Source organism: Schistocerca piceifrons, chromosome 1, assembly GCF_021461385.2.
Source record: "Schistocerca piceifrons isolate TAMUIC-IGC-003096 chromosome 1, iqSchPice1.1, whole genome shotgun sequence".
Taxonomy (NCBI): Eukaryota; Metazoa; Arthropoda; class Insecta; order Orthoptera; family Acrididae; genus Schistocerca; species Schistocerca piceifrons.
This window is the reverse complement of record NC_060138.1, coordinates 608,450,110-608,594,288: the sequence shown is the minus strand read 5'-3', so window position 1 is coordinate 608,594,288 and position 144,179 is coordinate 608,450,110. Positions and strand designations below refer to the sequence as shown.

The 144,179-nt window shown below is 41.4% G+C and overlaps 1 protein-coding gene across 2 annotated transcripts; it reads left to right on the top strand.

Annotated features, from left to right (window-relative positions):
• Positions 1–47,958: 47,958 nt before the first annotated feature.
• LOC124791187 (DNA repair protein RAD51 homolog 1) lies at positions 47,959–132,915 on the top strand. 2 transcript variants are annotated; one of them, XM_047257841.1, is made up of 8 exons: positions 47,963–48,073; positions 48,151–48,284; positions 85,944–86,081; positions 89,418–89,627; positions 89,861–90,069; positions 107,233–107,362; positions 111,531–111,652; positions 132,681–132,915. In XM_047257841.1, exons 2-8 carry the CDS (start codon positions 48,195–48,197, stop codon positions 132,802–132,804), a joined length of 1,023 nt encoding a protein of 340 aa, XP_047113797.1. In that variant the 5' UTR covers positions 47,963–48,073; positions 48,151–48,194; the 3' UTR covers positions 132,805–132,915. The 2 variants fall into 2 exon arrangements, with proteins under 2 accessions (XP_047113796.1, XP_047113797.1); XM_047257840.1 differs by having other exon boundaries at positions 47,959–48,284.
• Positions 132,916–144,179: the final 11,264 nt, after the last annotated feature.

Genomic DNA, 144,179 nt, shown 5'->3' with positions numbered 1-144,179 from the left:
GATCCTGAAAAGATTCAAACCGACTGTCAACGATATAAATTTTAGCTTTGTTCCTCATATAGGTCTAACATGTCAGGAGGTTGTTTATGAAGTGCACATGTTGATTAATATAGTTCCTCACTTCTAAATCTTTGCAATAGCATTCAACTGTAGACGTTTTCTGACACTGGCGTTAGCAATTCCTTTCCGTTCTCTGAAACCTCCAAAACAATAAATTTTTCTGATTTAAATCTGATGACCTTAACTATCACTTCCGATCAACGTTAAATACTTCATGAATCCATACATGGAACTCCAAACGTGCAGTGTTCCTGCACTGCCACAGAGCATGCATTGCAAGGTATTCACACAGTTTATGCCATAGACTTACCATAAGGAATGAAACAAGAACTGTAATACTCTGTACACCACAGACGCTCACTCTGGCTTGACGAAAACATCCGAACATTGGCCAAAAGTTGCACAAATAATTGACTTTGAAAGGAAAAGAAACGAGGTATGAAGCATTTATAAATTCGTCGATTGTAGTTCGAGCCATACTCAACTCTTGCCGATTAATGTAACATGATACCCGCCTACTAATCACGGTGTCTGTCTCCGTTGCTTTTGAGCGTGAATGGAAATCGTAGAAATTTTCTGTGCAGTAACATTTAATAATAATGCGTTTTAAATCATCAAAAGCGATGAGCGGTAGCAGGCGCTTTCGATAAAGAACGGGTGAGTGCAGCCCCACTGCTGTCGCTATGGCCGCTGCCGGTAGCCAGCAAGTGGATCCCGGAGCTTTGCCGCATACGGCGTCCAGAGGAGGACCGTCTGCAGGAAATCTGCTGCAAAATGGTTACTGAATAAAATTTTGATATCGGTGTGTCAGAAAGCGAAATAGATTGAATCTGCGCTACCATTACATTCACGTCTTCGGCATTCAGACGGAAGAGGCTATAAAAATATTTCATGCCAGCTGCTCTCGATCCGCTAACATTACAAACAGCAAAAACGCACGCTACCGCTAGACCACAGGCGTAATCAACCTACGGTTTCTCTATCATGGGACAAGTTTTCCTCCAGGTAGTGCCGCAGTCTACAGTGTTGCCAGATTGTGCAGATAGCCGGACTTAAAGAATTAGCGAGTTGGCCAGTTTATTTGTCCCATGTCGCGATCGGCGCGGACTTAGCCTCTGTAGCGACCGGCCACCGGTCGAGTTTTATGTGAAAGAGTGTACATGCGTAAGGCTATTACTAGATTTGGAAAACACGGTCCTAACGAAGTTTCCATCAAAAATTTGTAGTTCCAAACCTTCGTTCTTTTTTCTGTCAATGGCAGCCGTTTTCAGCAGCTCAGCAAACTGTACCAGTCCGTCGCCTAGCGACTCTTCTAAATCATGTGGGTAAGCATTCGCCATATTTGGAGTTCTTTTCAAGATCTCTTTGGCTGTAAGAAATTTAATGTCCTGTAATATTCCAAAACCGCTAGTCAGGTGATAGTATTTTTTCATGTGTTTAGTTAATGCAGCCAGTACATTATCAATTATCACATTAAAAACCTGAAATTCAAAATGTTCCCCAGGTGTTTGATTTTCTACATCTTCATCGAGTGTAGTTGACCCACTAAAATGGTCGTACTTTGTATTTCGCTTGTGCCGTCTTGAAGTTTGTTGCGGATATTCTTCACAGCTAGCCAAGAATTTGGCTTTTGGCTCAATTTCTGAAAATGTGAATCTCATTACTTGGATGTATCAATGTAAGAATTTATAAAGTGCATATCCGATCCTTAGATCTTGATCAGACGACTGCAGCGAAACGTTAGTCGCTTGCAAGCGTTCTAGGATTCTGTTCCATGTGACACACATCATTCATGTTTCCAACTTACTCATTTTCAAAACCAGTCCGTAAGCCTGATTGCGGCATATTAGTAGATATCTCATTCAAAACTTGTTTGACGTATGAAAACCAAATAAAAGCTCCTTTGTTAGCACCAGCTCTGGCCGACCACCTAGTGTCCGATAACCTTTTCAGAAGTGGAATTTTAGTACTATCATTTTTCAGTGCTATCAAAAGAAGGCCCCATCGATAGGTAGAAACGGGAAAAAATGGATAGAAGCTTTCAAGAAAATCGAAGAAAATGGATGCTTCTGTACAATATTCTGCAGCATACTTGGTGACCAAATTTGGCGAATGTGAAAAACAGGGAATATATTAAAGCATACTCTAGTTCGTGCTTCTAAGCCGGTGTGCTTGCCACTCATATTACTGGCATTGCCATAGCTTTGCCCACGACAATCTTTGATATTAAAGCCATTCTCTGTTAAAAAAGAGTTGTTCAGCAGTATGACCTTCCATATCCCAGCAGTATGACCTTCCATATCCAAACACTTAACAAATCTTTCCACTGGTTCGGATGGTAGGACATTGCGCACTATCAGAGTCAGTTGATCTACATGAGATACATCAGGAGTAGAATCCAATTAAAGTGAATAGTATTTGAGTTCCTTAATTTCGCAAATAATATGTTCCAGTATGGCTGATGCAATTGATAATGATGATGTCCGCTACTCAGACTAGCTTAGGGGACGATGCGGGAGACCCGTACCGCCGTACTAGGCAAGGTCCTAGTGGAGGTGGTTTGCCATTGCCTTCCTCTGACCGTAATGGAGGATGAATAATAATGATGAAGACGACACAACAACATCCAGTCGTCTCGAGGCAGGAAAAATTCCTGACCCCGCCGGGAATCGAACCCGGGATCCCGTGCGCGGGAAGCGAGAACACTAACGCGAGCTGCGGACGGCTGATGCAATTAGACGGATAAATTTCTCGTACGTTGTTTTTGCCAAATATGACGTATATCCCTTTCCTTTATTTGCATGAATACGTATATGTTGGGTCAGAAAAACATCAAATTTGGCTAGTAATTCCAATAACCCTAAATAATTTGCATTATGGGGTGAACCAATAATTTCATCATTACCTTGAAACGCTAGCCCTGGTTCGGCTAAAATACTTACAACTGCAACACTTCGTTCTAAGAGTGTTCGCCAATACTTTTGTTCGCTCTCAATTTGGCTTACAAGTTGAGAATCGACATGTGAATAGTTGTTTTTGGAAGTAATAGGGGAATTATCGCTTTTCTATGCGAACTGCTTTCTTCATGTCTCTTCAGCAAAATATTTGCGTTCTTCCAGTCATCTATCGGTCTTTCGTAAACCATGGCGAGCCGTCAGAATCTGGCACTTTGCAAACAAAACAGAACAGTCGCCCTTTGCGTTCTGAATAGCACAACCAATATCTCATGTAAGTTTTATTCGTTAATTTAAGTTTATACTTGAAAAATGACTTTCTACAGAATCTTGCCTTATTTTCCTTCTCATATATTTTCATTGTAGACAAAAAGCTACTGTTCATATGCCGAACTTCGGTACTTCCTTTCATAATCCAATAATCTCTGTCAATCTGTTTGGCCACTCACCAATTCGGTTAAAATACATTTTACTTTCACTTTGTGTTCCACTTGTACAAGATGCAGCAACATCAGAAGCCTGTAACATCTTTCTCACTTCTCTTTGTCTTGAAGGTGAGGTCACTGGGCCGATAGGACTTCCTATGCTTTTCAATTCAGTTTGGCTTGGAGACGATATGGCTGGACTGGGAAGACTTGCCGTCCGTTCAATTGCTGTATCACTTGTGGAAAACTTAACTACACCGGAAAAAGTTGCGTATCCTGATGAATCTTCTGTAGTATAACTGTCATCCTCATAATCAACAACAGCTTTTGTTTATTGTACTTCATTTTCTGTATATTCGGCAAAATTATTCTGAACATTAAAAAATTCAGACTTTTTACGTGTTTTAGATATAACAGCATGTGTCGTTCTCTCCTTTTCATCTCTTGCTTTCCACTTTCCACTTCCAGAAGCGTAGTGGCGTCCAGTATCTCTCTGTCTGCTGCTCGTGGTGGTTAGCTCGATATGTGTAGAAGGGAAAATAAATTTCAAAATAAAATGAACACTACTATTTAATTGGATTGCGTAATGCGTAAGTATCACAAATAATATAATTCCTTTTTCTACTGAAGCTAGTGCCAGTTGACTGCACAAATGCTAAGCTATATATGCATCAAAAAAAGTTTTGCATCACCTCAGTTCCGCGAGTTCCGAAACCTGTACAGAAAATTGGAACCGAGATCAACATAAACATCATTTTCACCCCTTTTTATTTGCTAATGAAAACCACATTTTGCATGTTGTACCACCATACAGCGAGACCTTCAGAGATGGTGGTCCAGATTGCTGTGCACACCGGTACCTCTAATACCCAGTAGCACGTCCTCTTGCGTTGATACATGCCTGTATTCGTCGTGGCATACTATCCACAAGTTCATCAAGGTACTGCTGGTCCAGATTGTCCCACTCCTCAACGGCGATTCGGCATAGATGGTTCAAATGGCTCTGAGCACTATGGGACTTAACATCGGAGGCTTAGAACTACTTAAACCTAACAAACCTAAGGACATCACACACATCCATGCCCGAGGCAGGATTCGAATCTGCGACCGTAGATGCAGCGCGGTTTCGGACTGAAGTGCCTAGAACCGCTCGGTCACAACGGCAGGCTCGTCGTAGATGCCTCAGAGTGGTCGGTGGGTCACTTCATCCATAAGCAGCCCTTTTCAATCTGTCCCAGGCATGTTCGATAGGGCTCATGTCTGGAGAACATGCTGGCCACTCTAGTCGAGCGATGTCATTATCCCGAAGAAAGTCATTCACAGGATGTACACGATGGGGGCGCGAATTTTCGTCCATGAAGACGAATGCCTCGCCAATATGGTTGCACTATCGGTCGGAGGATGGCATTCACGTATAGTACAGGCGTTTCGGTGCCTTCGATGACCACCAGCGGCATACGTCGGCCACACATAATGCCACCCCAAGACAGCAGGGAACCTCCACCTTGGTGCACTCGCTGGACAGTGTGTTTAAGGCGTTCAGCCTGACCGGGTTGCCTGCAAACACGTCTCCGACGATTGTCTAGTTGAAGGCATATGTGACACTCATTGGTGAAGAGAACGTGATGCCAATCCTGAGTGGTCCATTCGGCATGTTGTTGGACCCATCTGTATCCCACTGCATGGTGTCGTGGTTGCAAAGATGGACCTCGCCATGGACGTCGGGAGTGAAGTTGCGCAGCATGCAGCCTATTGCGCGCGGTTTAAGTCGTAACACGACGTCCTAGGCTGCATGAAAAACATTATTCATCATGGTGACATTGCTGTCAGGGTTCCTCTGAGCCATAATCCGCAGGTAGCGGTCATCCACTGCAGTAGTAGCCCTTGGGCAGCCTGAGCGAAGCAAGTCATCTCTCTGTATCTCCTCCATGTCCGAACAACATTGCTTTGGTTCACTCCGAGACGCCTGGACACTTCCCTTGTTGAGAGCCCTTCCTGGCACAAAGTAACAATGTGGACGCTATCGAACCGCGGTATTGACTGTCTAGGCACGGTTGAACTACAGACAACACGAGCCGTGTACCTCCTTCCTGGTGGAATGACTGGGACGGATCGGCTGTCGGACCCTCTCCGTCTAATAGGCGCTGCTCATGCACCCATGGGCGGGTTTAGTGACATCTCTAACAGTCAAAGGGACTGTGTGTGTGATACAAATTCCACAGTCAACGTCTATCTTCAGGAGTTCTGGGAACCTGTGTGATGCAAAACTTTTTTGATGTGTGTATATGAGAGATTTTCACCCATAGAGCTTTTGCGAATGATACGTGCTGCGTAAGCAAAGCGAGAGTCTGGACTTGTCAGTTAACATCCAGGGTGGACGTTAAATGACAAAATAGGAAATTTGGCCAAAGAGAGAGAATATATTTCAATGTATGGGATACAAGGGGCGCCCCTAGGGTGGTAGTTACCAGGTGTACGCCAGTCTAGGAGAACGAACAACAAAATGAATGAGAAATGGAAGGGGAGGCGGTTCATATGTTGACAGCCGGCCGCGGGGCACAGAGCCAGAGGCTCTGTCTCCAAAGAAAGACGTCTTTTCTGCTCGGGGCCTGGGTCAGAAAAAAGAGAGAAATGCAGCGGTCTTCTGCACTGCAGAATCCTCCAGCGTCCACACACGTGATCTGTATCCCACGTTCATTGTTGGCTGAAACTTATTGCGTGAATTAGCTAGCAATTTCAGCAGAGGGATCATGGGCGTCGCTTTTCAGCACCTGTAGCTGGACAGAACTGCCTCGTTCTGAAACACAGGTAACTTGTGTCACGTAAGCACAGCGGAAGTTGCTCTGGGAGAAAACTTATAAAGATTTGACTGAGGTCTTTGAAATAATTTTTTTAAAGTAAATCCCTAAATACTCCTTGACTGGTTGCCACCCTGTACATCCCATCCTCTCTTCCAGAGGAGTGATGACTCATGTTGCTTACAAAAGGGTGTCAACCACTCCCTGGAAAGACGATTTACCCTAATAGAGGCCTTAAAGCACCTGTAACTGGACAGAACTGCCTCGTTCTGAAAGACAGGCAACTTGTGTCACGTAAGCACAGCGCAAGTAGCTCTGGGAGAAAACTTATAAAGATTTGACTGAGGTCTTTGAAATAATTTTTTAAAACTAAATCCCTAAATACTCCTTGACTGGTTGCCACCCTGCACATCCCTTCCTCTCTTCCAGAGGAGTGATGACTCATGTTGCTTACAAAAGGGTGTCAACCACTCCCTGGAAAGACGATTTACCCTAATAGAGGCCTTAAAGCACCTGTAATTGGACAGAACTGCCTCGTTCTGAAAGACAGGAAACTTGTGTCACGTAAGCACAGCGGAAGTTGCTCTGGGAGAAAACTTATAAAGATTTGACTAAAGTCTTTGAAATAATTTTTTTAAACTAAATCCTTAAATGCTCCTTGACTGTTTGTCACCCTGTACATTCCTTCATCTCTTCCAGAGGAGTGGTGACTCATGTTGCTTACAAAAGGGTGTCAGCCACTCCCTGGAAAGACGATTTACGCTAGTAGAGGCCTTAAAGCTAAGGGAGGGATCTGTTATAATTGTTTCATTTAGTGTAAGTGGGAGTGAACTTACATGTAGTCAAGTTTATCAAATTTCATCAGGTAAGTACAGCACAGATAAGTATAGCAAAATATTAAATATTTAAATTTTGTGCAGAAATACAATAGCTTACGTAATAACTGAAATAATCACTCTCCATATAATCAAACCCTAAAATAAAGGAAGTTAAAATCGTGCCAGAGAGCTTCACAAAAGAGGAATGGGCTATTATCGTTTTTGTTAGGTGCAGGAAACACATATACTATTAATTTACTGTTGCAATACTATACCCAGTGTCATGCGAAGTAGATAATGGTCGAACTGAATCAGCGCTGATCTTTGAATAGTTTGCAGGTGCTCCAAGAAATGTGTACTTGTTTGTGTTGTCTGGCAAATTTGAATCTGACTGCTACATAGAGGAACTAATGCCAAAACATAAAATTCATCAACAACGTGACAGAATACTAAATTCTTAAATAGTGGCAACTATTTATTCACAACCGATACAAAAGAATTACATGTTCGCACCTGTTACTGTCCTTCAAAGTAGTTGCCAACGATGTGGAAGGCGTAGTATATCATTAGCAGAGCCTGTTCTGTTGATGTCCGCATGGAGCGGTCTACTGCCTGTCGAATCTCTGGAACAGTTCTGAAGCGAATACCACGAATTCGTTCCTTCAATTTCGGAATCAAATCAAAGTCATAAGGACTAAAGTCGTATTACTGTTCGTTTTTGGAGCATCATCTGCGACCAGCTTTGCGAAAGAAGCGGCGACACTTTCTGTGCAACCCACCCATCATTTTGCACGACAATGCGCGGACGCATACAGCGCAAGCAGTGGCTGCCCTGTTCGGTCGATAGGACTGGGAAATACTGTACCATCCACCATACTCCCCGGACTGAAGTCCTTGTGACTTTGATTTGATTCCGAAGATGAAGGAACCACTTCGTGGCATTCGCTTCGGAACTGTTTCAGCGATTCGATAGGCAATGCACATGTAACTCTTTTGTATCGGTTGTGAATAAATAGTTGCCTCTATTTAAGTTCCAACCCTCTTAAAAAACATAATAAGTGAGCTTCCTGCACAACATTAACACCTGTCATCTGTTACAACTGGATTAAGTATATCTGAAAAAGAGTAATAGCAAAGGTAAAATCTTGCTACATCAGCTGTTGTTATGGGTAGCAGCTGCACAAAATCCGACAGGCTACAACATATTAACACAGTTTCAGTAAAATGTAGCAAGCATTTAGCAAGGTGAAGAGATGATGTACCACAAATCACACGAAAACTTTTATTTTCATTAACCAATGTTAAAATAAAAGTACAAAACCTTTTCTTACACCGACAAGATATTGGAATTACGGATTAACTGAGAGCGAGCAACGGCTACACGTCAAAGCCAGCTAATATTAAAATTGTGCCTACTCACTTTAAGACACCTTAAATTACCACATACAGTAGTAGTCCTTCAGAACATGGCATACTTAGGAATACGTAGTGAGAAAGCACCAGTGCAACATTACACGTAGGTCAAAGCTATTCATCAATTTTAAATGGAAAAAAAAATGGTTCAAACGGCTCTGAGCACTATGGGACTCAATTGCTGTGGTCATAAGTCCCCTAGAACGTAGAACTACTTAAACCTAACTAACCTAAGGACATCACACACATCCATGCCCGAGGCAGGATTCGAACCTGCGACCGTAGCGGTCGTGCGGTTCCAGACTGTAGCGCCTTTAACCGCTCGGCCACTCCGGCCGGCTTTAAATGGAAGAAGGGTAGATAAAATAGCTACAGTATCTGATAAAATGCCGCTGACTCGACTATGATACTTCATTGATGGTAATGGCCAGTACAGCCAAATAATAGTGAAAATCTCAGAAAAGCAATGACACTTGAAACCATTTTAAATTGCCTCACGGTAACAGTACTTCCACATCACTTAGTTAAAATTATGCAGACAGTTTTACATGTACGTTAATTAGGCATAATTGAGGCAAAGGAAAATTAACAAGTTTGTAATGCTGTTGTGGTTACTGGTTTGCACAACAACAAACATTGGTTTGATGAATGGCTATCTTCTATATTTCTCGTATGTTGCAGATAAAGATTCCACATAATATTGTCCAACTGCAAAATGAGGTTCTGGTATAACTTTAAATATTTGTAAGGCGAATACACCTAGTGTAAGGGCTTGCTTGTCATAAACTGAGCGAGGTGGCGCAATAGTTAGCACACTGGACTCACATTCGGCTGGAGAACGGTTCAAACCCGCTTTCTGCCATCCTGATTTAGGTTGTCCATGATTTCCCTAAACCGCTTAAGGCAAATGCCAGGATGGTTCCTTCGAAAAGGCACGGCCGGTTTCCTTCCCCATCCTTCCCTAACCCGAACTTGTGCTTCGTCCCCAATGACCTCGACGTCGACGGGACGTTAAATACGAATCTCCTTCTCCTCTTAGTCATAATACAGTTTCAACTTAAATTCAATAATTGTGGAAAACACAACTTCAAATGCTTATCGAATTCCCGGAACCACAAAATAAAATAACGAACATGTGTCATCTCACAACATTACAGTTACAAAAATAACATAAAGCAAAAGTACTCGAAGGAAAAAATCTGTGCCAAATCGTTAATATTCATTACCTTATGTAAGAATACTGCTCATTACCACATCGACCAACTTTAGGCAAAACCACAATCCACTGATTCAATACCATTCTAACTAAGTCCCTTTGACAGGAAAACACATTAATTGCCATTAATATAAGGAGATACAGCATGAAAATACACCGAGAAAGTACATCTAGTTCTCAGAATAAAACACAGACTTAATATTTTCCTCAGTAGTGTCACTCAACCACGACTTTCTACAAACCTGTTACAATGCAATAATTATTAATAAACTGTCCTTCGAAACTAAGATTACAACTAGAAAAACTGAAGGACAAAAACAGAACTCACTAGATGGATTATCAGTTGAAAATGAGGGTCGATTACAACCTTATTTTTTCCTCGAAAATAACAAAGTTCAAGGAAAATATCTGTCTTGTCAACTGCTCTTAGAGTTTACAGTTTTCAGATATCAGGGGACCTTCAGTGGCATACAATAAGCTTGTGAAACGAAGTTATAGGCATGGAGAAATACACAGACAAAACTCTAGAAGAGGCAAATATAATTTGTGACCACCACGACAAAACAACTAAGAATATCCTCGTTCTATTCGTAAAATTTCAGGTATAGAAAGGCAGGCTCTGCATGGCACAGCAGCAGCGCTTCTAAAGTGAGCTTGAAATACGCATAATGTATTTGAAAGTACAACTGGTGATATGTTCCAGCGATGCGACGCTAAGTGTGCGTAAAAACAGAGCCAGACAATACGATCGGCACAGAGCAGCACTAAATTTGTACTTGAAGGGATACTAACTTCTGTATGACTAAACCAAATGCAAGGCAGCATTGTAAACAATGTTTCAGAAAGCTCGGTTCAGGTCGTTAGTACAATACCTGTTTTAATTTTCAAACGGGGACAGCATGACAAATTCCATCTCTATGTCGAGTTTCAGAAGACACAACATTCAGAAAACACTGGCCAATCGTTGGATTGTCTGCATCCAAACTACAAAAAAGTCGCCCCAAAGCGACGAAAATTCCGGTAGTGAGTCATACAAGACTTAACACACCGCATTAAACACGTAGGTAAGAAAAAGTAAATGTTAATTCCACTGGGCACAAGTCAGGAAAGTTCTATAAAGAGAGACTGATGGAAAACGGTCAGTTCGGCGTACATGAGAATTACAAACGCACATTTATTTTTAACCCTTATGAGCAGCGCCTTGCAAGAAAATAACGGAAATAAATTATTCTGAACCGTCAGTGGAAATACCGTGCCTGCATAGCAGTGGGACATTAGTTACAAAAGATAGATGAAAATTCGAAATGAGCTATAACGACCCATTGAACAATAAACGACTGACAATAGACACTGCAAAGAGAGGCTGCACGTTCTAGATTCGAACAAAATGAAACATTCAACAAAGCTCGCTTGTAAAAAATTAGCGTTGTAGAAAAACTTCAGTAACGTAAACTTAATGCAAAAATCCTTGTCAATAAAAGAGATCTACAGTACATCCAAGGTCTATAACAAAGTTGAATAATGCAAATATCTTAATTCATCACATGATAAAGATCTACACGGCAGATGGGAGAGGTGTATCTTTAAGCACCTCAAAAATCTTCAGAAGTACCTAAACTCTCCACAGAATACAAATAGATACACACCTGGGCCATCCTTCCCCTAAAAACTATTAACGTTTATTTACAACCACGTAAAACTTATACTCTCTAAATTAGTCAACTGAGCAAGTACAATGTCCCAGACAAATACTTAGAGAAAATATGCAACTTAAAACACAGGCAGTAGACAAAAGATCTTTCAAAAGATGATGGAACAATTTTGTACAAAGGTCAACACTGTCTATACTCACTGAAAACCTATACCACACGAAAACCAGACTTAATTACGCCAGACAAGACGAAGAAAGCGAAGAGTGGTGGTAGCGTGTTTACGTGGCTGGCTTATCGCAAGGCGACACCTGTGCCGATCCACATGTTTGCATCATGCAATCTCTGCTTAAAGCAAGCATTCACAGGTGACAGAAGCTGCAACTTAAAAAGACTCCAAAAACACATTGTCACAATTGGAAACTCGCTGCGAGGTAATATGAAACATGGATAACGGTTTTACTCTGACGTCTGGAGGTGACAACATAAAATACACCGTTTAAACATAAATCATCTGCACATTATTGGTAAAGATATCCTCCTCAACTTCCACCGCAAAACATTATCTACACAACAGAAACAACATCGCTTAAAACTACTGCCACAGGAACTCTTGCCTGCACGTAATTACCTTTAAGTATCTTAACCAAATGACCTCTTTTCTGCTCACAAATAACCTCAAGAAATAACTTTATAAATATCTTCATATCAACAAAATTTTCCTGCCCTCTAGAGGACAACAACCGAAATCATTATACCCTCACTTAACAACTTACAAGGATACAACAGATCAAAAATGGTTCAAATGGCTCTGAGCACTATGGGACTTAATATGTGAGGTCATCAGTCCCCTAGAACTTAGAACTACTTAAACCTAACCAACCTAAGGACATAATACACATCCATGCCCGAGGCAGGATTCGAACCTGCAACCGTAGCGGTCGCGCGGTTCCAGACTGTAGCGCCTAGAACCGCCGGCCACCCCGGCCGGCTACAACAGATCCTTCGTCATAACTCTTAGTACAGTGCATCACATAATACATCGTAGCTTCGTGCACTGAGGTATCAGTTATAAGCAACTACCACTTAAGAAAAACAGATGGCTTGAACAGAAAAAAAAAAAAAAAAAAAAAAAAAAAAAAAAAAAAAAAAAAAAGGTTCATTCCCTTCGTTCCGCGATCTGCCAAGTCACACAGCTTCCCATTGTTCGGCAACACAAGTGCTAATTACGACTGTGTACGCGCTTGGGGGCTCAAGTCGCCTAATCCCACTTGTACTCCGATAAACAATACCAGATCTGAATCTAATAGTTTGTTCCTTTTCTTACAAGGCCTAGCCGCGGACTTCCTGTCTGTGCCTGACCTTGCAATAAAAACAGACTCCCATCGAGGTAAAAATTTATTATCACTACAACTGAGCAAGAAACACTTCAACGACAATAGAATTTAAAACAAGGATAAGGAATCCACTGCAATACACAAGTTCAACGGAAGTACGTTTTTAAATTACCCGGGCATTAACTATCCAACCAACATACATCTGAAGTGCTCATCTAGGAACAATTACATATTCAACTTATCCCCCTACAACTATACTCACAAAAGTTCAAATCGTTCTTGTATGTAAAGATACGTCCGAAAAAGGTAATAACTGTATAAGATGCAAAATTCTTACTATAGTTAACAAATCTGAAGGTTCCTATTCGCTCTCTACGTTCTTCTCTGAACACATGGATGCAGTGCCTCGGTATATAGCAACACTGGCGTGTGACGTGACACGACACTACAGCGCTACACGCATGTTCCACACGTGTCCCCCTGAAGGGGCTGCTGCTCTGACGCACCGGTACCCGGCCTACCGCACCGGCCACCGCCGGGTTGTCACAGATTACCGATTCGCCGCAAGTCGGAGCGGCTGCTTGCCACTGTTGGCACATTCTACTGCTCTGTTGTCACAATGGAAGCAGCGGCGTGAGGCTATTTTTGTCTTGCAGCTCGTAGTGCACGCATCATAGACACAGAAAGACTTATAGAGGAGGTGAGAGAACACAACTTTTTGTATCAGACACGCGATCCTGATTACAAGAACATTCTGAAGTAGGCTGAAGTTTGGAGGGATATAGCTGCTAAACTGGATCAAAATCGTAAATATTTTTGCAAAATTTTGTTTCACAAAAGCAAGAGTCTAGTAAAGTACGAGTATATTATCAAGTACTGGAATTCATCTAGTGTATATTACAAATTAAAGCATCTGGAAGTATGTAACCAACAACGCCATCAAAATGGAAAACTACGCTTAGAAAGTGGAAAGAGAAAAGAACCGTCACCTTTGTTATAATCAGCCTTGATGTATGGTAATTGTATTCCATTTACACGAAAATTCATTCTCTCCCCACGTCGTATATTTTGAGGTCGTGTGTTATTCCCATGCATGTTTTTAACGCTAACAAAAAAAAAATGGTTCAAATGGCTCTGAGCACTATGGGACTTAACATCTGAGGTCATCAGTCCCCTAGAACTTAGAACTACTTAAACCTAACTAACCTAAGGACATCACACACATCCATGCCCGAAGCATTTAAGCGCTAACAACAGAAGATGCTATTCCACGCAACTCTTTCATAATACAAATCAAAGTAATATTTCCGATATTATGAGAAATATATTTCACATAATTTTGCCAATGATCCAAAACATTGTTGTTTCCTTAACATTTACAGTCACTAAGGAATTTACCGACTGAGGTTTGTATGGATAACACAGAAATAAGATATTGTATGTTTCTTCAGAGAGGTGTCGCTTGGTTATCTTTCCTTTAAAGGTATTCTGTTACTCAAATGTGATATTGTAGTAACAACGAAACTGCCCTTTATTGAAAATGCGACATGTCTTGCTCTGCAGTTAATTGCGTTATGAGATACTACAGTGTATGTCTCCGTGGGTATGACGGGCTCAGCTTGTTAAGGGTTCATATGGATCATACAATTGGTTATATAGTTCGATATTTTAATACCCATTTGTTTTACTGCCATGAAATGGTAGAATTTTCTACTTCAGGTGTAAATTCTACCGTTCTGGTTTTGTCAACTTGCCAAATATGGGAAAAAAATATTTGATGACAAAGAAAATACTTACTGGCTAGAATAATTGTCACAGGACGAATACACAATACTAGACGACCATATACGGAAAGAGAATTTCATATTTGAATGGGAATAGTAGCATGTCATAAAAGACATTTTCATATGATGTTAACATTAGAGACCTCTTTGACTGTAATTGTTTCCAGTTCAGACATCTGCCACAATCATTATTTTCTTTATACCTTCTACAAATGGTTCAAATGGCTCTGAGCACTATGGGACTCAACAGCTGAGGTCATTAGTCCCCTAGAACTTAGAACTAGTTAAACCTAACTAACCTAAGGACATCACAAACATCCATGCCCGAGGCAGGATTCGAACCTGCGACCGTAGCGGTCTCGCGGTTCCAGGCTGCAGCGCCTTTAACCGCACGGCCACTTCGGCCGGCATACCTTCTACAAGCATACATTACAGGTACATTTTTTCATTTGCAGCCGAGACCCTGAAAACGAAGTGGAGGAACTTGAGAGATGCCTACGCCAGACACAAGAAGATGGTAGAAGGTACCACTGTCCAGAGCTTGAAACGGTACAGATAATGGCCGTGGAGTGAACACATGAGGTTCATGGACTGTGCTCTGGAAGCACGACCAACAACATCATATATTCCTTGCTCAAGAGAGGCAGTCACAAGTGACACCGAAAGACACAGTCAGGTGAACACTCATCAGACTCCTTAATTTTTTCTCAGCCAGAGTTGCTAACACATGAGTATGAAGGAGAATCTCAGGATCAATGCACAGAGGTTTTTGAACCATCTTCAGCGCGAAAGAAGGCAACCGCTACAAAAATGAGAAAGCAGGGACCAAGTGCTGATTTTGATCGTATAATGAGTTACTTGCAAAAGAAACATCAGTACCAGGATAAGCATGACGTAGTTGATCATTTATTTTTAAGCTATGCAAAAACATACAAACGTCTTACAATTAGATCACAAGCTAAGCTTAAAGTGCAACAGACACAGTCATTTGCGGAGGCTGAGCTCGCGGAATTCGATGAGCAACAGCGAAGACATGTCTCTCAAAGTCTTTCAGTAGACTCGGCTCACGCTGATTTCCGTGAGCCCGCTGCATTTGGTGGTTCAAATACTGGCACATCAACTGACGATGTAGGTCAGGACCTGAATCCCTGATACAATCATCCTCACACAACTTTGAGCACTTCAGATTTTTCACACGTAAAAGCTTTGTACTTGTGTAATTTATACTTGTATAGAAATAATAATAATATTTTGTAAACCAGTTGCTGTAGTAAATGGAATAAACAAAACTGACTTTTCTAAAGAATCTACAAGTCTTCCTGTTCTCACATACTGTTTCTTTCGCAGTTTATCATTGCTTTTGACACAAATGCGTTGTGCTGACAAACTGGTCGAAACACTTGGTAGGTATTCAAAAGTAATCTCGTAATAATATGTTTATAACATGATTTGTAATTAAAATCTGAGGTAATCAAATTTATCTCCGTGTCTTGTAGCTTATCTTCTGTTGAAATAATCAGCAAAATGTTCACAAACTTGAATTGCAGCAATAGGTGACCTTCGATTAGTTGATCCAATATCTACGAATGCATGTATTGGCTTGTACTCTTTTTCACTTTCAGAAGATGGGTATTCTTTGTTATTATTTGATATAAGGTAATTGTGCAAACAGCAAGCCGCTTTAACAATATGTTCTGCAGTTTCAACAACGGTTTCTATGGCTCTTAAAAATACGCGCCATTTCATTGCCAACATACCAGTCATTTCCCGCTACACGACGTGTTCAGCTGAGCCAGGCACTGAATTGCTTCTTCTTAGCGTTGTTGATTACTCCAAGTTTTGGATATCGCTCAGTAAGTAAGTCTGAAGTTTCACCAATGAAAACACGAGGAACAGGAATGTCTGTACCCAGTAGTGGCTTTGGAGGTAGAATACTTTTGCCCTCGATATACGCTTGATAGAAAGCTGAATTCTCAAAAGTAGTGTTGTCACTGTGACGTCCATAACTTCCAATATCAATTACTGTAAACTTGTAGTATGGATCAACGATCGCCAGGAGAACTGGCGAAAAGAATTGTTTATAACAGAAGAACTGGGATCCACTACTCTTCGGGTATTTTAACCTGGTATGCTTTCCGTCTATGCTTCCAAGGCAGTTGGAAACCCCCTAAGTTCTAGAAATCCTTCTTCAGATTTCTTCCACATCTCTGTTGTAGGAGTAGGTAAATACTTGGGTGTAGAACAGTCCATATTGCCTGGCACACTTCTTTCACAATTTCTGAGACTGTTGAACGTCCTAATCGAAAAGCAAAAGCTATGGGCTGGTGGTTGTCGCCAGTAGTTAAGTATCTGGAAAAGATTAAAATCAATTATGCCGGTAGAACGAATAGATAAGTTAACGACCAAAGATATGTTTGTTTAAATTCAATGACAATCTTATGAATACAATGAAACAAAACGATCTGTTTAGTAGAAAGTTCTCTCTAGCAGGACATACGGAACTAGATGTTTCTATCGTTTGCTGTATTCGTAAACATTGCATGTAAATTTATCACTCCACTCGTAACTACATTGTGGGATAGCACTTTCTTCCGCCGAACCTTTAATATGATACAGCAAAACTGAAATGGAATAATTTATATGACTTCTGTATGAAGCACAGAGACCACAAATGGTAAAAACTTTCCTCAAACAAATGGCTAGTCTTTGCCTTGTATCAATTGGCTTTCTCCAGTTCGTTGTGCACTTCTTGGTGCTCCCTTTTATCAGGAGATGCAGCCGATGAGCTGCGGCATGCAGGAAACCTCGTCAAGCTGCAGAATAACAGCGACGAATACTGACCGACACATAACGTCAAACATGAACCAAAAGTAAACGGCCGCCCTATGGACCGAATAGTGGGGACGTATCGCGATTCTAACACCAACATACTCGAGTGGAGAGAGGGAGTTGTTGGATCCCACTTCTGACGACAATGTACATGAGTGGAGAGAGGAAGTTGTTATTGAATGCCACTTCCTACGACTATGTACACGAGCCGGGAGAGGGAATTGTTCAATCCCACTTCTGACAACAATGTACAGAAAGGGGGTGCGGCAAGAAGGTTGTTGCACCCGGCTTATGACGACAACGCAGAGGTGATCGAGCGGTCAGGACTTGTTAAAGGGCATCCAGGGTGGACGTTAAATGACAAAATAGGATATTTGGCCAAGGGAAGAGAATATATTTCGATGTATAGGAGGACGACGGTACAAACTCACGACAGGCCAACCTGATTTAGGTTTTCCGTGATTTCCCTAAACCGTTTAAGGCAAATACCAGGATGGTTCCTCTGAAAGGGCACGGCCGACTTCCTTCTCCATCCTCCCCTAATCCGAGCGTGAACTCGTTGTCGACGGGTTGTTAAACACTAGTCTCTCCAACGTACGGAATACGAGGACAAACAACTAAGTAAGTTTGCAACGGAAGGGGAGGTGATTCATTTTAAGCTATGTTGGTGGCCGGCCATGGGATGCAGAGCCGGAGGATCTGCTCCCCAAGAAAGATGTCTGTTCTGCTCGAGGTCTGGATCACAAGAGAGAGAAGCAACTGTGTTCTGCACTGCAGAATCCTCCAGTGTACTCACACAGGTCCTGTATCCCATGCACGCTAATAGCAGAAACCGATTGCGTGAATTAACTAGCAATTTCAGCAGGGGCCTCAAGGCATGTCTGTCACTGGGCACAACTGCCTCAGTCCTAAAAGACAGGTAACTTGTGTCACATAGGCATAGGGGAAGTTGCTGTGGGAGAAATTGGTTCAAATGGCTCTGAGCACTATGGGACTTAAAAATTCTGAGGTCATCAGTCCCCTAGAACTTAGAACTACTTAAACCTAACTAACCTAAGGACATCACACACATCCATGCCCGAGGCAGGATACGAACCTGCGACCGTAGCAGTCGCGCGGTTCCAGACTGTAGCGCCTAGAACCGCTCGGCCACTCCGGCCGGCTGCTGTGGGAGAAAACTCTTAAAGATTTGACTGGGGTCTTTGAAATAAACTTTTTAAACCAATTCCCTAAATACTCCTTGGCTGGCTGCCACCCAGTACAAATGAAACTGAAAAGAAAGTACCTGACTTAACTGTAAAGGTTGAGTGTAGTGCAGTCTTTGAAGTGGCCTGCATAGTATACGTTGTATAACAAGATATCGACTATTCACAAGGTCATCACTGCACGTAAGGCTGTTCGAGAGAAGTTATGACAGCTAAGGCTTGCACAGTTGAATCGAGAGCATACGCCAAGAACTAGCTACTGAATCTTTCAATGAACTCTCAGTGATATTACAAAACAACAATGATGCTGCTATTACCAGTTTCATTAAGCATCACAGAAATGCTAGTATAGAAACAACATTCGGTGTCAGTGGTGAAAAGCCATACATGTTGGGCAAACAGCCTATAAGTTTAAATGAAAAAACGGTACAGAGAGGGGACATGGAATTTCAAAGAACACCAGGTCTACTGAGCCTCATTTTCCTAAAACCTTCAAAAACTGTGAATTATTCATCCAAAGATCTGGAGATGTATAGTGAAATAATACATTTGACCGGTGTACACAGGAAAGCAGGAAACCAACACACTCTGAAATACAGAGACATTATAAATCCATTATTATTAGACGTTCGACATAGCACTGGTGATAGCTTTTGTCACTGCACCACACAGACAGAGAGGTCACAGTTCGTATTAACTGACGGCAAGTCATCGAGTAAAACAGAAGTGATTTCTGGCGTTCCCCAGGGTAGTGCTATAGGCCCTTTGCTGTTCCTTATCTATATAAACGATTTAGGAGACAATATCAGCAGACGTTTTATGTTGTTTGCAGATGATGCTGTCGTTTATCGAGTAGTAAAGTCATCAGAAGATCAAACCAATTGCAAAACGATTTAGATAAGATATCTGTATGGGGCAAATTTTCGCAATTGACTCTTAATAATGAAAAGTGTGAGGTCATCCACATGAGTGCTAAAAGGAAGCCATTAAACTTCGATTAAACGATAAATCAGTAAAATCTAAAGGCTGTAAATTCAACTAAATACCTAGGAATTACAATTATGAACAACTTCAATTGGAAGGAACACATAAAAATGTTTTGGGGAAGGCTAACCAAAGACTGGCAGGGCACTTAGAAAATGTAACAGATCTCCTAAAGAGACTACCTGCAGTATGCTTGTCCGCGCTCGTTTAGAATACCGCTGCATGGTATGGGGTCCTTACTACATAGAACTGAAGAGAAAATTCAAAGAAGAGAAGCACGTTTTGTATTATCGCTAAACAGGGGAGAGAGTATCACCGAAATGACACAGGATTTGGGGCGGACATTACTAAAACAAAGCCGTTTTTCGTTGCTGCGGAATCTTCTCACGAAATTTCAGTCACCAACTTTCAATGTGATTTGCAGACTATCCATGTAGATGTAGATGTATTGCCATTCAGCATAAAAGAGTCAGCAATCGACCCCGAATAATATTTACTGTGATGATGCCAATGAGCTAATACATTGAATTACGACTGCTAATGGCATCAGCTGCTGCCAGTAATACTGTTCATTCGAACGCGGTTGTTTCAATAATTTCTGGGCTTAGAGAGAAAAGTATAATCGAATGAGAATGGAGACAGTAGTTCGAGAACTGCACAAACTAGCACGTAAAACACAGCGTCATAGATATGTTATAATTAAAGATTTGGCTGACTTAAGGAAGGCTGATTTTGTAGATATGAGGGAATAATCACATGAAAATAATGGATTCAGATATATTTTAATGGTCATACTCCAAATTTGCCTGGCATTACCTGTTACAACGAAAACGAGGAGAAACTTACGGAGGTGTTTGAGCGTTTGTTGCAGACAGGGACAAATCGATTTATGGATAACCTCCAAACCGATCACTGTGGAGAGTTGTACAATAGGTACGTATTTCAAGACTGGTGCAGTGCTACGGAATACACCGCTGCTCAACATTCACCCACCTGGAGGCGAGTATCGTGGAATGTCTGAGCAGAGAAACAAAATGTCAAATGTGGATATATTTTAATCTTTGCGGCTCATACAAACGGACAGATATCATCCCTGAAATAATTGTACCGTATAATCGAACCAAACATAACACAATGAAAATGAGACTAATCGATGTGCATGACAATGGTCTCATGGATACGATGTACTATCGTATTAAAACGTTGGATCCATATAAACAGAAATTTAATATGGGTGATTTGGAACAGATTTCGAAACACAAGACAGCATTTGACAAGTTGATTGGTTGAGAGAGATATTCACAGTTTCCGAGGTGCAGAGAAACAAATCCTTGAACTTGCATCTCAAAGGATAGCAGTGGCACTGAAATTTTAGGACGCTTTTACACAGAGGAAATGCAGAAGAGCTCAGAATCACACAATTTCTCATAGAAGGTGTCATAAGACGTCAAGGGAATAGAGCACTAATGAAATGGCTTGGTTTCCTGCAGCACAAAACAGCTGAATTGGCGCTGGCGATTTGATATGTAATGGAGTCCATGGAGCCCAACCAGCACAATAGCATAATATGCACAATAGGAGACACATTATAGGCGGCGGTGGTATTATCGACAAAAGTCCAGCAGAATTGCACATACCACGGTGTAATTACTGCGGCCCTGGTACAAAGCTTCAAAAACATTTGGTTGGTGGAGATAGGGGGCTTAAGCTGCTTGATGAGGCGTGTTTGGAACACAACGTTGGGTACATAAAAGATCTCTGACGACATCACGCTGCACATCGAATTCTAGCTGATAAAGCCAAGGCAATATGTCTGAGAAAGGCTACTGGCATAGGACAACGCTCTGCAGCATTTGTAGTTGATAAAATAATGTGAGGTAAAATTAAGTGGGGTTGGTGGTGAATTCCAAGCAAGTTATGAACGCTGCAGGCCGTGCACTGAAGAAGAAGAAGAAGCAAGCAAGCAACAGTGATGAAGAAGAAGGAGGGTTGTTTAAAAAACCATATCCTGACAGCGATGTATGGCACTAAAAGCGCCCTGAAGCATAAAGGAACGGTTAAATTACCCTGGGTTCTGCCAATAGCCAAGACATCGGGTGGGATTATCCCCTTCTTCATTCCTGCCCTCGCAGGTCTATCGGCGATGGATTTACTGGATAGTGGTGCTGTGGGTATCGTCAAAACAGTCTAGAACGCACAGAACTCACAAAATCAGCTAGAGGATGCAAGGAGACATAATCGCAGGATGAAAGCAGCAGCCATCGGAAAAGGTCTACACCTGAGACCTTACAAGAAAGGATTATGTCTCTTCACACATATAAAAAAAAGTTAGCCTTCCTACCAGATAGACTGCTTACAAATACAGATCTGCCTAGCGTTGGGAAAAAATTCAGCATTGCAAGATCCCGCTGTGTGTTTATGAGGGACACATCACTGAAGGCTACATGGAAATCGAGAGAATGTGGAGTTGTGAATTTATATGTTGCTGGAGGACCTGGAAGCCACTGGGTAGCGTATGTTAAGAATAATACAAACAATGTTTACTATTTCGATTTATTTGGAGACCTGAAACCACCAGAAGAGCTACAACGATCTATCACCAACAGAAGACGTATGTTCTACAATTTTTATCGCTATCGAGACTTTAATACTTACTTATTTATTTATTTTTATTTACACGTCAAGTTCCGTAGGACCCAATTGAGGAGCAAATCTCCAAGGTCATGCAACGTCTCAGTACATGAAATTACAACATAAAAGTAACAACAGATAAAAATAAATGTTTATGAAACCGAAAAAAGTCAGTCCATAACTTAAAATAAACGCAATCAACAACACAACAAGAATCAGCTTAATTTTTCAAGGTACTCCTCCACAGAATAGAAGTAGCGTGCCATGAGAAAACTCTTCAGTTTCGGTTTGAAAGCGCGTGGATTACTGCTAAGAGTTTTGAATTCAAGTGGTAGCTTATTGAAAATGGATGCAGCAGTACACTGCACACCTTTCTGCACAAGAGTTAAGGAAGTCCGATCCAAATGGAGGTTTGATTTCTGTCGAGTATTAACTGAATGAAAGCTGCTGAATAAGCTAATATTGTTAACAAGAAATGACAGTAAGTGTGAACATTCTTGCATCGTTTCCCCTAACGTATAGACTTTAAAGGAACGATCGTCTGTATTATCCACAGATTACTTCCCACCGATTGATTTAAGCAATAGAATGTGGAGTACTGCATTGGTTGCACTGGAGAGGTACAACAGCTTTCCGAATATCGCAAGGGCTAACAATACACTTCATCTGGAAATTGCTGGTCGAAAATAAATTGTGGCAATAGAACCCGGTGCATATGATACAGATGATTTAAACGATATCTTAAAACCATCTGGAAAATTGATTGTCCTATGTGCAAACATCATATACTCAAATCTGAAATAAAGACAGCGAATGCACCGATTGGCCTTAACCAGAAAGTTTCAGTGTGACGATTACTATATTTCACAAAAGGACAAGTTTTGAAGAAGGATCCTAAAAAATTTCACATATCCGACCAGTCAGTAGATATAATTCCTGTCAGTACAATCCGTGTTGAATGTAACACTGCAAAAAACTCTTATCTCGACAGTAGATTCTTCATACAATGTGCGATTCTTCCCATGAACTGGAACTGGGTATAAGATAACTGAGACCCCAAATGGTTCAAATGGCTCTGAGCACTATGGGACTTAACATCTATGGTCATCAGTCCCCTAGAACTTAGAACTACTTAAACCTAACTAACCTAAGGACAGCACACAACACCCAGCCATCACGAGGCAGAGAAAATCCCTGACCCCGCCGGGAATCGAACCCGGGAACCCGGGCGTGGGAAACGAGAACGCTACCGCACGACCACGAGATGCGGGCTGAGACCCCAACCAACGGTGTGTACCTCCCAGTGACAGTCCACACATTGGACTATCTGGAGCTGCGTAATGTGGACCATGATAATCATCTTGTCGACTTTTGGGGCGTGGAAGTAATTTTATGACTACATCTAAAGCATGATAGCAGTGACATTGAACATGCAGAAACTCGGAAGCTACAACGATGACCTTCAACCAACCAGGACTTTCCAGGAGTCGGAAATGGTGGTAATCTTCAACAAGTCATGGATCGCGGCAGCCCTGTATTGTCAGCAAGAACAGAATGGGTATAAAGTATAAAACCACATCCCACATCCCACAGCGTGGCACTTCACAACAGAAAACCAAGGTTATAACACCTGCGAACTACAAGTTTTTTAAAACAGTGGGTCTGAAAGCTTGCTGTGACATCATTCAACATAACTAACCGGTGGAATATGACAGTCATATTATACGCAAGGAATATCTCTCGCATAAACCTTATGCTTCAACAGATTTTAACAAGAACGATGAAATTAGGATTGTCATCCAACACCAATATACTTTAACCCTTCTGTGCAATAGTTTCATATATCTGGATGGATCATTTATGAAAAAGGATGGTACATGCAATGCTTTAGCATTCCTGTTTCATGAGATATGGCATGAACTTAATGGGACTGAGATTTGACTGCACATGCAACGTAGGCACAGCATCATCTCGTGAAACGTATGTCTCAGCATCTCCCTCAGATCTGAACCATTTAGCAAATGCCAGATGGTTCATAGACGAGCCAGTTGGTAGAACAGCGGAAGATTGCAAAAGATTTACTGCTTGTATAACTCTAAAACAGCTTAAGGGGTACTTTGGCGACATGCAGCGAGTTGTTACGAATATTACAGAGGGACGTTTTCTGGTGCAGAGCACATCTGACAGCAACTCATATATTCAAGGAGCTAACGAGGAGAATGAGGTCACCATCAGTAAAATAGTATGGAAAATGCCACACATCACTGTATCAGATGAGCAGCGTTTGAACCTTTTAAAAGTTCTGAATGGAGGTGTATTTCTATCATTAAAATTCCATTCATGGGTGCTTTTTGAGTACCCAGTGCTACCGATGGCAAGTGTATGGACGTGGATTATTAAATCTTTGTTCAATTGAAGACACACAGATTCATCATATTTGCGATTCAGACTTATAGAAGAGAGAAATGTGTATGGTCTAGCATATGACATGTACGCGAGGTTCCGTGCTTTTAATTATGAAGAGGAAGGATGTCTACTGAAACCACAGAAATTCAAGGAGCTGGCACCAATCACCGTTATAAATTGCTCAAAACGGAACGAGATAATTAAATTGGGACCTATAGAAGTGAGAATCGAATCCGAGTCTTTGCAAATTTCCCTGAGCCCACTGCAGCGTGTGCTCTAGTTGTACATGACTGTGTGATTATATGTTGCCCACTCACTACTGTCATGCAGCAATCTGTATAAATGAACAATTGCTGCACCATACTCAGAGCATTTCATAATGGCATCTTGGGGTGCATGGCTAACGTTCAGGGTTTTTTCTGTTGATGACTGCAGACAGTTCACATTTTAAAATGTTGCATTCGTAGCATATGCAGAAGATGCAGGTATAGTAGAAACATTCTCAGTAAGCTTTACTTCGCCAAGGTCCTTCAAGGATGTGAAGTGCACTAAAACATGCAAGAGTGCAGAGTAATTAACAAATTTCTACCATGTAATTCTCTGGAGTGATCTTGGTATACCTTATAAAGATATCGTGACGTCGCTTCGGTTATTTGATCTCATGGGTACCATCATCTACGTCAAGGGGAAGGAGAAGATAGCATGGATGTGTCGATTGTCCAAACATGCTGCCATTAAAGTCCTGGAATTATACATGTGGTCTTCTCTCCATCGACTCAGGAAGAACAAGAAGATGTGTGAAAATAGTGTTGCTGTGTCTGCTTATTAAAATGTAAAATTACTTTTAGGTTGGATGAGAGATTAATGAATTTTTTACCTTACATTCTGTGTACTTTGTTGCTAATGTCACCCTGCTTCCACTTTGATAGTGTGCAACTTTGCCCAGATACTATCTCTGTGGTTCTCCTGAAGCAGAGGAGATATAATTTTAGACATGTTTGCTATATGTCTTCGGAAGGAGTCACAGTCACATGCCACCTGCTCCCATAACACAACATGTGAAGTCCCATGCAACTATTACACATATTTTGTAATTTTCCACCTTAACCTTCTTCTCCTTAATAGCACTCATAATCAAAATTAGTATCATTTGTGTGCTGCACAACCTTTATACCTATATGGTTCAGTTCTTGAGTTAAAATTCAGTTCTTCAGATTACAGTTTGAGTCTTTTCACGTAATACTTTTCTTTTAAAAACAACAAATAAAAGAACGTTCACATATTGAAATATTTACAGTTTTCAGATATTTATAAGTCTACACCAGAACTGATGTGGAGGTACTTTTATTACAAGTAAATTACAGTCCCAGTAGCACCAGCATTATTATAGACTAACAATTCTGAAGGACTGTGAACTATGTAGTCTTAAAAACTAATGTAGATATACTTTTACTACGACTAAATTACACAGTCCCAAGAGCACCAGTTTCATGGATGAACAATAATTCTGATGGACTGTGAACTATGTACACTTAAAACTAATCTGACATGGACAGGTAGCAGCAGATGAACACACACACACACACACACACACACACACATACACACATGACGTGTTAGATACAAGATTTACATTTGTTTTTCCCCTGACATGCAAGGTACATATTTTTCTAACAATTGTGTACATTTTTTCCTTCATCAGCACTTACATTGTGTGCATATATATTTGCAAACATTTTTATTTAGTACACATGGTATACGAATATTTACATGGGTGTACACACACACACACACACACACACACACACACACACACACACACACACACTCACACACACACACACACACATTTACACTCGGTCTAATTCTCTCCTTCTCAGTCAGAGTCACCTGCCTCTTCTCTTGCAACAAGTGAATAGTGTGAATATCGGCGAGTTTCAATCCTGTCATCACAAATGACCCTTGTATTGCCATGAGGTGACAGGCCGATGTTAGAGCGCAGTACAGCGTACATCTCGTGTCCTCTCGATCAAATACTGGTTTAGATTAGATTAGATTTACTTTCATTCCAATTGATCCGTAGTGAGGAGGTCCTCCTGGATGTGGAACATGTCAGAAAAACAACAATACATGACAAATATTTACAACTAAAACAAATAAGCTAATGTACCATTCCACAGGTCCCAAGTGGAATGATCGTCATTTTTAATGAACACTAAGAGTCATTTTACAAATACTAATGCACTGAATTTAAAATAAAAAACGTTTTTTATTTATTTATAAGGTAATAAACATGTAATACAACTACTGTAATACTTATTTACAATGAACACATTACTGCACTGAAATGGTGCAGAAGTTAGATTATACTTACACACACACACACACACACACACACACACACACACACACATTTTCAGTGAACACATTACTGCACTGAAATTGTGCAGAAGTTATGTTGTACTTATATACAAATCAGTTGGTTTTACTAAGAAATTCATCAATGGAGTAGAAGGAGTTGGCCACCAATAAATCCTTTAGGCTTCTCTTAAACTGAATTTCATTGGTTGTTAAGCTTTTTATGGCTGCTGGCAAGTTATTGAAAATGTGTGTTCCTGAATAATGCACACCTTTTTGTACAAGACTAAGTGACTTTAAATTCTTGTGAAGATTATTCTTATTTCTAGTATTGATTCCATGAATTGAGCTGTTGGTTTGAAAAAGTGATATATTTTTAATGACAAATTTCATTAAGGAATAAATATACTGGGAAGCTATAGTTAGTATCCCTAGTTCCCTAAACAGGCTTCTGCAGGATGTTCTTGAGTTCACACCACATATAATTCTTAGTGCACGTTTTTGTGCCCGGAAAACTTTAGCTTGGCTTGATGAATTACCCCAAAAAATAATCCCATATGACATTATGGAATGAAAGTAAGCATAGTATGCCAGCTTTTTCATTTTTATATCCCCTACGTCTGACAAAACTCGCATTGCAAACAGAGATTTGTTAAGACGCTTCAGCAGTTCTGTGGTGTGCTCCTCCCAATTGAATTTATTATCAAGCTGTAATCCCAAGAATTTAACACTGTCCACTTCTTCTATCTTCTTGTCATCATATGTTAGACATATACTCTTGGGACACCCCTTACAAGTTCTGAACTGCATGTAGTGTGTTTTTTCAAAGTTTAGTGACAAAGAATTGGCTAGGAACCAGTGATTAATGTCCACAAATATTTTATTGGCTGATCTTTCTAAGACTACACTTGATTTGCTATTTATTGCAATGTTTGTATCATCGGCAAACAAAACAAACTTGGCATCTGGTAATGTTACTGATGAAAGGTCATTGATATACACAAGAAAAAGTAAGGGCCCCAAAATGGAACCTTGTGGGACCCCACATGTAATTAGTTCCCAGTTGGATGATGCCTGATAGACATGTATCAAGCTCTTTCCTAATAACACCCTTTGTTTCCTGCCAGATATATAAGATTTGAACCATTTTGCAGCATTTCCTGTTACACTATAATATTCTAGTTTACTTAAAAGGATATTGTGATTTACACAGTCAAATGCCTTTGATAGATCACAAAATATACCAGTTGCCTGCAATTTTTTGTCTAATGAATTAAGCACATTTTCACTGTAAGTGAAGATAGCCTTCTCAATATCAGAACCTTTTAGAAATCCAAACTGTGACTTTGACAGTATGTTATTTGAGATAAGATGGTTATAAAGACGACGGTACATTACTTTTTCGAAAATTTTTGAGAATGCTGGTAACAGTGAAATTGGACGGAAATTTGATGCTATTTCTTTATCTCCCTTCTTAAACAGTGGCTTAACTTCAGCATATTTCAGCCATTCAGGAAATATTCCACTGATAAACGACTGGTTACACAGATCGCTTAATATGTTACTTAGCTCAGAATCACATTCTTTAATTAACTTTGTTGATATTTCATCATACCCACTAGATGTTTTTGATTTTAAAGATTTTATGATGGACATTATTTCTGTTGCGGTAGTGAGGGTCAAATTCATATTATGGAAAGTACTTGAAATGTCTGGTCTAAGGTAATCCGTAGCAGCATCTACCGAACCTGACAACCCCATCTTTTCAGTAACAGTTATAAAATGTTTGTTAAAAAGTTCTGCAACACTATACACATCTGTCACCAATGTATCATTTACTCTTAATGCTATTTGTTCCTCTTCATGTCTGGTCCTACCGGTCTCCTCCTTCACTATATCCCATATTGTCTTTATTTTGTTATCTGATATGACTATCTTTTCCTTGTAATATATTTGCTTTGACATCCATATTACAGTCTTTAATATTTTGCAGTATTTCTTATAATGTGCTATAGCATCAACATTGGAAATGTTTCGGATTGACAGATACAGTTTTCTTTTTGTTTTACAAGATACCCTTATTCCTCGAGTAATCCATGGCTTCTTTGTAGATTTTCCTCTAACCTTGGTAAGTTTTGGGGGAAAGCAGTGTTCAAATAAGGTAAGCACTTTATTAGCAAAAATGTTATATTTTTCATTCATGCCATGAGCACTGTAAACATCAGTCCAGTGAATGTCTCTGAGGAGTGTCCTAAAATAATCAATTTTTGGCTTACTGATTACCCTCTTGAGCTCAGATTTAACAGATTTTATATCCTGTTCAGTATTAACATTTAACAGAAGGAACTGCATGTCATGGTCTGAGAGGCCATTGGCTATTGGTTTTGTAATATAATTTTGTTCATTGGACTTTTCTATAAAGATATTATCAATGGCTGTTTGTGAGCAAGTGGCTATCCTAGTGGGGAACTTTACTGTGGGAATTAAGTTGAATGATAGTGTTACTAACTCAAATAAGTTCTTATTCGGAGAGTCTTTAAGGAAATCTACATTGAAATCACCAGCAACCACTATTTCTTTGTTTTTGGTTATTAAATGGGCCAGTACAGCTTCAAGGTGGTTTACAAACAGATTAAAGTTACCTGCAGGTGCTCGATATACACTTAATATTATGAAAGATTTTTTGTGAAAATCTAATTCTGTTGCACATGCTTCCATATGCTGTTCTAGGCAAAATTTATGAATGTCTATGTTCTTAAATTTATGACAGTTCCTGATGAATGTGGCAACTCCTCCTTTCTCCATTTCTGATCTACAAAAGTGAGATGCTAACCTAAACCCTGCCTCACCATATGTGGCAGCTGCGATGCAGTACCACAAACAGCACTGTACAGGCACTGCAAATAGCCTTCAGTGAAGAAGGCTTTTGATGCCACATGACAAACAACCCTAATCCACCTCTTGGTGGCAGCTTCCAATACGTAATATGCATACATTTTTGCACGCAGACCTAAAAGCTCCACAATCATCAATCCATTCGTCTCGTCTTTCATAATACCGATAACCTTCTTGTTCTGTGGAACCATAAACATTATTGGCCGGTATGAGGACATTTAGAATTCATTGCCATGGGGTCTCTTTACTTCATCCTGATCACCATGCTTCATCCAATACTGAAGCTATCTGTATCCATATAAAGTAACTCTGATTCTGCAAAATGAGTTTTTGCAGACTCATAGTAGAATCAGTACATGTGAAGTTTGGATAGGTCTAGTATGCACATCCCCACATACACAGTTTTGTGAACTCTACTGCAGCCTTCGCAACATCCACAGAAACAGAGTTGTCATTGAATATTGCGACTCCCCCCATTAAAATATGGTCTGGCGATGCATTATCTTACGTTCCAACGACCACTGCATGCGGTTCTAATCAAAATTTCACTCTTTTCCCTCAAATTCTCAATTGTTTTGCCGAAAAATGAATTATTCATTAATTTATAAAAACCTCTCTCAAAGTCACACGTCTCAAAAGCTCTGTGTCTCGTATTCAGATCACTATGCTCCTTCAACCAGAGGGACTGCCAGAAGTAGATAGCCCAGATGATTCTAACCAGCTCCATCCACAAGTTGAGACACTGGTGGAGATTACAATAATCAATAATATATCTTCACTGATTCGTCATCAGTTTCGGGTGGATATCCTCACGGAACTAGTTGCTCTAGTAAATCAGCATGCACAGCGTGCAAACTAACAGGTGTGTGAGTTCTGCCTGGACCACATACACCCCAAATCAGAATCCGCCACCATACCGTTGATTTTTGAAACCTAATCCCCTGCATTCGTCTTTTGGCACCCACTGAAATTCGCCAAACGGCAGTGATTGTTGCATGGTGTTCCCATATAAGTTATTCACATCCAAATACATGACATAACTTGAATCAAGGGATGCATTGAACCTGTCACCCATCCACGGTTATTTGCCTTGGCATGCCTATGGACATATGAACGAAACCCCTCATAGATCCCTCGCTCTAAGAAAAGAAGCAAGTAAGGATCAGTCAATAATTCGATGTTGCGCTTCATTTTCTGAGTATTGGGCCCAAGACAACCCTGGTGCTACGTAATAAAAGGTGGGATCCAGAGACTATGTGGTCGTGCATAGACTCCAGCATTTCTCAAAAACATCCTCAAGCAACAGCACATCTGAATCCAAGTAAGCCATGCATACTCTCCTAAAGTGGTGATACTGAATTCCTACCAGACATTCATGGCATGCTCAGACTCTGCACCTGTTATGGCAACACTTGTGATATTTCTGGAGAATAACGTTGTGTTGGGTAGCCTGGTTTCGTTCAGTCTCACCATACTGCCCAGAATTTCATATAGGCAACCCCATTCCTAGTCCCAAGTCGAAACTTTTCCTTGTCAGGAAATGCAGCTCGAGTGATATGTATATCCTCCATGGTGGTGCCTGCATAAAATGTAGCGAGTCAAGGAAATGGAACGTATTTCTCAATGGTCTCAGGCCGGACACCAACCTGATCATCTTCTTACCGAAATTAACCAAGTGCTCAACAAGAAAGTGAGTGTCATACCCGCTTAAATTAGGGAAGAAAACGGGAATGTGCCTCGGTAACTGGTACTTCAACTTACATGTATTGTGAGCTGTCCCATAAGATGGCAGTGATCTCTTCGAGGAGTTTCCGCATTCCAGTCTAACGACGGCCCACAAATATGACAGTCAACTGCACTCTTGTATGGATCTTCATTCTCCTTCGATTTGGCCATGGGAATGTTGGAGCTGTAAAGCTTATCAACTTCCAATGAAAGTTTTTCGAGCTCATTGAGCAGCCAAACTGCAGGATTATCCCCAACATAATATTTGTAGCAGTTAAAACTCAAATCATAGGTCGGTACAATTTGGTATGCAGCTGCATGTGGCATGTGTTTTTCTGTAAAGTTAAAATCTGAGGCTGTGGGGTGACCTTCATAGTGGGTCACAGGAGCGAGGGGGCATTCAAAGCCAGCACACACCACAAACGGGCATTGCTCCTGGTCATGAGCATTTTTAAACTGCACGAATTTCATGTCCTCAGTAGGCTTAATAACATGGCCCTTGGAACTCAGCCTACTAGATGCATTGCTAAAATGTCACTTGTCGAAAAGGCATTGAGGCATCTTAAGCAAATATGTTTTTTACACTTGTGTTCACTCAATTGATAGAAAAGGAGTCAGGACATGTCTAAGATCCAAAAGCAATGACAATTTCCTTGCTTCTTATTTTCTTCACCGTAGAACAGCTGCTTGTTTACATGTAGCTTACACTCGCTGGAAAAATTTGAGAAATGGAGGGGGCCAACGACTGTATGTTAATCCTGCTCTTGCTGTTCATTTGACTTGTGTTTCTCCAGACCATAAACATGGACCGATATTCCGATATTCTGTGCCTCAAATTTAGGTATGTGTGGATCTTGATGGCGAACTCAATACCATCGAAGTCATACACTCTGGGGATAGCACCTTTATGCACATGGTATCTACCTGTATTCTCTGGATTCTGTTTAGTTTTTCTCTCTCAAGTTAGTATTAATCTTGCAAAAGAAACCTTATCCTTTTCATTTATGACATTAATACATCCCTTCTTATCAGCTATATCCTTAGGGGCCTCCATTTATCGGACCACAGACATATATGTGGATGTCCAGGTGTGGTATTCAGCTGGTAACCTTAGCTGACCTTCTCTCTTCCATCCCAAAATACCGATCCATTATAGTGCTCCAGATGGACTCACAAAACGACTCAGCAATTGATGTGCCCTGCGATATCACGCCATTATCCACGTCCCCCCCCCCCCCCCTCCCAAATGTATTGAAGACTATTTTCCTCAACATTGCCTTGCTGTTAGGGGGGATACATTAACTCACAGCAGAGAACGGCACTGATCGCTAAGAATTTTGAGGAGTTCTGCATCCAACTCAGGAAGGCACACTTACAGAAACTGGGTTTGCCACGGTACGCTCCTGCTGGATTCCCAGTTCTGGTTAAAGAAACTCGCCCTTAAAGATTTTAGCAACCACTGAGTGTCATGAGGCCATGAGGCCTTCACTAAAAGGACAGGTGAGCGAACTGTCACTAGCCACAGAATCATCACTATTATACTACTATGAGATGAGATCCGTCTGGTTGATCATGGAGCTGGGAAGATTAGATAAGATTAGAGATTAGATTAGTACTCGTTCCATAGATTATGAATACAACACTTCGTAATGATGTGGAATATGTCAGGTTAATAAAAGGTGTCTAAACAAGATATTACATTGCACAAAATATTACATGACACTTAATAATTTTTAATTTTTTTTGGTGGGGGTTGGGGCAATTACCCACTTACTATATCCAAAAATTCATCTACTGAGTAGAAGGAGTTGCCATTGAGAAATTCTTTAAATTTCCTTTTAAATGCCATATGGCTATCTGTCAGACTTTTGATGCTATGAGGTAAGCGACCAAAGACTTTTGTGACAGCATAATTTACCACCTTCTGAGCTTAAGTTAGATTTAACCTTGAGTAGTGAAGATCATCCTTTTCCTAGTGTTGTAGCCATGTACACTGCTATTACTTTTGAATTCGTTCGGATTGTTAATAACAAATTTCATAAGTGAATATATATATATATATATATTGTGAGGGTACAGTGAAGATCTCTAGCTCTTTAAATAAGTGTCTGCAGGATGATCTTGGATGAGCTCCAGCAATTATTCTGATTAAGTTTGAACGGACGAAGGGGTGCGTGATGAGACACACAAACCTTTCGTCGATGCTGATTCTGGCGAGGAGGTTAAAGCAGGCTCAAACATGGTAATTGGATGTCTCTACAGGCCCCCTGGCTCAGCAACTGTAGTGGCAGAGCACCTGAAGGAAAATTTGGGAAATATTTCGAGTAGATTTCCCGACCATGTTATAGTTCTGGGTGGAGATTTTAATTTACCAGATATAGACTGGGAGACTCAAACGTTTATAATGGGTGGCAGGGACAAAGAATCCAGTGAAATTTTTTTAAGTGCATTATCTGAAAACTATCTTGAGCAGTTAAACATAGAACCGACTGGTGGCGATAACATATTAGACCTTCTGGTGACAAAGAGACTCGAACTACTTGAAACAGTTAACGCAGGACAGGGAATCAGCGATCATAAAGCGGTTACTGCATCGATGATTTCAGCCGTAAATAGAAATATTAAAAAAGGTAGGAAGATTTTTTTGTTTAGCAAAAGTGACAAAAAGCAGATTTCAGAGTACTTGACGGCTCAACACAAAAGTTTTGTCTCAAGTACAGGTAGTGTTGAGGATCAGTGGACAAAGTTCAAAACCATCGTACAATATGCAGTAGATGAGTATGAACCAAGCAAGATCGTAAGAGATGGTTCAAATGGCTCTGAGCACTATGTGACTTAACTGCTGAGGTCATCAGTCGCCTAGAACTTAGAACTAATTAAACCCAACTAACCTAAGGACATCACATACATCCATGCCCGAGGCAGGATTCGAACCTGCGACCGTAGCGGTCGCTCGGCTCCAGACTGTAGCTCCCAGAACCGCACGGCCACTTCGGCCGGCTCATAAGAGATGGAAAAGAGCCACCGTGGTACAGCAACCGAGTTAGAAAACTGCTACGGAAGCAAAGGGAACTTCACAGCAAACATAAACAAAGCCAAAGTCTTGCAGACAAACAAAAATTACACAGAGCGAAATGTAGTGTGAGGAGGGCTATGCGAGAGGCGTTTAATGAATTCGAAAGTAAAGTTCTATGTACTGACTTGGCAGAAAATCGTAAGTAATTTTGGTCTTATGTCAAAGCGGTAGGTGGATCAAAACAAAATGTCCAGACACTCTGTGACCAAAATGGTACTGAAACCGAGGATGACAGACTAAAGGCCGAAATACTAAATGTCTTTTTCCAAAGCTGTTTCACAGAGGAAGACTGCACTGTAGTTACTTCTCTAGAGTGTCGCACAAATGACAAAATGATAGATATTGAAATAGGTGACAGAGGGATAGAAAAACAATTAAAATCGCTCAAAAGAGATAAGGCCACTGGACCTGATGGGATACCAGTTCGATTTTACACAGAGTACGCGCAGGAACTTGGCCCCCTTCTTGCAGCGATGTACCGTAGGTCTCTAGAAGAGCGTAGCGTTCCAAAAGTTCCACAGGTCATACCCGTTTTCAAGAAGGGACATCGAACAGATGTGCAGAACTGTAGGCCTATATCTCTAACGTCAATCAGTTGTAGAATTTTGGAACATGTATTATGTTCAAGTATAATGACTTTTCTGGAGACTAGAAACCTACTCTGTAGGAATCAGCATGGGTTTCGATAAAGACGATCTTGTGAAACCTAGCTTGCGCTATTCGTCCACGAGACTCAGAGGGCCATAGACACGGGTTCCCAGGTAGATGCCGTGTTTCTTGACTTCCGTAAGGCGTTCGATGCAGTTTCCCACAGTCGTTTAATGAACTAAGTAAGAGCATATGGACTATCAGACCAATTGTGTGATTGGATTGAAGAGTTTCTAGATAACAGGACGCAGCATGTCATTCTCAATGGAGAGAAGTCTTCCGAAGTAAGAGTGATTTCAGGTGTGCCGCAGAGGAGTGTCGTAGGACCATTGCTATTCACAATATATATAAATGACCTTGCGGATAACATCGGAAGTTCACTGAGGCTTTTTGCGGATGATGCTGTAGTACAGGCTCGTCCAGACTGTGCCCCTGGGGCGCTAGCGCCCGTGATCGCCCGCAGCCAGCGCCCCGGGCGAATTCGTGTGTTGTCGCAGTGGCCGAGTCGTGTCGTTTAGCCGGCCGTGCGGAACGCCCGCCGAGCCTCACTATGCCCCTGTACGCGCGCTTCTTACGGACGACAGACCGCCGCACCAGCAGCGGTCAAAAGCATTGATACGAAACAGTGCCGTTAGTCAACAGACGTAAGGCTACAGTGGATCGAGATGGATGGTCAACAACAGCAGACAAAAAGAAAGAGGAGCGCGCGTCCGCACTATTTAAAACTGAGTGGGAAATTAATTTCCTTTGTACTGCTGTCGAAAATCAGGCCAAATGTTTAGTATGTCATCGGAACCTCATGTTTTTAAGAAAGTGCTCGATTGAACGGCACTTTAATACCTGTCACAAATATCAGTTAGGAAATCTGTCGCAAGAGGAACGCCAGTGAAAGCTTGAAGAACTGAAATACAATTTCAAGCAGCATCACTGTGAACTAAGTGTTTCCTATCGTATGACTCTATTATTTATAAAGATGACAAATAAAACTATATTTTATAATCTGGTATGTCACTTAGCAATGTGCCAGTTATCGAATACCAGATTGTCAGCAACAAGGAACATTTCTTTTTGGTTAATTTTTATACTTGGGTCGCACTAAATCGCGTCGCACAGACATAAGAAATTTCAGGTGCGTTATTTTTTGCCACTTTCTGAAAACCCTTCACAAACGCTCTCTCGGGCAGCAAAGTGTCATTAAGAGTCGCTCTTTGTTTTTGTATATTTGTGTTTTTATCGATGGGAAAACATATGTTGTAGTTTGATCTATGTTCTCAATTAATTAAAACGCAAATATTCCAATAGATAAAAAATTATTTTGCAATCACATTTCGCTGTCCTTGCCAGCGTCTAAGGCCGCTTTTCAGAGGAACTGGGGGAAAACGCACCTAAAACCAATCTTTTTTTTTTGTTAGTTTTTATTTGACTTTCAATGAATGAAACAATTAATTGGTAAAATGATAAAAGTGTTTTAAAAAACAGGATTGTACAAATTTATTTCTATGTTCTTTTTTGCCGTGGTAGGAGCAGGAAACAGGTGGGCAAAGTTCGCGCCAAGCTACAAATGCTCACTGAGAATTGCGAAAGCAGGGAAACCCTTTGCGGCTGGGAATCTCATCAAGGATTGTCTGGTCGACTCGGCGGCTTGTATTTGTCCAGCAGACCTCACAGAAAAATTTGAAAAAGTAGCTCTTTCGCCTCAAACTGTTGCCCGCCGAATTGAAGATATGGCCTCAGTTATGGAGCAGCAATTAATGGAGAGAGCGTCAAACTTCATTTCATTTTCTATCGCTCTTGACGACTCCGCGGACGTTGCGGACACATCTCAGCTCGTCATATTCATTCGAGGTGACGACGACAATCTGCGTGTCACAGAAGAATTTCTCGACCTTATACCATTAAAAGACGCAACCACGGGTTCGAATATTTTTCTAGACGTAGAAAATGTGTTAGAGTCAATGGGTTTAAAATGGGAACGACTGACAATTGTAACAACGGATGGAGCCCTTGCGCTCCTAGGGATACGCACTGGATTCCTGAGTTTCGTCAGGTCAAAAATGGCTGAAGTTGGCTGTTCCTAATTCACGGCAGTCCATTGTCTGATACACCACCACGCACTTTGTGCGAAGATTGTCAACATAAAAAATGTTATGGGCACAGTTCTTCAAACGGTTAATTATCTGCGATCGCATGGACTCACACATCGCCAGTTTAAAGAATTTCTGGCTGATATCGAAGCGGAATCCCCGGACATCCCCTACCACGCCGAAGTAAGATGGCTGAGCAGAGGAAAGCTGCTTCATCGGTGTTTCTCCTTGAGGGGCGAAATAAATATCTTTTTGGAAATGAAAGGACGTCCAGAAGAACTACTTTGTGGTCCTAAGTAGCCTTACTGGTAATTTAAATACTTTGAACATTTCACCCCAAGGCGAGAATCACTCTGTTGTTGATTTAGTGCACTCGATTCAAGCATAAAAAAAAGAAAACCTTGTTTCGTGGGAAAAACAGTTGCGGGAGAAGAATTGTGGACACTCTCCTGCACTGGACAGCGTTGAAGGAGATTTTTCAGATTATGTTCAAATCATTTGCGAATTACAAGAACAGTTTGAAAACATATTTTTGGAGCTAAGTGAGCTTCAACCGGCCTTAGATATGTTTGCTCGCCCGTTTTCCCTTCGGGCAGAGGACGTCTCACAAGTACTTCAACTAGAGCTGATTGACCTGCAGTGCGATATCTGCCTGAAGGACCGCTTTCTTATGTGTAAAACTTTGGATGACTTCTACAGCTGTCTTCCACGTGAGAAATATCCTCTTTTGCACAAGCACGCGGCTATCGTTCTCTCAATGCTTGGCTCCACTTATATTTGAGAGCGCTTTTTCTCTCTTTTAAAGCTTGCTAAAACTACGAACCGTTCAGTACTTGGCGATAAAAACTTGACTAATTCTTTGAGGTTAGCAGTCTCACGGAATATTGTACCAAACCTAGACAAAATCGTTTCCTCGAAAAAGAAAAACGTGTAAAATGTTAACTGTCTTCTATAACAAAAATGACTGTAAGAATTAAAGAGCTTTATAAGCTTAATTCTATTTTTAGTAAGTTTTCAAACTTGGTCAGTTAAAATTATTACGTAAAAAACAGCAAACTATGCATCCGAATTCTAAACTCTGAAAAGGGATACAAAAAGCTGTAGCACGAAGTACAATAAAAAATATTTACTTGTAACTACTAACAGTAAGAATGCGACTCTATATCCCTTACATAAAATTATTTCTAAAATAGAATATTTATGACTATAGTTCATTTAAGAAACTGATATATTTTTCAGAAGACGCCTATTGTTCATATGACGAGTGTGCGTGTGCAGTACTAATAGAATCAACCTGTGGGTCAAAAAACTACTAAGTTGTTCTTCGATTCTTGTTTTGGATATTGTTTCCTAAAACTTTGCGCAGTAATTCTGCCACACGAACATTAGTTGTTGCCTAGACAGTAAATGGTTTGCTTGTTTCACCGTTCATAGACCTCTTTTACAGAGGTGCGCTTCCTCTGTTATTTTGATATGACCGCGGGACAGTCTAGAGCAGTGCTGTGCGGTCCCACTCGCTCCGCACCTCTCTCTCTCTCTCTCTCGCTCCTATGGCTCCTATGGCGACACTAGCGACACACGGTCGCGGACGGAGCGCTGAACTACAATGACTTGCGCCCACGGGGCGGGGGCGCGCCCGCCGGGCGCAATTCTTGGATGAGCGTGCTGTAGTATATCGAGAGGTTGTAACAATGGAAAATTGTATTGAAATGCAGGAGGATCTGCAATGAATTGACGCATGGTATAGGGAATGGGAATTGAATCTCAATGTAGACAAGTGTAAAGTGCTGCGAATACATAGAAAGAAAGATCCTTTATCATTTAACTACAATATAGCAAGTCAGCAACTGGAAGCAGTTAATTCCATAAATTACCTGGGAGTAGGCATTAGGAGTGATTTAAAATGGAATGACCATATAAAGTTGATCGTCGGTAAAGCAGATGCTAGACTGAGATTCACTGGAAGAATCCTAAGGAAATGCAATCCGAAAACAAAGGAAGTAGGTTACAGTACGCTTGTTCGCCCACTGCTTGAATACTGCTCAGCAGTGTGGGATCCGTGCCAGATAGGGTTGATAGAAGAGATAGAGAAGATCCAACGGAGAGCAGCGCGCTTCGTTACAGGATCATTTAATAATCGCGAAAGCGTTAGGGAGATGATAGATAAACTCCAGTGGAAGACGCTGCAGGAGAGACGCTCAGTAGCTCGGTACGGGCTTCTGTTGAAGTTTCGAGAACATACCTTCACCGAGGAGTCAAGCAGTATATTGCTCCCCCCTCCGTATATCTCGCAAAGAGACCATGAGGATAAAATCAGAGAGATTAGAGCCCACACAGAGGTATACCGACAGTCTTCCTTTCCACGAACAATACGAGACTGGAATAGAATGGAGAACCGATAGAGGTACTCAAGCTACCCTCCGCCACACACCGTCAGGTGGCTTGCGGAGTATGGATGTAGATGTAGATGTAGATGAGAAGATGGAAGCGGTTTTACTGGATCAGGCCAGTGTGAGCAGCTTGGCTGTGGTAATGGCTCTCAGGGTTGCTGTTGTTGCACACCTGACCCACTACCTTGAGGTAGAATTGATCTTCCTGATGACCTATCCATTGATGCCAGAGAGGTGCTGAAGCGGCGATAGGAGCTGGGTGAGCGGCGGCCGCGACAGCTTCCTGCGCCGTCCATCGTGATGTATGCCTCATTTGGCCACGCTTCGTGGCCCTTGGTTTGACTGCCTCTAGCATCTGCACCATGACGTCCTGTGGCTGTGGATATAGCACCACTGTAGATGGGCGAATAATGAAAAAATTAAGTGCAACTTTCCAGAGAGAAATACATACGATCACGTGGTTATAAGCAGAGTGAGTGAGTATAAAAAAATACGTTTTTTGCTCCAGGTCCGTGGCACAAGCATTTCATCCACACCACTGTGTGTCTACATCACCCGTCCAGGAAAGTTATCCTCCTCTGAAAAGGACCAGTTGACAGCGCCTTTGCGCCTCTTCTGTTCTCTGACCCATACAGGGATCCCATCTTTGTCAGAATCGCCATGGAGCCACCCACCCATCTCGCCTACAACAAAGAGATATATACCGATTTCTTAGAGAAAAACTTCCTACACTACAGACAGAAACGTCAAATATTTTAGCACTGCAGAACTTTTTTTCTACTTACAAGGCTGTTCTGGTGTCTCATTGTGTGCTGGAGGCTGTTCTAGCATCTGTTGCTGCTGGTGAAAAGTCTCCAGCTGCCTGCATACCAGGTCCAGCTTCCCTATAATTGTTGATGTAACATGACGAGGGATAATTTTTTTGAATGTTGAAACACACACACACACACACACACACACACACACACACACACACACGGTGTAAGATTACACAGCTACTACAGAGAGATTTTTTTCTATACCCATGCCACCGTTACTGCTGAGTATTCTTTGCTGCAGGCTTTCCCGCACCGTGTTGCTGCTGTTGTTGGTTTTTTTTTCCCTTTCCAGCCTCCAACATTGCCACCAGATCAGCCTGTATTTCCGCCATGTAAGCTGTAACAAGAACAAGCAAGAAATAAGAAATTTTGAACATCAAACCACAGCCACTATATAAGAACAAACTACATTACTGCGATGAATTTTTTTAAATACTAGCAAGGCAGTACTGGTTGTGGATTTTCCACGAGAGGCTGGACCTCAACAGGGAGAGTTCGCCATTGTCCAGCGTCCTCTTTTCCCAGTCTCGCCTCACATTCCAAAATGAAATTCTGGAGCTGTGCTGTAGCAAGAGGGGGGAAAAAACGGAATTACTGACGAGAAATGCTCTGTAGAATTTGACACTCGAAATTTTCTCAATTTCAACATCATAGCCACAGATCAATGAAAATAATTTATTTACTTATGTGGTAGTTCGTCTTCTACAAATCTACGGCACTTGCCGCTAATGCTAGAGTTGCTGCTGCTGCGTTTCATTTTCAAATACGGACATGCACTGATTAACACAGAACTATAGCGTCCACAGGGGACAGGAGCAGAATGAGGATGAGGGAGGTGGATGAGTGGCTTATAGAGACTCACCGCACTTCAAAGGCAGCCGACCAGAGGGCATTGTTTTGAATGGGCACCCAATCGGGAAGGACAGTTGATGGAGAGTTCCAAAGGGTATTTTCAGGAGCCAATGAGATTCAAACTTCGACCAAAATTTCCAGAAATCGCTTGTACCACTGTAAGGAGGGGTGATCCGTGACATCACACTTCTTTGTCCGAGCCTGGGCTGTGTCCAGCAAACCTTTGTACTGGAAGTCTTCGACGGTTGCGGCGGCGTGATCCGAGATGTCACAACAGCCAGGGTCCGACTTCCGGCCGGGACTTCATACAGTATCGGACAGCGGTAGCGAGTCCATTCACAAAAGCACGCACACATGGCGGCGGGTTGCATGATAGTGAAGTGATTGTTATTAATACAGTAAGTGTTTTTTTCGGGTACAACAGCGTGTCGTGGTGGTTATTCTCATCTTTAGGACAGTGCTTCGAATTCCTGCGTCTGTTCAGATGATTTATTTCCTGTGACACATCTCGAACGTTTCAAAACGTGGTAGTTCCTGTGTCATCTGCAGAAGAAACTACAGCTCTCATTATGCAGCGAGCCGTTTTCTATGAGCTATTGTTTTGTAGGCAATATTTAGATGTATTTACGAGCTTTTTATTGGGTGCAGAAGTGGTTTAGAGTCCATTTGCGGTATGTGCAACTGGCTTTAGTTGATTTAGGCGATATATTTAGAGATATTTTTTGACCGTCTATAGATGTATTTTGACTTGTAGCTGAAGAAGAGGTATTTATTTCAACTTGTAGCTGTGGGGAGAGTGTCCTGTGCAGAGTTATTTTTATTTTGAGTCTACTTGCAAATTGTTTAAATAAACAATATTCTGCATACCTTGGCTTCTGCAATTTGCTTAAATAAACAGTACCCCCCACGAATTGTTTAAACAATATTCCAATGCCTTAAATTTCTCAGTGCAATGTGTTTGACTGTCATGAGTTTCTCCCAGTCCAACACTGACTGAGCGACCCTTTTTTTTTTTTTTTTTTCCTTAGGTGGAGGTACGGGAGTGAAGGGGCAGGGATTTCATAGAACGTGGTGGGGGAATGGGACACATACCAACTGGGAAAACACATGACATTATCATGGGTGAGGGGAGGAATTAATTGATCAATTATATCAATTTGAAATCAAAAGTGCACCAGAAATCCTCTTATTCCATTAGTAATGCAGTCCTGCACTACACATTGTATGCCCAGGCATCATACACCGGCCGCACATTTGATCACATCTAAGAGCGCACTACTGCCACAACCAACTGTACACATAAGAGCTGCTCAAATAGTTAGATTCAAATATCCCTATAACCTAGGTGCTCTCCACTTTTGGGGTGGGGGTGGGGGGTTGGAGGTTTGATAAAGTTATTGATCCATGGAGTTTGATATTTGTTCAGTGTATGACATGTTTATTCTTGTCAAATCACATTCCTGTTGATCTGCTAAATAAAAGTTATCACTACATGTGGTTGTTAATTTCGCCTTCAAATCTATGTAAACTTTAACATACCTGTTTCTTTGTAAGACGCATGAAGTATATTAAAAAGCATCCTGCCTATGTCCATACGCTGTCATTCCATCAAATGATCACCTAATGTGTTTCTTCTCCTTTGATGGCGCTGGATATAAGTGGAGGGAGTGCACTAGTCGAAGATCTGAGTTGCTCCAGTTCACTGACCAGCTCTAGTACAAATAGCGTTAAAGTTCATTCTTCTAAACCACTGTATCTATTCAGTCCCATATTATATTGTGTAAAACTGAAGTGAGGTAGTTGTGGCATTGTATTTGCTTCTGGATTCAGCTATGGCAAATGACAGGAAAGATTTCGAAAGGGCTCAGCCAGTTTCCTTCACCATCCTTGTCCAACCTAAGATCATGTTCTGTCTTTAATTACATCGTCCTCAGTGTAACCTTAAATTCTAGTTTCTATTTTTGTTCAATATAAAGGGAAATTCACACTTGTTGCCATGTTATGTCAAAACATTCCACAATGCATTTCAAGTGGGTGATATTCACACAGGCCCTTGTCCTTCTGTGACATCACATCACGTCGCCGTCGAGGTTTCGGGAAGAAAGTTTTGATGGGAATGCTGCTGGTAGCGGAAAATGTCTCTTCGTCTGTGAACTTCGAATTTTAGCATATTTTCTCCACACCTAACGTCGTTATTGTAGTGGATTTTGTGCTTTTGTACCTTTTTAATCTTTATTTTATTATTGTGCTTCGAGGCAAATTGCAAATGTTCCATGATGACTTGCATATTTTTTATCTTTGAGTATTGTTTCACACGCACCGTCAGATATCTGAGAGTGAAAAATTATTTAGTTTTTATAATAACAGGACAGAGCTGACACCTTCACTGTGTAAAAATAAGAACGTAAGTTGAGGTAGCAGTTTTCATTAAATGATATTTTAACTGTCAGCTCTAATGAAGGAGAGAAACACAGTTCTTTATGACGTTGCTACTTGTGCAAGGAAAAAAACGTAGTGGATAAGGCAAACAGGCTCTATTTGTTCCTTTATGAATACCGCTTGATGTGTTTGAAAGTGTATGTTTTCGCTACCAAATAAATTTCGATGTTTTGAAATGTTGTTTCATTTCTCAGTATTTTACTACACAAAATTGATCAAGAACATACGTTATGAAATTCGTTTTCCCATTAATTAAGTTTATCATTTCCAGTTTCTCAGTTTCCATAACTTACTCTGACTTTTTGTATCACAGGGATATCTCATAACCGCACTTTCACCGTTCGGTACTAGGCTTAAGCTAACTGACGTGATGTGACGACCAGTGTGAATACACCTTCACATCACAGTGATGTGACTTGATGGTCCGTTGAGGGCTAGCGTGAACTGACTATAAAGTGTGATGTTAGAAACCGTACTTTGAACCAGCAGTGCAGCACCAGGACGAAATCATGTCACTGCCAAAGTCGCTCGGTGACCGCCAGTGGGCTGTATGGTCAGCAGCTTGGCAACGCCTCTGCGACGACAGGCCGCAACTGCCGACACTGGGCCAGCTTGCAGGGACTATTTCAGCCAGATTACGACAACTGGGTCATCACCCGATTCCATACTACATGACTTGACACACTAACTCCGCTTTTACCGCGAAATCTGCTGGGGGAAGCGGTATTTAAACGGGACCAAACTGGTTCGTTACCGTTGAACAGCTGGGCAGTTATGTGACATCGAGCTTAGGCGGTTTAGCGCCGCGTCATTGATGTAGATGTTTTTACCTTCGCTGGGACATGAACCGCTACCTGCCACCTTGGCATCTGGACGCCACGGACAGCCCCGCACTTTGCTGTCGTCCTGAGAGTAAAAGTAAGTACATGCTTGTATACAAAATCGAGCGATTGTCGGTAGACATTGTAAAGGGACTGTCTGTAGTCATGCAGCTAGACAAAGTATACAGACAGTCTAGATACTTTGTCTTGTTACAGCCATGAACGCCTTGTTCTCGATATTTGCTAAATATGGCTGACGTTATTCGGTTATCAGCTTCTGCAATGATAATGGGGGTGAAAAAAAAAAAAAAAAAAAGAAAACGAAAGAGGAGACGTTGGTGGAAACGTGTGCTTTTTGTGGAGGGGTCTCATTTCAGCTATAATTTAGTTTCGACTTCGAAAGTAGAAGGAGCATCTTTTTTTTACATCACTTGCTGATGTCTATTTTTTAACAAGCTCTTCGATTACCAACTTCTTCTTGTTGCGGTTATATTTGGAATTACTAAGATCCCACAAAAATGATGCCACGTGAATATCTTCAGTCAACTGCAAAACTTTCGTCAGTGGCCACATCTTGATAAGCAGTGTTTAACAATAAGAAAAACAGAAACAATAAAAAAACGATGAAGCGTTTTCCACAGAACAATGAGAATTACTGGAGGCCACATACACTGATCAGCCAAAACATTATGACCATCTATATAATAGCCAGTAAGTCCACCTTTGGCATGGACAGCAGTGGCGACATGTTTCTGGCATGGCAGCAATGAGGCCTTGGTACATTGCTGGAGGGAGTTGGCACCGCATCTGCACACACAAGTAGTCTAATTTCCATAAATTCTGGGGAGGGGGCGATGAGCTCTGATGCCACATTCAATCACATCCCAGATGTGTTCGATTAGTTTCGTATCTGGCGAGTTGGGGTGCCAGAACATCAGCTGGAACTCGTCACTGTGTTCCTTGAACCACTCCATCACACTGTGGCCTTGTGACTTGGCACATTATCTTGCTGAAAAATGCCACTGCCATTGGGAAACATAATCGCCATGAAGGGGTGTATGTTGTCTGCAATCAGTGTACAATACTCCTTGGCTGTCATAGTGCCATGCACGAACTCCACTGGACCCATGGATGCCCACTTGAATATTACCCAGAGCATAATGGAGCTTCCGCCAACTTGTCTCCATTCCACAGTACATGTGTCAAGGAGCTGTTATCCTGGAAGATAACAGATTCACGCTCTACCATCGGCATGATGAAGAAGGTATCAGGATCCATCAACCATGCAATGCACTGCCAATGTGCCCACATCTAGAACCGATAGTCACATGCCCATTTCAGTCGTAATTGCTGATGTTGTGGTGTTAACATTGGTACATGAATGGGTCGTCAATTGTGGAAGCCCATCATTGGGATGGTATGGTGCACCGTGTGTTCATACACGTTTGTACTCTACTCAGCATTAAAGTCTGATATGAGTTCCACTACAGTTCGCTGCTTGTCCTTTTTTTACCAGCCTGCCCAGCCTATAACGTCCGAAATCTGTAATGAGGGGTGGCTGTCCAACATTACTACATCTAGATGAGGTTTCACCTTGGTTTCGGCCTCATGTTGAAGACACCCACCCCAGCACCCCTCGAGCACCCAAAAAGTCATACAGTTTCAGAAATGCTTGTCCCAAGCCTTCAGGTTGTCACAATCTTTGGCCAAACTCAGACAGATCATGCACCTTCCCCATTCCACACACGGACAGCACCCTCGCCGATATTACATGCACCATGCGTTTGTCTGACTAGCAGTCATTCCCCACCAGGTGATGCTGCTATCGCCTGGACGGTTTTATGTCGATAGCAGGTCAGTGGCCATAATGTTGAGGCTGATCAGTGAATACCAACAGGTCCTCAACACGAAGGGTTGTGCAACATTGTCTAGCAATTGTCTCATGTCTCCCATTTTAAACGAGAGTCACAAGTTCTACGATTTTGTTGCAAAAGCATTTCTATAGATAAGAAATGTCACTCGATGCACAAAATCGCTCAGTTGTCTGTAGACGCTATACAGTGTAGATACAAAAAACGCTCAACTTCGTATTATAGGGTTTACATGGCCTGACACGTCCTCGCAGCCCTAGTCGTACTTAACAGGATCGGAAAATAGTGGTAAAATGGCAACGCGGCAGTAGCCACGGCAGCAGCAGAACGTGCAGTGAGCAGTCGGAAGCCGTCACACTGGGGAAGCGCCATGATATTCTCTGCGCCGCCTACTAATGATTATAAACAAGCCCTTCTTCAGCTACGCAACACAGCTTCAGAGAATCATTGCCCACACTGAACTACCCTAGACACGCCGTTAGAACTGACGTCAGAAGTGTTCCCTCTACTTCCACACTGTGAGACGGCCTTCTATGTCCATGTTGTTTCACTTCTCTGCAATTTATCATACAAAATTAATCAAGAATATACGTTATGAAGTTTGCTTTGTCCATTAATGAACTTTATTGTTGTTAGTTCCTGAATTCCGATACAATACTCCTTCGTTTTGTATCTCGGATGGTATCTCATAACAGCACTTCACTGTTCGATACTGTGCTTAGCGAATTGACGTGACGTAACGTCCATTGCAAAAACACTCTGACGATGACGTGACGTAACGTGACGGACGTTCCATTGACTGCTAGTGTGGACCGGCCTTAAAAGAAAACTTCAAGAATATTTAAAAAATAATTATTATTACTATCAGTTTTGATCCTTTCGTTTTTGGCACAAATATCAAGATGCAGCATTCTACAAACTGACCCAAAAGTTCTGAAAATTTTTATGACAGTGAGTTTTTAATGCAGTTGGTTACGGGAAGGTTTTCGAATACCTCATTCGCATATACAACTAAAGCACGTGATATTTTATTTCTGTCGCACTGGAAGCTCTGAGTACGACCTTAAAAAACTGCATATCGTCTACGTAATTCTCACTGATAAGTCCCTTTAGCAAATTCTACAATGCTAAAATTCACACTCGCGGTAAGGAGTGGGTATCATGAGCCGCCAAATGAAGAAGCATGAAATTCATACCAAATATGTGACGACCACATTGTTGAAATGACGAAAATCAGACGAACTTACGAGACTTATCACAGAATATAGTACCATACTCACGCATCGTATTGATAGCGAGGTTACCGGATTGTTTCCAATAACCCTTCAATAATACGGGACAAATATCTCGTGTTATTTGGTGTATACCATTCTACGTATTGATTAAAATATATTTGTATACGAATATAATAATTAAGACAAATCGTTGATATACCAGTTAGTACTTGTTCAATAGTTGGCAAGCGTGTATGAACTTCTTGGCGGAAAACATATTTTGACTTTGAGTGGATGGGAATTGTGCGTGAAAAATACTCGAGTTATGAATTTTGTGTGATATTGTTTATGTTGACAGCAATTTTGTATTGACGTAAGTTTAATGATGGTGAGAATATTGAGGCATGAGAAGCCGAATGTATCAGCTGTTTAGGTTTTCGTTTTCACTAGGAATCTTTTTAGTTGATGCTTGTTTTACATGATTTGAGTGATCAATGGCTATGTCATCAGCTAGTGCGTCAAGCTTAGTCCAGCAAGAGGACAATCTCGATGACTGCGGTCCATTACTTATCAATAAGCTCGAGGTAATTCTTGTCTATCAAGATTGTTACTATGTATTTGGTGTTGTGTTCTGTACTGTGAAATTCCCCGGTAAGATTTCGTAAGATAGACACAGCTGTAGTTGTGATCTTTCAAATGCTGCGGGACCATAATTACACTGCGTGGAACGTATGATTTCAAAAGTACATTGTGCGATTCACTTACCTAAATGGTTTATGTTGTAATTCATTTGAATGTTGATAGTAAAAAGTAGCATATGTTTATACTGATGAGGCATTATGCAAGGATGGTTTTACAAATATTACTATTTATATTGTGTGTTTTTAATAGGTCCTTACTGCTCGGATACCCAAAAGCAGCCTGTGGTTTCTGCTTGATCTACATGTCATGTAATGAGAGTAGGGCTAATACCAAATTTTGTGAGATAATTAAATTTAGTTGTAGCATTTTGACATATGCCTGCAGTCTGCCTCATAAGAAAACGCTTACTTCACTTACTACTCTCTTTCTGAGTTATACCTTCAGATTGCTCCAAGGCATCACTACTGTTTGCACTAGTATGTATGTAATTATTACACTAGCGTTTTTATTATTCTATGAATGTGCTGAGTACACCAATAATTAAAAACTGATGTTAAGTGGAAATTGTGTGTGTTTAAGAAGTGCCATAATTAGCATATACTTAAAGGTAAAACCCAAAGTATTGCTGCACTTGTCACAGGCAGTTACATGCCCCTTGACATCTGTAGCTCAGCATGAATAGCTGCAGATGGGGGGAAAAAGTGAAATAACGACAGAGACCTTGAATTGTTCACAAGTAGCATTATGAACATTCTTAAGAAACAGCTTCTACTGTGCAACGAATGTGAAGCAACGTATGGAACAGTAGATAGGTAGATGTCAAATGAAATATGCTTGGCCAAGAGGAGGACATGAAGAGTGTCCATAAGGCATTGCAGTTGAACACAGGCTTGTGTGATTGCCAGAGTGCATAACAGGAACACTGAAATTCCAGAATTGGCATGCTGCCACAGAAAGTTATACCCCAACATATAATGAATGGAAATGACCACAATATGGTGAGACAGTAACTGCACAAAACTGAGATATAAATGTTTGAGCAAATGTTGCTACTAACTCCACTCCCCCCCTCCACCTCCCATCTGTAAAAAGTGTTGTTTTTAATTCATCTTCCTGTCATTTGTGAACACCTAAATTTTTTGAAGAATATACTTGCTGTGTCAGTTGGTTGTTATGTATAGAAGTAATTACCTCTGGATTCTTATGGTTTGTTTGGAACCTGTAAGCTTACCAAAATTATTTGTGCTTCTGGTCTGAAGGACTATTACGTTCAAATGTTGTTATTGGCCTGTTTCCCTTTCACAGTTATTCCATCCAAAAAAACTCTTACACTCTCTTCATTGAATCTTTAGTATGCAGGTTAAACACTACATATGTTTCAGACTACTTGTTGACACAAACTTCACATACACTCTGTGTTGTGACATATAGGGAGTTCATTTGGGAATTCAGCTTAGCTTGGAAGTTTTTTTTATTAAGTGTAAATTGAGGCAGTCTGTAACTCAGTTGTGATTCCTTCTGAACAGCAATCTACATAGTTCATTGAGGCATCAGCATCCCTTGGTTATATGTCAGGAGGTTAACAAGCTGTTTATATAGGTTTCTGCCAGCTTTTACTGTTTACTCTTCAATTAGTCTTGCTAGGATGGCTAGGGTGTGTGCCTGCTGTGTGCAGACACAAGGGGAGCTGGCTCCAATTCGCGAACAATTGACTGTGGTGTTGGCTGCAATCAGTCGCCTTCAGGCTACCTCCTTGGGGTATAGGAGTGGCAGGGATTCTGGAACGCCACATAGAATACCTCAGGTTTCATTTGTTTTGCCCATGGTCTCTACTGCTGAGCACCGAAGTGGTGGACCCGCAGGATGAGTGGCGGGTGGTAACTTGTCTGCATCACTCGAGATGAAGGACCAATGTGGAAGCTAGCCGTATGGCCTCGCCTATTCACCCTGTTAGTAGACAGCAGGGTCCAAGTATTAACATATGGGCAGGGTTTATTAGTTATTGAGAGCTCCATTGTTAGGCATGTTGTGGAGCGCAATAGAAAGAGAACATTCTGGGTTGGAAAGAAATTCAATGTGCACTCAGTATGTCTGCTGGGGGGGGTGGGGGGGGTGCTCATTTGAGATGTGGAGGCGGCCTTGCCTGCGGCTATTGAGCGGGTTCTGAGGCCATCCTCAGTTCTTACAGGTGACTGGCAGAGGTGGGGAAGACTGCTAGTGTCGCACATAGGGTGCGAGCAGAACTTGCAAGTTGCAGCATTGTGGTCAGAGTTGTACAGGATCCTTTGGTTTGGAGCCGAGCGGAGTGTCTCAACCGAAGTATTCGTCGTCTCTGTGATGGTCTAGGCTGCAGATTTCTGGACCTGCATTATCCAGTGAGGACTTGTAGGACTCTGCTTGATAGGTCAGGGGTGCTCTACACAAAGATAGCAGAATACTTGTGGAGTGTACATTTTTTTTTGTTAGGCTAGGCAGTAGTTTGAGGTACCCTCATGAACACTCTCCAGTCCACAAGCATATAGGGAAATCAGACCGCATTCAGAGTACACACACTTCAACTGTAAAAATTTTATCAGTAAATTGTCAAATTGTTTGTAACAAAGTTCCCGAATTTACTGCCCTCTAGGGAAGTTCTCAACCTCATATTATTCTTGGGACTGAGAACTGGTTAAAGCCCGAAGTAAAAAGCTCTGAGATATTTAGCGAATCTTGGAATGGGTATCGGAAAGACCGATTATACACCATAGAAGGGGGGTATTCATTGCAGTCAACAAAAATATAGTCTCTACTGAAGTTAAAATTGAATGTGATAGTGAAGTTATCTGGTCATGCATAACAGGTCCAGGTGAAACCATGTTAATTATTCGATGTTTTTACTGACTACCTGACTCTGCTGTGACAGTTCTAGAGTCATTCAAGTAAAGTTTTTGTGCATAAATACCCAGATCGTGCAATACTAGTTGATGGTGACTTCAACCTACTGAGTATAGGCTGGGCCATGTGTGGATTCATTGGAGGGAATACAGACAGACAGTCTTATGAAGTATTTTTGAACACGTTTTCTGAAGACTGCCTTGAGCAGCTAGTTCGGCAACTGACAAGCAGTGGAATTATCTTGGACCTTGTAGCTAGAAACAGACCAGACCTTTTCGATGGTGTCAGTATAGAGAAGGGGATTAGTGATCATGATGTCATCATAGTGACTGTGGGTATAAAAGTTAATAAATTAGGCAAGAGGGCTAGGAGAGTTTTTCTGCAGGAAAGAGCAGATAAGCAGGTGTTAGCATCTTATGAAGACAATGAACTGCAATCATTTAGTTCCAGAATGATCCACATAGGGGGATTATGGGCAAAATTTAAACAAGTCGTAAATCGTGCTCTGGACAAGTATGCGCCTAGAAAGTGGATTAAGGACGGAAAAGACCCAGTGTGGTTTAATAATGAAATCCGGAAAATGGATGACAGCTACCACTTTGGTACCTTGGCTAAAGATCTTGCAGAGAACCCCAAAAAAATTGTGATACTGCATAAAATCACTAAGTGGGTCCAAGGCTTCCATCCACTCACTCATTGACTAGTCTGGTTTGGCAGTAGAAGACACCAAAAGGAATTCCACGTTTAAGAAATCGTTCACACAGGATAGTTGTACAAACATACTGTCGTTCGATCATCACACAGAATCCCGTATGGATGACATAATAATAATAATCATCCGTGGTGTAGAGAAACAGCTGAAAGAGTTGAAAACAAATAAGTTGCTATGTCCGGATGGAATCCCAGTTCGGTTTTACAAAGACTACTCTACGTCGTTGGTCCCTTACTTAGTTTACCTTTATTGTAAATCTCAGGACCAGCACAAAGTGCCAAACGACTGGAAAAAAGCACAGGTGACTCTTGTAAATAAGAAGGGTAAAAGTACGGGCCCACAAAACTACAGACCAATATCCTTAACATTGGTTTGCTGCAGAATTTTTGAGCACGTTCTGTAGTTAGAAAATAATAAATTTCCTAGAGACCGTAAAGCTCATGTCCATTCTTTAGAAAGCATCTTCATGCAAACCCCAGCTTGCTGTTTTCTCATATGATATACTTTAAACTATGGATGAAGGGCAACAGTCAGGTTCCATATTTCTAGATTCGACATGGTACCCCACTGCAGACTGTTAATGAAGGCACTTGCATGCAGAATAGGCTCCCAGGTATATTACTGGCTTCAAGTCATCTTAAATAATAGAACACAGTATTTTGTCCACGATGGCAAGTGTTCATTGAAAACGGGGTAGCACTAGGAGTGCTCCAGGGCAGTGTGATAGGGGTTGTCTCAAAAGTTCTCAGAATGGAATAGAAAAAAAGCACTTACATCACTGAATCTATTTTTTTTTTCAGTATAGTCTCCTTGTAGACTAATGCACTTGGTCCAACGATGTTCCAGTGCCTTGATCCCATCTCGAAAATAAGTTCCCTCAAGGCCTGCAAAATAGTTGTCAACTCTGTCTATCAATTCTTCGTTTGAAGTGGATCTTTGTCCACCAAGAAAAATTTTCAGTTTTGGGAAGAGGTGGAAGTCTGGCGGAGCTATATCAGGTGAATAAGGCTGGTGTGGCAATGATTCATACCTTAGTTCATGTAATTTTGCCATGGCGGCAGCACGTATGCGAGCGAGCATTGTCTTGATGGAAGATTACTTTCTTTCTTACTAAACCTGGCCTATTCGTGTATCTTTTGTTGTAATTTTTCCAGAAGATTAGCATAGTGTTCTCCAGTAATTGTTTGCCCAGTGGGGAGATACAAAAAAAAAATCCCCTTTGCATCCCAGAACACTGATGCCATGACCTTTCCCGCCGAAGGAATTGTCTTGGTGGCAGAGAATCAGCATGTTTCCACTGCTTTGACTATTGTTTTGTCTCTTGGTATAGTAGTGCACCCAAATTTCATCTATGGTCACAAACCGACGCAAAAAAATCTTGCTCATTTCCCCTAAAATGGGCCAAACATTGTTCTGTTCTCGTGCGATTTTGATCAGCGTCAAGAGTCACAGCACCCATCTGGCAGAAAATATTTTCATTTCGTATTCTTCAATTAAAATGTGATATACCCTTGCAGATGACATCTGACTAGTGTGAGCAGTTTCACGCACTTTCAATCGATGATCGTCCATGACCATTTTGTGCATTTCTGCAATGACAGATCATCATCTAAGCTCTCCCGACTAAATTTAAATTCATTTGTCCACTTGTCAACAGTTGAATATGAGACCCCAGTGTATTCTGGAAATTGGCACAAATGTCCTTTGCTTCATACTATTCTTTATGAAGTACTTAATCACTGCTCGAATCTTCATTTTTTCCATCTTCGCAAATCACTATGTAGGAACAACAACAGAGCCATGTTACCGCCACAGCTCTCTTCCAAGAGCACTGATGTGGCACGTGTTTACAGGCAACAGCCCAGTGAATATCACGTGAACAACTCGTTGTGCTAGTGCAGACCTCTTGTGGTGATTCCAAGAACTTTTCAAACTGCTCTCGTATTTTCTGTATACATGAATGATCTGGCATACCGTGTGGGCAGCAATCTGCAGTTGTTCACTGATGATGTGGTGTACAGGGAGGTGCTGAAGGAAAGTGACTGTAGGTTGATACAAGATGACCAAAACAAAATTTCTAGTTGGTGTGGTGAGTGGCAGCGGGAGAAAAATGTAAGTTAATGCGGGTGAGTAGGGGGGGGGGGGTGGTTGTTGGGATGTTTAAGGGGGACTAAACAGCTGAGGTCATCAGTCCCCCATAGGGGGGGGGGGGGAGGGGACAACAACATGATGCTTGGATACTGCATTAGTAGTGTCTTGCTTGACACAGTCATGTCATTTAAATATGTGAGCATAATGTTGTAAAGCGATACGAAATGGAATGAGCATATGACGTTTGTCATAGGGAAGGCGAATGGTCAATTCGGTTTATTGGGAGAATTTTAGGAAAGAGTGGTTCACCTGTAAAGGAGAACGCATACAGAATGCTGGTGCGACCTATTCTTGAGTACTGCTTGAGTGTTTGGGATCCATACTGGGTCGGACTGAAGGAAGACATCGAAGCAATTCAGAGGCATACTGCTAGGTCTGTTACCAGTAGATTCAAACAACACACAATGTTACGAAGTTACTTCGGGAACTCCAATGGGAATCCCTGGAGGGAAGACGATATTCTTTCCATGAAACAGTATTGAGAAAATTTAGAGAACCTGCATTTGAAGCTGACTGTTGAACAATTCTACTGCTGCCAACATATATTGTGCATAAGGACGACGAAGATAAGATACGAGAATTAGGGCTCATATGGAAGCATATAGATAGTCATTTTTCCCTCGCTCTTTTTGCGAGTGGAACAGGAAAGGACATGACTAATTGTGGTACAGGGTATCCTCCGCCACATACCTTACAATGGCTTGCGAAGTATGTATGTAGATGTAGAAATTCTGAGCAAGGAGCTCTATGTGATGGAATAGTGCAGTGCTGATTTTCATACGAAATGGGTATTTTGGCTTTCCTGCCTGTGTCGTGAGAATGGTGCAAATCTTGAGGTTTGCTACATGCTCGTAAAGAGTGCTGTTGAGACTAAATAATAATTAGCTGGCAACTCTGGGAACCTGCCACACTTCATTTGTATTAGGCTTACCAAGATCGAGCAGACACTGCCTGGGTTGACTTTTATAACTCTACTTGCTCAAGAGAACAGAATGCCACTTAATTATCTTTCCAGAGTTTTAGTGGCCCATTGTAGTAAAAACAACTAGTCAGTAGAACTTTGGAAGGTAGCCCTTAAGGTCAATGTTTTCTCAGTAGAAAACTATTTAGTATAATAGGGCACGGCTAGAGTGTCAGAATGTATGTATTATCTTTAAATGTGGAGAAGGGTCTTCCAAGAAGGTTACATTCTTCCACATCCGAAAAGGCATGAGAATTCCTCTAGCTCTGCGAAATCCACTAAGAGACAGTTTAATAGAACAGTACTTGGAGAAACTGCTATGTGAACCAAGCCACTGACCTCTGGAAACCAAAACAATTTGGAGAGTACCTCTTTTTGTAGTGCAGCTATACTACATTCTTAACTTTAGTAAATCTGCAGTGGCGATATGCATCAAGACACTGTAAAGCATCAGAAAAAATACTGATGAAGGAATCACTTAAGTAAAAAATGTAATTTGAAAGTTACCTTTCCCTATGTGATTTAATGGTCCAGGATACTGATATATATTGGAACCAGAGCAGGACACCATCTAGTGTTCCCTCTTATCTCTCGGGTAAATCACCACTGCAAAGAGAGAAGAACAAGCACTACATTTGCTAATCAGTGGCTCCCACAGGGACTTCTGTATTGCAGTGAAACTTAAATGGATGCCAATTCCATTTGGAAGAATTTCAGTTCCTGGCCCAGGAGAGACCATTCTACATCCAGGTGTACAATGTAGGGGCCGATGGCCTTCAGTTAATTATCCAGAGAAGTGACGTTTGCATAGAGTTATCAGTGTTAACAGACAAGCAGCATTGCGTGAAACTGCAGAAATCAATGTAGGATGAATGTATCTTTTATGACAGCACAGCGAAATTTGGCATTAATGGGCTATGGCAGCAGACGACAAACACGAGTGCCTTTACTGACACCATAAACTTGCCTTCAGCGCCTCTCCTGGGCTTGTGACCATATCAGTTGGACCCTAGATGACTGGAAAACCCTATCCTGGTCAGCTGATTCCAGATTTCAGTTGGTAAGAACTGATGGTAGGGTTCAAGTGTGGCACAGACCTCACAAAGCCATGGACCCAAATGTCAACAAGGCACTGTGCAAGCTGGTGGTGACACCATAATGGTGTGGGCTGTGTTTGCTTGGAATTGACTGGATCATCTGGTCTGATTGAACTGATCATTGGCTGGAAGTAGTTGTGTTCGGCTACTTGGAGACCATTTGCAGCCATTCGTGGGCTTTGTATTACCAAATAATGATGGAATTTTTACAAATGACAATGTCCCACATCACAGTTTCACAATTTTTCGCAGTTGGTTTGAAGAACTTCTGGACAATTCGAGTGAATTATTTGGCCACCCAAATTGCTAGATATGAATCCAACCATCTACGGTACATATTCAAGAGGTTGATTCGTGTACGAAATGCTGCACTGGAACACTTTCATAATTACGTACGGCTGTAAAGGCAGCATGGCTCAGTGTTTCTGCAAGGGACTTCTGACGACTTATTGAGTCTGTACTATTTCAAGTTGCTGCACTATACTGAACAAAAGGAGGTTCGACAGGATATAAGGAGGTATCCCATGACTTTTGTCACCACAGGTTGTGATGTTGTATTAGATGACTGATTGTAGTACATAGAGGTAATCAAGGGCAGTAATAAAAGTGCAAAGTCAAGAAAGATTGGACCATATTGAAACAATCACTGTGGTTCTTCAGTTTTCATATTAATATATCTGCATAAATTCTAAGAAAGCTCCAGAATGGAAGAAAACTGGCTGTTATTGATCTTTTACTGGGGACATGTCCTCTGTGGAGCATGGTAAGAAATGTGCTGGAGAACCTTTAAATGGGAGGAATTGGATACTTAGTGAAGAACTCATCTAGAATATAGATGAATAAAAAATAAGTGTTATGAAAGACAGCTGAACTGATAAACAACAAGATTTTGTACAGCAAGCTTGTTCAAAGGTCATAGTAAAAGTAATGAATGAAATATTTTATGAAAGCTTAGTACACTACTGTGGAGATCTGCATTAAACCAGTATGTTGCCCAAAGACCACAAGAATTGATCCATGACTAAAAATGAATTTTTTTTCAGATTGTTTGCCTACATAAAAGGGTAAAAGATGGCAGTCTGAGAAAAGTTGCACTATAGAAAAAATTCCTATTTAAAATGATTTTCTTTGAATATGGGTCCACAGTTGAAAAAAATAAACAAATAGTTGGTTGATGCCTGACTGCTTACAACTGTCAAACAAATATTGTAAGTTAGCATTGAAATACAATTCTGTAATGAAAAGGTTGTGTGTAGAACAGCAAAGAAAGAAAACATCCTGTAGTGGAAGAAACAACAATTTGATGAGACATATCGTAAGATAACTGGACTTCCTAATTTCATATTCTAGATGAATGGTATAAGGTGAAATATGACTGACTACTGAAGATATTTATTGCATCAAGCTAGCAGACATGAAAGGCATAGCATTACAAAATAAGGAAGGGTAGACTGCATCAAAATGTCTGTTGAGATCCAAACAAAATTAACTCCTCTGAATACTGAAGCTATGGTCAAAGTCTTTTAAACTGAGTGTTTTTAAAAGCGTTTTAAGTCTCTTGTGGAATTATTGAGAGGAAGTAAAATCCCCTCCTTTTCTTTTGTGTCGGTAGATTTAATTTCCAGAAGTTGCAGCTCATAGGTGAACCTACCAGCACAGAAATTTTTGAGTGTGCCGGCAGGAAAAATTTTTCAGACATGCATTCCAGTTACAACAGAAACCCTAGTAATGCAATGACATCTCCATCTATACTCTGCAAATCACTGTGAAGTGCGTGGCAGAGTACGTTATTAGGGTTTCTTCCCATTCCATTCATGTACGGAGTGCAGGGAGGATGATTGTTTGAAAGCGTCTGTGCATGCTGTAATTATTCTACTCTCGTCCTCACGACCCGTATGTGAGCAATATGTAGGAGATTAGTGTATTCGTAGAACCATCATTTAAAGCCAGTTCTTGAAACTATGTTAGTAGACTTTCTAGGCACAGTTAAATCTATCTTCAAGAGTGTGCCACTTCAGATCTTTCAGTATCTCTGTGACACTTTCCCATGATTCAAACAAAACGGTGACCATTCATGCTGCCCTCCTCTGTATATTTTCAATAGTGCCAGCTAGTCCTATTTTGTACAGATCCCACACAATTGAGCAATATTCTAGAATGGATCACACAAGTGATTTGTAAGGAATATCCTTTTTAGACTGATTCCACTGCCCCAGTATTCTAGCAGTGAACCAAAGTCTACCATCTGCTTTACCCACAAGTGGGTCTATGTTATCATTCCATTTCACATCTCTGCAAAGTGTTTCACCCAGGTATTTGTATGCATTGGCTGATTTCAGCTGCAACTCATTGATATTGTAGTCACGGGATGTGCACAAGCAAGTTGCCAGTCTTTGCACCACTTTGATGTCTTAACAAGTCTTCTGAACAGTACTCCACTGTAGATACCTGCGTCATCTGCAAAAAGCCTGAGGTTACTATTAATATTGTCTGCAAGGTGATTAATATGCAAGATGAACAGCAAGGGATTCCAACACACTTTTCTGGGTCACACCCAAAGTTACGTATACATCTGATGATGACTCTTCATCCAAGATAACAAAAAGTCCTCAATCCAGTCACAGAAGTAATTTGATTCCCCTTGCAATTGAACTATGACAATAAATGTTTGGGCTCAGAATGTGTTCTAAGAGTCTACAACAAATCTGTGTCAAAGATATTGGATGATAGTTTTGTGGATCACTTCTACTTCCCTTCTTGTAGATGGATGTAACCTGTGCTTTCTTCCAACTACTAGGCACAGTTTTTTGTTTGAGGGATGTACGACAGATTATAGTTAGAAGAGGTGCTAATGCAGCCGCAAATTCAGTATAGAATCTGATGGGAATTCTATGGCGCCCTGGAGTTTTGTTTAATTTTAACAATTTCAGCTGTTTCTCAACACTATTGACACTAATAGTGATTTTGCTCGTCTTTCCAGTGGTATGAGGGTAAAATTGGGGCAGTTATCCTATGTTTTCAATTGTAATGGAACATTTGAAAATGGCATTAAGCATTTCAGCTTTTGCTTTGCTGCCCTCAATTTCAATTTCTGTCTCATATGCTAGAGTCGGGACACTAACTTTGGTGCCACTAACATCCTTTACATATGACCAGAATTTCTTCGGGTTTTGTGAAAGATTATTTGACAACATTCTGGTACAGTAGGCGCTGAAGGCTTTGTCTCTTGACAGCCAAATCCTTTTCATCAGCATCTAGTTTTAAACTTTTGCCAAAGTTCCTCTACATGATCCTGTTGTGTGCTGATTGTTTTAAACTTATGCCATAGTTCTTCTACATGCTCCTGCTGTGTGCTGAAAGTTCCAAGTTCCTTGCTGAGATATGTCACTACTGATTTTTTATCTATTTTGCTGAACATATATATCTTTCTGCTTGTTTTAGTCGTCCTTTGTACTTTATTAATCATTATTGTCACAACCACATTACGGCCACTGAAACCTGTTTCGATGTGGAAATAGTCAAAGAAGTCGGGTCTATTTGATGCCATTAGATCCAATATATTTCTGTCATAAGTGGGGTTCCGAACCATCTGTTCTCAGTAGTTGTCAGAGAATGCATATAGTAATGTTTCACAGGCTGTCCCACCACTAATAAAACTGTATTTTTCCCAATTTATTTTTGGATGATTAGAGCCTCCATTGATGATTAAAGTATGATTGGGGAACTTACGTACAAGTGATCAGTAACCTACATTGTGTGAGTGGGTTAGCATTGACTTTTCATTGTGCATTGGTGTGTCAGAAGCTGCTTTGGCAGCCAGGGTATGATATGGAAGGGAGAGGGAGCAAAAAAGGGAGCGAAAGATGAACTACATGAGAAGACTGGTTGTCAGTAAGTCCAATGTTTCTTCCCATGGATATCATGTTGTCAAGACACGTTCCACATCATGCTGTCAAGACACATTCCACACCACAGTGATTTGCCCCCCCCCCCCCCCCTCCCCCCTCAGTGGGACCACAGCTTTTTTGTGGGTACGTGTGTGGCACACACGTGTTCTTGAGCTATTGCAGCCTTTCTTCTTTTCTGGGCTGCTTATCCTTCTCTCTCCCTGTCCTTATTCCTTTCCCTTTGCCCCTCTTTTCCTCTCTTGGTGTACTTACTTGTGTTGGCCAGCTATCCTCCTTGCGGTTTTTGGTCTGCACACTTTTTCTCCTCTTTTGGGCTTTTCTTTTTTGATAAAACTTAAGGGTTTGATCTCCATCTCTAAATTTGACATCTGTAGTATGAGCCAGATCAGGAAGAACTCCTTCCCTAACTTCTTTGGCATGGGTTCCTCTCCTCCCCATCCCCCTCTCCCTCTCCATTTCCCCCTTCCCCTCCCTCCCCACCATAGCCCTTTTGCCTCCTTGTTAGGCCACTAGCTCGGTAGTCAGTCCATGTGGTGGGGCTGTTGTGTACCATCTGGCTGAGACCCCTGACACCACTGTGATCACACCTCCTCTTGAATGCCTTGTGAAATCCTGGGGGTGGTTGCCTGTTTTTTTGGGGTATCGGAACTTCTGGCAACAACCGTCGTGTCAGGCGGCTGTAGCTGTGGCTGGGTGGCATTGAAAAGGTGAGTTCCTGATCAGAGTAGGTGGTACCAGGGTGGACATTTGGCACGTGAAACATGTTAAACTCTCAGGGTGCTCTTCTACGGCAGCCTCTCTGCCTAGGAACAGTTCTGTCTCAGCTCCTGTTTCAGCCTTCCCAGTCTTATCCCCCTTGGCTACCCCCTGGGAGGAGGGCCAAACCCACCAGCGTGGGGTGAAACCCCGTTTTTGTGGAACACATTGAAGACAATTTTTGTGAAGTTGAGTCCTTAACCAAGATGAGATCTGGCTCCTTCCTTATAAAGACAACTTCTGCCAGCCACTCAGCCTCCCTCCGTGTCTGTGACCATTTAGGAGACATCCCAGTGAATGTCACTCCTCACAAGTCTCTCAGTATGACACAAGGTGTAATTTTCCATAGGGACTTCTCCTCCAGTCTGACGATGAACTTGGGGATAATGTGGAATGATGTGGCATTAATTTTGTCCGGCGTGTCCAGAGAGGCCCTAAGGACAATCATGTAGACACTGGTGTTTTCATCCTGGTATTTGAGAGGGATACCCTGCCTGAGAAAGTTAAGGTGATGGTATACAGATGCGAAGTCAAATGATTCGTTCCACTTCCCAGGCATTGCTTTTGTTGACTCAAGTCCAGCCACATGTCCTTGCAATGCGATGCCACTCCCATCTGTGATGACTGTGGCCACCCTCTTCATGTGGGGAGCCCTTGCAATCCACTGACTATCGGTGTAAACTGATCTGGTCTACATTCTCCCCACTCCCTGGAGTGTCCAGTGTTCACAAAGCAAAAAGAATCCAGGAAATAAAGATCCTTCAGTGTCTCAGCAACTTTGAGGCCCGGAAGAAGTTTGATAGACCTTATACTGTGAGTCTCTCATCTACCTTTGCGTACTCCCCCCTCCTCCTTACCCCCACCCTGCCCCCCTTCCTTTCCCCCCCCCCCACCCCCCTACCCCTCGTCCCTCCCTCTGAGGTAGGAGGGGGAGGAGGAGAAGAAGAAGAAGAAGAAGGAGAAGAAGAAGAAAAGAAACAGTGCAGGTCCAAGGATGAAACTTCTTGGCATATTGAAGGGATTTGCCCACTCCTTACTCTGAATCAGCCTCTGTTTTTATGGATGTCACCCCATCCTCTTAAGTGATGACCATTGACACAGTGACATGACCTCCGCTTGGTTTCTTAATGTCAAACCTTGACTCTCTCCACATGATGATCTTGTGGAACTGCAACAAATATTATTGTCACCTTCTGGAAATACAACAACTTGTTTCCTGTTATTCAGCGTTATGTCTTGCTCATCAAGAAACACACTTCTGTGACGACCACTCTCCAACATTTCGTGGGTATTGGGCGTTCTGTCGGAACTGTGCCAGCCCCAAGAAAGCATCTGGAGTGGCCCGCACTTTGGTTTGGACCAATGCCATTGGTGACTGGATCCTCCTTTGTACCAACCTGGAAGCAATAGCAGTACAAGTGTGAACAACTCCAGCAATCACCATTTGCAATGAAACTTCCTGGCAGATTAAAACTGTGTGCACGACCGAGACTTGAACTCGGGACCTTTGCCTTTCGCGGGCAAGTGCTCTACCATCTGAACTACCGAAGCACGACTCATGCCCGGTCCTCACAGCTTCACTTCTGCCAGTACCTCGTCTCCTACCTTCCAAACTTTACAGAAGCTCTCCTGCGAACCTTGCAGGACTAGCACTCCTGAAAGAAAGGATATTGCGGAGACATGGCTTAGCCACGGCCTGGGGGATGTTTCCAGAATGAGATTTTCACTCTGCAGCGGAGTGTGCGCTGATATGAAACATCCTGGCAGATTAAAACTGTGTGCCCGACCGAGACTCGAACTCGGGACCTTTGCTTTTCGCGGGCAAGTGCTCTACCATCTGAGCTACCGAAGCACGACTCACGCCTGGTCCTCACAGCCTTACTTCTGCCAGTATCTCGTCTCCTACCTTCCAAACTTTACAGAAGCTCTCCTGCGAACCTTGCAGGACTAGCACTCCTGAAAGAAAGGATATTGCGGAGACATGGCTTAGCCACAGCCTGGGGGATGTTTCCAGAATGAGATTTTCACTCTGCAGCGGAGTGTGCGCTGATATGAAACATCCTGGCAGATTAAAACTGTGTGCCCGACCGAGACTCGAACTCGGGACCTTTGCCTTTCGCGGGCAAGTGCTCTACCATCTGAGCTACCGAAGCACGACTCACGCCTGGTCCTCACAGCCTTACTTCTGCCAGTATCTCGTCTCCTACCTTCCAAACTTTACAGAAGCTCTCCTGCGAACCTTGCAGGACTAGAACTCCTGAAAGAAAGGATATTGCGGAGACATGGCTTAGCCACAGCCTGGGGGATGTTTCCAGAATGAGATTTTCACTCTGCAGCGGAGTGTGCGCTGATATGAAACTTCCTGGCAGATTAAAACTGTGTGCCCGACCGAGACTCAAACTCGGGACCTTTGCCTTTCGTGGGCAAGTGCTCTACCATCTGAGCTACCGAAGCACGACGAGTACTAGTCGTGCAAGTTTGGAAGGTAGGAGATGAGATACTGGCAGAAGTAAGGCTGTGAGGACCGGGCGTGAATCGTGCTTCGGTAGCTCAGATGGTAGAGCACTTGCCCGTGAAAGGCAAAGGTCCCGAGTTCGAGTCTCGGTCAGGCACACAGTTTTAATCTGCCAGGAAGTTTCATATCAGCGCACACTCCGCTGCAGAGTGAAAATCTCATTCTGGACCATTTGCAATGTCTACCGCCCTCCACAGAGGCCACTTTCTTATGTTGAATTGCCTGCCTTACTACAGCAACTCCTGCCCCTTATCTCCTCATCCTAAGGGACTTTAATGCACACTACCTCCTGTGGGGAGTGCCACTTCAACAGGTCGGTGTATCCTGATTGGCCATTTTATTACAGACATTGATTTGTGTCTCCTTAATGGCAGTCCTCCTACCCACTTCAGTGCAAGTCATGGCACCTTTTATACTATCAATTTCATGATCTCTTCCCCTGCTCTCGTGGTTTCACTTCATTGATCACTCTATGATGTTCTTTCTGACAATGACCATTTTCCAGTAATTTTATTGTTCCCCTGCTGCTTCCAGGCAGACAGGCCCCATGTGGGGCATGCCACAGAGCCAATTGGCCTTTATATACACCTGCTTTGCACTTTGACACCTCTCTCTGGGATTGCATTGATGCAGTTGTCTCTGACACTGTTCTTCATGCCGTTGGCACGGCTATCCCCCTATCCACAGATCCCCCTCGTCGTCAACTGGTATCATGGTGAGTGAAAGATGTAGCAGAGGTTATCCGTGACTACCAACAGGCGCTGTCGTGATTTAAACAACACACTTCGCAGACCAACCTTATTGCTTTTAAGCATCTCCATGCTAAGGCACACGACCTTATGAAGTAGAATAAAATGGAATGCTGGGATCACTATGTTTCCTCCCTGGGGCTGTATGCCTCTTCATCGCAGGTTTGGCCCAAGTTCCATAGCCTTCTGGGCCATCAGCAACAATCAGTGCCCAGGGTCTTATCCTAGAGGGTGCTCTGTGTACTGATCCATTGGTCCTTGTAGAACACCTCACAACACACTTTGCGGCAGCTCCAGCCTCCTCTTCCTACCCTGCTACCCTTCTCCAGCAGAAATGATGAGTTGGAGAACCCCCCCTCTGTTTCAGCCCCCACCAAGCTAAAGCCTATAATGAACCCTTCACTGAATGGGAATTCTTGCAGGCTCTTATCTCTTCATATGACAGGGCACCAGGCCTGGATTCCACCCACAACTAGAGATCCAGCACTTGAACATTACCCAGAGGAAAAATCTTCTCAGGGTCTTCAACCACATTTGGCTCATGGTTGCTGTCCTTCAGCCTGGGAAGAATCCATCGTCTCTTGACAGCTACTGACCAATTATCCTGACCAGCGTACTTTGTAAACTGCTGGAGAGGACGGTTAGCTTCAGATTAAGTTGGGTACTCGAATCCTGGGGCCCTTTTGTCCATGTATCGGTTTGGCTTCCAGGAAGGACAATGTACAACTGATCATTAACTCAGAGGGGAAATAGCAATCCAACAGGTTTTTACTAATTGCCAACACCTTGTCACAGTCTTCTTTGACCTATATAAGGCATATAACACAGCTTGGCGCCATCACGTTTTAGTTAACCTCCATGATTGGAGCATTCGTGGCGGCTTTCCGATTTTTATCTGTGAGTTTTTATCCCACCAGCACCTCTGGATTAGAGTTGGCGCTTCGCTCAGCTCCTCAATCCAAGAGAATGGTGCCCCACAGGGTTCTGTGTTAGGTGTCACATAGCCGTCAATGGGCTTGTAACCTCTGTTGGGCCCTTGGGTACCCTGGCTTTGTACGTAAGCGATTTTTGCATCTGGTGCAGCTCCCACTTGGTAGCATCTTCTGAAAGCCAGTGCCAAGATGCAATCCTTTGGGCCTCCGTGTGGGCCCTTTCCCATGGCTTCCAGTTTTCTCCCACCATGTTAAGCATTTTTGCCATCTACCCACTGTACTCCCTAATCCAGAACTTTATTTAGGCAACTAGCACCTAGATGTTATAGCACATTCCTGTTTCTTGGGCGTTCTTTTTGGTAAAAAGCTGACAAGGCTGCCCCATGTTCACCACTTGAAGACTACCTGCATGTGGAAGTTTAATGCTCTCCACCTTCTGCCCCAAACATCTTGCAGTACAGACCATGCTACTCTTCTCTACATTTATCACAATCTGGTTTTGTCCAGACTAGATAACAGTAGTCAGGTTTATGGCTCAGTGGCTCCATCCACTCTGAGACTACTTGACCCTGTTCATCATTATGGAATGCATCTGACTGTTGGTGCCTTTTGCACTAGTCCTGTCAACAGACTCCTCACAGAAATGGGGATTCCCCCTTTAAAAATATGACGGAGCCTACTCTTGGTTTCTTATGCGATCACCATTTGACGATTCCCTGACCATCCCGTGTATCCCATCCTCTTTACAAACAAGGGATGTCTCCCTCCTGATATCCACTCACAGGTGGGATTGCCAGTTAGAATGTGTCTTGCTTCCCTCTGTCAGGATCTCCATTTCCACTCCTTGGAAATTGCCCTGTGTATTTCCTCCTGCACCCCTCAACCACAGATCAGGGCCGACCTGTTCGAGGGTCCTAAGGTTTCTGCCACCCCTATGATATTCCAGAGTCTTGTAAGTTCAATCCTTGTAGAGTACCAGGGTACTACCATCTTCTGCACTGAAGGTTCTAAAATGACGGATAATGTGGGATACACTTTACATCTCCTATTGGCATGGAAACCCATTTACTGGGATCATGTAGTGTGTTCACAGAGGAGCTACTAGCCATTAACAGGGCCCTCCATTTCGTTACTCTGACCTCCATCCACAGTGTTTTCAAATGTACCGACTCAAATCGGTACAACATCAAATCTCCGACATCGCTGTGGCCGGAAAAAGATCCTGCAAGAATGGGACCAACAATAACTGAAGAGAATCATTCAATGTGACAGAAGAGCAACCCTTCCACAAATTGCTGCAGATTTAAATGCTGGGCCGTCAACGAGTGTCAGCGTGCGAACCGATCAATGAAACATCACCAATATGGACTTTTAGAGCCGAAGGCCTGCTTGTGTACCCTTGATGGCTGCATGACACAAATCTTTATACCTCACCTGGGCTAGTCAACACTGACATTGGACTGTTGATGACTGGAGACATGTTGCCTGGTCAGACGAGTGTCGCTTCAAATTGTATTGAGCGGATGGATGTGTACGGGTATGGAGACAACCTCATGAATCCATGGACCCTGCATTTCAGCTGGGGGATGTTCAAGCTGTAGGAGGCTCTGTAATGGTGTGGGACATGTGCAGCTGGAGTGATATGGGACCCCTGATATGTCTAGATACAACTCTGACAGGTGAGATGTACATAAGCATCCTGTCTGATCACCTGCAACCATTCATGTCCATTGTGCGTTCCGACAGACTTCGGCAATTCCAGCAGGACTGCACCACAGTTCCTCTTGGTTTGACATACTGAAGACGGTCAGTTGTTTGCTACAGCAAATCCGTTTATAACTCAGAAAGATGTTGATGCGATTGCCAGCCTTGTGAAATCGTGCTCTTATTTACGCAAAGACACTTCTGATTTTCAAGCACAACAAGTGCTTGGAGCTTCAATCGTCCACGGCTATCCTGTTTGTGTTGAGGCCCATTGAATGCTGAATTCTGACCATGGTGTCATTTACACTAAGCTGAACGATGGTCTTGACTGAGGCAGAAATCCAAAAGTACCTCTCTGATCAGGGTGTTATTGCAGTCCGTTGGCTGATGAAAAAGTTGGATGTATCCTTAGTGCCCACATGCACACTTTTTCTCACTGTTGATAGAGTGGTGCTTCTGTCAAAGATCAGAGCAGGCTATGAAGTTATCACAGCCCGGCTGTATATTTCGAACCCAATTTGCTGGTACCAGTGTCATCGTTACAATCACACTCGAATGTCCTATTGACTCTCAGCCAAATGTGTAACCTGTGGTATGGATGCATACGAGGGTGATTGTCTGCCTCCTTTTCCGTGTTGTATCAATTGCAATGCGACTGTGCTGCCTCCTCCCAAGAGTGTCCCGTGCATCTTAAACAGCGGGCGGTCCAAGAGACTGAGTGAAGGGAAAAGTGCCTTACCCAGTCACTCCCAAGTTGTTGGCTAAGCAGAAACCCTGCATTCTGCCATCTGACTCCTACAGTACTGTTCTTGCTACATCTTGCTCTAAGAAGGACATGGCTACACAGACGCGCGACCTCAAATTCAGCACTGCTGTTGTAAAATTGCCCAGTGCCACAGTAGCATCCTCATCTCCTCCTCCAGCTGTGCAACAAGCCACCAAACTTTTGCCTCACGGTGTGAAGTCACTTGCTATGCAACTGGCAGGCCAGAAAGGACAGAATGAATACTCCCGCAAAGACTTCTTACGTCTTTCCAGGCAACAAATATCTTACTCTTCGTCTGCCAGTCAGATAGCTGCCAAGAAATCAAACAAAGGCAAATTGTCTTCTCCTTAGCTGATTTAGAGAACCTCTTCGACGGTGTCGCCATGTGATACTCTTGCCCAGCCGACCTCCATGTCGCTGGTGCACACCACCAAGCGTTTTTCTGGCCTGGACTCTGCAGACTGACTGTAGGAGAATGACAATGTCTCATGGAGCAGAATCCTCCAGCCTCTGCCCTGTAGCAGTGAGTCTTCGCAGGCTGGCACTCAACAGCCGCCGAGGTGACACCCTTTCATTTTTTTCCCTCCTCCCTTTTTCTCATCATGAATCTCCTCCAGTGGAATGTTCACGGCCTTCGATCGAACAAAAAGGAATTACAGCTGCTCTTGGAATTGCAGCGTCTGCTTGTTCTCTGCCTCTAGGAAACAAAATAGCATCCTCACAACCGCTTTGAGCTCTCTTGCATTTCTTCGCAGTCCGCTTTGACCTTCCTCCCGAGGATGGCATTCCATCTCGTTGGGGAGTCATGCTGCTCATCCGGGATAACATTCATAGTCAACCTATCTTCCTGATTAGCCAGCTTCAAGCTGTTGCAGACCGCATTTTCCTTCCTCACTTCATCTTTCTCTTTGTACCGTTTACATCTCTCTGTCATTTGGCGTCACCAGGGCAGACTTCCTCCAGCTTATTGGACAACTCCCTCACCCCTTTCTGCTGCTCGGTGACTTTAATGCACACCATCCCCTTTGGGGGTCTCCCAGAACCTGTCAGAGGGGTGCCCTCTTGGCTGACCTTCTCAATAAACTTAACCTCATCTGTCTTAACACGGGAGCACTCATGTTCCTTTCAGACTCCAATCACACCTACTCCCATTTGGACCTCTCCTTCTGCACGGCCCAGCTTGCCTATCATCTCAAGTGGTCCATTCTCTCTGACATGTTCTTGAGCGACCATTTCCCATGTGCTATCTATTTTCTGACTCCTACCCCATCTAGGTGCACACCCAAATGGCAGCTTTCTAAGGCTGACTGGAGGCTTCAGTCCTCCCTGGCAACCTTCGATGAACATTTCCACAGTTGTGATATCCAGGTAGAATATCTTACAAATGTTATCCTTGCTGCTGCAGAATATTCCATTCCTCGCACTTCGTCTGTACTGTGCTGTGTCCCAGTCCCTTGATGGACCGAGGCGCACGCGATGCAATTTGCGTGTGGAGATGTGCTCTCCACATTTTTAGCTGTGTGTATAAATAGTTGCGTGCACAGTGTCATTGTGTTCTTTGAGGTAGTGAAAAAAACCAGCCGGATTTCCCTCACTTCTTCTTTTAAGGGGCGTTGGAACACCCTATCCCGATAACATTAAATTTAGTGACTTGGCTTCCCTGTATGTCAGGAACCACTGTAGCCATTGACATGAAACTTGTACAGGACATTAAACTGTATGTTCTGAGTCTACTGAAGTACTGTAATTGCATTTCAGCCTCTGCTTTTGGAAATACAATTTTTAATTACACAGTTAAAGTTTTGTGTACTTTTTTTGTACATTATCCTAAATATTTTTAATTATACATAACATTATGTTCTTTTAGTTCAGCAGACACAGGATATGTATGTTATTACTCCCTCAAAAGTCGAATACTCAACTGGAAGTGGTTTCTGAGATTTAGGGGAAAATGCAGGAGAAAATGAAAATTTTCAGGCATGGGTTCTAAAGTTTCGAAAGACTGTAACTCACTTAAACTATGCTTTATTTTTTATTTTTAGTCACTCAGAAACACCCTGCACCATACTGTATATCATCCTCTTGGTCGTTTTCTTCTTCTTTTTGGACTCCTTAGTGGCCAATTGTGCTGCATACTCTGCTTTATCAAAGCGAACCTTGTCCATCCGTTTAAGATCTCTGATGCAGTTTGCTCCAGGATTAATTCCCACATGCTGTAGCACTTCTTAAAAGCACTAACAGCATCACTGATCCCCCCCTCCCAACTTTAGTGTCTTCATTCCAACAAAAAAGTTTTTTGGTAAGCAAGTCCATATAAGATTATTGAATGACACATTGGGATTTTGAGTCTGAACATGCAGACACTTCTTCAGTAATTCAGGACTTGCCAGGTCTCTGTAAATAGGTTTTATGACATCCATGGCTGCTGCTGGGATGGAATGTTTATGGCTGTGTGACCTGCTTGAGTACTGGGTATTGCAGTAATTGCACCGTGAATCAGGTCCAGGAGGGCAAAGGTGGTGTACTGGTTTTCCATCAGTTGACAGTCACTGGAAGAAGGTAGCCCATACTGCCTGCTCCATTTTCAACAAATCCTCGGTATTATTTGTTTTGGCATCATACTTTACTTTTTGAGAGATTTACCAATCTAATCATCACTTTTACTCAGAAAAACGTTAGCACTTCGACGTACTATGCATGTTTATACTGTGAAACGATACAAACATGTAATTTAACCTATATAACACAGCAATCCACAGCCTTCTATATAAAAAATTATCGATTTTATTAGATCTTGAAGTAGTGCACTTAAAAATTTTAACATTTGCAACCAGTGTAGATTATATTTAAAAAACAAAATAAAATACTTCCCATGTCAGTTTATAAGTGATATATATAAAGATGATGTGACTTACCAAATGAAAGTGCTGGCAGGTCGACAGACACACAAACAAACACAAACATACACACAAAATTCAAGCTTTCGCAACAAACTGTTGCCTCATCAGGAAAGAGGGAAAGAGAGGGAAAGACGAAAGGATGTGGGTTTTAAGGGAGAGGGTAAGGAGTCATTCCAATCCCGGGAGCGGAAAGACTTACCTTAGGGGGAAAAAAAGGACGGGTATACACTCGCGCGCACACACACACACACACACACACATATCCATCCACACATATACAGACACAGGCAGACATATTTAAAAACAAAGAGTTTGGGCAGAGATGTCAGTCGAGGCAGAAGTGCAGAGGCAAAGATGTTGTTGAATGACAGGTGAGGTATGAGTGGCGGCAACTTGAAATTAGCGGAGATTGAGGCCTGGTGGATAACGGGAAGAGAGGATATATTGAAGAGCAAGTTCCCATCTCTGGAGTTCAGATAGGTTGGTGTTAGTGGGAAGTATCCAGATAACCCGGACGGTGTAACACTGCGCCAAGATGTGCTGGCCATGCACCAAGGCATGTTTAGCCACAGGGTGATCCTCATTACCAACAAACACTGTCTGCCTGTGTCCATTCATGCGAATGGACAGTTTGTTGCTGGTCATTCCCACATAGAATGCATCACAGTGTAGGCAGGTCAGTTGGTAGATCACGTGGGTGCTTTCACACGTGGCTCTGCCTTTGATCATGTACACCTTCCGGGTTACAGGACTGGAGTAGGTGGTGGTGGGAGGGTGCATGGGACAGGTTTTACACCGGGGGCGGTTACAAGGGTAGGAGCCAGAGGGTAGGGAAGGTGGTTTGGGGATTTCATAGGGATGAACTAAGAGGTTACGAGGGTTAGGTGGACGGCGGAAAGACACTCTTGGTGGAGTGGGGAGGATTTCATGAAGGATGGATCTCATTTCAGGGCAGGATTTGAGGAAGTCGTATCCCTGCTGGAGAGCCACATTCAGAATCTGATCCAGTCCTGGAAAGTATCCTGTCACAAGTGGGGCATTTTTGTGGTTCTTCTGTGGGAGGTTCTGGGTTTGAGAGGATGAGGAAGTGGCTCTGGTTATTTGCTTCTGTACCAGGTCGGGAGGGTAGTTGCGGGATGGGAAAGCTGTTGTCAGGTTGTTGGTGTAATGCTTCAGGGATTCCGGACTGGAGCAGATTCGTTTGCCACGAAGACCTAGGCTGTAGGGAAGGGACCGTTTGATGTGGAATGGGTGGCAGCTGTCATAATGGAGGTACTGTTGCTTGTTGGTGGATTTGATGTGGACGGACGTGTGAAGCTGGCCATTGGACAGGTGGAGGTCAACATCAAGGAAAGTGGCATGGGATTTGGAGTAGGACCAGGTGAATCTGATGGAACAAAAGGAGTTGGGGTTGGAGAGGAAATTCTGGAGTTCTTCTTCACTGTGAGTCCAGATCATGAAGATGTCATCAATAAATCTGTACCAAACTTTGGGTTTGCAGGCCTGGGTAACCAAGAAGGCTTCCTCTAAGCGACCCATGAATAGGTTGGCGTACGAAGGGGCCATCCTGGTACCCATGGCTGTTCCCTTTAATTGTTGGTATGTCTGGTCTTCAAAAGTGAAGAAGTTGTGGGTCAGGATGAGGAAAGAGGTTTTAGGTAGGGTGGCAGGTGATCGGCGTGAAAGGAAGTGCTCCATCGCAGCGAGGCCCTGGACGTGCGGGATATTTGTGTATAAGGAAGTGGCATCAATGGTTACAAGGATGGTTTCTGGGGGTAACGGATTGGGTAAGGATTCCAGGCGTCCGAGAAAGTGGTTGGTGTCTTTGATGAAGGGTGGGAGACAGCTTGTAATGGGTTGAAGGTGTTGATCTACGTAGGCAGAGATACGTTCTGTGGGGGCTTGGTAACCAGCTACAATGGGGTGGCCAGGATGATTGGGTTTGTGAATTTTAGGAAGAAGGTAGAAGGTAGGTGTGTGGGGTGTCGGTGGGGTCAGGAGGTTGATGGAGTCAGGTGAAAGGTTTTGTAGGGGGCCTAAGGTTCTGAGGATTCCTTGAAGCTCCGCCTGGACATCAGGAATGGTATTACCTTGGCAAACTTTGTATGTGGTGTTGTCTGAAAGCTGACGCAGCCCCTCAGCCACATACTCTCGACGATCAAGTACCACGGTTGTGGAACCCTTGTCCGCCGGAAGAATGACGATGGACCGGTCGGCTTTCAGATCACGGATAGCCTGGGCTTCAGCAGTGGTGATGTTGGGAGTAGGATTAAGGTTTTTTAAGAAGGATTGAGAGGCAAGGCTGGAAGTCAGAAATTCCTGGAAGGTTTGGAGAGGGTGATTTTGAGGAAGAGGAGGTGGGTCCCGCTGTGACGGAGGACGGAGCTGTTCCAGGCAGGGTTCAATTTGTATAGTGTCTTGGGGAGTTGGATCATTAGGGGTAGGATTAGGATCATTTTTCTTCGTGGCAAAGTGATATTTCCAGCAGAGAGTATGAGTGTAGGACAGTAAATCTTTGACAAGGGCTGTTTGGTTGAATCTGGGAGTGGGGCCGAAGGTGAGGCCTTTGGATAGGACAGAGGTTTCGGATTGGGAGAGAGGTTTGGAGGAAAGGTTAACTACTGAATTAGGTGGTTCCAGATTGTGTTGATTGGAATTTTGAGGTTTTGGAGGAAGTGGAGCTGGAAGTGGGAGATTGAGTAGATGGGACAGACTGGGTTTGTGCGCAATGAGAGGAGGTTGAGGTTCGCTGGAAAGGTTGTGAAGGGTGAGTGAGTTGCCTTTCCGGAGGTGGGAAACCAGGAGATTGGATAGTTTTTTAAGGTGGAGGGTGGCCTGCTGTTCTAATTTGAGTTTGACCTGTAGGAGGATGCTCTGAACAGCCAGTGTGGATGTGGGAGAGGAAAGATTGAGGACTTTTATTAAGGATAGAAGTTGACGGGTGTGTTCATTGGCTGAGTTGGAAACGCAACTCACTCACCCTTCACAACCTTTCCAGCAAACCTCAACCTCCTCTCATTGCACACAAACCTAGTCTCTCCCATCTACTCAATCTCCCACTTCCAGCTCCACTCCCTCCAAAACCTCAAAATTCCAATCAACACAATCTGGAACCACAACACCCTAATTCAGTAGTTAACCTTTCCTCCAAACCTCTCTCCCAATCCGAAACCTCTGTCCTATCCAAAGGCCTCACCTTCAGCCCCACTCCCAGATTCAACCAAACAGCCCTCGTCAAAGATTTACTGTCCTACACTCGTACTCTCTGCTGGAAATATCACTTTGCCACAAAGAAAAATGATCCTAATCCTACTCCTAATGATCCAACTCCCCAAGACACTATAAAAATTGAACCCTGCCTTTAACAGTTCCGTCCTCCGTCACAGCGCAACCCACCTCCTCTTCCTCAAAATCACCCCCTCCAAACCTTCCAGGAAATTCTGACTTCCAGCCTTGCCTCTCATTCCTTCATAAAAAACCTTAATCCTACTCCCAACATCACCACTGCTGAAGCCCAGGCTATCCGTGATCTGAAGGCTGACCGTTCCATCGTCATTCTTCCGGCGGACAAGGGTTCCACGACAGTGGTACTTGATCGTCGGGAGTATGTGGCTGAGGGACTGCGTCAGCTTTCAGACAACACCACATACAAAGTTTGCCAAGGTAATACCATTCCTGATGTCCAGGCGGAGCTTCAGGGAATCCTCAGAACCTTAGGCCCCCTACAAAACCTTTCACCTGACTCCATCAACCTCCTGACCCCACCGACACCCCGCACCTCTACCTTCGACCTTCTTCCTAAAATTCACAAACCCAATCATCCCGGCCGCCCCATTGTAGCTGGTTACCAAGCCCCCACAGAACGTATCTCTGCCTACGTAGATCAACACCTTCAACCCATTACATGCAGTCTCCCATCCTTCATCAAAGACACCAACCACTTTCTCGAACGCCTGGAATCCTTACCCAGTCCGTTACCCCCGGAAACCATCCTTGTAACCATTGATGCCACTTCCTTATACACAAATATTACGTATGTCCAGGGCCTCGTTGCGATGGAGCACTTCCTTTCATGCCGATCACCTGCCACCCTACCTAAAACCTCTTTCCTCATTACCTTAGCCAGCTTCATCCTGACCCACAACTTCTTCACTTTTGAAGGCCAGACATACCAACAATTAAAGGGAACAGCCATGGGTACCAGGATGGCCCCCTCGTACGCCAACCTATTCATGGGTCGCTTAGAGGAAGCCTTCTTGGTTACCCAGGCCTGCAAACCCAAAGTTTGGTACAGATTTATTGATGACATCTTCATGATCTGGACTCACAGTGAAGAAGAACTCCAGAATTTCCTCTCCAACCTCAACTCCTTTCGTTCCATCAGATTCACCTGGTCCTACTCTAAATCCCATGCCACTTTCCTTGACGTTGACCTCCATCTGTCCAATGGCCAGCTTCACATGTCCGTCCACATCAAACCCACCAACAAGCAACAGTACCTCCATTATGACAGCTGCCACCCATTCCACATCAAACGGTCCCTCCCCTACAGTCTAGATCTTCGTGGCAAACGAATCTGCTCCAGTCTGGAATCCCTGAACCATTACGCCAACAACCTGAAAACAGCTTTCGCATCCCGCAACTACTCTCCTGACCTGGTACAGAAGCAAATAACCAGAGCCACTTCCTCATCCCTTGAAACTCAGAACCTCCCACAGAACCACCCCGAAAGTCCCCCACTTGTGACAGGATACTTGCTGGGACTGGATCAGACTCTGAATGTGGCTCTCCAGCAGGGATACGACTTCTTCAAATCCTGCCCTGAAATGAGATCCATCCTTCATGAAATCCTCCCCACTCCACCAAGAGTGTCTTTCCCCCGTCCACCTGACCTTCATAACCTCTTAGTTCATCCCTATGAAATCCCCAAACCACCTTCCCTACCCTCTGGCTCCTACCCTTGTAACCGCCCCCGGTGTATAACCTGTCCCATGCACCCTCCCACCACCACCTACTCCAGTCCTGTAACCCGGAAGGTGTACACGATCAAAGGCAGAGCCACGTGTGAAAGCACCCACGTGATTTACCAACTGACCTGCCTACACTGTGAAGCTTTCTATGTGGGAATGACCAGCAACAAACTGTCCATTCGCATGAATGAACACAGGCAGACAGTGTTTGTTGGTAATGAGGATCACCCTGTGGCTAAACATGCCTTGGTGCATGGCCAGCACATCTTGACGCAGTGTTACACCGTCCGGGTTATCTGGATACTTCCCACTAACACCAACCTATCCGAACTCCGGAGATGGGAACTTGCTCTTCAATATATCCTCTCTTCCCGTTATCCACCAGGCCTCAATCTCCGCTAATTTCAAGTTGCCGCCACTCATACCTCACCTGTCATTCAACAACATCTTTGCCTCTGCACTTCTGCCTCGACTGACATCTCTGCCCAAACTCTTTGTCTTTAAATATGTCTGCCTGTGTCTGTATATGTGTGGATGGATATGTGTGTGTGTGTGCGCGAGTGTATACCCGTCCTTTTTTTCCCCCTAAGGTAAGTCTTTCCACTCCCGGGATTGGAATGACTCCTTACCCTCTCCCTTAAAACCCACATCGTTTCGTCTTTCCCTCTCCTTCCCTCTTTCCTGATGAAGCAACTGTTTGTTGCAAAAGCTTGAATTTTGTGTGTATGTTTGTGTTTGTTTGTGTGTCTATCGACCTGCCAGCGCTTTTGTTTGGTAAGTCTCATCATCTTTGTTTTTATATATATATCATTTTATTCAGAAAATTGCAATTTTATAATGAGATAAAAATCCAACATGTGAATTTTTTTTAACAATCTAACTCCTCGTAACAGTTCCACTCCCTTTTCCGTTGTGTGGGCCTACCTCCGACAGCTCTCTGGGACCAATATCTTCTCCACAATTTCGAGCCTGACAGCAGCAGATCATGTCACAACAGACTGTATTGCTATCTCCACCACCTTGGGCCGCTATTTTGTCGAGATTTTGAGCTCCACCCAGTATCACCCTGCCTCCCTCCCTCCATTGGAATTGTGTGGAGGAGTCTCGGGTTATACCCTTCTCTTCTCTGCTACATTGCCGCCTTTACTATTAGGGAGCTAGATCGTGCTCTCGCTTCATCTCGATCCCCGCCCGGATGATATTCATATTCAGATGTTGCAGAATCTCTTTTGAGGGCAAGCACTTTCTCCTTCATATGTTCAATCGCACCTCGGCAGAGGGCATGTTTCCTAGACTGACGTGAAGCCACTGTCATAACCATACCTAAGCCTGGTAAGGACAAACACCTTCCTTCTACACTCATGCTCATAAATTATGGATAATTGAAGAATGTGGTGCCACACAGTGTGCCTCTACACAAAACTGGCGCTAATAGCATAGGCACATAGGGATCACACACGACACAGATCTGTAGGCCCACAGTATTGCTGAGAAGTTGAGAAAACCGTCCCGAAACACATGTGCTACGAAACGCCACTGTTTCCTGCGCATGTACCTTGACATCAATATGGGATGTGATCACCATGCACACGTACACAGACTGCACATCGGGTTGGTACACTCTGGATGTGGCCGAGCAGCTGCTGGGGTATAGCCTCCCATTCGTGCACCAGTGACTGTTGGAGCTCCTGAATTGTCCTAGGGGTTTGAAGACATTCAGCGATACATCGACCGAGAGCATCCCAGACGTGCTCGATGAGGATTCGGTCTGGAGAACAGGCAGGCCACTCCATTCGCCTGATATCGTTTCAAGATACTCCACCATGATGGCAGCTCGGTGGGGCCATGCATTATCATCTATCAGGAGGAAGGTGGGACCCACTGCACCCCTGAAAACGCGGACGTACTGGTGCAAAATGACGTCCCGATACACCTGACCTGTTACAGATCCTCTGTCGAAGACATGCAGGGGTCTACGTGCACCAATCACAATCCCACCCCACACCATCAAACCATGACCTCCATACAGGCCCCTTTCGAGGACATTAAGGGGTTGGTATCTGGTTTCTGGTTTGCGCCAGATGAAAACCCAGCAAGAATCACTGTTCGGACTATACCTGGATTCGTCCGTGAACATAACCTGAGACCACTGTTTCAATGACTATGTACTGTGTTCTTGACACCAGGCTTTATGGGCTCTCCTGTGACCAGGGCTCAGTGGAATGCACCTTGCAGGTCTCCGGGTGAATAAACCATGTCTGTTCAGTTGTCTGTAAACTGTGTGTCTGGAGACAACTGTTCCAGTGGCTGCAGTAAGGTCCCAAGCAAGGCTACCTGCAGTACTCTGTGGCTGTCTGCGGGCATGGATGGTGAGATACTGGTCTTCTTGTGGTGTTGTACGCTGTGGATGTCCCGTACTGTAGCGCCTGGACACGTTTCTTGTCTGCTGGAATCGTTGCCATAATCTTGAGATTACACTTTGTGGCACACGGAGGGCCCGTGCTACTACCTGCTGTGTTTGACAAGCCTCCAGTCGCCCTAGTATTCTGCGCCCTATAACGTCATCAATGTGTGTTCTTTGAGCCATTTTCAACACACAGTCACCATTAGCACAGCTGAAGATCTCTGCGCACTTACTCGCTGCAGTGTACTCTGACATGCACCGCCACACCTCTGTGTGTGTGTGTGGACTGCTGCCAGACGACTGCAGGTCAAATGCAGCGCAAGGTCATACTCCGAGGTGATTTAAACCCGCAAACCACCCACCAGAGTGTTGTTTCACCATGTATCAGCATTATCCTTAATTTATGAGCGTGAGTGTAGTTATTGCCCCGTTTCTCTCACCAGCTGTGATTGCAAGGTGATGGAACGTATGATTCATATTAATTTACTAACCACAACACAGTGTTGCTTTTGAGTGTGCTGTTCTGCAGTTGACCATCTCATCACTTTGTCAACACACCTCATGAATGGTTTTCTGTGGAAATACCAGACTGTGGCCGTATTTTTTGATTTGGAGAAATCCTATGACACTTGCTGGAGTATTGGTATCGTCTGTATTCTCTACACGTGGGGCTTCCGTGGCCTCATGCCCCATTTCCTTCAGGAATTTTTAAAACACTGAGTTTTCAAGGCACATGTGGGTTCTGCCTCGTTGGACACCTTTATCCAGGAAAACGGTGTGCCTCAGTGTTCTGTTCTGAGCGTTGTGCTCTTTGCTATTGCCGTTAACCCTACTGTGGCTTGTCTCCCACCATGCATCTCTGGCTCTGTTTTCAAAAAAATGGTTCAAATGGCTCTGAGCACTATGGGACTTAACTACTGTGGTCATCAGTCCCCTAGAACTTAGAACTACTTAAACCTAACTAACCTAAGGACATCACACACATCCATGCCCGAGGCAGGATTCGAACCTGCGACCGTAGCAGTCGCGCGGTTCCGGACTGCGCGCCTAGAACCGCTAGACCACCGCGGCCGGCTCTGTTTTCATTGACGATTTTGTGATCTATTGGAGTTCTCCGTGGACTTGTCTCCTTGAGCCATGTTTTCAGTGATGTCTTGATTGTCATGGAGCATCGACAGTGGCTTTCTCTTTTCAACTGACAAAACCGTTTGCATGAATTTCTGGTGATGCAGTTGGTTTCCTCCAATGTATTTACATCTTGCACCTGTTGCTCTTCCATATGTTGAAACTACGAAATTCCTGGGGTTCGTACTTGGTAGGAAACTTTCTTGGTCCTCTGACGTGTTACCTGGCTGCTCTCTGTATGCGGCCCTCAATGTTCTGTGTTTCCTTAGCAGTACTTCCTGGGGAGCAGATTGGACCACACCCTCCTCCCTTTGTACTGGTCACTTGTCCGTTCAAAACCAGACTATAGATGTTTCATTTATGCGCCTGCATGTTTGTCCCTTTTACATTGTCTCAATACGTTCCGCCATCGTGGCATCTGTTTGGCCATGGCGCCTTTTACAATAGCCTGGTTGAGAGTCTGTATGCAGAAGCTACCGAACTAACACTGTCGTACTGCTGTGACATACTCCTCTGCAGATACGCATGCCGTTTGTCTGCCATGCCTGGTCACCTACGCTGTGCCTTCTTCTTCGATGACGCCTTTGATCGCTGGTGTGGGACGTGTCTCTCTTCTCTGTTACCTCCTGGAGTCACTTTCGGCTCTTTCTCTGGCAGCTTAACTTCACACTACCTGCCACTTTACTGATGGGTGTCAACGCTTCACCTCTTTGGATTCGTGCTGAGGTCCATGTTCACCTTGCCCTTCATTCAGTTCCTAAGGACACTACTCCAGCCTTGCTCTGTTGCCATAAGTTTCACAACCTTTGTTCGGAACATTACAATAGTACCTTTGTGTCTTGGGTCTTGGACTGACCCTGGTGTCGAGTGTGCCTTCTTCATTGACACCACTGATTTTTGGTATCGGCTTTTGGAACACTGTTCAGTATTTACAGCAGAGCTCTTCGCCCTGTATCAGGCCAAGCAGTACATTCACTGACACACATTTTTCAATTGTGTCATCTGCTCCTGACTCTCTCTGTGTCCTTTAGAGCCTGTGTGTGCTGTACACCACCTATCCCTTAGTGCCACTGATCCAGGAAAGCTGTCACTTGCTTACTCTTGATGGAGCTACTGTGGTGTTTTTATGGGTTCCTGGTCACATCAGTCTAATGGGAAACGAAGCCACTGATGCTGCTGCCAAGGCTACTGTCCTTGTACCTCGGCCCGCTGGTTCTATTCCCTCTGATGATCTCTATGTTGCACTCTGTCAGCAAGTGGTGTCACTTTGGCATCACCACTGGTCCTCCATTCATGGGAACAAGCTTTGGGGAATTAGGGTTAGACAAGATGGTGCCCACTAAAAAGTGCTCATAAATAGGCAAAAGTTAAATAATGCAATGTGTAAAAAGTGTCAGAAATGAGTTGTAAAAGGAATTCTGTGTGTGAAGTGCAACATGTGGCTGCATGGAAGTTGTGTGAAAATATGCCTAAAATTTATTAGCGATGGTATGCACTGGTCATGCCTTGACTGTTTACAGGATGCAAATACAAAAACTAGCTTCCACAGCGAGTTCGCAGGAATAATTTATTAAAGACGTATTAATAGTGCAGAAGCAAGAAAATTGTGGCCTGAAATGCATGAAAAAATGTTTTTACAAATAATGGGCTGCTGCACCTAAGAAAGAAACTTGTGCAGAAATCACAAGAACCGAAAATAAATACAAGTGGACAAGTGTAAACCTTGTCATAGGCGACTCTCTGCTGAAAAATGTGGTAGTACCAAATTCCACAATAGAAGTTCATCCAGGAATCATGACCCACCAGTTGAAGAAACACTTTAGCAACATATATAGCTTGCAGGATAGTTCAGCAGAGGCATCTCGGAAGAATTGTAAAGGAGTCTTCATCTACGCTGGTACAAATTCTCTTAGAAGCAGCACTGAAGAGGAAAGTGTAAATGAAACAAGAAATTTAATTCGATCTGCCAGTAACCTTTACAAAACGTCTAGAATCGTGGTGAGTGGTATTATCTACAGAAGAGCAGTCAGTGATTGATATATTGAGAGAATAAACAGTGATTTACACAAAAACTGTTACGAGCTGGGTGCTGTGTTTATAAATCTGAATAAATTCTTAAGCAATAAATGTTTGGATAAAGACGATCTGCATTAAAATAGATTAGGATTAAAAATTTTCAGTAAAATGTTTACTGATACATGTAAAATTCTGCAAAGTAGGGGAAACTTATAAGAAGTGATGGGGATGAGAAATGGTGTTTGGTAACGAAAGCGGTAAGACCGAAACAGTACCCAAGAAAGAGTATGCTTGAGACCATAAATAAAAAGAATGTTCCTACATAATGCACTTGAATATAAATGGTGTAAGTGCCTACTTTTCAAACAAAAGTCGTAAAGTGGACAAATTACAAATTATTTTATCTGAATGTAGAAATATCAAGGTTATTTGCCTAAATAAACATTGGCTTACATCTTGCAACATTAAAATTCTTAATAAAATTGAAAATTTCGAATTAACCAACAGGTTTTGTAGACAAGAGAATTCATATGGAGGCACTTGCATACTTACTCATTCTGATGTATTAAGAAATGATTTTTAATCATTTGGATGAAGAGCGTATATTTTGAAAGCTACTGTATCGGGTTGAGGGACCTAAATGCCATAGTAGTTTCTATATGTAGAGTACCAGAGAAAGCTACAATTGAAGCTTTTCTGGTGAAATTCCATTGCCTGCTTGTAAGGCTCAGTAAAGAAGAAAGGAAAGAGAGAGTAATAGCTGCTGACTTCAATATTAATACCATAGTTGAAAGCAATGACGTTTCCATATTCACTGACTTGATAAAAAACTTTGGCTTCAAATTAAACTTCATGCAACCCACTAGAGTAAATGCACAGTCAGCTACCTGTATTGATAATATTCTAACAAATTATGTATTTGAAGATGTTTATAAATCTTATGTTCTTTTAGGAATCTCTGACCACTCTGCTTTATTTGTTGAATGACCAAAAATTAAGAAAGAAATTTCATGTAACAAAAGCCTTATGAAAAGGAACTTCAATGAAAAAATGCAGTCACATTTAGAAATAAGTTAAGAGTGGTTGATTGTCCTTACTACAGCTGTATTGCGAGTAATATTAACTTAAATGATTTTTTTAAGTAGCTTTTTTGAAATATTTAATGAAACTTTCCCATTTCGAACTACATGCAGCAAAATGACTAATAAACTTAAGTGGATTACCCGGGTATAAAAATGTCTAGTGCCAGGAAGAAGAACCTCCACAATGAATTGAAATATAATAAAAACAGGCATTTTACTGAGTATGTTTGTCATTATGAAACTATATTTAAAAAAGTTCTGAAGGAAGCCAAAAACATGGCAAACAATAATTCATCGTACAACATAAAAGTAAAACAAAAGCAGTGTGGTCAGTTGTCAAATCAGAGATAGGTGTTAGAGTGAGTAGTAATGAAGTATCTAGGATTAAAGTATAAGATAGCTTTAGTGTAAACCTTACTCAAATATCAGAGTGTTTAAATGAATTCTTTATAAATGTGGCAAAGTCAGATCTTGATGTAGCGGAGTATCAGGGATAAAGGAAATCCCTTTGGAATCCACCAAGAAGCTGAGTATCTTACAGATTTAAAGAAATTTGCAATAAAGAATGTGGAAAATGTTATATTATCATTAAAAAAATCTGCTGGGTGGGATGGGATACCGACTAAAGTGATTAAAACAGCCCCCCCCCCCCCCCCCGGCTCGATAGCACTGAAGGAGACAGGGGGGCTACCCATGGCGACACCGTCAGTCTGTTGAAAATATTCTTGATTAAACATAAAATAAGTTGAGGAAAGAGCGTGCCTGAACAAAGCAGTAATATCAGCAGGAAACATATTACCAATCAGTGTCAAAGAATCTGCAGAGGAACTTTGGTGGCCAACCTTTTTATGGAGGATTTTGAGGAGAGAGCACTTGAATCAGCTGCCCTGAAACCAGAAGTTTTTTGGGGGTATGTGGATGACTCTTTCATAGTGCGGCCTCATGGAGAAGGTAAATTAATGGAGTTTCTACATCACCTCAACTCCATTCATAGCAACATCCAGTTCACTATGGAAATAGAGAAAGATGGTTGTTTGCCTTTCTTGGATGTCTTGGTTCGAAGGAAGAATGATGGTTCTCTAGGGCATTCAGTTTACCGGAAACCCACTCATACTGATTTGTACCTGCAAGCATCGAGTTGCCATTACCCATCGCAAACCATGAGTTTGCTTAAAACACTTATTCATAGAGCTCATACTGTCTCAGATCTAGATAGCTTACCTCAAGAACTTGCCCATCTGAAGCCAGTATTCAGCGAAAATGGGTGTTCCATCCGGCAGATTAACAGGGCACTAACAGTTAAAACTAAGAAGCAGGAAGTGAATAAAGAGGAGAACATGCCGGAACAATGTTTAGCTTTTCTTCCTTTTGTTGGGAACACTTCGTTTAAAATAGCAAGAATCCTCTGAAAATTTCAGGTAAAAGTGGTTTTCCGCCCACCATTGAAGATTGCGGACCTTGTGGGATCAGTTAAGGACAATCTGTTACTTTGAAAGGCCGGAATTTACAAGATACCGTGCCAATGTGGTATGGCTTTCATAGGTCAAATCACACGCACCATGAAAGAACGCTGCACTGAACATCAACATTACACCCGCCTTTTGCAGCCAAGCAAGTCCGCTATTGCTGAACATTGTATTTCTACTGGACATTCAATGGAGTATGAGAAAACAATGATTTTGTCCACAGCAGTGTCTTTCTGGGATGTATTATTAAAGAATATGTAGAAATACGACTGGCGGAAAATTTGTTAAACCCTTACAGCGGCTACCAGCTGGACAATGCGTGGAATTCCATCATCTCCACGATTTGCTCTAATCAAAAACGACAGAGTGCGTCGACGGCCGCAGCAAACAGCAACACAGAGGGCGACTGAGTTCTGCTATTCCACAAGCAAGGGCACTGCCAGCGGACAGTGTGATTCATCTATCATGTTTTCAACGCATGCGCACAATAGTTACAGTACGCTATATATTGCGGAACGGAGGACATTTCGCCAGTCCTCGACGGCTCACCTGAAGGTGACTGGCAGGTGCCCAGTTGAATTATTGTGCAAAGTATTGAACAATGACCTGCTGCAACCACTAATGAGTTGTCTATCCGCGTGAATGGCCACTGCCAAACTGTGCCCAAGAGACAGCTGTACCACTGAGTCACCAAACATGGTGCACAACATTGTGTGTTTGACTTAATGACTGACCCACAGCTTGTGTAATCTAGATTCTTACCTCATCTTCACAAGTTCTCCCCCACCCCCTTCCCCCCAACTGCCTCTATCCTGCTTCCAATCCAGACACCCCCCCACACACACACCTTCTGTCCTCCAGTGTCTTTTATCTTCCTATCACCCTTACCTTGCTATGGCTGGTATTACACTACAGTATAACATTTTTTGACACAGGATCATGATCAAATATTCATCAAATTTCTTTGACAAAAAGCTTTGATGTGGCATTAAAAAGATGTATTACACTGCTGTCATAATTTTTGTCTAATTTCAAGATGGCAGACAATAACTACTTGTTGTTATTATGTGCTGCAGTTGCTTTTAACTGCAGTTGCTTGTTTGTGCATTTGAAAGAAAAAGCAGCAAAGAGAAACGAAACATACTAGGGTGAAGCCATGGGTAATGTCGAGATAATAATACCATTCAACAAAATTTGTTCAGAGAGCTGCAAGTGGAGGACATCAAGTCTTATATAAATTACTTACGAATGGATGGGAATGCATTTCGGTATTTTCTCAGTAAAGTGGCTTCTCATGTTACAAAACAGAATACTCACTTGAGAAATGCTATATGTGCAGAAGACAGGCTTACCAAAATACTGCCGTTTCTCAAAACAGGAGAGACGTACTATAATTTACAATACAGCACTCGAATACCACAGTGTACAGTAACCAAAATAATTCCAGAAACGTTTAAAGCGATTTACAAAGCACTGAAGGGAGAATATCTGAAAGTTAAATAAATGTTTAGTACACTATATGGGCAATAAGAACTATTTTTATTTTTAAATAATTTAATTAATAAAATTAGTGTTCCAACAATAACAAAATTAATAGGAAGATGAAACAGATGAAGTACTTTTTAACTTGGGAGATCCAGAGTTCAAAAATAGACAAAATGGAATGGAAAACTAAGAATTTTTTTAAAAAATTTTAGATTATGGCCACATCTTGTATCCTGGCTTGCTGAAAAGCTGGCTGGATGTTTCCAGATGTGGAGGTGGATGGCTGTAGCTGTGATTGTAAATATGAAATCGTCTGTAGCATATTCCACCCGCCCATCACCATACGATTAATAGCATGCATTGTGCCCCTTTTTCACCCTCCATCTTCACCCTAGTCGAGAAAAGGGTATTGAGGAGAGTTGAAGGAACACACCAACTCTGAAGCCACATTTACAGACACACTACAGATACATCAAACAGATATAGTGATGCCAGCGCTCCAAGCGATTACATTTCACATTGCAGTGAACAGAAGACAATTGACTTTTATGATCAAATCTATGGCAAGACTCTAGATTTGATCATATTTCTTTGACAAAAGTTGAGATTTGACATAGTTCCCCATAACACTGTCAAATTTCTTTGATATAAATGTTTGACGTATCAACTTTGACAAAGAAATATGATAGTGTAATATCAGCCTTTCCTCCACCTACCCGGCCCACATGTGTTCTGTATCTCCGCTAGCTACCCAAGCCGAGAATGCTACTCACCCCAGTGGGGTGTCAGCACCTGAAATTTGCAGTCGCCGTGTATATGTGAATTATGCATATATGAGTTTGCGTGTGTCTGTGTTTCTTCATATGATGAAGGACTTTGTCGAACAGCTTATTATAACCAACAGTCTACTTTTAAATTTACCTGTCTGTTGCTTAGCACTTCTTGTGTGTGCTAAATAATAATTTATGCAAATTCATAGCATTGTTATTACTGGAAGACAATTATTGGTATCATTCTTGAATTGACAGGCACATGGGATCAGTGCTGCAGATGTCAAAAAACTGGAAGAAGCTGGATTTCATACAGTTGAAGCTGTGGCATTTGCTCCTAAGAAACAGCTGCTAGCAATTAAAGGCATAAGTGAAGCTAAAGCTGATAAATTATTGGTATGTAGTTCTGTTGTTTTCATTGCAGTTGTTTTAAATACTGATGGTTTAGTACTATTACATTTATTCTGTGCTGTAACATCTTTGCCACAGAAATGTTCACTTATACATACACTAAGTGATAAAAAGTATCTGGACACCCCCAAAAACATACATTTTTCATATTAGGTGCATTGTTCTGACACCTACTGCCAGGTACTCCATATCAGCGACCTCAGTAGTCATTAGATATTGTGAGAGAGCAGAATGGGGCGCTTCGTGGAACTCACAGACTTCGAACATGATTGGGTGTCATTTGTGTCATACGTCTGTACGATAGATTTCCACACTCCTAAACATCCCTAGATCCACTGTTTTCGATGTGATAGTGAAGTGGAAACGTGAAGGGGCACATACAGCACAAATGCATACAGGCCAACATCGTCTGTTGACTGACAGAGACTGCCGACAGTTGAAGAGGATAGTAATGTGTAATAGGCAGACATCTATTGAGACCGTCACACAGGAATTCCAAACTGCACCAGGATCCACTGCAAGTACTATGACAGTTAGGCAGGAGGTGAGAAAACTTGCATTTCATGGTCGTAAGCCACACATCATGCTGGTAAATGCCAAACGAGGCCTCGCTTGGTGTAAGGAGCGTAAACATTGGACGACTGAACAGTGTAAAAATGTTGTTTTGAGTGATGAATCACAGTACACAATGTGGCGATCTGATGGCAGAGTATGGGTATGGTGAATGCCCGGTGAATGTCATCTGCCAGTGTACATAGTGCCAACAGTAAAATTCGGAGGCGGTGTTTTTCATGGAGGGGGCTTGCGTCTCTTGTTAATTTGCATGGCACTATCACAGCACTGGTCTACACTGATGTTTCAAGCACCTTCTTGCTTCCCACTGTTGAAGAGCAATTACGAGATTGCGATCGCATCTTTCAACGCATTTGAGAACCTGTTTGTAATGCCTGGCCTGTGGCGGAGTGGTTACATGACAGTAACATCCCTGTAATGGACTGGCCTGCACAGAGTCCTGACATGTATCCTATAGAACACCTTTGGGATGTTTTGGAATGCCGACTTCGTGCCAAGCCTCACCGACCGACATCGATACCTCTCCTCAGTGCAGTACTCTGTGAAGAATGGGCTGCCATTCCTCAAGAAAGCTGTCATCAAAGCTAAGGGTGAGCCAACACCATATTGAATTCCAGCATTACCGATGGAGGATGCCACGGACTTGTAAGTCATTTTCAGCCAGGTGTCCGGATACTTTTGAACACATAGTGTAGTAGAGTGAAAATTGTACCTGGAGTCAATGTACAGTTTCTGACAACTTATTGTCAATAGGAGTATTCTTCTGACAACACTCATTTTAAGACTAGATCTTGTTAAGTAATTAGCACTAGTTCAGACACAATTTGCATGATGTTGGCTTAAGAAATCAACCAAACATACATACTTGTTTGTCACAATGGAAATGAATGATGATACAGTGAAAAAAATTACAAGCATTCAAATGGCATAAGCAGTTTTGTGAAGATTTCATAGAAATTGTAAGGACAACACTTGATGTGGTGCTTGCCCATTTTCACCTCTTGCAGAAACATTGTAGTTGTTAAATCATGTAATCAGCCAGTAAACATTCAGCAATAATGCAGCCCGAGTCGGTCTATCACATGTGCATGTTATATTGCATTGGATTTTGACTGTATATTGTGTTGTACACTTCTGCATCCATAATAAGGCTAATTCCTGACTGCTGCCTCCACAATTTAATTGTTATGTTCAAAACTAATATTCTATTTATAAATAAGTATGTATGAGGAATCATGATTTTTACAGAGCTATCCCATGTTTTGTATCCAAATAAAATACTGCTGCCATTTTCAAATATGTTATTCAAGTAAATGGATAAGAAGCAGTTATAGAAAATATGTACATCATGGGTATAGGTCCACCAATGCCTTTAGTAAGAATTTATTGCCAACATAAATTTCAGCAAAACATCGCTATCAATCTAGTGAGAAAAAGAAATGAGTATGTTACATTAGACATCTAAAACTGTTTTTTTAATCTAGTAATTAACATTTGTGAAAAAAAAGGGGATGGGGTAGATAGTCTCTTTTTTTACAGAAAATGTCATGTGGAAGCTACATGTATCTTCTGTTTATGATTACTGTGGTGTTTTGAAGAATTGTGTGGATATATACTCACATGTGTGGATGGAGGAGAGAGAGAGGGGGGGGGGTGTACTTTGAAAGAAACATAGATTGAAGTGAGCTATGTGCAATTAATATTTTGTTCATAATTGGTACCAAGATCTTTCTGATGACCCATATATGAGGCAGTTCAATTTGACTACTATCATTTAACAGCTTGGGTGTTGGTTTCTACCTGCTTTCAGGTGAATGTAAAATACAGGAATGTTCAATGTGTCCCAGGAGGAATGATCATTATTCAGGGATATGTTAGGAATGATCTTTGATACTGTGAAACAAATCTCTTGTATTGCAAGCTCTTTGCTTTCCGTATTTTAGGAGGAAGTAATGTGGACTAAAACACGAAACAAAAAGTCTTGTAAACATGGGCTTTAAAACGCATGCCTTAAGAGCTATTCACATTTGTTCAACAGAAGAGATGAGTTTCACAGTGTCAAAGATCAACAAATGCTCACAGCTCTTTAATGTACGAACTTTAGAGTCCATGTTTAATGGTCTTTTTTTTTTTTTGTCTTGGTCCATTCACAGTACCAAAGATGAAGTAGTGCTCTAGCTTTTAAGGTATACATATTAGAGCCCACGTTTACTAGACATTTGTGCTTCGAGTGATCATTCCTGTCACATCCCTGAATATTTCGGGGCACCCTGTATATTGAAGAGAGAGTTTCAACTGACCTTGTATATTATACTATGAAAAACTATTAATTGTTTTTAATTAGTGTCATTTCATCTGAAGATCAATGAGCGAAACACAGTGAGGTGACGTAAGTATTGAAATATTTACTGCTGATCAGCAATTTGACGTTGCTTGGCAGGATGTTGAGATCTAGATGAGTAAAACTGTGTGTTACTTTAAAATTGCCACTGCAAGTGGTCAGTGAGGGCGGTAAGCGATTCTTCATTTCAGGTCAACACAAACCTGCAGCGGTTCACGTGCGAATTAAATCTCCATAGAAGTGAACCTCCAAATGCCCCTCAAAATGAGTATGTGTTGGTAACAATCATAATGAATCACCTAGGTGATAAGAGCTGTAATTTTTATTTTCTTGTGAAACAACTGTTGCATATCTCCATCTGCAAAACTCATACCTTGTTATTAATCCATTAAACTGGCATATTGCAGCTGGAAGCTTCTAAGCTAGTACCAATGGGCTTTACAACAGCAACTGAGTTTCATCAGAAACGTTCAGAAATAATACAGCTTACAACAGGTTCAAAGGAACTAGATAAGTTGCTTGGTGGGGGAATAGAAACAGGCTCCATCACTGAAATATTTGGTGAATTTCGAACTGGTAAAACACAAATTTGTCACACATTAGCTGTTACATGTCAGGTGAGTAGTAACAGATGTCTAAGCCTCAGTGAATATAAAGAATTGCCTAAATAAATTTTGTAAATTATAAAGTGAATAATTCATAGTTTCACATAATTTTTGCTTACATTACACTTTTTAAAATAAAATGCTCTAGTATTGGTGTTTACTTGTTTAAGGAAACTCTTATTCATTTGAGAACCATTAGATTACTTGCAGCCTTGGCCACTTATATTTCCCAATTCTCTTTGCAGCTTCCTATAGATCAAAGTGGAGGAGAGGGCAAGTGCTTGTACATTGATACTGAAGGTACATTCCGACCTGAGCGTTTACTTGCAGTTTCAGAACGATATAAGTTATCTGGAAGCGACGTACTTGACAATGTTGCATATGCAAGAGCATACAATACAGATCATCAGACACAACTTTTAATTCAAGCATCAGCTATGATGGCAGAGTCCAGGTACATTGTAATGAGAGAAATTCTGTAATGTAACCATACATAGTGTGTTCTAGTTCCATTAGAACTGCTTGTGTGACATTCCAAACTGCAATGCTCTCTTGTGGTGAATTGAGGTGTTATGATCCTTGGAAATTTCAACATCAGCCATGTAGTAGGCCAAAGACTTAGCATCGCTGCAGCAGGTGTTCTGGCTGTGAATATAACAATACTTATCTGACACTACTTGGAAAATGACAGTGGAGCAGCAAGGCAACATCATTTTTGTTTACCGTATTTACTCGAATCTAAGCCGCACTCGAATCTAAGCTGCACCTGAAAAATGAGACTCGAAATCAAGGAAAAAAATTTTTCCCGAATCCAAGCCGCACCTGAAATTTGAGACTCGAAATTCAAGGGGAGAGAAAAATTTTAGGCCGCATCTCCAAATCGAAACAAAGTTGGTCCATTGCAATATGAGACACAATTTAGGTCGAATGAATGACGATAGAACTACAGTAGTTTGGTTCGAGTCGTAAGCTTAGACATTAAGCTTTACCAGGTAGCCATTGCTATGTGTCAGGCGCTCCGTCCGTATTTATACGGATACCCTTCCTTTTTCACGTGCTTCGTCTGGTTTGAATTGATTGCTTATTTTTCTTTGATCTGATAAGTGCCGTTCTCTTTGCTATAGGTGTTTACGTCACTCTAAGCTGAAGATACATTACTGTACTGTGTTATGCATTGTTTGTCGCATTCTGATAACGAGTGTTTACGACCTGTCACCGCTTGCGGCATGGCTTGCTTTTGTGCGCGCTACCGCCGCTTAAAAAAAAAAAAAAAAAAGGGTGAAACAATGGCAAGAGACTGCTATTTGTTATTACTTACACTGCTGCTTTCTTTGATAATGATCAACAAGAACCAAATAATAGACTGCGTATGATAGAACGTATTCTGAACGAGAGTTTAGGGAGAATTTTTCTCCGTTTGAAAATCTTTTCAGATGCCTCTTTAGTACATTACATTCTGCACAGGAATTAGAGTCATCTTAGATTTAAAAATCTAGTCAATTGCCGTGCTTCATTTCTGACTGTATCACTATTAAGCATAAGAATAAAATGTATATAAATATAACACGATATGTATGTTCTTCTTGTCTCACTCTAGTTTCGTAGTTTATTAGGCAGACAGAATTTAAATGAGATAGCAGCAAACACGAAAGAATACATGGCAAAATGTTTATATTCGTATTATTCTTATGGTGAAGAGAATACTGCATGTGATTCACAATTCATAAAAGTTCCTATTAACAACCATCTCTTCTCACAAGTAGAAAGAATTCAGAACGTAGGTATGTTTGTCAATATGGTCAACTCTTAAGAGTCTCGCCAGTCGGATTTTCGTAGTACATTGAAACGCTGCAACATTCGGAGATGAACCATACGGAATTTGTATTTACTTCGATGGATAATATATGAAAATGCAGTGGTCGAAACTCGGGGTGGAGGAAAAAAAGCTTGTCTTCCACCTTTTTTTTTTTATTTATTTACTGACTCAGAGGTTTTGGCGCCAGTATTTATCTTTGTGCCTGCAAAGCATGCCTGTGTAGTGCTACATATATTCGATGGCAGAAGTTAGTTGTGGTGGCACCTACCAACACTTTTAAGAACTCAGGCGGTTTTTTGGATTACAAAAACCGGAAAAAACGTGCGGCTTAGATTCGAGTAAATACGGTAAGTTATGCAAATGAGGCAACGAAACATTTGATACGATAAAAAGTGTTAATGGTAGTGATTGTTTAAGCCATTCAAATGTTTTTCAGTGGTATGCAGTATTTCATGATTGCAGGGAGCAAATAAAGGCCGTGCCATGAGCATCAAAGCCATGAACAAGTCTCACAGACGAAAATGTGCAAAAAGTTGCTGTATTCATTGCATCAGGTAGATGTATTTGTGCACTATTCACTGACGAGCTGTCAAGAATACCAAAAACTAGTATGCATGGAATTTTGATTGAAGATCTGGGCAAAAGGAAACTGTGTGGTTCGTGTGCACGCAGTTTCAAATGATGAAAAACATGGCAGAGTCCACAACTGCAAAGGCCTGTTACAGGCAGCCCAAAGTGCCACTGATTTTATGAAATCGATTATAACTGGCGATGAGACATGGTGTTTCCAATACAAGCCCATATAAGTAGAAACCAAAGAAAGTGCACTTGCAGAAGAGCTTTGTGAAGACACTAAAAGTTTTCCTTTGATACCAAAGGAATCATTTGCAAGAGTTTGTACCAGAAGGACAAACCATTAATTCTGAATGTTATCTCAGTGTTCTCCACGATTTGTGAATGAGAATTCATTGAATTTGTCGCGAATCCCAAGAGGTGGGTTCCTGGTAACTCCACCATGACAATGTCTCAGCCTACAAAGCGAAGATCGAGTGCAAGTTTTTGGCCAGCAAATGGACACAGTCCTGAATCACCCGTTGTATTTGGCCCCAGCTGACTTCTGGTTGTTCCGTAATTGAAGTTGGCAATGAAAGGCTACTGTTACTAGGCAGTTAAAGGACATCCAAGAATATTGTACTGCATTACTAAATGCATTTCCACACAGTGACTATTTCAAAATATTTTAAGATGATTTCAGTTGTGTAGTGACTAGAGGGAGACTATTTTGAATAAATACAATGATTTTGTGAACATAAGCCATCACTTTAATTTTTAACACCCATAGTCCTAACGGATCTGGGACACACTATGTATATGTGAATGATCATACTGTATTTTGAAGTAATCGAAAGTAGCCTTCTTTTGAGAAAGAACTATAGAACCTGATTCTATCTTTTTTTTTCCTTTGGAAACGGGGAGAAACTGTTTCTACAACTAACATTTGTAAATGTACTTTACATTTGCTGAGGGAACATGTGATAAATATTCAGAACCCTTAGCATGTTGGCATATAGTGCACATGCTCATTGTCCCTTGGTATTAAAAAAGTAATCTTCTTGTCGACGTTCTAGCTCTAACAAATGGTTCTAAAAAGAAAGTGCAAAGGAGATGTGCTGGCAGAATATGCAGGGAGATTCTTCACTGTTGCAAATATTTTGTATGAGAATGGAAATAAAGGAAAGCACTTCACATGCCTGCATCCTTGTGATGACCTGGTTTTCTGTTATTGCATGTGAAATGGGGCTGTTTGTTGGGTATGGGATATTAGTGGGAGCTGTTGGATATGTGCAGTGTTGTTTTGAGCTTTTACCAAGGGAGCCACTCTGTTGTCCATATGTTACAGAGCAACAAAGAGATGAGGAATATGTACATTTTGCTACACTATATTGCAGAGACTGAAGCCAAACATTTGCAAAAAGAAATACTTAGATAATTGTGAATGTCTTCAGCAGTTATTTGTTATTTTCGTAGTGTCCACTGATCATTGATGTGTTTTCCACAAATTGTCTCATTGTGCTTAAAGAAGTTCATGGTCATTAAACTGACTAAGAAAGGGGGCATACATTGCCCTTTACTTAGTAAATGTGAATGGCAATGTTACGAAGCCCTAGTGTCACAAGTCCCTACTGTTTGTAAGGTGAAGTTATGATAGATTAATAAAACAATATCCCTTACACTATATTTGCAAGATTTGATATTTGTAAAAGAAACCAACCCTGGAGTGTACTAACATATAATCTGGATCGAGATTGTAGTCTACGTCTGGAATTTCTTGAAAAATGAAACAAATGACAGTTTACCAGTCCATCAGCTGATTTGCTTATAGCTTATATAAACTTGCATTCAGCTGACTGAAGGTTCCAGCTCCCTATGAAAGTGGCTTCTGATCACCAAACCATTTGATTGATTTGAAGGAGCTCTATTCTGTACCATGTCATGGTCTCTCTCTGGCTGCTTGTAGTTCCTTCCTCTTACTGTCATAAGCTTGAATTCTGTGACTTTCTATTATTACTTCCATTGTAAATACTTTATGGTTAAAGGAGACCACTCACTAAAAAGAAACAGCTTGAGTTGTTGATAGGCACACACATAAGAAGGAAAACTTGCTAGCTTCTGGCATTATCTTTTTACGAGCTAGAGTGCACACACACATGAGCATGCGTGTGTGCCTATGCCCGTACATAGTACCAGCTAAACTGACAGTGCTAATGATGAGGGGTGGGTGGGTAGCGGTTCAGAAGGAAGCCAGCTGGGAATGCGAGACGTAGGGTTGGCAGGTGTAATTGTTGTAGCCGGTGGGAAGCGGCACATGCTGAAGATGACATGAGGATGTTAACTGGGGGGGGGGGGGGGGGATGATGGGATGGAGGAAGGGGAACTGTTGGGTGGAGGGTGCAGGGGTGGTAAGTTGCCTGAAATTGAGGCCAGGATGATCATGGGAGCGTAGGATGTGTTCTAAGGATAACTTACTTTGTGTAGTTCAGAGAAGCTGGTGATGGAGAGGAGGATTCAGATCGTTCAGGTTGTGAAGCAGCCATTGGAATTGAGCATGTTTTGCTACAGGTTGGTCAAATTTGTTCTTGACAGTAGTTTGGTGTTGGCCATTCATTCTGGTAGACAGCTGATTGGCAGTCATACCAATATAAAAGGGTGTGCAGTGTTTTCAGCAGAGCTGGAATATGATATAGTTGCTTTCTGGTGGCATGGCCTCCGATTGGGTAGGATAAGCTTGTGACATGACTACAGTAGGAAGTGCTGTGTGCGTGGATTGATCAGATCTTGCACCTTGGTCTGCTATAGGGATGTGATCCCTGTGACAAGAGGTTGGGATTGGTAGTGGCTTGGGGATGGGCTAGAATATTCTGTATAGTCTGTTCGAAATTACTGTAGTGTTGACTCTGTGACAGGAATGAGTGGAGTGCATAACAGAGTTGCCACGTCCCGCACAGAACATAAATGTAATCTTACATTTCGTTCAACTTCCTCAAACAGTCAAACTACTCACTTTATGAATATGGAATTTGTATCATTGTGTTCTGGAACGGTTACAATATATTTTGTTATCTGCAACAACAAATTATTAAGATGATACATGGACAGTTTATGAAAATGGATTTCGTTGGTTGATTGATTTGGGGGAGGGGACGAAACAGTGATGTCATCGGTCCTAGTGAATTAGTAAAGGATGGGGAAGGAAGCCAGCCATGCCCTTTCAAGGAACCATCCCAGCATTTGCCTGAAGCGATTTGGGGAAATCACAGTAAACCTAAACCAGGATAGCCGGATGCGGGTTTCAACAGTCATCCTCTCGAATGCAAGTCCAGTGTGCAAACCACCATGCTACCTCGCTCGTTATGCATTTCACCATGACTACACTAAATTTTCGTCATGCTGGAACCTTTTTTGCTATCTAAATTAGGTGAATACATTGTTGTTGTTGTTGTGGTCTTCAGTCATGAGACTGGTTTGATGCAGCTCTCCATGCTACTCTATCCTGTGCAAGCTTCATCATCTCCCAGTACTTACTGCAACCTACATCCTTCTGAATCTGTTTAGTGTATTCATCTCTTGGTCTCCCTCTACGATTTTTACTCTCCACGCTGCCCTCCAATGCTAAATTTGTGATCCCTTGGTGCCTCAGAACATGTCCTACCAACCGGTCCCTTCTTCTTGTCAAGCTGTGCCACAAACTCCTCTTCTCCCCAATTCTAATCAATACCTCCTGATTAGTTATGTGATCTACCCATCTAATCTTCAGCATTCTTCTGCAGCACCACATTTCGAAAGCTTCTGTTCTCTTCTTGTCCAAACTATTTATTGTCCATGTTTCACTCCCATACATGGCTACACTCCATACAAATACTTTCAGAAACGACTTCCTGAAACTTAAATCAATACTCAATGTTAACAAATTTCTGTTCTTCACAAACTCTTTCCTTGCCATTGCCAGTCTACATTTTATATCCTCTCTACTTCGACCATCATCAGTTATTTTGCTCCCCAAATAGCAAAACTCCTTTACTAATTTAAGTGTCTCATTTCCTAATCTAATTCCCTCAGCATCACCCGACTTAATTCGACTACATTCCATTATCCTCATTTTGCTTTTGTTGATGTTCATCTTATATCTTCCTTTCAAGACACTGTCCATTCCATTCAACTGCTCTTCCAAGTCCTTTGCTGTCTCTGACAGAACTACTATGTCATCGGCGAACCTCAAAGTTTTTGTTTCTTCTCCATGGATTTTGATACCTACTCCGAATTGTTCTTTTGTTTCCTTTACTGCTTGCTCAATATACAGATTGAATAGCATCAGGGAGAGGCTACGACCCTGTCTCACTCCCTTCCCAACCACTGCTTCCCTTTCATGTCCGACTCTTATAACTGCCATCTGGTTTCTATACAAATTGTAAATAGCCTTTCGCTCCCTATATTTTACCCCTGCCACCTTCAGAATTAGAAAGAGAGTATTCCAGTCAACATTGTCAAAAGCTTTCTGTAAGTCTACAAATGCTAGAAATGTAGGTTTGCCTTTCCTTAATCTTTCTTCTAAGATAAGTCGTAGGGTCAGTATTGCCTCACGTGTTCCAACATTTCTACGGAATCCAAACTGATCTTCCCCGAGGTTGGCTTCTACCAGTTTTTCCAATCGTCTGTAAAGAATTCGCGTTAGTATTTTGCAGCCGTGACTTATGGGGGACTAGTTTACCTCCGGAATATTTTACCCAAGAGGACGCCATCATCATTTAATCATACAGTAAAGCTCATCCATAAACAAATCTCCCTTGCCATCTCCTCCTCTGACACAAGTAAACCTGTTAATCAGCCACCAACCAGCTCTATTGTGATCACCCATTATCATCCTGGCCTTGAAAAGCTCAACCACATCTTCAGCAGGGTGTTCACTACGTGTCATTGTGCTCTGTCCATCCCAATGCCATTCCTGCACCCCATGGATCATTCTGTTCTGGACAATACAGGTACAGGACCTGCCCCATACACACACCTGCCATCTCCTGCCAAGTCTAGTCAGCATTTCCTATCCTATAAAAGGGAGGGCCACCTGTGAAAGGATTAATGTTGTATGTCAGCTGTGCTGCAATTACTGTGTCACATTTTGTGTGGGCACAGCAGGTAACCAAATGTTTGTTCACCAGAATGACCACTGCCAAACTGTGGCTAACCACAAACTTAGACCTTCCAGTTGCTGAACATTGTGCACAACATAACACAATTTACTATAATGACTGCTTCACTACATGTGTTATTTGTATGATCTCTTCCAGCACAAGTTTTCCTGAGCTACGAAGTGGGAATTCTCTCTTCTGCATACAATCTTAACAGTCCCAACCTAAACCTTCACTAACCTGTTTCCCACTGCTTCACATTACCTTTTCCCTATTCTCTTCTGTCACTGTCACATCACCCCTTCCCCGCCCAGATGATGTACTTCCTTCTTCCACCACTGTTCCACTCTCTCCCTCCCTCCCTCCATCTCGCCCCCCACCCTCCATCTCGCCCCCCTCCCTCCATCTCGCCCCCCCTCCCTCCATTGCGCCCCCTCCTATTTCTTCACTTAGTACTCCATTTTATAGTGTCCGCAGCTCCCCTAACTATCTCCAAATGACAATATGTTAACTGAAATAGCAACACTGAACTGCAAATAAAAAAAGAGAATCAATAAACAAATGCATAGCAACTGAAATACCAAAATGTAAAACAAAAATGCTATTAATCTGCACACCATATAAAAAAATTAAAATAATTTCAAAAGAGGAAGATGCAATAGGCAGTGACTTAAGTTGGTTTACCTAATAGCTTTATAATTAGAAAATAGCAAAATTATCAGTACTGTTTTAAGGATATCAGTTCACTGTTAAAGTGGATTTCCAAAGTTCAAAAAGTCTTGAGGAAGTGAAATTTTCTGATTGGAATAGTTTGTAGACTACACAGTTATTTTAGTGAAAATTTGCATATTTGGAAACAGAAAAATCGGGACTATAAAACTGTGGTACTAAATTCTGGAAATAATTACTTTTAAGATTTTAGCACCACAGAAAACAAACATTTTGAAATATGATGTCCTCTGAAAAAAATGTAGAGGAGAGTAACAGCTTTTAAATGAGCTGCACCCATCTAGAAACAAACTTTGTTTATATCATCAAACGTATCACCTTCCCTTGGTTTACATGTACAGTAAATCACTAATATTTCTTTAAATAAAATATTTCTGTATAATCTAACTATACTGTAGTCACTGGTAATCAGGAAATGTGAGTGTGTTCAATAGGGAATGTAACACTTCTTTTGTAGGCCAGTTTTTGTTGACAAAATGCAAAATGTATTGTGAGACATCGTGGAGTATTCCTGCTTTAACTACTGTTGTTGTTGTTGTGGTCTTCAGTCCTGAGACTGGTTTGATGCAGCTCTCCATGCTACTCTATCCTGTGCAAGCTTTTTCATCTCCCAGTACCTACTGCAACCTACATCCTTCTGAATCTGCTTAGTGTATTCATCTCTTGGTCTCCCTCTACGATTTTTACCCTCCACGCTGCCCTCCAATACTAAATTGGTGATCCCTTGATGCCTCAGAACATGTCCTACCAACCGATCCCTTCTTCTGGTCAAGTTGTGCCACAAACTTCTCGTCTCCCCAATCCTATTCAATACTTCCTCATTAGTTATGTGATCTACCCATCTAATCTTCAGCATTCTTCTGTAGCGCCACATTTCGAAAGCTTCTATTCTCTTCTTGTCCAAACTATTTATCGTCCATGTTTCACTTCCATACATGGCTACACTCCATACGAATACTTTCAGAAATGACTTCCTGACACTTAAATCAATACTGGATGATAACAAATTTCTCTTCTTCAGAAACGCTTTCCTTGCCATTGCCAGCCTACATTTTATATCCTCTCTACTTCGACCATCATCAGTAATTTTGCTCCCCAAATAGCAAAACTCCCTTTACTACTTTAAGTGCCTCATTTCCTAATCTAATTCCCTCAGCATCACCCGACTTAATTAGACTTCATTCCATTATCCTTGTTTTGCTTTTGTTGATGTTCATCTTATATCCTCCTTTCAAGACACTGTCCATTCCATTCAACTGCTCTTCCAAGTCCTTTGCTGTCTCTGACCGAATTACAATGTCATCGGCGAACCTCAATGTTTTTATTTCTTCTCCATGAATTTTAATACCTACTCCGAATTTTTCTTTTGTTTCCTTTACTGCTTGCTCAATATACAGATTGAACAACATCGGGGAGAGGCTACAACCCTGTCTTACTCCCTTCCCAACCACTGCTTCCCTTTCATGTCCCTCGACTCTTATAACTGCCATCTGGTTTCTGTACAAATTGTAAATAGCCTTTCGCTCCCTGTATTTTACTCCTGCCACCTTTAGAATTTGAAAGAGAGTATTCCAGTCAACATTGTCAAAAGCTTTCTCTAAGTCTACAAATGCTAGAAACGTAGGTTTGCCTTTCCTTAGTCTTTGTTCTAAGATAAGTCGTAAGGTCAGTATTGCCTCACGTGTTCCAGTGTTTCTACGGAATCCAAACTGATCTTCCCCGAGGTTGGCTTCTACTAGTTTTTCCATTCGTCTGTAAAGAATTCGTGTTAGTATTTTGCAGCTGTGACTTATTAAGCCGGTAATTTTCACATCTGTCAACACCTACTTTCTTTGGGATTGGAATTACTATGTTCTTCTTGAAGTCTGAGGGTATTTCGCCTGTCTCATACATCTTCCTCACCAGATGGTAGAGTTTTGTCAGGACTGGCTCTCCCACGGCTACTATAGTTTCATAAAGTTCTGATTAGTGATGGTGCCATATGTTGTCTTCAAAATGGTTTCTGTAACGGAGGTATGTTCCAGGCAGAGAGATGTCATTGAGTTTCTTTTGACAGTGGAAAACCAGGGCATCGCAGGTATTTATGAGTGTTTACACAATGTCTACGGAGAGACATGGGAGTGAACAAAAGAATGGTGAGTCATTAGGTGAGCCGTCTGTCATCATCACAACTAGGTCACAGAAACCTGTCTGATCTTCCCACGTGCCAGCTGGCCACACACAGCTTTGACTCCTGCAATGTTCGAACAAGCGGACACTTTCTTCAAGGTGATTGACAGATCACAATCAAACACCTTGCTGCACAACAGGACGTCCCTGTTGGTAGGGCTGATAAACTCATCCACCAGCGGGGATGCTCAAAGATGTGTGCCCACTGGCTTCCTTGACAACTAACGGTAGATCATAAGGAGCCATGAAGGACCATCTGTACAGACTTGCTTGTGCATTATGAGGCTGATTGTGGTTATTTTTTGTCGAACATCATCACAGGCGATGAAACATTGGTTCACCACTTTGAAGCAGAAACAAAACCGCAATCCATGGAGTGGCACCACATCACCTCTCCTTTGAAGAAAAAGTTCAGAACTGCAACCTCAGCTGGTAAAGTCATGGCGACTCTTCTGGGACTTGGAAGGGGTTATTCTGTCTGATGTGCTTCCTCGTGGTGCAATGATCAACTCTGAAGTTTATTGTGGTACCCTCAGGAAATTGAAGAAGCAACTTCAGCATGTTTGTTGTCACAAAGATGCAAACTAACTTCTCCTTTTCCATGACAATGGAAGGCCTCACAAGGGTCTGTGCACCCAGGAGCAGCTCACAAACTTCATTGGACTGTTCTTCCTCATCCACCCCACAGCTTGGATCTCACACATTCCAAATTCCACCAGTTTGGCCCAATGAAGGATGCATCCTACGGGAAGCAATATGTGAACGTGGGGAGGGCCATTGATGAAGCAAGACATTTATTTATTTATTTCATGTTCCGTAGATCCAGTTAGCGAGTCAATCACAAGGATATGGAACGTGTCAAATTGTACAGGTTTCAATTTAAACTTACAATAAATACAAGGGCTATTCAATGCCAAAAAGTACATAGTTATAAGTAAGACATACTACAAATACAGTAATAGATACAATGTCAGCTAGATAACATAACAACCATTTAACAGAAAAAGGAGTTTCAAATAAAGGTTAAAGATAAGAGCACAAAGTTAAATCAGATATTAGGCCTACAAGAGTAAATACAGGTACAGCCAATTTGTTGTTACAAAAAGTGTGCTAATGCTCAAATGCACAATAAAATCAATTGAACTACTTCTAGACACAATAAGTTTAGTGATGGTATACATTTTCTTTCAGATATACATCCACAGTATAAAAAGATTTCTCTGTCAGGCAATCTTTGAGAACTTGTTTAAATTTTGGCAGTTCTGTATGAACACATTTGATATGTAGTGGTAGAGCATTGAACAGCTTAATGCTGGAGTAGTAAACTCCTTTTTGTACCAGAGTGAGACGTTTCATTTTGAAATGTAGATTGTTTTTGTTTCTGGTGTTATAGCCATGGAATTTACTGTTGTCTTGGTAGATAGAATAATTTTTGCACACGGAGGTCAGCAAGGAAAAAATATACTGTGAGGCAGTTGTTAGGATACCTATCTTCCGAAACAAGTGCCTGCAAGAGTGTCTTTGATGGACCCCACACATTATTCTGATTGCTTTTTTCTGGATGGTGAAAACTTTTTTTGCAATTGGTTGGTACCCCCAGAATATGGTAGCATATGACATCAATGAGTGGAAGTAGCCAAAGGAGGCAACCTTAAACGTGTTAACTTCAGCCACTGAAGAAATTACCCGTAATGCAAATGTTGCCGAGCTAAGTTTTTTACATAGATGAAGAATGTGAACTGACCAATTATTTGCTGTCTATGTAAGCACCCAGGAATTTTGTATCTTCAACTTTCTGCATTGATTGATCTCTACATTTTATGTTAATTTCATCAAGATTACTTTGTGATGTATGGAACCTCATATAATGAGTTTTATCTGCATTGAGTGAGAGACCATTTGAGGCGAATCAATTTAAGATGTCATTAAAAACAGTATTTGTAGTTTGTTCAAGATCGTGATCAATCAGATCATCAATAAGAATTGTGGTATCATCAGCAAACGGAAAATTTGCTGTTTGTCTCAGAACAAAGAGGAAGATCGTTAATAAAGATGAGGAAAAGCAGTGGGCCCAATACGGAGCCTTGAGGCACACCACACGTTATCATGCCCCATTCAGACGAGGCAGGTTCTCCATAAGAGCCATTTAGCATTACAGTCTGCTTCCGATCCTGTAGATATGATTGTAGCCACAAGCCAACAGTACCACCTAAACCATAGTATTCTGCCTTTTTCAAAGAATTTGGTGGTTTACACGGTCAAAGGCTTTCGTAAGATCACAAAAAATACCCACTGGAGACATTTTTTTGTTAATGGCTTCCAAAACTTGGTTGCTGAAAGAGAATATTGCCTGTTCAGTACAAAGACCGGCACGAAAACCAAATTGATTTTTGCTTAAGATACTGTGGAAGTTGAGATGGTCAGCAATCCTTCTGTGCATGAGTTTTTCAAGAATTTTCGAGAAGGTAGTTAATAGGGATATTGGGCGATAGTTTGTAACAATGCTTTTATCACCTTTTTTTAAAGAGAGGAATCACTACAGCCAACTTAAGTCTGTCAGGGACAATCCCTTCTTGTTGCAGAAGACGGGACTAACAAATTTATAACAGTGTTTCAGTATTTTACCAGAAATATTGTCCACACCAGCAGAATTTTTATTTTTTAATGATCTAATTACTCTTATGACTTCGCTTACAGTAACTGGAGGTAAGGATAACTGTGGGATTCTGTTGCTAATAGCTTTCTGTAGGAGGGACAATGATTCTTCCATAGAACCATTACAGCCTGTCTTCTCTGCTGCTCTCAAAAAGTGGTTATTAAATATTTCTGAAACCAACTCAGGTTTCTTTATGATACTGTCCCCTATTTTAATTTCTACCTGAGACATGTTCTATGTTGTCCTGCCAGTTTCCCTCTTTATTACATTCCTTATAGTTTTAATTTTATATTCTGAGCTTTCAATTTCTGGTTTTATGCACATTTAGATTTATTTATAACCTTCTTGAGAATGCTACGGTAAAGTTTGTAGTGCTGTCATTTCTTTGGATCATTACAAGTCCTGAGAGAACTGTATAACATCCTCTTTGTTCTACAAGATGTTATTATCCCTGTAGTGATCCAAGACTTCTTGGCATTGCCTATATGATTATTTCTAACTACATTTTTGGGAAAGATGGACTCAAATACAGACATATATTCATTTAAAAATGAATTGTACTTTTTGTTTAAATCTGTTTCCCTATAAACTGGTCTCCAATCTATTTCTTTTAGGCTATCATTGAATTTTTTAAGGCCCTGTTCATTTATTATCCTAAAAGGTTTCCAAGAATGCTCAAAACTCTTACACACCCTGATGTAATTGAGCCTAAGCAATTGACCACCATGATCAGAAAGGCCAAGGATTGGATGTACAGTGATCTCATTGAATTTAGACTTATCTATAATTATATTATCTATCAGACTTTTACTGTTAATAGTAACCCTAGTTGGGAAATATACTATTGCCATCAGATTGTAAGACTCCATTAAATGTACTAAATCAGCTTTACTATTGCTCTCATTTAGGAAATCAACATTAGAGTCACCAGTAATTATCAAGTTCTTGGACTTTGAGTACAGTATGGATAATAATTGCTTCCAATATCAGCCAGTAGAGCGGTACTGTGCAAGCATACAGATCCTACCAGTAATGTGGCGTAAGGCTGTTGGATTTGATGGAGATTATATTGAAAAATAGGGTTTTTTAGCCAAAACAGTTACGAATAATAGGGTGTACTGGAATCCCAAATAAAACCAACCTGCTTTCAGTACAAAATGTGTTGTATTACTTTGTAATAAAAGTTTTATGAATCCCTGCTTGAATAAGAAATTGGATTTTTTGTGTAACTATTGTACCCATTGTTTTTGTGAATGTTTATTAAAGTTTTTATGTGTATTATTAACAAAAATATATCAGAAAGGGGGAAAAATAATATTGACATCAGGACTTGTACCTATAAGAACAAGTAGGATAGTCTCACCTTGCTTTCCAAATGTGTGTGTTTCTTATTTATGTTTCTATGATGACTATCACGCTGAAAATTGTAGTGTGTGCCTTTCAGTCCTAACTCCTCCCCCCCCCCCCCCCCCTCCCAGTTTCATTTTGGCTTTATACTGTGCATTTCTTGCTTAGCACTACTGATTTGTCCCATTAATGAATCTCCTAGGCCATAGTTCTATCAGATTTGCCAGTTGACTGATCTGCTTTAACCTGTTTTTGCTTCCTTATTTTTCTATATTCTTCTATACTAGGTGAACTGACAGATCATGATTTGTTGTATGGAATCTCAAATTTCTGATTTTAAGGCACCTGCTTCCTCAGTGTTCTCTTCTTTAGCTTGTGCTTATTTCTTTAGCTCTTGCTTATTTCTTTGGCCCTTGGTGCATTTCCTTTCATTCTTGTGAGCTGCATTCTGAAATTATTCTATCATTTTACCTTAATATTTCTCTATGGCTGTGGTGGTGGATCATACTGTACATGTCAAGTCATTATAAACATCAGCACATTCATCTTTAGACTCCTAAGAAGTTTCTGTATTATTATTATGATGGAAAGTCTATAGTGGAATACAGGTTGTTGTTGTGGTCTTCAGTCCTGAGACTGGTTTGATGCAGCTCTCCATGCTACTCTATCCTGTGCAAGCTTTTTCATCTCCCAGTACCTACTGCAACCTACATCCTTCTGAATCTGCTTAGTGTATTCATCTCTTGGTTTCCCTCTACGATTTTTACCCTCCACGCTGCCCTCCAATACTAAATTGGTGATCCCTTGATGCCTCAGAACATGTCCTACCAACCGATCCCGTCTTCTGGTCAAGTTGTGCCACAAACTTCTCTTCTCCCCAATCCTGTTCAATACTTCCTCATTAGTTATGTGATCTACCCATCTAATCTTCAGCATTCTTCTGTAGCACCACATTTCGAAAGCTTCTATTCTCTTCTTGTCCAAACTATTTATCGTCCATGTTTCACTTCCATACATGGCTACACTCCATACAAATACTTTCAGAAATGACTTCCTGACACTTAAATCTATACTCGATGTTAACAAATTTCTCTTCTTCAGAAACGCTTTCCTTGCCATTGCCAGTCTACATTTTATATCCTCTCTACTTCGACCATCATCAGTTATTTTGCTCCCCAAATAGCAAAACTGCTTTACTACTTTAAGTGTCTCATTTCCTAATCTAATTCCCTCAGCATCACCCGACTTAATTAGACTACATTCCATTATCCTTGTTTTGCTTTTGTTGATGTTCATCTTATATCCTCCTTTCAAGACACTGTCCATTCCGTTCAACTGCTCGTCCAAGTCCTTTGCTGTCTCTGACAGAATTACAATGTCATCGGCGAACCTCAAAGTTTTTACTTCTTCTCCATGAATTTTAATACCTACTCCGAATTTTTCTTTTGTTTCCTTTACTGCTTGCTCAATATACAGATTGAACAACATCGGGGAGAGGCTACAACCCTGTCTTACTCCCTTCCCAACCACTGCTTCCCTTTCATGTCCCTCGACTCTTATAACTGCCATCTGGTTTCTGTACAAATTGTAAATAGCCTTTCGCTCCCTGTATTTTACCCTTGCCACCTTTAGAATTTGAAAGAGAGTATTCCAGTCAACATTGTCAAAAGCTTTCTCTAAGTCTACAAATGCTAGAAATGTAGGTTTGCCTTTCCTTAATCTTTCTTCTAAGATAAGTCGTAAGGTCAGTATTGCCTCACATGTTCCAGTGTTTCTACGGAATCCAAACTGATCTTCCCCGAGGTTGGCTTCTACTAGTTTTTCCATTCGTCTGTAAAGAATTCGTGTTAGTATTTTGCAGCTGTGACTTATTAAACTGATAGTTCGGCAATTTTCACATCTGTCAACACCTGCTTTCTTTGGGATTGGAATTATTATATTCTTCTTGAAGTCTGAGGGTCTTTCGCCTGTTTCATACATCTTGCTCACCAGATGGTAGAGTTTTGTCAGGACTGGCTCTCCCAAGGCCGTCAGTAGTTCCAATGGAATGTTGTCTGCTCCGGGGGCCTTGTTTCGACTCAGGTCTTTCAGTGCACTGTCAAACTCTTCACGCAGTATCATATCTCCCATTTCATCTTCATCTACATCCTCTTCCATTTCCATAATATTGTCCTCAAGTACATTGCCCTTGTATAGATCCTCTATATACTCCTTCCACCTTTCTGCTTTCCCTTGTTTGCTTAGAACTGGGTTTCCATCTGAGCTCTTGATATTCATACAAGTCGTTCTCTTATCTCCAAAGGTCTCTTTAATTTTCCTGTAGGCAGTATCTATCTTACCCCTTGTGCAGTAAGCCTCTACATCCTTACATTTGTCCTGTAGCCACCCCTGATTAGCCATTTTGCACTTCCTGTCGATCTCATTTTTGAGACGTTTGTATTCCTTTTTGCCTGCTTCATTTACTGCATTTTTATATTTTCTCCTTTCATCAATTAAATTCAATATTTCTTCTGTTACCCAAGGATTTCTACTAGCCCTCGTCTTTTTACCTACTTGATCCTCTGCTGCCTTCGCTACTTCATCCCTCAAAGCTACCCATTCTTCTTCTACTGTATTTCTTTCCCCAATTCCTGTCAATTGTTCCCTTATGCTCTCCCTGAAACTCTGTACAATCTCTGGTTCTTTCAGTTTATCCAGGTCCCATCTCCTTAAATTCCCACCTTTTTGCAGTTTCTTCAGTTTTAATCTACAGGTCATAACCAATAGATTGTGGTCAGAGTCCATATCTGCCCCTGGAAATGTCTTACAATTTAAAACCTGGTTCCTAAATCTCTGTCTTACCATTATATAATCTATCTGATACTTTTTAGTATGGGGGAGAGGAGAGAAAGTATGCAACAAATAGGAGGGAGGTTTGGGGAAGAGTAGATGACAGCTAGTTGGCAGCAGATATGCACTTATCAGTGATTCAATGCCTCATCTACACAGTGAGTTGTTACCTTTACTCATTCCATTATTTACAACTCCGTATGAAAATGATGAGGGTCCCAGCACTTTGCTTCTGGTCAGTCTTTCCAAAAGATATGCAAGATTTTGCTGCAGCATACCAGAACTTATTTGTTTCATTCGTCTTTTGTGTGTGAAACAGGTTTATTTGTAAAACTGTATTGTCACTAGTGTGTTGTGAGAAATGTTCCTTTGTTTTTTTCTTTGTAGGTATGCACTCTTGGTTGTGGACAGTGCCACAGCCCTGTATCGTACCGATTACTCAGGACGAGGAGAGCTCTCGGCAAGGCAAATGCACCTAGCACGTTTCCTGCGTATGTTGTTACGGCTTGCTGATGAGGTATGCAGTTGATCTTCACGTTTCTCTGAAATCAGTTGATTTGCTCTTAATGCAAGTAACCATTGTTGAAATTTCTGTATTACAATGCCCCCTGTCTGTAGTCTAAAGCTCTATCATAGATATGATTCTTTGTGTTGCAGTTTTCATAAATGGTAGTGTAGGTTTGTTAAATTTTTAGAAGATTGAAGAAACATGAAACAGAATTTAATAGATGTGTGCAGAAGGTAAAATTTGTGACAAAACACTTAATTCTAAAATCTTGAACTAATAGATAAAAGAAAGAAATAATAAAGATTGACTTTTGCCATTCTAGAAAACTCCAAAAATAGGTTAAAAGTTGACAGCAAGGTTGACAAGAACTTACATTCATGGGGTGCAGGTCACACTAGAATTGATAAAAATGTTCTAAATTAGAGTGCAGTAGTTCTAGCATTTAGAAAAATAGGTTGCTTCTTCGAGAGGGATGAAGTAGTAAATATTGAGGAATTTAGATGAAAAAGGCTGGGTGGTCATTGGAAGAACAACCTGTGACACAAAGGAAAATTTAACAGTGTGGCAATTCAGAAATAGTATTTAATAAGCACTGTGTAAACTTCAGTTCAGAGATCATAGAATGGACAGAGTTAGAAGTAATGATGGGTTAAAAGGAGAGAGAAAATGAAAAGTGGAAAGAATAATAGAAGTAAATAAATAAATAAATAAAGTTGGTGGAGGGGGATTGCACACATTGTGAGAGGGGAGGCGAGAGAGTAAATAATAAATTAGAGACGTAAAAATTGCAGTACAGGAATATTGTACAGTTTGATGACATTTGTGTCTAACTGTGATATCGGCACACCATTGACTATCACTTTCCAGCTTATCAATCACAAAGTTATTTTAATTTAAGTATATCAGCACATTTTTTCATTGCATGTTCTGTTATATAGGGATGAACACTAAACTGGCAGAATAGGTGAGCACACAGAGAATTCCTACAGTTGAGTCAGCATTAAGTTGATCCCTGACAGTTCCAGTAGGCTAGATGTGACAGCTTCGTGTGCCTGCCACAACCAGTCATGTAACACGATTTTGTAAATGTCTCTGTGACAGTGCCTCAGGTTGTCACAGCTCTAGAAATGGCTGTTGTTTTCGCATGCAGCCATTTGAGCTTTGCAGCTAAAAGCTGGCAACAGAGATGCAAGCTGTCAGGGATCTTCTTACGCCACCTGGACTGTAATTATTGCAAGATCCTTTTCGACTGTTTGACGTTTTCAAATTACTTTCTCTTGTTCAGGATTCCTACCCCTGCAATAATTCTTGCAGTAAAACCTGCTCTATGTAACTTCCACTACTGCCTGCCCAGACTCATCACTGGCAAACTGTACAGCATTAAAGCAGGGCTACTCATGTCGCTTGTAGTTTGCATAAAATAATTTTTTTGATTAACAGATGTCTGTAGCAGGGGATGGCATTGCCAGCTACTCTCCACCCTCCGTATTGTATAACCTGCTTCTCCTGACAAGACACCCACTGCAAGTACCTTCAAAACAGACAACACAGCGATCAGGTGGAGCCCGAGAGATTGGCTGACATCTGCCCACTATGAGTTAACTTGTTAAATCATCAATCACAAAGTTATTTTAATTTAAGTATGTCAGCGTATGTTTTCACTGCATGTTCTGTTACATAGGGATGAACACCAAACTGGCAGAATACATGAGTGGAAAAAGAACTACCTGCTTTGGTGGTGTCCCATTCCCCCATTGTAGAGCTTGCTCTACAGGATGTCACAAGAGGTTTGAATGCTTGTTATATTACAAGGGACAGTTGGGTCCTCTCACCAAGCACTAATTTCACTAAATTCTGTAGATTGTAACTTGCTCTATCATCCCTCCAACTTCCTGTATTTATCACGGTTAGCGTAATCCCATCCCCTTCATCTGACATATTGGCATTTGTTATAATCTTGTCTCGTTTTATTATTTAATTATCACTGTCACCTACCATTATGTGTGTGTGTCCTTCCTAATATCTTCATTTCAATGCATTATTCTTTCCACTTTTCATTTTCTCTTTGTCTTTTAATTTAGTTTTATTTCTCACTCTGCCTGTCATCTCCAAACTGAAATTGGCTCAGTTCTAATTAATGTACCATATATGACATCTTACTCTCCCTATAATGATTCCATTCACCTTTGCCTCCTGCTCTTCTCATAATAAGAGGATGTTTCTTAGCCTGTGTCACTCAACCTCTGCAATTGGTGTTTCTTTTTTTTCCCTTTAGGAAGGAACCTAAGGTATGATACGTCAGGCACATTGTGATCTGTTTTCATGTGTTTTTAACAGCAGTACTAGGGTGGTGCTTTTTGAAGAAGGTAGTTAGATGACAAAACTCATTGCTTATGTTCTGGATGTATGTAACCACATGTTTTTTACAGCATAGGATTCCAGCATCCCTTGGTCTACTGCCCCCTCCCAAACACACACACACACACACCACACACACACACACACACGTTCCTGAAATCAATAAGGTAACTCATGGTTTTCTAGCTTTTTTGGGTTAGAGTTCATTTTCCTACATTGATCCAGTGGTTTTCCTCTTGGCTGAAGGATATTATGTATAGTGGAAAAATTGTCGACAGAGTGTTCTGTGAGAGTTCAAATCAGAACTCTGCCTCTTTATCCTCCCCCCTATTGCTGGACTCTGTAAAATGCTGAAGTTGTATTTCTTGTCTAATTTGTTCTTTGTTTCTCGATTTAAAGTCCAGAGCTACATCCACCATGGAACTTCCTTTAATAGCAATTGTGAGATGGGAGCAGCTTCAATATGGTCATGCTTTGTGCAGAGATGAAATGTAATAACTGAGTTTACTACACCCACAATTGTAGAAATCATTTCAGTTGTGAATCTGAAAATAATAGTCAGTCTGTACTTCAGAGAATGTAAGCTGCATACACAAAGAAAGGCAATACAGTTACGTAGCTGTATGTGTTCTTGTCACTTTTGAATGGAATTTAGCCTCTCTCCTCCGACGGCATTTAATGAGCTTTATATTACAAGCTCAGCTGTGGTATGAATACTTAGTACCCAGAGGACCCTAAGTACATCAAAATCGATAAATGAACTCTGCAACAGACAAGATCAAATCTTCTTCATCCAGTGAGGTGGTTGATGTAAATTCTTTAACTGTCATTCTAATCTTGTGACTTTTTCAGCTATGCAAGGATTAGCTTGTATAATGTACCAGCACATACTTTTAATAAGGAGTGATCTTCCTTAAATAAACCGAGCGAGGTGGCGCGGTGCTCAGCACACTGGACTCGCCTTCGGGAGGACAATGGTTAAATCCCGTCTCCGGTCATCCTGATTTAGGTTTTCCGTGATTTCCCTAAATCGCTTCAGGCAAATGCCGGGATGGTTCCTTTGAAAGGGCATGGCCGATTTACTTCCCTATCCTTCCCACACCCGAGCTTGCGCTCCGCCTCTAATGACCTCGTTATCGACGGGACGTTAAACGCTAATCGCCTCCTCCTCCTCCTCTTCCTTAAATAATATAGTGCAATTACATGAAATTTGTGTGAAACAGCCTCTGTGGTATTACACAGAATTATGGACTTGTGATTCTAGCAGTAGTGTGACAACAAGGTTGTGTAGTGTACAAACTCCATATTTTATGTTTACAGTAAGTGACAAATGTTTGGCAAGATTAACTGGTAATGTTGCGATCAAGCAACACCGAAATCAAGTCCAGTAAAAACATAAAAAAGCTTGAGTCTCAAATGGACTGGCATATGGGAGATAGCTTGCTTTAAATGCTGTGAAACTCCCCGTAGTGAAAGAGTTTAAGCACAGGAGCTACTGTAGAAGCAGCACTAATTCTTTTCTACAGTACTAGAAAATTATCTGATTATCTGGCTGTAAATGTGTTCTCTAAAGCACTGACAGAAAATCTGCTGCTGGAAAAAGTCACACTTATAAAAACAGTGCTTTTGTCACTTTCTGTCTCCTGTTGGTTTTGATAGCCATGTTGTTATTAGTATGTTAATAAGAGATTTAACATTTGTGCTGTCCATTTATTATTGTTATCTTTAAAGCTAAATTTCAAATTTAATAAAACCATGAATGTGTACCCATCATGGATAAAATCCAAGCTTATTGTTACCTTGTTGTTTTATTACACAGTTTGGGGTTGCTGTTGTTATAACCAATCAGGTTGTGGCACAAGTTGACGGTGCTGCTTTATTTGCTGCTGATCCAAAGAAGCCTATTGGTGGCAACATCATGGCTCATGCTTCAACCACTAGGTAAGTTGTAAACAGATTACCTAACTACAGGAAGGTTTAATAGATTATTTTTGAATGAAAATTAAGTTGCTGAAGTCACACTATGTCTGACATTAAAAGAATAATCAGAAAGTAAGTTTTATTCGCAATTTAAGGTGCAACTGCACTGCAGTCACAAGAAGGTCATAACTCTTAGAGAGAGATGACAACAGTGCAGACACTTAATTGTGGGTTGTGATAACATGCAAGAAGATCATTATATCCATTGTGAATTGCATTAAGCTGTACAGATCCTGATGACTGCATAGGATCTGTTAGTGCTATCACCAGTATGTTTGTATTGTTCTAAGTGTAATTATAAAGACAGTGCTCTTGGCATGGGTGTGAGTCAGGTGGTTCATTGAAGGATGGAACAATATGTATGCTGTGGAATGCAGTGTGAAAAAATTGTGTTAAGAGGTGAATCAGTCTGTGTTGAATAAAAGATGATGAAGGCCAACATACAGATAACCATGTTGGCTCCATGTGCATTTTAGACCAATTTTCTGGATGCTGCCAGATGAACAGAAGTTTGACAAGGCCTTACAAATGATGTTCTGGATCTCACAGTCATTAATAGAGAGTGCACAAAGCAATGATTCAAAAAGAGCAGAACTGTTGTTATCTCACTACTATGTTGAATGTGATGACCATTTAAATGACTGCCTGGTGTGATTTTCTTTTTTATTGGACCTGAAAGTTTTCCTTGCTAGCAAGAGAGTGCAGAATGACAAACCTGTAAACATGCTGTTGCCAATTGCATGTCATTGTATGAAATTTCAAACTTTGGTACTGGATCAAACAATTTTGTGTCTCATGTTGACAGATCTCTTAACCCAGGTGACACGTTCAAACATAGTTAATGATTTGTATTTCAGGTTGGAGTGAAGTACTTTATTCCATAACATTTTTTGTTGTTTTAATTGGCCAATGGAACTTACTTTCTAGACATTGCTTGTATATTACTAATAGAATGGATAAAAATTATTTTGTAAATAATGGTCTAGAGTTTAGATGCTGTATGTGGTTCAGGATACCATTACCAAATAAACGAAATAAGTGATAATGTATGGAGTATTCATAAATATGCAATTCCCATCTGTGCTTTTGGAGGAAAAAAGAAGAGTTCTACACTGAAAAAAGAAAAGTTCTACACTGCTCCTCAATCTACAAATTTGTCTTCACATTTGGTTAACTCGTGGTAGGGTCTATAATGGCTACATAACAAAAAACTTCATACATGTGTGCATTAACTATCAGCAGTTTTGATTACATGCAGTTCAGGTTTAAGGGGAGACAGTGGCAGTCTTGCACTGATATTTTTGTAAATCCATATCTTCGCCATTTTTTGTTCAATCTCATAGAAATTTTGCACACTTACGTATAGAGATCGAATATGATTAAAAAAAAAATTCAGAACTTTTAATAACAATCTAATGCAGTGATATAATTTTGAATTTTTTATTGCATTATTATTTTAAGGTACACTTTCTCATATTTCGAGGCAAATTTTTTTAATGGTAAAATAATCTACACTAATAGGTGTACAATTAAGTGCAGTAACTTTTTGGTAAATTAATGCTATTATTTTCTGTGATATTTTGGATTCGAACATTTTTACAAGCATACTTTTCAATATATTATCAACCACAAAACTGTGTATAATATCTAGATTAAAATTTTGTTCCTCTTAAATATTGCTTCAAAGTAAAAGAATAGGTGTGCCAAATTTCATTGCAATCCTTCCAATTGTTTCTGATATATGTGTTCCTGAAAGCAGAAAACCTTAAGTTGCAGAAAAATCATTTTAAAGTTTGAATGAAATGTTAAAAAAATCTATCATACCGTAGCTAAAACTGCCCCTTATCCATATTCCATTTCTTCCTCTTCATCCTCTACAGCTCTTTTAGCTTCTCTGCTACTTTGCTTAGCAATTTTTTGTATGTTCTGGACTGAAGTATCCGTCGTCACGATTCTTTACTTATCGGTGATCAGCAGTATCTGCTCAGTGAAGACTCCAGGTGTAAAGCCCAACTTGCTGAGGATGTGAAGTCTTGCCACATTCCCATCATTAAACACTACTGCAGCTTCCAAAGCAGAGATCTTCTCCGCCAAATTGGAAATGAACACAGTCTTTGGACATCATTTCCAAATAAGAGCACTGAAATTTTCATTTGGGTTCTGTGTTTTTCCATGCAGACATTTTTCTTGCAGTTCTGGTGAAGCCAGTGCTCTAAATGTTGGTGTAATGGCCATTGAAACCTCATAAGGAAGGTTATTTTTGTGGGTATAAGCTTCCCCACTTTCCTTACTTTTCAAAAATTGGCACCATTCATTAGAACAGAGGCCATGTTGAGGTGTAGTGTCTGTCGACAAGTAATGAAACCAAATGGCCCATACTGCTTTCCTCATACTGTCCAAGCTTGTGAGGTTACTTCTAATTGCAGCACCATAATAGACTTGTAGGCTGTCAGGTCTCCTCTTTTTTAGTCTGTTTTTACCTCCCAGTGACTTCCCATCCTCTAGTAGCTTGCCTTTATTGTATGCAACAAGTAGTTGGAGTCATCCACCCATCCTCTTCTGAATATGGCCTAAGCACTCCAGTTTCTCAACAGTGCAATCTTTTCCATAGGGCTGACTTTCAACTACATTCTTGAAAGCATTCAAGTCTCCATCTCCTAAATACTGTACGTATTTTACTCCATACTTTTGCAAAGATCTATGGAAAACGAATTTCATGCCTGCAGCTTCCATCCCACCACTGGTGCCTGCATAATTTCTGCTACAAACAGCTATATGGGCTTCTTGCCATTCTGTTTCTTTACCTGCATCAATATATTTCTTGTGCAAGGAACATGCAGAACAATATTTAGACATCACCTCTAAGTCTAATACTTTCCCAGTGTCAACACTAATGATTGTTGAAACTCCATGCAGTGAAGTATTGCCCCCTCTTCATCCAGGAACTGTCACAGGAAACTGCTATATCGTTGCTATTAGTTGCTTCACAATTTTCTTGAATTGCCCCCAGGACTCCCATTTTCATGCTCTCTTCACTTACTTCTGCAATTGCCTTGAGGAGAGCAGTATTCATCGCAGGAAATTTTAGGGGAGGACCAGCCATGTTCATAATACCACATAACAGGTTTCCACCATCTCTTCCAATCCCTATACATTTTAGTCCATAAGCAAATCTCATATTGGCTTCATAGATTCTATTACTGACCTTTGATGCCTTGAATGGTCTGTCAGCATCACAGTTTTGACACAAAATGTGCAATGTGCAAACGAAACCTTCTCTCTTTCCATCATCAACCAAATCCACATTTCCTCCACAAACAGAGCACTTGCAGGCTTTTCTAAGTGCTTCTGCCACCATTTCCAGATCCACAATTCTGAAACCTGTATTTCTGTCATGATTTGTTTCTTCTGACACAATCCCTGTCCCAAGTTTTATTTTAGATGCACTTGAAGACAAGCTAATGTTTGCATCTGCAGGCCCAACCCTAACCTCAATGTCAGTTTTTCACCTTATATTGGAAATATGGGACTTACTATATTTTTTAAATACTTTACCAGGCCTAGGTGCTGTAAAAAGGATCAACAGATTCAACCTTGCACAAAGAATGGCACAATAAATCAAGCGTCACTCGAATTCCACTGAACAGCACAAAACTTGTTAACAACACTCCACAGCCTTCTATACCACACTGATTGAACCAGAAAATGGCTCCACAGCCTTCTTTACAACACTGCTGTTATGTATTAAAAAAACCACAGCATTCTAAAGCTATATTTTCTAAGTTCACATGCTAAATTCTGCAATAAAATTTTTCCTCCATTTGATACATTGAAAAGCGGGCTTGGCGCATTACTCTGCTTAGGGTTTTAATTTTTTTATGCCATTTATAGTTCAAATTTCAAGGAAAAAATTTTGATAATATTCTTAATTATATTTACTGTCAAGCAAATAAAAAATTTGTAAATTTTTCATTATTTCTACCACTGTCTCCCCTTAAAGTGCATGCTTAGTACAGTAGTTGTGTCATTAGTTACCGTGAGCACAAACGACATGTACATTTGCCCAGTTTTTCATATCTCAGGAGGGGTATCTATTGAGAGGCCAGACAAACATGTGGTTCCTGAAGAGGGGCAACAGCCTTTTCAGTAGTTGCAGGGGCGACAGTCCGGATGATTGGCTGATCTGGCCTTGTAACACTAACCAAAACGGCCTTGCTGTGCTGGTACTGCAAACGGCTGAAAGCAAGGGGAAACTACAGCCGTAATTTTTCCCGAGGGCATGCAGCTTTACTGTATGGTTAAATGATGATGGTCGAAGTAGAGAGGATATAAAATGTAGACTGGCAATGGCAAGGAAAGCGTTTCTGAAGAAGAGAAATTTGTTAACATCGAGTACAGATTTAAGTGTCAGGTAGTCGTTTCTGAAAGTATTTGTATGGAGTGTAACCATGTATGGAAGTGAAACGTGGATGATAAATAGTTTAGACAAGAAGAGAATAGAAGCTTTCGAAATGTGATGTTACAAAAGAATGCTGAAGATTAGATGGTTAGATCACCTAACTAATAAGGAGGTATTGAATAGAATTGGAGAGAAGAGAAATTTGTGGCACAACTTGACTAGAAGAAGGGATCGGTTGGTAGGGCATATTCTGAGGCATCAAGGGATCACCAATTTAGTATTGGAGGGCAGCGTGGAGGGTAAAAATCATAGAGGGAGACCAAGAGATGAATACACTAAACAGATTCAGAAGGATGTAGGTTGCAGTAGGTACTTGGAAATGAAGAAACCTGCACAGGATAGAGTAGCATGGAGAGCTGCATCAAACCAGTCTCTGGACTGAAGACCACAACAACAACATCATCATCTCAGGAACCTGTGTGCAAAATATATTTTCAGAATGGAGGGTAATAGAATGTGGATATTTCAAGGAGAAATAGTGAGTATGAAAATGAAAATGAAGTTCATTAAAAAAGAAGAAGAAATTTTGATATACTGCGAGAAAGGTGAGAATATCACTGACATTTAGCATGTTAAGGGACTTGGTGAATTTGCTGGAGTGCACAGTAGACAACTTAATGAGAGTAAGCTTCAGTTGATGGTTGAGGAAACAGTCCTTCATTCAGGAGCTGAAATTAAAGATAAATCTCTCTATGACTTCAAGTTGTATTGAGGACTTCAAACTTCAGTTATGCTTTCATGATTTAAAACAGCAATATGATGCAACTGTGTCAGATGAAATCCCAGCAGAAGAATATAAAATTAAATAGAATCAAATTGTGACTGAAAAAGGATACCCACTGAAGCAGCTTTTAACTTGAATGAATCTGGCTAATCCTGCCAACAAATATTCATTTCTATTGATGAAGAAACTTTTGGGTCATTCCTTGTCAAGTGTCCCAGTTTAGAAGATGATCCCAGCTCGACCATCTTCAATTTTGATGAAATTTGTACAGGATATACCTGAGGGCCCTACATGAACTTTTGCAAAGTTTCAGGCTCACCTGTATCTTGGTTCATGTGCTAGAGCCATTTTCGTGAAGACCACTTTTACAGAGACCGAAAAGTCGTGAAGAAATCGTCAAGTTTGGCAATCCACTGTTCCTAATGTAAAAGAGCTAGACTCTTGCCTCTGGGTATAGTGGTACAACTTTGTGTGCTCTACACACAAATGTTGCAAGTAGAGTTCAGAAAGCAATGCATTCGGAATAATCTCAGTTCAAAGTGGGCAACAAATCATGTTGCGAGAAATTTGCCCCATAGTTTAATGAGGCATAAGTAGTGGAGGAAGTGCGCTATGGGCCTGGTTTTTTGCCAAACTACTGTCTGTCTGGGTGTTTAGTATATGACAAATTTTGGCCTGTTTTGTATGTTTAATTACTGTCCTATCATCCTGTAAATTTGCTAAAAAACATGAATGTATCAAAATATACCCGTGTTCAAAGTCATGTATCTCAAAATGGACACCTACCACATTACATTCATTTACACCATTCAGCAGAGCACATTTCATTCTATTAGAAAACTTATTTTCATTTTGGTGTCTCATTGGGTAAGGTGCAAAAAATTCGCCTAAACTATTGACATTTTTGGTAATTCGGAAAATCCTTGCGTTGGTCCATGGTGGCTATGCCACTACCAATCTCAAGACTGGTAATCCCATCACCAAGGGGCCAAGCCCGATAGCCATGCATGGTCAGCCACGGGTAGGTTTCTTTACTGCAGGTTCCCAAATCTGAAAGTGGGTGTCTAGCAGGTTCCCAAGTCGGAAAGCGAATATCTAGCAGGTTCCCAAGCCTTTTTTGGGTCTCACTGTGGTTCCCAAGGCGTAATACAGACTTCTTCAATTGTTAAATGTTTTAAATTTTTTGCTGATGTCCAAAACTATTGCTTCCGGCAAACTGTATTGAGACACTGTACATCAATTCTCAAAACATTTCTCTTTATGAATTTTTGCATCTTCAATGATTTCTTTTTTAATATAAATGAATTCAATGCCATTCTCCACCAGGGTTTCGACTACCTCTTGTCGTACCCTGAAATCAGAAATGTCCTGCCCACTATCCTTACCACCGCTCCCACAGTGATATTGTGCTGTCCACTGAACCTACACAATATATTCGTCCATCCTCACACGAGCCCTGCTCCCAACCCCTTACCTCATGGCTCATACTCATGTAATAGACCTAGATGCGAGGCCTGTCCCAGACATTCTTCCACCACTACCACCACCTACTCCAGTCCGGTCACAAACATCGCCTATCCCATCAATGGCAGGGCTACCTGCGAAACTAGTCATATGATCTACAAGCTAAGCTGCAACCACTGTGCTGCATTCTATGTGGGCATGACAACCAACAAGTTGCTTGTCTGTGTGAATGGTCACTGACAAACTGTGGCCAAGAAATAAGTGGACCACCCTGTTGCCGGGCATGCTGCCAAACATGACATCCTTCATTTCAATGACTGCTTTGCAGCCTGTGCTATATGGATTCTTCCCACCAACAGCAACTTTCCTCAATTGCTCAGATGGGAACAGTGTTCCCATAACCCTCCTGGCCTCAACCTTCGTTACGTCATTGTCCTCACCCATTCAGCCCCTTCTCTGTTCCTATTCCAGCACTACACAGCCCTCATTCGACCATCACACTCAGTCTTCTCTTTTTCTGCTACCCCTCCCCTCATCACCCCCTCTCCCCCCCCACCTCTCCCCTGCCCTCCATCTTCCTCCCGACTGTACATAGCTGCCCTCCTTCTCTTCACCTCGTCCCTGCATGCTCCCCAGCAGCACTGCACTGTCCACTACCCCTCCCTTATGATCCCTCCCCCTCCCCACCCTAGCCTCGCTACTACCACCCGGGCACCACTCCCAACATGCACTGGTGCTGCTGCTTGCAGTGTGGCTTCAGTTGGCCGAGACTGCAATCGTGTGTGTGAGTTGCATTTGCGTGAGTGTGTGACCATTGTCTATTTTTAACGACTGCCTTTCTGGCTGAAAGCTTTATTTGTGACAGTCTTTTTGTTGTGCCTATAAGTGTCTCATCATCTTCGCTATATGGTGAGTGGCAACTTTCCTTTTCATAGCAATATGAAAATAATGAATAGCTTCTCACCATAAGGAGGAGACACTGAGTAACAGTTAGGCACATAAAAAGACTGATATATATTTTAGCTTGTGGCCAAAAGACCTACTCCAGAAATAGAAAACAACATACATTTACACAAGTACAACTCACACATACATGACCACTGTCTCTGCATCCACAGTGGCAAGAGATCGTGATCGTGTACCAGGTGTACCGGTATGAAATGAGCGTTAAGATACAAATGTGTCAATAAAGAACATTTGTTGTGAACGAGCCCAAATTTTTTTTTTTGTTTGGTTGGTATGACATCTGTCAAAGATATTTAGCATACATCAAGTCATGGAACAAACAACATCATGTTTTCATCGTGTTAACAATGTCGAATTTTGTACCAGAAAGTGATGATTTGCAGAAAGCATTAATTTTCTGTTTTCATTTGAAAAAAAGTGCTGCAGAGTCGCATCGAATGCTTATGGTAATCATGCTCTATCAGAAGCAACATGCAAAAGATGGTTTCAACAGCTCAGAAATAATGATTTTGATGTAAGAAATGAAGAACGTGGAAGACCACCAAAAAAGTTCGAAGACGCCGAATTGCAAGCAATATTGGATGAAGATGATACTTTGAGTCAGAAGCAAATGGCAGCAATGCTAAATGTTGCACAACAAACAATTTCCGGCCTTCGGAAAGTTATGGGAAAGATCCAAAAGTGTGGAAAATGGGTGCCACATTAATTGAATGAAAGACAGATGGAAAACCGTATAACCATGTGTCAAATTTTGCTTCAAAGACATGAAAGAAAATCAATTTTGCATTGAATTGTTACTGGCGATGAAAAATGGATTTATTTTAAGAATCCTAAATAGGAAAAATCATGGGTTAATCCGGGACAACCATCAACATCGACTGCAAAACCAGATCGATTCGGCAAGAAGACAAAGCTCTGTGTTTAGCTTCTGAAACCTGGTGAAACTGTGAATACTAATCGCTACAGACAACAAATGATCAATTTGAACTATTCATTGGTCGAAAAAAGACCAGAATGGGCCAGAAGACATGGCAAAGTAATTTTTTTACATGACAATGCACCTGCACACAAAGCAAAACTGGTTCAGGATACAATCAAAACACTTGGCTGGGAGCTGCTATCCCACTTGCCATATTCACCAGACTTGGCCCCCTTCCGACTACCATGTGTTTTCATCAATGGGACACGCATTGGCTGAGGAATACTTGGATTCCTACAAAGAATTCAAAAATTTGGTATCTGATTGGTTTGCTTCAAAAGACGACCATTTCTATTGGCATGGTGTCCACAAATTGCCAGAAAGGTTGTCAAAATGTATAGAAAGCAATGGCCAGTACTTTGAATAAAACGTTTTTACTTTTCAATTCAAAATTAGTGTTTCATTTTCACAAAAAAACACTCATTTCATACCAGTACACCTGGTATGTGTAAGTCATGGACCTGTGAACGTGTGTGTGTTTTCTACTTCAGAAGATTATCTTTTGGCCAAAAGGTAAAATGTATAGCAATCTTTTTGTTTCACATGTCTGCAACTCACCGTCTCCTCTATAAGGTGAGTAGCAATTGTTATGTGATAATTTGCAATATTCTCTAGCAGAGAGCAACACTGTACCCTCGTTGTAAGGCAAAGCTGTTGTTGTCATCGTCTTCGTCTGTGGCCTGAAGTCTAGTATGAAGTGGCTCCTCCATGTTAATGTATCCTGTACAAGCCTCTCCATCTCATAATAATTGCTGTAACATATGAACTTCCTTACTGTATTCATCCCTTGGTCTGTCTCTACAGTTTCTATGCCTCACATTAATCTCCAATTCCGGAATACGGCTCAGAATATGTCCTATCAACCAACGCATTACTGTAGTCAAGTTGTGCCATGAATTTCTTTTCTCCCAATTTCATTCAGTACCCTCTCATAGTTATGTTATCTACCCATATAATCTTCAGCAATCTTCTGTAGCATAACATTTCAAAAGCTTGTATTCTCATCTTGTCTGAACTGCTTATTGTCCATGTTTCACTTCAGTACAAGGCTACATTTCAGGTAGGTTCAGAAAAGCCTTCCTAGCACCTAAATTTATATTTGATGTTAGCAAATTCTTCTTTTCAGACCCGCCCCCCCCCCCCCCCCCAGGTGGCACACAGTTTTTTCACGAGTTAATGCGTGGCACATATGGGGCCCCAAGCTATTGTGGTCCATTCTCCTTTCTGTGCATGCATTTCCTTTCCTGTGCCCCTCCCTCCTTGTCCTCGCTTCTTATCCTCTGCCCCTCCTTCCCCTCTCGCAGTGTTTTAAAATGATGTCAGCCTGGCTATTCACCTGGTTTCTTGTATTCCTTTCAGTTTTTGTTTCCCTTTTCATCCATCCTTTTTGGCATATTTGGTCCACATTTGGGGTTTGACCACCACTTCTAAATTTTCTCTCCATGGTGTAAGCCTTTTAGGGGAAGAACTCCCTCCCTAGCATCTATGGTATAGATATATCTCCCTTTCTCCCTCCCATCTCTCTTTTCCCACCATAGGCCTTCTCTGCCCTACTAGGTCACTAGCCAGTCCATGTGATGGGGCTGTTATCTACCCATCTGGCTGAGCCCCCTGACAACACAGGAGTCAAACTTCTGGTACCTGAACCGTTGCATTCTCGTGTGTGCCAATCAGTGGTTGCTTGTTATTCTGGGTCATCGGAACCCTCAGCAATGGCCACTGTTCCAGATGGCCCCTGCTGTGGCTAGATGACGCTCGTGGGGAGAGCCCGTGATTGGAGTGGGTGGTATAAGGGTGGATGCTTTGCATATAAAATATACCAAGCTCCAAAAAGTTGTCCATTCTTCTGTGGCCATCTCTTTGGTTGGTAATGGCTCATTTAATGCTGCTTTTATGACTCTGCAGCCTTCCCTTCCCAGGCTACATGACTGGAGGAGGGCCAGGCCTGCCAGCTTGGGGTGAAACACTTTCCCTGATACCTGGTCTGCACTAGGACTAATGGAGACACGTTCACCACCACTAAGCTGTTATTTTTATGGAAAATATCAAAGACAAGTTTGGCGAAGTGGAGTGTCTCAGTAAGATACAGTTGGGTTTGCTATTGATCAAAACATCTTCTGCAGCCCTTCGTGCTTGTGACCATCTTGGCAGTGCCCCAGTGACCAATACTCCTCACCAGTCTTTGAATACAGTTCAGGGAGTCATTTTTCATAAGAATCTCATCCTTCAAACTGATAAGAAACTCTGGGCCAGTTGGGAAAGACAGGGTGTACATTTTGATCAGTGTTATCAGAAAGGTCTTAAAAACATTCGCACTGAAACTGGTGCCTTTATTCTGGCCTTTGAGGAGAGACCCCCCTGGAGAAGGTCAAGGTTATGTGTTATCAGTGTGATGTGAAGCCATATGTCCTGCCACCCATAAGGTGTTTTTGGTGCTTTCGTTTTGGGCACATGTCTTCCCACTGTACGGCATACCATCAATGTGGTGAATGTGGACACCCTTTCCATGAGGGGAGCCCCTGTGTTCCGCCGCCCATGTGGTGCTCAGTTTATAAGAAGGAAAGAAAGATCCAAGAGTATAAATAAGTCCATTGATCGTTTATCTTACACTGAGGTTCATCAGAAGTATGACTGACTTCACCCTGTGTTGAAGACATCCAACATTGCCTCTTTTATGTCCTTTCCCTCTCCTCCCTCCTCCTTATTCAGTTCTGCCCCCTCTCCTCTCCCCCTCCTCTGCGATTCTCACGCTCTCCCCTCTGGGTGCCGCATTCCCTCCTCGGCTGGAGAAGTGTCCCATTTCTTCAGTGCCCACTGCTGATGGGGATCCCCTCTAAGATTCCTCTCTGTGGCATCCATGCACCCCAAGGTCGTCCACTCTCTTTCAGCTTTGGATCTTGCAGAAGCCTACTCTCCCTCCATGCCCTGCTCTCCTCGACCTATGAAAGAGACAAAGAAGAAACATGAGTCACAGGACAAGACCCCACAGTGCCCCAAGAGGCACCATCTCCCTCCTTGCGACCTGAGTCTAACCTCCTCTTTACGGCTGCCACTCCATCCTCATTGGTGACAGATGGTGATCTGGTGGCGTGATTGGCTCCAGCCCATTCACTTTCCATTTGGATCCCCATTGCATGCTTGTCAGTAAATACTAAAGCCACCTCCTGGAGTTGCAATCCCTTATTTCATTTTACTCAGCATCTTGTGTCATTCTCCGGGAGCCTCATTGCACTGATACTCACCGACTCTTTGTGGGTTCCATGCTTTCGTTCGGAGCCAGGTCAGCCCTTTGAGGGCATCCAGTGGCATTTGCACGTTGGTCCATATGGACATAGTTAATGCATCGCTCCCTCTTCATGTATCACATTGGAAGCAGTTACCATACAGGGCCACTTGGACTTTGGGGTCACGTTTTGCAGTCTCTATCTCCCTCCTGATAGGCCTCCTACACCCACTACCCTAACTGCCCTCCTTCAGCAACTCCCCTTTACCTTCCTACTCCATGGGGATTTTTATGCCTACCACACTTTAGGGGGCAGTGCTTTTTTTCTAGTCAAGGATATCTCATTGACCAATTTCTTGTGGAACACAACCTGTATCTAATTAATGATGGTTCCCCTACTCATTTTAGTGCCACATATGACATTTTCTCTGTCATTGATTTTTTTGCTCACTTCCTGTCCTCTTCTTCCTTCCTTCCTTCCACTGGTCGCCACACAATGACTTTTGGGACAGTGATCACCTCTCATTGATTCTCATTCTCTTCCCACTCCTGATGTCCAGGTTACCCCATTGAGCTTTCCGTCATGCTGATTGGCCTCTATATACCTCCCAGATCTTGTTTACACCTACTCTGTCAGGTTTTATTGGTGAAGTCATTTGTAATCTCTCCGATAAGATAATTCATGCTGCTGGCATTGCTGTTCCATGCTCAATGGGCCCCATTTGCCGCCATCCAGTTCCGTGGTGGAGCACGGCCATGATCATAGTCGGTGCCTTACAACATCGTGATTGACTCCTGTTCTCCAATGGTATATTACCTTTAAACGGCTTTGCACCAAATCCTGTTACTTAATAAAACACAGCAAATGAGTGTATTGGTTCTTCTGTCCCTTTGTCGTGGGTGTGGGCTATACTCTGCACCCTCCCAAGATTGTCAGCGGCAGTCTTCTGTTTCAGGCCTTGCCCTTCCAGGTGGCCTTTGTACGGGTCCATGAGCCATTCGGAACACCTTGTAACCCATTTTGCGATGGCATCAACACCAACCTCCTGTCCATACACCTTCCTCCTCCGGAAACAGCAAGCTGAGATCTTCTGGCCCTCTCTTGTTCCCATGATACAGCCCCTGCTCCTGATTCCATCCATAACCAACTGCTTCAACTCCTCAATCCTTCATAACGGCAATATCTCTTCAAGGCATTTTCCCCTGTTATTGGAGAGACGGCTTTGTGGTTCCTGTCATTAAGCTCGGGAAGAATCTGTCATCCCTTGATAGTTATCATCCCATAAGGCTGACCAGTGTCCTGTGCAAGTAACCTGAGTGGATGGTAGCTCGTTAGCTCAGTTGGGTCCTCAAATCACGAGACCTTTTATCACGTTACCGATGCGGCTTTCGGGGCGGGGCTGTGGCTGTGGCTGTGGCTGTGGCCACGGCCACGGCCACGGCCACCTACTCCCACCACATGGTGTTCTTCCCTCTGCGTCTCCTGGCAGGAATCTTATCATCCTCTACCGTCTTCGTATTAGCCATACTAGGTTGACCCATGGTTTTTTACTCCAAAATGAGGCACCCGCCATCCTGCAGTTGTGGTGCCCATGCCTTTTGGCCCTTTGCCCTGAATATGCTCTCCCACCTTCCTTGTCCTGGGAGTTAGCAGATGACCCTTGCTTTTTTTACATTTGTCCTCAGTTTTCTTTGTGAAAGTGGTTTGTCCTCACAGGTATAAGTCCTTGAATTTCCCTCTGGAATTGGTGCGCCTCAGTTATTGTTGGCATCCTTGGTTATTAAGGCCTTGGTCTTGTCTCTGCTCCGGCTTGGTTCTCACACCATTTTCCTCTGGGGGTTTGTGTGGTCTTTTGTGCTGTTTTGTTTCCCCTTTTCTTGGGTCTTCTTCCCCTGATGTTTGTTCCTATTGTGTTTTGATCATAGTATGGTGTGGGGATTGGGAAGGGTCAGTGGTGGTGCTGGTGCTCCAATACACGTAGTGTTTCTGGTGCCTTTCTCACTGTTCTCTGTTCTTTCGTCTTCCTGATGTTCCTTTTACCTCTTTGCTTGCCCCATTTTTCCTTCCACTTGACTGGACTGTCCTGTTTGTGTTGTACCTCCCTTGGTTTCTGTTTCCTTAGATTATGAGACCAATGATCTCGTCCCCTTCCACAACCAACCATCTTTTTCAGAAATGGTTTCCTAACTATAACCAGTCTGCATTTTGTGTCCTCCTACTTCAGCTATCATCAGTTATTTTTGTGCCCAAATAGTAAAACTCATCTGCTACTTTTAGTGTCTCATTTCCACATCTAATTCCCGCAGCATTGTCTGATTCAGTTTGACTGCATTTCATTACCCTTGTTTTACTTTCATTCCTGTTCATCATGTAGCTCAAAGTCTCCGTAATCACCATAACATCAAGTAAACAAATGTTCATTACCTAGTGCTGTTAAAATTAAATTTTGTATGGCACAAAGCAGGAGAACAACAGCTGTAAAACAAGAGCAAGAACACATGTAGAAGGGCTTTATATGAAATTTGTGAGCAGAAATTTATATTATCACTGCATTATATATCAGCAGAAAGTGCCAGAACTGCTTATAACCTCACTATATAATGCCCAAAATGTAAAGCAAAATAGTTAAGCATAAATATTTATACACTATGTGATCAAAAGTATCCTGACACGTGGTTGAAAATGATTTATAAGTTTATGGTGCCCTCCACCGGTAATGCTGGAATTCAATATGGTGTTGGCCTTGATGACAGCTTCCACTCTCGCAGGCATACGTTCAATCAGGTGCTGGTAGGTTTCTTGGGAAATGGCAGCCGATTCTTCACAGTGTGCTGCACTGAGGAGAGGTATCGATGTCGGTCGGTGAGGCCTGGCACGAAGTTGGCATTCCAAAACATCCCAAAGATTTTCTGTAGGACTCAGGTCAGAACTCTGTGCAGGCCAGTCCATTACAGGGATGTTATTGTTGTGTAACCACTCTGCCACAGGCCGTGCATTATGAACAGGTGCTCGATCGTGTTGAAATATACAATTGCCATCCCCAAATTGCTTTTCAACAGTGGGAAACAAGATGGTGCTTAAAACATCAATGTAGGCCTGTGCTGTGATAGTGCCACACAAAACAACTAGAGGTGCAAGGCCTCTGCATGAAAAACATGACCGCACTGTAACACCATTGCTTCCGAATTTTACTGTCTCACTACACATGCTGCCAGATGACTTTCACCGGGCATTCGCCATACCCACACCCTGCCATTGGATTGCCACATTGTGTATCATGATTCATCACTCCACACACCGTTTTTCCAGTTCAATTGTCTAATGTTTATGCTCCTTACACCAAGTGAGGCGTCATTTGGAATTTACTAGTGTGATGTGAGCAGCTGCTTGACCATGAAATCCAAGTTTTTTCACCTCCCACCTAAATGTCATAGTACCCGCAGTGGATCCTGAAGCAGTTTGGAATTTCTGTGTGGTGGTCTGGATAGATGTCTGCCTATTATACATTGTGACCCTCTTTCACTGTCAGTAGTCTCTGTCATCCAACAGATGAGGTCGGCTTGTAAGCTTTTGTGCTGTACATGTCCCTTCACGTTTCCACTTCACTATCACATCAGAAACAGTGAACCTAGGGATGTTTAGGAGTGTGGAAATCTCATGTACAGACTATGACACAAGTGACACCCAATCACTTTACCACATTCGAAGTCCGTGAGTTCCGCAGAGTGCCCCATTCTGCTGTCTCACAATGTCTAATGACTACTGAGGTCACTGATATATGGAGTACCTGGCAGTAGGTGGCAACACAATGCACCTAATATGAAAAACATGTTTTTCGTGGTGTCCGGATACTTTTGACCGTATAGTGTATATTCTAGGCCACTGAAGATGCCTTGCAGATAATACAGGTGAAGCTTCCAGGGCAAGAAAAGTTTGTTTTGTTCAGTTGTAACTACAGGGATCTAAAGTAATTGTTATGGACATAATATTACCCATTCCATTCAATTGTTCTTCCAAGTCATTTGCTGTCTCCGATGGAATTGTAGTGTCATCACTAAAGTTTTTATTTCTTCTCCCTGAACTTTTAATTCCTTTTCTTAATTTCTTCTTTCTTTCTTTTACTACTTGCTCAGTGTACAGATTGAATGACATCAGGCGTAGGCTGCAACGCTGTCGTCTCACTCCCCTATTCAACTACTGCTTCCCTTTCATGTTCTTCTATTCTTGTAACTGCAGTTTGCTTTCTGTACAAGCTGTTTATAACCTTTCACTCTCTGTATTTTATCCATGCTACATTCAGAGTATTAGATTGTATTCCAGTCAACTTCGTTAAAAACGCTTTCTCTAAGTCTACAAATGGTTTAAATATAGGTTTGCCTTTCTGTATCTTCCAGAATAAGTTGGAGGGACAGTATTGCCATGTATGTTCCTACATTTCTCTGGAACCCAAACTAATCTCCTCTAGAGGTCAGCATTTTCCATTCTTCTGTAAATAATTTGTATCAGTATTTCGCAACCATGATTTATAGACTGATAGCTTGGTAATACTTACCCATGTCAGAACTTCATTTGTCATAGTTTAATTTTGTACTGCAACACGTTTGCACTGGAGGGTGTAGTTTTAGAGTTATTCAAGAAAAATGTACAAAAATGATATTTAATGTGCTCTATCTCAGAAACCATTCAGAATAGGGCATATGTCCATATGAAGTTTTTCATTCAGAATTGCTAATACTATCACCCCTCAAAGAATGTACTTTTCCTCCAGATTCACCCTGTATATTCATTTCACCTTCCAGCTTTTCCTTATTTGCTTAGTACTGACTTGCCATCTGAACTCCTGATATTAAAACAGTTGCTGCTCTTTTCTCCAGAGGTCTCTTTAATCTACATTTCTCCTACTTTCCTGTTTCTACAGCCTTGCTATTTGTCTGGTACCCATTCCCGTGTAGCCATTTGACACTTTCTGCCGACCTCACTTTTAAGACCTCTGTATTCCCTTTCACCTGCTTCATTTGCTGCATTTTTGTATTTTAGCCTATCATCAGTTAAATTCAATATCTCCTGTGTTATCCAAGCGTTTTTACCAGGGCTTGTCGTTTTATGTATTGTACTATTCTTTCTCTTCCTTTTCCTTCTGTTAAATTGCAGTGTTTCACAGTTAAATTTTCCTCTCCCTTAAGTATCTGAATAATTCCTTTTATCTCATCATCCATTCTTTCAATGTGTTCATCAACTGCAGAGGTAGTTAGTATATGAATTTTTTCCACTGTCATAGGTGTTGACTTTATGTCTATCTTGGCTACAATAATATGTTCACTTTGTTGTTGATAGTAGTGACCTGCTTACTTACTTTTGTAGTCTTTATTAGACCCACTCTTCCTGCATTACACCTGTTCGATTTTGTACTTATGACCCCCATTCACCTGACCAGGAATCCTGCTCTTCCTGTCCCATCAGTTCACGAATTTCCACTGTTATCTAACTTCAACTTATCTATTTCCCTTTTTCAGTTCTGTACATTCACCTCACTAGAAATCCTGCTATTCCTGCCACAGTAGTTCAGTAATTTCCACTGTATATAACTTCAACCTATACATTTCCCTTTTTAAATTTGCAAACCTATCTACTTGATTAAGGGATCCAGCATTCCACACTCCAGCCCATAGAATGCAATCTTTTTGAGTAGTCCCTACACAAAGATACAAATGAGGGGGGAGGGGCTGTTTTACCTCCAGAATATTTTACTTAAGAGGTTGCTATCATAATTTAACCACACAGAAGAACGACTTGCCCTCAGGATTAATAACCACTGTGGTTTCCCCTTGCTTTCCGCCATTTGCAGTATCAACATAGCATAACCATGTTCGCCATCTTTACAAGGTCAGATCAATATCCTGTCTGTTGCCCCTTGCAACTACAGAAGAAGCTGCTTCCTCTCTTCAAGAACCACAAGTTTGTCTGGCCTTTTTACAGATGCTCTTCTATTGTGGTTGCACGTACAGTATGGCTATTCGTATCCATCTGTATCAGTGAGCCACTAGAGCCACCCCACCATGGCAAGGTCCATCATGGTTAATGGTGGGGGAGGGGGAGGGGGTCGCGAAGTCAAAGCAACTTAACCATTATCAGAATTCAGAGCAGTGTCAATCAGTGGTACAGTGCACCAGAGAAAGAAGACAGGACTTCATCAGTGGGCACCAGTCTGGGCATCAACACTTTGAACAATCTGGCTGAGGTGAAAGCAGTTGCAGATTCCGACTGAAATCTTGAGTGTGAGAGTGTCAACAGATAAAAGGAATCACAAAGGGACTGTGTATGAAATCATTATGACATAATAATAGACATGCAGAAGTTTGTGGATCCCCCCCCCCCCCCCCCCCCCTAGTGTTTTAACTTGGATAGGAGGAAAAAGAGTGCTGATTACTAATTATTTCACAGCAGGTGACAGTTGTTGATGAAATGCGGGGCTTCAAGGAATTGTCCGGGGTGGGGGTGGGAGGGGGGGGGGGAGCAGTCTAAAGCATGTACAAAGACATCTTAATCAAAGAATGCTTAAGTGAGCATATTGTAAATGAACTTGATAACCATTGTTACCTTGGCCTGGAAGATGCTATTCTTGCGTATTTCATCCTATACTGACTGCAATTTTCTTGCTAATGCTTAAATGCCTGAGAAAGGTCATACGCATCCACAAAGACATCAGCAAAATGTATATTCTTCACAGCAAAATGTTCCTGTCATGCATCAATGTTAAGGAGAGACTTTTGGGAAAGCCAGTTTCAAATACTCTTTACCGTATGAGTCCGCCCCTAATTACCTCCTTTTATTCTGCTGCTCAATTCTTGTTTGAAAAACATCATTTTGGGCCAGTTAATAACATGGGTTGGTATGATGAGTGCACTGAAATAGAATCCAGTTCAAGACTTTCTACTAGGTAAAGAGGAATAGGAGACTTTCTTTCAGTGATATATTGATGTTTATGAGTCTTATTTTGATGAATATTAACTGTATGTAAAAAAAATTTTCAAACATGCTGACCAGATGTACTTCACGATTCCTTATTGGAATAAAATGTGCTCCGCTCTCTTTTTCCACGCTCTATATGTTTCATTTAACAAAGAAATTAGTTACCAGCTGCATACCTGTTTCTGGATAGATGAATGAAAAGTAGTTGATTTCATTTGCAATTTTGCTACTCCCTTCTCTAGCTTCATAGAACATGTTTACAATTCTAATGGCTTGTAAAGTGTTACTAAAAGTGGGGAGAGGCACTTTATTTCTTTCGCGAACTTCATGGGTCACTGTGGCCCTGATTGTTCACTTCATTTGCAGTTTTGTTAGTTTGCACTTCAGTTCCAACAAGGTCACCATCTATTGTTGCTACATTTCATAGTCCAACTGATTGAGATTGTTACAGTTGATGTCTGGCAACGATGCAGACAGCAGCAGATCGCCAGTGTCATTGAATGTGTCTTCAATATTGGTGGCATTTATTCCTTCAGTTGTGATTCCCACATGACGGAAGCAGTTCTTGATGGCTTGTGCTCTGATCTGCCTCCAAACTTTGGTAAAGCATCTGATTGCATCAATCAGTGTAATGGAATAAGTTTCTTCTCACTGCATTGTATCATTTTCAGTTATATGATCTTATGGTAGTGACATGCCAGACTCCTAATTACTCCATGGTCCATAAGCTGCAATAAGCTTGTCATTTTACAGGAAGAAATACAAGGTTAATATTCTCCAACTGAGAGAGTGGAGGATGTGCTAGACAATTGTCAAGAAGAACCAGTATCTTCCTTTTATGACTTCTAAGCTCCTGATCCCAATGCCTTATTTCAGCTTCAAAGAGTTCCGAGGTCATCCAGGACTTTTTATTAGCATTGCAGCGCACGGGCAGATTTTTTACATGCTTAAAATAACTAGGATTTTTTGATTTACCTATCACGAGCAATTTTTTCTTCCCAGTTCCATCTGTGTTAGCAGAAACCTGAACTGTTATTTGTTCTTTAGATAACTTGCCATCAACATATTTTTCGCACTTGAATTTCAGAGTTTGTCAGGTGTCAATGTAAAGAAAATGCCAGTGTTGTTTGCCTTACAGATGTCACAGTGTGCATCTTCTACACCAATTGTAGGTCACACAGTAGTAAGCCGTTGTTGGATTGTGTTAGTATTCACACTGTTGACTTCACCGCTCACTCTGTCAAAAGTAATGCTGTGACATTGCTGGAATCTGTCAGTACAGCCACTGCTGCACATAAATTCCTCATCTTTTAATTTCATTGCAAATTCTTCTGCTTTCACCATAAGGAGTGGTCCACTGAAGGGTACATTTATGCTTCTCTGCCGGCCAGGGTGGCCAAGCAGTTCTAGGCGCTACAGTCTGGAACCGCGCGACCGGTACGGTCGCAGGTTCAAATCCTGCCTCAGGCACGGATGTGTGTGATGTCCTTAGGTAGTTAGGTTTAAGTAGTTCTAAGTTCTAGGGGACTGATGACCTTAGAAGTTAAGTCCCATAGTGCTCAGAGGCATTTTTTATGCTTCTCTGTTCAGCTTTTCATAATCACTTTAGATCCATTTTGTTCAAAAGCAGTAACAGTTTTATTCTTGTTCTTCCAAATCATTAGGACTGTGAAATTTGCAAGGCCAAATTGATGACACACATGGGCCTTTTTAGTTCACTTTTTCCTCCAACGAAAAAACTTTTCTTTTACTGGTCGTGCTGTTCTAAAATCCTTGCACTTCATAACAAATTGCAAGGGAAAGTGATATAACATGTATTGTTGACAAGTTCTCTGATTGCCTCCACTATTGTAGTAACGATGAGGTAAGGAGTTTATACTACATCTGTTGCTGATGGAAGAGTAGACAGAACAACACGCCATGTTGCCGTATTATGATAGATTTCCTTCTACAGTACATTGATTGTTGGAAAGTCTTGTTGCTAACTTGAGGCTGAAAATGATGAAATGTACGAGGTAAAGGCATATACATTTGTCGTATTAAGCAAGGATGAGAAGTGTGTCCCTTACGAGGAATAAGGCTGTACCACAGAAATCACGATGTTATAGCCAAGTTCTCATAACTGATGACATTATAAGAAAGTTCAACTACATTAAAATTTGGTTGATGAATTTTAACTTAAAATATTTAATTTTTATTCACAGGTTGTATCTGAGAAAAGGAAGAGGTGAAACCAGGATCTGTAAGATATATGATTCCCCATGTTTACCAGAAACAGAAGCGATGTTTGCTATAAATGCAGATGGTATTGGAGATGCCAAAGAGTGAAATTGATACTCTGCTGTAAAAAAGATCTTTTGTACAGTAAAATTAGCTAATAAGAGTGTTAAAACATGTCGTTTTTATGTATATTCTTATTAAAAAAATCCAAACCTCGAACTACCTTTTTGTTCAGTAATTATGTTCTGATCAGTATGACTTTCTGGAATTGTTTTGTGGCTGAGGAAAAAGAGTGTAAATGGATGTGTACCCAGCTTTTATAGATTAATTTTATTATGTAAAGTAGGGTAACATACATTGAGAATATCAGTTTCCATTGATTTTTAATCCTAAGCTAACACTGAAATTACTTCAATGTATAATTCATTATAAATCTGCATCATGCTGTAAGGCAAGTAAGTACGATTTGTGATCAAACAGTAATGGGAGTTTTTTTAATTTCGTGGGCTTTATACATCCAGTTTTAATTAATTAATTATTTTATTTGTTTGTTTGTTTTTTTGTTTGTGTGTGTGTGTGTGGGTTTGTGTGTGTCTTGTTGGTACACTTGTTCCTGATGTATGTTTGCATTTTCATCTCTTTTGAATATTTAGTTTATTTGACAATCAAAAAGGTCAAAAAATGGATCAAAGAATTTGCATTAAATTTTGCTTGTGGAATGGAATAAGGTGCAGCATCGCATTTGAAATGTTGACTGTGGCTTTTGGTGAATTTGCTATGAGTAAGACGAGTTTTTAAAAGAGGTTTGAGAAGATGTTTGAGACGACAAACAACCTGGATACCTCAGCACATCAATTGCTGACGACAATGTGGAAGAAGTAAAGGAAAGAAAATGGTTCTGGAGAGTCGCCGAATCACCATCAGAGAGATTCTTGACAATGTCAGCATGTCCTTATCTCATACCAGGCAGTTTTCTCAGATGTTTTGGAAGTGAAACATTTAGCATCAAAATTCATTCCAAAACAGAATCGTGAATTTGCAAAATGACTCAAGTCCACATTTTCATGGTTTTGAGTTATGGGCACAGCAATGTTCCAATACCCAAAGTGCGTTACTTTAGTCCCTAACTTCTGCATGTTATTTCCAGTAACAGAACGTTCGTGTTTACCAGCAAAACAGCCCCAGTCCAGAACTAAGTTGTTTTACTTGTCAGGTAATGATAATAGTTAACAGTCTCATGTGGTGGACCTGCGATACGTTAGTTGAAAATGAAAATGGCGTCTAACAGCAGTTCTTCATGAATTGGTGTTGTTGAAAATGAAGAAAATAATGACCAAAAAAGGAGGAAAGGAATGAAAATGGCTGCAGAATAAAAGAGAGCTACAATAAAGCGTGCTAAGGTTAAAGGTTTGGAGCACGTAAATCATGTGGGGAAGTTAGTTTCAGCTAGACAAACAGGACCTGCTTGCGGGTAAGCAATTTGGATTTAATTTTGTTTCGCAATATTGTTGTACACAATATTCTTGTATACATCGTTGTAGCTTACTGAGACTGATAATTACTAGTAATGCAGTCTCTTGTTTATAAAAAATTGTGATATATTTCAGATGCAGGAAACAATGTCTCAACTTGATTTCCGTAAATGCATTGTTAGAAGCAGTTAATTACATGAAAGATTTTGACACTAAGAATGAGCAAGATGTGTTCTTACAGGGACAAACTGAAAGTATTACCATAAAAAGACGTAACGGAAGGAAACGCGAGCCTGGTACTAGGGCAGCTATGTTCAAGTATTATGTTAAAGATTCAGGCAAGCAGATAGAGCTATGTAAGATAGCCTTCCTCAGTGTTTATTGTGTTACCGAATCCAGGATGAAGAGATTGTGTAAGTTGCTGCTTCATGGCAAGTCTCCTAAAGACCAACGTGGAAAACACAAACCAGACAATGCAAAAGAGGCTGATATACTTGCTTTTGTTCATGCCCGTATTGTGTCATTTCCAACTAAACAAACCCACTATGGAAACACAGATGTTTTCTACTTAAACAATGAACTAACTGTGAAAACTATACATGAAATGTTTCTTGTCGAATATCCTGATAGTAAAGTGTCTTACCACGATTATCACAGATACTTCAATAACCATTGGTAGGCCCAGTGTAGACACATGCATTACGTGTGAAGAACTGAGAGTTAAAGTGAAAAGCGGTGCCAAACATCAAAAGTTTTAGTTTCTTCTCCCTGAACTTAAATTCCTACTACAAATTTTTCCTTTGTTTCCTTTACTCCTTGCCCAGTATACAGGATTGAATAACATCGGGAATAGGCTACAACCCTGACTCACTCCCTTCTCAACCAATGATTTCCTTTTGTGCCCCTTGGCTCTCATAACTGCCATTTGGTTTCAGTACAAATTCTAAATAGCCTTTTGCTCCCTGTATCTTACAACAGCCACCTTTAGAACTTGAAAGAGAGTGTTCCAATCAACATTGTCAAAAGCTTTCTCTAAGTCTTGTAATGATATAAATGCAGGTTTGCCTTTCCTTAACCTATCTTCCATGAGAAGTCATATGGTCAGTGCTGCTTCGCGTGTCCCTACATTTCTCTGGAATCCAAACTGATCTTCCCCAAGGTCGGCTTCTACGAGTTTTGGAATTATTATATTCTTCTTGAAGTATGAAGGTATTTCGTCTGTCTCATACATCTTGCTCACCAGGCGGAAGAGTTTTGTCACAGCTGGCTCTCCCAAGGCCATCAGTAGCTCTAACGGAATATTGTCTACTCCGGGGGGCCTTGTTTTGACTTAAGACTGTCATTGCTTTGTCAGATTCTTCACACAGTATCCCATCTCCCTTCTCATGTTCATGTGTGTCCTCTTCCATTTCCATAACATTGCCCTCAAGTATGCCTTCCATGTATAGATCCTCTATATACTCTTTCCACCTTTCTGCTTTCCCTTCTTTGCTTAGGACTGGATTTCCAGCTGAGATCTTGATATTAATTCAGGCAGTTTTATCTTCTTCTTTACAAAGGTCTCTTTCATTTTTCTGTAGGTAGCATCTATGTTACCTCTGTTGATATATGCTTCTGCATTCTTACATTTGCCCTCTAGCCATTCCTGCCTAGTGATTTTGCACTGCCTTTCAGTCTCATTTTTTAGATGTTTGTATTGCCTTTTGCCTGCTTTATTTATTGCATTTTTATATTTCTCCTTTTATTGATTAATTTCAGTATCACTTGTGTTACTCAAGGATTTCTACTAGCCCTCGTCTTTTTACCTACTTCATCCTCTGCTGCCTTCACTATTTCATCTCTCAGTGCTACCCATTCTTCTTCTACTGTATTCCTTTCCCCTGTTCTTGCCAAATGTTTCATAACACTCCCTCTGAAACTCTCTACAACCTTTGGTTCTTTCAGTTTATCTAGGTCCCATCTTAAAATCGTGCCTTTTTGCTGTTTTCATGTGCATTTTATAACCAACAAATTGTGGTTAGAGTCCACACCTGCCCTTGGAAATGTCTTACAATTAAAAACCTGGTTCCGAAATCTCTGTCTTATTGTTATATAATCAACCTGAAACCTTCTGGTCGCTCCAGGTCTCTTCCACATGTACAACCTTCTCTCATGATTATTAAACCAAGTGTTAGCTGTATTTAATTACGCTCTGTGCAAATTTTTACCATGTGGCTTCCTCTTTCATTACTTTCCTCCCAATCCATATTCATGTACTACTTTTCCTTCTAACGAATTCCAGCCCCCCATGGTTATTAAACTTTTGTCTCCCTTAACTATCTGAATACTTTCTTTTATCTCATCATACATTTCCTCAATCTCATCTACAGAGCTAGTTGGCATATAAACTTGTACTACTGTGGTGGATGTGGGCTTCGTGGTTATCTTGACTACAATAATGTGTTCACTCTGCTGTTCATAGTAGCTTTTATTTATTATTGAACCTTCTCCTTCTTTGCTGTTATTTGATTTTTTTATTTATAACCCTGTATTCACCTGACCAGAGGTCTTGTTCCTCCTGCCACCTAAATTCACTAATTCCCACTATATCTAACATTAACCTATCCATTTCTCTTTTTAAATTTTCTAGCTTACCTGCCCAATTAAGGGATCTTACATTCCACACTCCGATCTGTAGAATGCCAGTTCTGTTGCTCCTGATAACAAAGTCCCCTTGAGTAGTCCCCACCCGGAGATCCGAATTGGGGACTATTTTACCTCCGGAGTATTTTACCCTAAAGGATGCCATCATTTTTAACCATACAGTAGTGCTGCATGCCCTCAGGAAAAATTACGGTTGTAGTTTCCCCTTGCTTTCAGCTGTTCACAATACCAGCACAGTAAGGTTGTTTTGGTTGATGTTACAAGGTCAGATCAGACATCCAGATTGTCCCCCCTGCGACTAGAGAAAAGGCTGCTGCCCCTTCTTCAGGAACCACATGTTAATCTGGTCTCTCAACAGATACCCCTCTGTTGTGGTTGACTAAGTACCTGGGTACAATCTTAAAAAGGAGCTGTATATCAAAGAACACAGTTATGAATATACAATAAATAAATAATAAATGCGTATGTTCTAAAAGCAAAATTAAAAGTAACAGATAGCCATATGAGGTGAAATCACAGGCTGGAATTTTCTAGTGATTAATACACATGGCTTATGTTGAAATTTCTAATAAACTTGACATGTTGTAACTAAGTACAGCCCTTATCAAAATGCAAGTTAATTCTGTGGTTAGCATTTAGTTTACCAGAATGAATCTTTTTCACTAACAAGACAACTTACTGAGTGAGCTGGTGCAATGGTTAAGACTGTGGTTTACCTAAATCGCTTCAGGACAGTGCAACTGCAACTGGCAGGATGATTTTTTTGTGAAAAAGACACTGATGATCTCCTTTCCCATCTGTGTCCATTCAAAAGCTGTAGTTTGTCTCCAGTGACCTGGTCATTGATTGGATGTTATCCCAAATATTTCATCATCATTGTCGCCATAATTTTTTTCACGAGATATTATTCTTGATGAAACTTCCTGACTTGGATCTTGACCCTAGGATCAATGTGATGGAAGTTTGTTTACAATGAATCTTTCATGCATAATGACAGATTCATTCTGGAGGAGCCGTCAGGCTGTACTTCAGCCTTTCTCCATCATATCCCATTTCACATGAAGTATGTAGGAGAGAGAGAGTGGAGTTTGAAAAGAATGTCTGAACAGACCTGAGCCAGGTGACTGGATATCTGTCGGCATAAACAAAAAAATTGTTTTACAATTTGTAGCTGATGTATTCTTAACAAACATGCCATACAATACATTTAAAAGAAAAACAAGTTACAATATTCTTCTGTCCCTATCGACATCCCAGTTCACTGCCTCAGTAAGTGTTGCACACTGCTATCTCTGCGGCCGATAAATAAGACACGCGCTTTGTCTACTTTTACATTATAGCTTCTGTAAATGTTATTTCATTCCTGTGATAACTGTTAATATGCTTTTGCATATCTTGCTTTACACGAAAAGCGTGATTGCACTGGCTGCATACATATTTTTTCTCACCAGTATGAACAGTTTTGTGGTTCTTCAATGCATATGATCGCCGGAATGCTGCCCCACAGATGTCACATGGAAATGGCCGTTCATCCTTGTGAATTCTACAAAGAAAGTGTGAAATTACTTAAGAACAGTTAAATGTTTACAATATATGCTGTTAATATGTTCTTTCAAAGGGCAGCCAGAGACAGGATTTGTGGTCTAAATATGAACAATGAAATTTGATTATTAGCACTGCTCATAAAGATAGCAGCAACAGAACAAAATCATTTCCATTCACATTTATGGACTGTGAATACAGTTAGTGCTATAGGTACTCACCAACATTACAATTAAGAGTTGCAGTCAGAATTACTTAAGCACTGGTCTTCCTAAAATTGCACAGAACTGATGTCTTTGTTTTATCAATTAATTCAAAAAAAAAAAAAAAAAGAGCTGATTAAAGCAGGGATATACAAATGTGTGGGTCAGTTTCAGAGTCCTTGGATATGGAGCAGGTTAAACTGAGAGTGGGGCTCAAGATTTTGGCTTTCAAGGAGACAATAAGATCACTCAGTGGAGGAGGAGGAGGAGGAGGAGGAGGGGGGGGGGGGAGAGGGAGGAAGGTTCCTTACCTGAAGACATCAGGTCAAAATCTCATTGCATTTCTCGTGGTTGTCTATCATACATGAATGCAGGTCTTGTTTGCTTTGATTCATTATGGAAAAAGGCTGCACATGTCAGTAGATGCAAACATCTTCTCCGATCCTCTGTGAAATTCTTTAAAGGTCCAGTATGTGTTTTTAATTGAAGAAGTCAGTGGCATTTTTGGATTTAAATAAATCCTTCAACTCATTGTTGCACAATGAACTGATCAGCTCAATCTACAGACTGTCCGACACATTCCAATTTACGGTTACTGGTTTTGTGAATATTTTGTATTTGCTTTACAATTTTCTGAAATGTTGCAAAAATTTCTGTCTCAGAACTCAACTTTATGCTGTACTATACTGTCTTGTAGACTAACTGTAATTGATTTTAGAGTGAAAAATGATGAAATTTTTCCCCTTTCACTTGTTTGGAAGATAAATGAAGATTCCTTTCTAACATGTCCATGTTACAATATAATTTGTAAAATAAGTATATTTTTCAATTTCGTAGTTACATTCTGTTTATTCAAATGGTCCATGTTAACAGAAAGCCAAAACATGATTCCATTAGAGATCAGAGAATTCAAGAGAAGTTTTTATCTTTTCCTATATTGCCATAAAAGAGAACTAAAGGGTATTTCAAAAAGCGCACCAATTTTAAATCGCATAGTATGTTTTTGTTTGTCGCTTGACCACATTGGTGTGTATCATTTCAGTTTCAATAAACATTTCAACTGTTGAACATAAAAAGTTATGTAGCAACTGTATGGCATCTTTGCACGATTGTAGGGCACAGTGAAGCACCAAAGGAATCAACAGTTCACAGACTTATTGCAAAGTTCAGTAAAACAGTTTAAACAATGAACATTAAAATATGTTTCTGATACTCTCTTTCTTACTGATCTATGGAAAATGCTGTGTTATTTAGTAACAGTGTGGGGGTTAGTCAATCGTAGTTGGTTCTTCTCCATTCCCAAGAACTGAGCTTTTATTTATTTATTGGTGTTGTAAAAACTACCTTGCTGTGTATCTAAAGCAGATTGTAAAAAACATTGAGTACATTCAAAGTTCTCTTCATAACAGTATACAATTTTTTCTTAACTCTAATAATGCAATATTAAGATACTGCTTTATACATTATACCTTAAAAAGTAAAGTGAATGTAAGTAATGAAACAAAAAAAGAAATAATTGTGTTTCTTCTTAAGTAAATTTCTGTAGCTGAACTTCGGTTTGTGGCTACCTTAGAACATCTTCTATGTTTGCCTACACTGAGTGGGAAAATAGTGTACACTTCAGTCACCTATTCATTTCCTATATGTATTATATCTATATATCTAATGTGAAACATTGAAAATTGCAATTAAATTTGTTATCCAGTTGTTGAGCAACTTGGCAAAAACGTCAAGTCATCACAATTATTTTTAAATGGCAATTGCATATTATTACTCATAAGTTATGTATTTATATTAAACTAAATTACAGTTACATATGTGCTTAGTAACTGATCTGACGCATTTTATTGATCACACAGTGTTTTTGCAGTACTTATGAGGTTATGATTTCCAGTCCATCAGCACTGTTGCCACCCTTCCATACCTCCTGAGCATTCATGTATTCCCTCCCTCACTCCCTCTTTTCGTTAATGTTTTTTATGTGTGTGTGTCTCTGCTACCTACTTTAAACTTGTTTAGTTTATTCCTAGAGATATTGTTTGTGACTCTGTTCAGTAACTTGAATGTATCAGCATTCCTAATTAATGTCATTTTGCTCAAGGGAGGGGGCCTCACGTCTCCTAGCTTCCACCTGGGGTGGGGATGTCACACAATGTTTATTGTGTTTTCCTATTCTCTGTATGTATTGGGGGTAAGGATCACATCTCGTCATGGAATGAACCATAACTCTTCTGGGGACTACATGATTCATTTTGTAGTCTCTCTCGGATGTTCGAAAGGAGTCTTGTATACTCGGCGTTGTGTATTTATACTGTTCCAATCTCGCTGCCATTCATAAAATGTCCAGTCTTGAAGATCTAACATGTTTGTTATTCTGGATCATGTAATTCCTTGTACTTTATCTATTTTGCTGTGATGTCACCAGGACATGTTCTCAGAGTGACATGAAGATTATCTGCCATTGTAGTACTGTATGATTCCATTATGCTTATGAGAACCCCTAAGTCCGTACGTTTTAGGGTGGCCCTGTGCCATCTCTGTAGTTCTCAATTCAAAGTTGTCTCAGGGATGGACATGACTCGGGGATAGACGTATATCTCATCTTCAAGATATGATTTGCCTGCACATGCTGAAGGAGCTGAGTAAGAGCATGCACCCATGGGTCTTTGGATAAATGGACCAAGTTGAAAGAAGCTATTTCAGCAGTAAGTGCAATCCAGTTTGCTCTTTTCAAATCCCAGCCTTCCAGTTCCTGATTGCCTCCACAGTTTCCAGTTTTCAGTTACTATTTGCATATTGAAAATTATGACACTATGGTTGCTAGTGGTAATGTGTTACTTAATGTTCAAAGATATAAAATTAGTACCCACTGCCTGATTTGCGTGGGTGATTTCCGTATCAATGTATGCATCAATACTATTTACAGTGTTCTTCCATATTCATTTTTTACAGTCAGGTCCACTTCTTGGTTCAAGTCTTGCATTATTACATCCCTTCCATCTGTCATTCTGCTGTGACAAAGCACCGAATTTGCATTCTCACCTGTTCTTGTTATTTGATATCCATGAAAACTGTACACTGACGCATATCTTAATTTGTCAAGGAATGGATCAGTCATATGGAAGTACTGTATGTATATGCAGGCAATGATCTAAATGCATTGAGGAGTACACATCCCTATTGTTACAGCACGGTAACTGTGCACTTTGTTGACAAGGTATCTACAAATGGAATGTTGGTTGCTGCCTTGGCATTCTGCTGGCCAACTATTGTGCTCATGTGTGTCTATAATGCAGAAGTTTCCCATTCCTCACGTACAGTTCTTGGATTAGCACAGTGACACCCAGTTCCTCTATGATCTTTCACAGGTCACTTATTACTGATGCACAGTGCATAATATTGATCTACAGGAATCTGATGCTGTTATATGTATCTTGTATGGACATAACACTTAGGTGAAGACAGGTTAAGGTCAAAACAGACTTGTCCATGGACATTTACAAAATCTTTGTACACCCGTTCAAGAGTGAAAACTATGTTCCCACATGTAAAGACTTGTCTGAGAAAATTGCAGAGGGCTTTAGCACCTGCAGGGAGAGTAATCAAAATAATTAAGTAATATAAGTAGGTAATCAAAATATGATCAGCTGCCAGCGGTGTTGAAAAAATAATTGTGTTTCCAAGACTTACTACATATCTCGTGGCTGCTTAAGAATTAAAGAATCCTGCAGCCTACGTAGCCTGATGCTGTGTTCTGTATCTCCATGCACCTGGTTTGAGTTGTTCTTTGTGACAATCACAGTGCCGTATTTCTCTCACTGCACACAGAGGGTTCATCTGTCATGGGCCCTGATACGCTCTTCTTTTTTTTGGCGGTTCTGTTGCTACATGTGATGGAGGCACCTGGTACTTTCATTCTGATGTCCATATTGCAAGTTGCAGAGCCCAAAAATTAGGAGATGGGAGTGTGTCATCTGTCGACAAGTTGATGCACATTGTCAGAAATAGTGCTCTGTGTAACCAGTGTTCTTTCTGCTGTTTTAGATAAATTAGATGTTACCATGTCACTGATCTGTATGTCAGTGGTACAATTTGTTCAGGAAGGCTGTAAATCATTAAAGGTACCACCACCATGTACGAAGTTAACTTTGTCATGTCGTGGCACTGATGATGAGGTTTGTGGATCCTGGATTGGGAGGTTTTGCCTGTTGTATGTATCAAAATCTCACTCAGCATTGTAGCAGCCATCATAGATCTCTAATTATGATAACTTACTCTCTGTTTCATTTATCTTAAACAGAATCTGAGCCTGAAAAATCGCTCATTCGAAAGCCGCCTTGTTCAGTTCTGGAGCTATCGTTTTGCAGACCTGGTCATTTCAGCAACCCGTCAATGTAGTCAGGAGCATCATGTGCTGGACATTATTTAGAGTTTCCTAAGGATGCAGGACACCAAGTTGCTTGAACCATCTGACTGCTCAGCACCACTGCTCTGATGGAAAATGACTTGGGTCTCTTGCAACTGTGCATGGTTTGCAATCTACTGTGTTTATATGGATTCTGAAAATTAGTTGCACCACATCTACATACAGGTTACTAAACACTTTCATAATCAGTCCAAAGTTATTTCTGTTTTTAGGAGGAACCGGTAAGTGGCAGAGCTTTTTTTCCTTCTTCTTCATGTGAGCATTGTTTTCCTCTTTTAAAACGTGGAATGCAGTTCCGTTTTCTACTACACTTGTCAGGCAACCTTTTGTTGGTTTGTTTCCATAATGGCATCAAACCTGTCATTCTGTTGTGCATCGATTACTTTAACGTCTTTGTTATCTGTTGATTTAACAAAAACATTATTTGTCTACTGAGTCATCTTTTTATGAATTAGCTTGGCATTTTTGCGTACTTATGCTGAGGTGTACTCTTGTACAGCTGGAGTTTGATTTCTGAATCGGATCTCTTAGCCATGCATTTTAATTCCCTGGTCTACCCTGTCAGGGTTATTTGAAACATAGCCCATTTTGAAATCTTATGTCTCAGATCTGGAAGGAATCCCACTGAAACCTTCTTTTGTTTCCCTGGTTCCCTCATGAACAAATTGCATAATGTCATCATAGACATGTTTGACAAAATCAAAGTCCTCAGTACACTGAGACAGATCAAACCACAGATGGAGGTGCTTTCTTGTTGCATGGCTGAACACCCAACTTACAAAAACCAGCATCTACACTGAATGATGGTTGCAGAGCCATGGCACATTGTGCTGTGTCACAGCAGACAGGGTAATGCCATGCCTGTGCCAACTGGGTCATGCTGAAAGCAGGAAGCTATGCGTGTAGTGGCCTTGCAGACACACAGCCTTGAGTTGACGTATGCTCTCTTTCGGCTGACTCTACAGTCACCTTGCCGGCTAGCTCTGTTGGAGAGCAGGCAGGAATGCTTCATCATCCAATGGTACCATGGCTGGCAGAGCTAGTGTGGAATATCTATGCTGGTGTTTATGGGCCACAGTCAGTGACATGTTTTTGATTAGCTAATCACACAGTAGTATAAATGTGATCACTATATACTTCTGTGCAGTGTTCAACTCTCAACAGATACAAATTACCTGCAACAAGACTACCCACTGG

Bases quoted from the DNA above. Each gene is read 5' to 3' on its own strand.
- LOC124791187 (XM_047257840.1), top strand. From the start codon at position 48,195: ATGGCTATGTCATCAGCTAGTGCGTCAAGCTTAGTCCAGCAAGAGGAC. The intron at 89,628-89,860 runs GTGAGTAGTAAC...TTCTCTTTGCAG, and splicing joins CATTAGCTGTTACATGTCAG to CTTCCTATAGATCAAAGTGG. The intron at 90,070-107,232 runs GTACATTGTAAT...TTTTCTTTGTAG, and splicing joins GCTATGATGGCAGAGTCCAG to GTATGCACTCTTGGTTGTGG.